The sequence below is a fragment of the Urtica dioica genome, chromosome 6 (assembly GCF_054948205.1).
Source record: "Urtica dioica subsp. dioica isolate 48M chromosome 6, U.dioica_male_clone48M_v1_H2, whole genome shotgun sequence".
NCBI lineage: Eukaryota > Viridiplantae > Streptophyta > Magnoliopsida > Rosales > Urticaceae > Urtica > Urtica dioica.
This window is the reverse complement of record NC_142761.1, coordinates 21,329,166-21,473,344: the sequence shown is the minus strand read 5'-3', so window position 1 is coordinate 21,473,344 and position 144,179 is coordinate 21,329,166. Positions and strand designations below refer to the sequence as shown.

At 46.6% G+C, this 144,179-nt stretch overlaps 1 pseudogene; it reads right to left on the bottom strand.

The window, feature by feature from the left end:
* Positions 1-48,195: 48,195 nt before the first annotated feature.
* Positions 48,196-126,320, bottom strand: LOC149393496 (uncharacterized; annotated as a pseudogene).
* Between the last annotated feature and the right edge of the window lie 17,859 nt (positions 126,321-144,179).

Sequence of the window (144,179 nt, the reverse complement as noted above, 5' to 3'; positions counted from 1 at the left end):
GAGTCGACTAGCTACCCCTCGTGCCGACTCTACACGTCTCCTCGAGTTGAGTTCACTCCTCGAGTCGAGTACCGATTCCACGAGTCGACTAGCTACTCCTCGTGCCGACTCCACATGTCACCTCGAGTCGAGTTCACTCTTCGACTCGAGTACCGAGTCCATGAGTCGACTAGCTACTCCTCATGTCGACTCTACCTGACTCCTAGAGTTAAGTTCGCTCCTCGAGTCGAATACCGAGTCCACGAGTCGACTAACTACTCCTCGTGCCGACTCTACACGTCTCCTCGAGTTGAGTTCACTCGTCGAATACCGAGTCCACGAGTCGACTAGCTACTCCTCGTGCCGACTCTACATGTCTACTCGAAGTGAGTTCATTCCTCGAGACGAATACCGAGTCCACGAATCGACTAGCTACTCCTCGTTCCGACTCTACGCGTAACTCCTCGAATTGAGTTCACTCCTCGAGTCGAGTACCGAGTCCACGAGTCGACTAACTACTCCTCGTGCAGACTCTACATGACTCATTGAGTTGAGTCTCGAGTCCACGAGTCAACTGATGAGTCCTCGTGCCGACTCTACATGTCTCCTCGAGTCGAGTTCACTCCTCGAGTCGAGTACCGAGTCCACGAGTCGACTAGCTACTCCTCGTGCCGACTCTACATGACTCCTCGAGTTTAGTTCGCTCCTCGAGTCGAATACCGAGTCCACGACTCGACTAGCTACTCCTCGTGCCGACTCTACAAGTCACCTCGAGCTGAGTTCACTCCTCGAGACGAATACCGATTCCAAGAGTCGACTAGCTACTCCTCGTGTCGACTCTACATGTCTCCTCGAGTTGAGTTCACTCCTCGAGTCGAATACCGAGTCCACGAGTCGACTAGCTACTCCTCATGCCGACTCTACATGTCTCCTCGAGTTGAGTTCACTCCTCGAGACGAATACCGAGTCCACGAGTCGACTAGCTACTCCTCGTGCCGACTCTACACGTCTCCTCAAGTTGAGTTCACTCCTCGAGTCGAAACCGAGTCCACGAGTCGACTAGCTACTCCTCGCGCCGACTCCACATGTCACCAGGAGTCGAGTACTGAGTCCATGAGTCGACTAGCAACTCCACGTGCCGACTCTACCTGACTCCTCGAGTTGAGTTCGCTCCTCGAGTCAAATACCGAGTCCACGAGTCGAGTAACTACTCCTCGTGCCGACTCTACACGTCTCCTCAAGTTGAGTTCACTCCTCGAATTGAGTACCGAGTCCACGAGTCGACTAACTACTCCTCGTGCAGACTCTACATGATTCCTCGAGTTGAGTCTCGAGTCCACGAGTCAACTGATAAGTCCTCGTGCCGACTCTACATATCTCCTCGAGTCGAGTTCACTGCTCGAGTCGAGTACCGAGTCCACGAGTCGACTAGCTACCCCTCGTTCCGACTCTACATGACTCCTCGAGTTGAGTTCGCTCCTCGAGTCGAATACCGAGTCCACAAGTCGACTAACTACTCCTCGTGCCAACTCTACACGTCTACTCGAGTCGAGTTCAGTCCTCGAGTCGAATACCGAGTCTACGAGTCGACTAGCTACTCCTCGTGCCGACTCTACATGTCTCCTCGAGTTGAGTTCACTCCTCGAGACGTAAACCAAGTCCACGAGTTGACTAGCTACTCCTCGTGCCGACTCTGCATGTCTCCTTGAGTCGAGTTCACTCCTCAAATCGAGTACCGAGTCCACGAGTCGACAAGCTACTCCTGTTGCAGACTCTACATGTCTCCTCGAGTCGAGTTAGCTCCTCGAGTCGAGTAACGAGTCCACGAGCCGACTAGCTACTCCTCGTGCCGACTCTACATGTCTCCTCGAGTTGAGTTCACTCCTCGAGTCGAGTATCGAGTCCACGAGTCGACTAGCTACTCCTCGTGCCGACTCTACATGTCTCCTCGAGTGGAGTTCGCTCCTCGAGTCGACTAGCTACTTCTCGTGCCGACTCAACATGACTCCTCGAGTTGAGTTCGCTCCTCGAGTCGAATACCGAGTCCACGAGTCGACTAACTACTCCTCGTGCCAACTCTACACGTCTACTCGAGTCGTGTTCAGTCCTCGAATCGAATACCGAGTCTACGAGTCGACTAGCTACTCCTCGTGCCGACTCTACATGTCTCCTCGAGTTGAGTTCACTCCTCGAGACGTAAACCAAGTCCACGAGTCGACTAGCTACTCCTCGTGCCGACTCTACATGTCTCCTTGAGTCGAGTTCACTCCTCGAATCGAGTACCGAGTCCACGAGTCGACTAGCTACCCCTCGTTCCGACTCTACATGACTCCTCGAGTTGAGTTCGCTCCTCAAGTCGAATACCGAGTCCACAAGTCGACTAACTACTCCTCGTGCCAACTCTACACGTCTACTCGAGTCGAGTTCACTCCTCGAGTCGAATACCGAGTCTACGAGTCGACTAGCTACTCCTCGTGCCGACTCTACATGTCTCCTCGAGTTGAGTTCACTCCTCGAGACGTAAACCAAGTCCACGAGTCGACTAGCTACTCCTCGTGCCGACTCTGCATGTCTCCTTGAGTCGAGTTCACTCCTCAAATCGAGTACCGAGTCCACGAGTCGACAAGCTACTCCTCGTGCTGACTCTACATGTCTCCTCGAGTCGAGGTAGCTCCTCGAGTCGAGTACCGAGTCCACGAGCCGACTAGCTACTCCTCGTGCCGACTCTACATGTCTCCTCGAGTTGAGTTCACTCCTCGAGTCGAGTATCGAGTCCACGAGTCGACTAGCTACTCCTCGTGCCGACTCTACATGTCTCCTCGAGTTGAGTTCGCTCCTCGAGTCGAGTACCGAGTCCACGAGTCGACTAGCTACTTCTCGTGCCGACTCAACATGACTCCTCGAGTTGAGTTCGCTCCTCGAGTCGAATACCGAGTCCACGAGTCGACTAACTACTCCTCGTGCCAACTCTACACGTCTACTCGAGTCGAGTTCAGTCCTCGAGTCGAATACCGAGTCTACGAGTCGACTAGCTACTCCTCGTGCCGACTCTACATGTCTCCTCGAGTTGAGTTCACTCCTCGAGACGTAAACCAAGTCCACGAGTCGACTAGCTACTCCTCGTGCCGACTCTACATGTCTCCTTGAGTCGAGTTCACTCCTCGAATCGAGTACCGAGTCCACGAGTCGACAAGCTACTCCTCGTGCTGACTCTACATGTATCCTCGAGTCGAGTTAGCTCCTCGAGTCGAGTACCGAGTCCACGAGCCGACTAGCTACTCCTCGTGCCGACTCTACATGTCTCCTCGAGTTGAGTTCACTCCTCGAGTCGAGTATCGAGTCCACGAGTCGACTAGCTATTCCTCGTGCCGACTCTATATGTCTCCTCGAGTTGAGTTTACTCCTCGAGTCGAATAACGAGTCCACGAGCAGAATGACAAGTCCTCGTGCAGACTCTACGCGTAACACCTCGAGTTGAGTTCTCTCCTCGAATTGGGTACACTCCTCGAGTTGAGTTCACTCCTCGAGTCGAGTGCCGAGTCCACGAGTCGACTAACTACTTATCGTGCAGACTCTACATGACTCCTCGAGTTGAGTCTCGAGTACACGAGTCAACTGATAAGTCCTCATGCCGACTCTACATGTCTCCTCGAGTCGAGTACCGAGTCCTGTCTATTCGAGTCCAGTTAACTCCTCGAGTCGAGTACCGAGTCCACGAGTCGACTAACTACTCCTCGTGCCGACTCTACATGTCTCCTCGAGTTGAGTTCACTCCTCGAGTCTAGTATCGAGTCCATGAGTCGACTACCTATTCCTCGTGCCGACTCTACATGTCTCCTCGAGTTGAGTTCACTCCTTGAGTCGAATATCGAGTCCACGACTCGATTAGCTAGTCCTCGTGCCAACTCTACATGTCGCCTCGAGTTGATTTCACTCCTCGAGACGAATACCGAGTCCACGAGTCGACTAGCTACTCCTCGTGCCGACTCTACATGTCTCCTCGAGTCGAGTACCGAGTCCACGAGTCGACTAGCTACTCCTCGTGTCGACTCTACATGTCTCCTCGAGTTGAGTTAACTCCTCGAGTCGAGTATCGAGTCCACGAGTCGACTAGCTATTCCTCGTGCCGACTCTACAGGTCTCCTCGAGTTGAGTTCACTCCTCGAGTCGAATAACGAGTCCACGAGTCGACTAACTACTCCTCGTGCAGAGTCTACATGACTCCTCGAGTTGAGTCTTGAGTCCACAAGTCAATTGATAAGTCCTCGTGCCGACTGTACATGTCTCCTCGAGTCGAGTTCACTCCTCGAGTCGACTAGCTACTCCTCGTGCCGACTCTACATGACTCCTCGAGTTGAGTTCGCTCCTCGAATCGAATACCGAGTCCACGAGTCGACTAACTACTCCTCGTGCCGACTCTACACGTCTCCTCGAGTTGAGTTCACTCCTCGAGTCGAATACCGAGTCCACGACTCGACTAGCTACTCCTCGTGCCGACTCTACACGTCTCCTCGAGTTGAGTTCACTCCTCGAGTCGAGTACCGAGTCCACGAGTCGGCTAGCTACTCCTCGTGCCGACTCCACATGTCACCTTTAGTCGAGTTCACTCCTCGAGTCGAGGTTCGAGTCCATGAGTCGACTAGCTACTCCTCATGTCGACTCTACCTGACTCCTCGAGTTAAGTTCGCTCCTCGAGTCGAATAACGAGTCCACGAGTCGACTAACTACTCCTCTTGCCGACTCTACACGTCTCCTCGAGTTGAGTTCACTCCTCGAGTCGAATACCGAGTCCACGAGTCGACTAGCTACTCCTCGTGCCGACTCTACATGTCTCCTCGAGTTGAGTTCACTCGTCGAGACGAATACCGAGTCCACGAGTCGACTAGCTACTCCTCGTTCCTACTCTACGCGTAATTCCTCGAATTGAGTTAACTCCTCGAGTCGAGTACCGAGTCCACGAGTCAACTAACTACTCCTCGTGCCGACTCTACACGTCTCCTCGAGTTGAGTTCACTCCTCGAGTCGAATATCGAGTCCACAACTCGATTAGCTAGTCCTCGTGCCAACTCTACATGTCGCCTCGAGCTGAGTTCACTCCTCGAGATGAATACCGAGTCCACGAGTCGACTAGCTACTCCTCGTGCCGACTCTACATGTCTCCTCGAGTCTAGTACCGAGTCCACGAGTCGACTAGCTACTCCTCGTGCCGACTCTACATGTCTCCTCGAGTCGAGTTCGATCCTCGAGTCGAGTACCGAGTCCACGAGTCGACTAGCTACTCCTCGTGCCGACTCTACATGACTCCTCGAGTTGAGTTCGCTCCTCGAGTCAAATACCAAGTCCACGAGTCGACTAACTACTCCTTGTGCCGACTCCACATGTCACCTCGAGTCGAGTTCACTCCCCGAGTCGAGTACCGAGTCTATGAGTCGACTAGCTACTCCTCGTGCCGACTCTACCTGACTCCTCGAGATGAGTTCGCTCCTCGAGTCGAATACCGAGTGCACGAGTCAAATAACTACTCCTCGTGCCGACTCTACACGTCTCCTCGAGTTGAGTTCACTCCTCGAGTCGAATACCGAGTCCATGAGTTGACAAGCTAGTCCTTGTGCCGACTCTACATGTCTCCTCGAGTTGAGTTCACTCCTCGAGACGAATACCAAGTCAAAGAATCGACTAGCTACTCCTCGTTTCGACTCTACGTGTAACTCTTCGAATTGAGTTCACTCCTCGAGTCGAGTACCAATTCCACGAGTCGACTAACTACTCCTCGGGCAGACTCTACATGACTCCTCGAGTTGAGTCTCGAGTCCACGATTCAACTGATAAGTCCTCGTGCCGACTCTACATGTCTCCTCGAGTCGAGTTCACTCCTCGAGTCGAGTACCGACTCCCCAAGTCGACTAGCTACTCCTCGTGCCGACTCTACATGACTCCTCGAGTTGAGTTCGCTCCTCGAGTCGAATACCGAGTCCACGAGTCGACTAACTACTCCTCGTGCCGACTCTACACGTCTCCTCGAGTTGAGTTCATTCCTCGAGTCGAATACCGAGTCCACGACTCGACTAGCTACTCCTCGTGCCGACTCTACAACTCGCCTCGAGTTGAGTTCACTCCTCGAGATGAATACCGAGTCCACGAGTCGACTAGCTACCCCTCGTGCCGACTCTACACGTCTCCTCGAGTTGAGTTCACTCCTCGAGTCGAGTACCGATTCCACGAGTCGACTAGCTACTCCTCGTGCCGACTCCACATGTCACCTCGAGTCGAGTTCACTCTTCGACTCGAGTACCGAGTCCATGAGTCGACTAGCTACTCCTCATGTCGACTCTACCTGACTCCTAGAGTTAAGTTCGCTCCTCGAGTCGAATACCGAGTCCACGAGTCGACTAACTACTCCTCGTGCCGACTCTACACGTCTCCTCGAGTTGAGTTCACTCGTCGAATACCGAGTCCACGAGTCGACTAGCTACTCCTCGTGCCGACTCTACATGTCTACTCGAAGTGAGTGCATTCCTCGAGACGAATACCGAGTTCACGAATCGACTAGCTACTCCTCGTTCCGACTCTACGCGTAACTCCTCGAATTGAGTTCACTCCTCGAGTCGAGTACCGAGTCCACGAGTCGACTAACTACTCCTCGTGCAGACTCTACATGACTCATTGAGTTGAGTCTCGAGTCCACGAGTCAACTGATGAGTCCTCGTGCCGACTCTACATGTCTCCTCGAGTCGAGTTCACTCCTCGAGTCGAGTACCGAGTCCACGAGTCGACTAGCTACTCCTCGTGCCGACTCTACATGACTCCTCGAGTTTAGTTCGCTCCTCGAGTCGAATACCGAGTCCACGACTCGACTAGCTACTCCTCGTGCCGACTCTACAAGTCACCTCGAGCTGAGTTCACTCCTCGAGACGAATACCGATTCCAAGAGTCGACTAGCTACTCCTCGTGTCGACTCTACATGTCTCCTCGAGTTGAGTTCACTCCTCGAGTCGAATACCGAGTCCACGAGTCGACTAGCTACTCCTCATGCCGACTCTACATGTCTCCTCGAGTTGAGTTCACTCCTCGAGACGAATACCGAGTCCACGAGTCGACTAGCTACTCCTCGTGCCGACTCTACACGTCTCCTCAAGTTGAGTTCACTCCTCGAGTCGAAACCGAGTCCACGAGTCGACTAGCTACTCCTCGCGCCGACTCCACATGTCACCAGGAGTCGAGTACTGAGTCCATGAGTCGACTAGCAACTCCACGTGCCGACTCTACCTGACTCCTCGAGTTGAGTTCGCTCCTCGAGTCAAATACCGAGTCCACGAGTCGAGTAACTACTCCTCGTGCCGACTCTACACGTCTCCTCAAGTTGAGTTCACTCCTCGAATTGAGTACCGAGTCCACGAGTCGACTAACTACTCCTCGTGCAGACTCTACATGATTCCTCGAGTTGAGTCTCGAGTCCACGAGTCAACTGATAAGTCCTCGTGCCGACTCTACATATCTCCTCGAGTCGAGTTCACTGCTCGAGTCGAGTACCGAGTCCACGAGTCGACTAGCTACCCCTCGTTCCGACTCTACATGACTCCTCGAGTTGAGTTCGCTCCTCGAGTCGAATACCGAGTCCACAAGTCGACTAACTACTCCTCGTGCCAACTCTACACGTCTACTCGAGTCGAGTTCAGTCCTCGAGTCGAATACCGAGTCTACGAGTCGACTAGCTACTCCTCGTGCCGACTCTACATGTCTCCTCGAGTTGAGTTCACTCCTCGAGACGTAAACCAAGTCCACGAGTTGACTAGCTACTCCTCGTGCCGACTCTGCATGTCTCCTTGAGTCGAGTTCACTCCTCAAATCGAGTACCGAGTCCACGAGTCGACAAGCTACTCCTCTTGCAGACTCTACATGTCTCCTCGAGTCGAGTTAGCTCCTCGAGTCGAGTAACGAGTCCACGAGCCGACTAGCTACTCCTCGTGCCGACTCTACATGTCTCCTCGAGTTGAGTTCACTCCTCGAGTCGAGTATCGAGTCCACGAGTCGACTAGCTACTCCTCGTGCCGACTCTACATGTCTCCTCGAGTTGAGTTCGCTCCTCGAGTCGACGAGCTACTTCTCGTGCCGACTCAACATGACTCCTCGAGTTGAGTTCGCTCCTCGAGTCGAATACCGAGTCCACGAGTCGACTAACTACTCCTCGTGCCAACTCTACACGTCTACTCGAGTCGAGTTCAGTCCTCGAATCGAATACCGAGTCTACGAGTCGACTAGCTACTCCTCGTGCCGACTCTACATGTCTCCTCGAGTTGAGTTCACTCCTCGAGACGTAAACCAAGTCCACGAGTCGACTAGCTACTCCTCGTGCCGACTCTACATGTCTCCTTGAGTCGAGTTCACTCCTCGAATCGAGTACCGAGTCCACGAGTCGACTAGCTACCCCTCGTTCCGACTCTACATGACTCCTCGAGTTGAGTTCGCTCCTCAAGTCGAATACCGAGTCCACAAGTCGACTAACTACTCCTCGTGCCAACTCTACACGTCTACTCGAGTCGAGTTCACTCCTCGAGTCGAATACCGAGTCTACGAGTCGACTAGCTACTCCTCGTGCCGACTCTACATGTCTCCTCGAGTTGAGTTCACTCCTCGAGACGTAAACCAAGTCCACGAGTCGACTAGCTACTCCTCGTGCCGACTCTGCATGTCTCCTTGAGTCGAGTTCACTCCTCAAATCGAGTACCGAGTCCACGAGTCGACAAGCTACTCCTCGTGCTGACTCTACATGTCTCCTCGAGTCGAGGTAGCTCCTCGAGTCGAGTACCGAGTCCACGAGCCGACTAGCTACTCCTCGTGCCGACTCTACATGTCTCCTCGAGTTGAGTTCACTCCTCGAGTCGAGTATCGAGTCCACGAGTCGACTAGCTACTCCTCGTGCCGACTCTACATGTCTCCTCGAGTTGAGTTCGCTCCTCGAGTCGAGTACCGAGTCCACGAGTCGACTAGCTACTTCTCGTGCCGACTCAACATGACTCCTCGAGTTGAGTTCGCTCCTCGAGTCGAATACCGAGTCCACGAGTCGACTAACTACTCCTCGTGCCAACTCTACACGTCTACTCGAGTCGAGTTCAGTCCTCGAGTCGAATACCGAGTCTACGAGTCGACTAGCTACTCCTCGTGCCGACTCTACATGTCTCCTCGAGTTGAGTTCACTCCTCGAGACGTAAACCAAGTCCACGAGTCGACTAGCTACTCCTCGTGCCGACTCTACATGTCTCCTTGAGTCGAGTTCACTCCTCGAATCGAGTACCGAGTCCACGAGTCGACAAGCTACTCCTCGTGCTGACTCTACATGTATCCTCGAGTCGAGTTAGCTCCTCGAGTCGAGTACCGAGTCCACGAGCCGACTAGCTACTCCTCGTGCCGACTCTACATGTCTCCTCGAGTTGAGTTCACTCCTCGAGTCGAGTATGGAGTCCACGAGTCGACTAGCTATTCCTCGTGCCGACTCTATATGTCTCCTCGAGTTGAGTTCACTCCTCGAGTCGAATAACGAGTCCACGAGCAGAATGACAAGTCCTCGTGCAGACTCTACGCGTAACACCTCGAGTTGAGTTCTCTCCTCGAATTGGGTACACTCCTCGAGTTGAGTTCACTCCTCGAGTCGAGTGCCGAGTCCACGAGTCGACTAACTACTTATCGTGCAGACTCTACATGACTCCTCGAGTTGAGTCTCGAGTACACGAGTCAACTGATAAGTCCTCATGCCGACTCTACATGTCTCCTCGAGTCGAGTACCGAGTCCTGTCTATTCGAGTCCAGTTAACTCCTCGAGTCGAGTACCGAGTCCACGAGTCGACTAACTACTCCTCGTGCCGACTCTACATGTCTCCTCGAGTTGAGTTCACTCCTCGAGTCTAGTATCGAGTCCATGAGTCGACTACCTATTCCTCGTGCCGACTCTACATGTCTCCTCGAGTTGAGTTCACTCCTTGAGTCGAGTACCGAGTCCACGAGTCGACTAACTACTGATCGTGCAGACTCTACATGACTCCTCGAGTTGAGTCTCGAGTACACGAGTCAACTGATAAGTCCTCGTGCCGACTCTACATGTCTCCTCGAGTCGAGATCACTCCTCGAGTCGATTACCGAGTCCATGAGTCGACTAGCTATTCCTCGTGCCGACGCTACATGACTCCTCGAGTTGAGTTCGCTCCTCGAGTTGAATACCGAGTCCACGAGTCGACTAGCTACTCCTCATGCCGACTCTACATGTCTCCTCGAGTTGAGTTCACTCCTCGAGACGAATACCGAGTCCACGAGTCGACTAGCTACTCCTCGTGCCGACTCTACACGTCTCCTCGAGTTGAGTTCACTCCTCGAGTCGAGTACCGAGTCCACGAGTTGACTAGCTACTCCTCCCGCCGACTCCACATGTCACCTCGAGTTGAGTTCACTCCTCGAGTCGAGTACCTGACTCCTCGAGTTGAGTTCGCTCCTCGAGTCGAATACCGAGTCCACGAGTCGAGTAACTACTCCTCGTGCCGACTCTACACGTCTCCTCAAGTTGAGTTCACTCCTCGAATCGAGTACCGAGTCCACGAGTCGACTAACTACTCCTCGTGCAGACTCTACACGTCGCCTCGAGTTGAGTTCACTCCTCGAGATGAGTACCGAATCCACGAGTCGACTAGCTACTCCTCGTGCCGACTCTACACGTCTCCTCGAGTTGAGTTCACTCCTCGAGTCGAGTACCGAGTCCATGAGTCGACTAGCTAATCCTCGGGCCGACTCTACATGTCTCCTCGAGTTGAGTTCGCTCCTCGAGTCGAGTACCGAGTCCACGAGTCGACTAGCTACTCCTCGTGCCGACTCTACATGTCTCCTCGAGTTGAGTTCACTCCTCGAGTCTAGTATCGAGTCCATGAGTCGACTATCTATTCCTCGTGCCGACTCTACATGTCTCCTCGAGTTGAGTTCACTCCTTGAGTCGAGTACCGAGTCCACGAGTCGACTAACTACTGATCGTTCAGACTCTACATGACTCCTCGAGTTGAGTCTCGAGTACACGAGTCAACTGATAAGTCCTCGTGCCGACTCTACATGTCTCCTCGAGTCGAGATCACTCCTCGAGTCGGTTACCGAGTCCATGAGTCGACTAGCTATTCCTCGTGCCGACGCTACATGACTCCTCGAGTTGAGTTCGCTCCTCGAGTTGAATACCGAGTCCACGAGTCGACTAACTACTCCTCGTGCCGACTCTACACGTCTCCTCGAGTTGAGTTCACTCCTCGAGTTGAATACCGAGTCCACGAGTCGACTAGCTACTCCTCATGCCGACTCTACATGTCTCCTCGAGTTGAGTTCACTCCTCGAGACGAATACCGAGTCCACGAGTCGACTAGCTACTCCTCGTGCCGACTCTACACGTCTCCTCGAGTTGAGTTCACTCCTCGAGTCGAGTACCGAGTCCACGAGTTGACTAGCTACTCTTCCCGCCGACTCCACATGTCACCTCGAGTCGAGTACTGAGTCCATGAGTCGACTAGCAACTCCACGTGCCGACTCTACCTGACTCCTCGAGTTGAGTTCGCTCCTCGAGTCGAATACCGAGTCCACGAGTCGAGTAACTACTCCTCGTGCCGACTCTACACGTCTCCTCAAGTTGAGTTCACTCCTCGAATCGAGTACCGAGTCCACGAGTCGACTAACTACTCCTCGTGCAGACTCTACATGATTCCTCGAGTTGAGTCTCGAGTCCACGAGTCAACTGATAAGTCCTCGTGCCGACTCTACATATCTCCTCGAGTCGAGTTCACTGCTCGAGTCGAGTACCGAGTCCACGAGTCGACTAGCTACCCCTAGTGCCGACTCTACATGACTCCTCGAGTTGAGTTCGCTCCTCGAGTCGAATACCGACTCCTCGTGCCCACTCTACACATCTCCTCGAGTTGAGTACACTCCTCGAGTCGAATACCGAGGCCAAGACTCGACTAGCTACTCCTCGTGCCGACTCTACACGTCGCCTCGAGTTGAGTTCACTCCTCGAGATGAGTACCGAATCCACGAGTCGACTAGCTACTCCTCATGCCGACTCTACACGTCTCCTCGAGTTGAGTTCACTCCTCGAGTCGAGTACCGAGTCCATGAGTCGACTAGCTACTCCTCGGGGCGACTCTACATGTCTACTCGAGTTGAGTTCGCTCCTCGAGTCGAGTACCGAGTCCACGAGTCGACTAGCTACTTCTCGTGCCGACTCTACATGACTCCTCGAGCTGAGTTCGCTCCTCGAGTCGAATACCGAGTCCACGAGTCGAGTAACTACTCCTCGTGCCGACTCTACACGTCTACTCGAGTCGAGTTCACTCCTCGAGTCGACTAGCTATTCCTCGTGCCGAGTCTACATGTCTCTTCGAGTTGAGTTCACTCCTCGAGTCGAATAACGAGTCCACGAGCAGAATGACAAGTCCTCGTGCAGACTCTACGCGTAACACCTCGAGTTGAGTTCTCTCCTCGAATTGGGAACACTCCTCGAGTTGAGTTCACTCCTCGAGTCGAGTGCCGAGTCCACGAGTCGACTAACTACTGATCGTGCAGACTCTACATGACTCCTCGAGTTGAGTCTCGAGTACACGAGTCAACTGATAAGTCCTCGTGCCGACTCTACATGTCTCCTCGAGTCGAGTACCGAGTCCTGTCTATTCGAGTCCAGTTAACTCCTCGAGTCGAGTACCGAGTCCACGAGTCGACTAGCTACTCCTCGTGACGACTCTACATGTCTCCTCGAGTTGAGTTCACTCCTCGAGTCTAGTATCGAGTCCATGAGTCGACTAGCTATTCCTCGTGCTGACTCTACATGTCTCCTCGAGTTGAGTTCACTCCTTGAGTCGAGTACCGAGTCCACGAGTCGACTAAATACTGATCGTGCAGACTCTACATGACTCCTCGAGTTGAGTCTCGAGTACACGAGTCAACTGATAAGTCCTCGTGCCGACTCTACATGTCTCCTCGAGTCGAGATCACTCCTCGAGTCGATTACCGAGTCCATGAGTCGACTAGCTATTCCTCGTGCCGACGCTACATGACTCCTCGAGTTGAGTTCGCTCCTCGAGTTGAATACCGAGTCCACGAGTCGACTAACTACTCCTCGTGCCGACTCTACACGTCTCCTCGAGTTGAGTTCACTCCTCGAATTGAATACCGAGTCCACGAGTCGACTAGCTACTCCTCATGCCGACTCTACATGTCTCCTCGAGTTGAGTTCACTCCTCGAGACGAATACCGAGTCCACGAGTCGACTAGCTACTCCTCGTGCCGACTCTACACGTCTCCTCGAGTTGAGTTCACTCCTCGAGTCGAGTACCGAGTCCACGAGTTGACTAGCTACTCCTCCCGCCGACTCCACATGTCACCTCGAGTCGCGTACTGAGTCCATGAGTCGACTAGCAACTCCACGTGCCGACTCTACCTGACTCCTCGAGTTGAGTTCGCTCCTCGAGTCAAATACCGAGTCCACGAGTCGACTAACTACTCCTCGTGCCGACTCTACACGTCTACTCGAGTCGAGTTCACTCCTCGAGTCGACTAGCTATTCCTCGTGCCGAGTCTACATGTCTCTTCGAGTTGAGTTCACTCCTCGAGTCGAATAACGAGTCCACGAGCTGACTGACAAGTCCTCGTCCCGACTCTACGCGTAACACCTCAAGTTGAGTTCACTCCTCGAGTCGAGTACCGAGTCCATGAGTCGACTAACTACTCCTCGTGCAGACTCTGCACGTCTACTCGAGTCGAGTTCACTCCTCGAGTCGAATACCGAGTCTACGAGTCGACTAGCTACTCCTCATGCCGACTCTACATGTCTCCTCGAGTTGAGTTCACTCCTCGAGACGAAAACCAAGTCCACGAGTCGACTAGCTACTCCTCGTGCCGACTCTACATGTCTCCTTAAGTCGAGTTCTCTCCTCGAATCGAGTATCGAGTCCACGAGTTGACTAGCTACTCCTCGTGCTGACTCTACATGTCTCCTCGAGTCGAGTTAGCTCCTCGAGTCGAGTACCGAGTCCACGAGCCGACTAGCTACTCCTCGTGCCGACTCTACATGTCTCCTCGAGTTGAGTTCACTCCTCGAGTCGAGTATCGAGTCCACGAGTCGACTAGCTACTCCTCGTGCCGACTCTATATGTCTCCTCGAGTTGAGTTCACTCCTTGAGTCGAATAACGAGTCCACGAGCTGACTGACAAGTCCTCGTGCGGACTCTACGCGTAACACCTCGAGTTGAATTCTCTCCTCGAATTGGGTACACTCCTCGAGTTGAGTTCACTCCTCGAGTCGAGTGCCGAGTCCACGAGTCGACTAACTACTGATCGTGCAGAGTCTACATGACTCCTCGAGTTGAGTCTCGAGTACACGAGTCAACTGATAAGTCCTCGTGCCGACTCTACTTGTCTCCTCGAGTCGAGATAACTCCTCGAGTCGAGTACCGAGTCCACGAGTTGACTAGCTATTCCTCGTGCCGACTCTACATGACTCCTCGAGTTGAGTTCGCTCCTCGAGTCAAATACCGAGTCCACGAGTCGACTAACTACTCCTCGTGCCGACTCTACACGTCTCCTCGAGTTGAGTTCACTCCTCGAGTCGAATACCGAGCCCACGAGTCGACTAGCTGCTCCTCGTGCCCACTCTACATGTCTCCTCGAGTCGAGTTCACTTCTCGAGTCGAGGACGGAGTCCACGAGTCAACTAGCAACTCTTCGTGCCGACTCTACATGTCTCCTCGAGTCCAGTTAGCTCCTCGAGTCGAGTACCGAGTCCACGAGTCGACTAGCTACTCCTCGTGCCGACTCTACATGTCTTCTCGAGTTGAGTTCACTCCTCGAGTCGAGTATCGAGTCCACGAGTCGACTAGCTATTCCTCGTGCCGACTCTACATGTCTCCTATAGTTGAGTTCACTCCTCGAGTCGAATAACGAGTCCACGAGCTGACTGAGAAGTCCTCGTGCCGACTCTACGCGTAACACCTCGAGTTGAGTTCACTCCTCGAATTAGGTACACTCCTCGAGTTGAGTTCACTCCTCGAGTCGAGTACCGAGTCCACGAGTCGACTAACTACTCCTCGTGCAGACTCTACATGATTCCTTGAGTTAGTTCTCGACTCCACGAGTCAACTGATAAGTCCCCGTGCCGACTTCACATATCTCCTCGAGTCGAGTTCACTGCTCGAGTCCATGAGTCGACTAGCTACCCCTCGTGCCGACTCTACATGACTCCTCGAGTTGAGTTCGCTCCTCGAGTCGAATACCGACTCCTCGTGCCGACTTTACATGTCTCCTCGAGTTGAGTACACTCCTCGAGTCGAATACCGAGCCATGACTCAACTAGCTACTCCTCGTGCCGACTCTACAAGTCGCCTCGAGTTGAGTTCACTCCTCGAGATGAATACCGAGTCCACGAGTCGAATAGCTACTCCTCGTGCCAACTCTACACGTCTCCATGAGTCGAGTACCGAGTCCACGAGTCGACTAGCTACTCCTCGCGCCGACTCCACATGTCACCTCAAGTCGAGTTCGCTCCTCGAGTCGAGTACTGAGTCCATGAGTCGACTAGCAACTCCTCGTGGCGACTCTACCTGACTCCTCGAGTTGAGTTCGCTCCTCGAGTCGAATACCGAGTCCACGAGTCGAGTAACTACTCCTCGTGTCGACTCTACACGTCTCCTCAAGTTGACTTCACTCCTCGAGTCGAATATCGAGTCCACGAGTCGACTAGCTACTCCTCGTGCCGACTCTACATGTCTCCTCGAGTTGAGTTCACTCCTCGAGACGAATACCAATTCCACGAGTCGACTAGCTACTTCTCGTTCCGACTATACGCGTAACTCCTCGAATTGAGTTCACTCCTCTAGTCGAGTACCGAGTCCAGGAGTCGATTAACTACTCCTCGTGCAGACTCTACATGACTCCTCGAGTTGAGTCTCGAGTCCACGAGTCAACTGATAAGTCCTCGTGCCGACTCTACATGTCTCCTCGAGTCGAGTTCACTACTCGAGTCGAGTACCGAGTCGACGAGTCGACTAGATACCCCTCGTGCCGACTCTACATGACTCCTCGAGTTGAGTTCGCTCCTCGAGTCGAATACCGACTCCTCGTGCCGACTGTACACGTCTCCTCGAGTTGAGTACACTCCTCGAGTCGAATACCGAGGCCACGACTCGACTAGCTACTCCTCGTGCCGACTCTACAAATTGCCTCGAGTTGAGTTCACTCCTCGAGATGAATACCGAGTCCACGAGTCGACTAGCTACTCCTCGTGCCGACTCTACACGTCTCCTCTCGTTGAGTTCACTCCTCGAGTCGAGTACCGACTCCACCAGTCGACTAGCTACTCCTCGTGCCGACTCTACATGTCAGATCGAGTCCAGTTCGCTCCTCGAGTCGAGTACCGAGTCCACGAGTCGACTAGCTACTCCTCGTGTCGACACTACATGACTCCTCGAGTTGAGTTCGCTCCTCGAGTGGAATACCGAGTCCACGAGTTGACTAACTATTCCTCGTGCCGACTCGACACGTCTCCTCGAGTTGAGTTCACTCCTCGACTCGAATACCGAGTCTACGAGTCGACTAGCTACTCCTCGTGCCGACTCTACAGGTCTCCTCGAGTTAAGTTCGCTCCTCGAGACGAATACCAAGTCCACGAGTCGACTAGCTACTCCTCGTGCCGACTCTACATGTCTCCTTGAGTCGAGTTCACTCCTCGAGTCGAGTACCGAGTCCACGAGTCGACTAGCTACTCCTCGTGCTGACTCTACATGTCTCCTCGAGTCGAGTTTGCTCCTCGAGTTGAATAACGAGTCCACGAGTCGACTAGCTACTCCTCGTGCCGACTCTACATGTCTCCTCAAGTCGAGTATCGAGTCCACGAGTCTACTAGCTACTCCTCGTGCCGACTCTACATGTCTCCTCCAGTTGAGTTCACTCCTCGAGTCGAATAACGGATCCACGAGCTGACTGACAAGTCCTCGCACCGACTCTATGCGTAACACCTCGAGTTGAGTTCATTCCTCGAATTGGGTACACTCCTCGAGTTGAGTTCACTCCTCAAGTCGAGTACCGAGTCCACGAGTCGACTAACTACTCCTTGTGCAGACTCTACATGACTCCTCAAGTTGAGCCTCGAGTCCACGAGTCAACTGATAAGTCCTCGTACCAATTGTACATGTCTCGTCGACTCGAGTTAACTCCTCGAGTCGAGTACCGAGTCCACGAGTCGACTAGCTACTCCTCGTGCCGACTCTACATGACTCCTCGAGTTGAATTCACTCCTCGAGTCGAATACCAAGTCCACGAGTCGACTAACTACTCCTCGTGCCAACTCTACACGTCTCCTTGAGTTGAGTTCACTCCTCGAGTCGAATACTGAGTCCACGAGTCGACTAGCTACTCCTCGTGCCGACTCTACATGTCTCCTCGAGTTGAGTTCACTCCTCGAGATGAATACCGAGTCCACAAGTCGACTAGCTACTCCTCGTGCCGACTCTACACGTCTCCTCTAGTTGAATTCATTCCTCGAGTCGAATACCGAGTCCACGATTCGACTAGCTACTCCTCGTGCCGACTCTACATGTCTCCTCGAGTTGAGTTCACTTCTCAAGATGAATACCGAGTCCACGAGTCGACTAGCTACTCCTCGTGCCGACTCTACATGTCTCCTTGAGTCAAGTTCACTCCTCGAGTCGAGTACCGAGTCCACGAGTCGACTAGCTACTCATCGTGCCGACTCTACATGTCTCCTCGAGTCGAGTTTGCTCCTCGAGTCGAGTATCGAGTCCACGAGTCGACTAGCTACTCCTCGTGCCGACTCTACATGTCTCCTCGAGTAGAGTTCACTCCTCGACTCGAGTATCGAGTCCACGAGTCGACTAGTCACTCCTCGTGCCGACTCTACATGTCTCCTCGAGTTGAGTTCACTCCTCGAGTCGAATAACGAGTCCACGAGCTGACTAACAAGTCCTCGTGCTGACTCTTCGCGTAACACCTCGAGTTGAGTTCACTCCTCGAATTAGGTACACTCCTCGAGTTGAGTTCACTCCTCGAGTCGAGTACCGAGTCCACGAGTTGACTAACTACTCCTCTTGCATACTCTACATGACTCTTCGAGTTAAGTCTCGAGTCCACGAGTCAAATGATAAGTCCTCGTGCCGACTATACACATGACAGACCCTCGAGTCGACCTCACGCATAGCTCCCCAGGTCGGGTCTTTTCCTCGAGCTTCGACTTGAAAGTCCTCATGTCAGACATGCACAACTTCTCGATCATCAATAACCAATAGACTCGGAAGTCTCGATGACAAATCTGCGTGCATTCATACGAGGAACACAAAAACCGTCGCTAACGACATGCTTATGTCGCCCCCAATGGCGGACCAAAATTCACTCTACGACGCTCTCGTGAGAGTAAGAATGGGCCAATTGAGTCCCTGTTGTCGGCCCGTCTAGGGCCAACGGGAACAAAGGCATCTCTTCGACCTACGTGGCTGGTACGAGGTCTTGGGCGGCAAAACCCTGACTCAACCAGGGGCCGGCCTGTTGGAATTGATCTAGGGTTTAAGAAAAAGATTAAACGCTTCGGGAAGCGGCGGAATTTTAAAAAATTTCTTTTCAAGTAAAAACAGTTTTTACTAACCTAGACAAAGAAGCAAGTACATGTAAATAAAAACCAATATGAGCATAGAAGTTTACTAACCTTTCTTGAAGCTTGAACTTTGAAGAAGCTTTTGGAAAGTTTGCAACGTTCGTCTCCCCTCGCAGCACGTCTCTCTTTCTTTGCTCGGCACCTCGAGCAACCACGAAAGTTTCTATCACTTTTAAACACTACGACTTAAGAACGAGTCTCGAAGTCGCAGAGCTAAACTCTAGGTCAAGTGAGGACCTAGGTGCCAAAGCAAGAAAAATCGAAAATAAACTAGAGAGAGAGAGAGGATTTTCGGCCAAAGTTCTAGAGAGAGAGTCTCTCAAATCTCTTAAACTTGGATGGAATAAAATGTGAGGAAATGAGGCTCCTATTTATAGGAGAGGTCTCACCTTCAATAAGGTAGTTTCCTCTTCTATAGAATATCACATATTCATGAGCAATTTCCTCTTTTTCCCTTTGAGACACTCGGCCAACACAAGGCTTCTATAAGCCTTGATTTGTTTCCTATTTTGTTCAAGGCCTTGCCTTGTCTCTCACTTGGCCGATTCCCACTTTCCTCTTGGAGGAAATTTGTTTCCTCTTTTTCTTTTGGCAAGTATCTAAATACATTTATGCACAAAATAAACTCTCTTTCCTTGGGTATTATGGGCGCCTATTCTCATCTAGAAGGAGGTTCTAGAAGCTTCTTCATTTGTTCATGACAACATGAGAAAAGCCCATTAAGAATTTTCAATAAAATTCTTATGAAATGAAATTAATTCACAAGGCGCAATAATCAAGTTATGGCCGAGTGATATTAAGTCATCAAATGAACTTGTCAAAAAAAAATAATTGACATTCATTTCATCATATGTCTCAAAAGACAAAAATACCCTTTTGACTATTTTCGTACTTGTTTTGACTTAGCTTCCAGTTTAACTATTCCTATCAATGTGATTCGTGACAGTGACCTCATGGACCCAAATGAACATAGCTTGAGCTAAACACTTGGGCTCAAAAGTTCACAAACCTTTTCCAAGTTTAGATTAATGCCAACTGACTCCACTAAAGAGCTGACACTGAAAATCTCTCGGTTCAAATGAATTTGTTTTTTACTCAAGAATTCGACCTAATTATGATGAGCGGATCCACTGAATATTATCTATGTTTACCCGACTAGCTGATGACATTCATGAAGGGTAAACATAGATAATATTCAGTGGATCCGCTCATTACAATTAGGTGAATTCTTGAGTAGAAAATAAATTCATTTGAACCGAGAGATTTTCAGTGTCAGCTCTTTAGTGGAGTCAGTTGGCATTAAGCTAAACTTGGAAAAGGTTTGTGAACTTTTGAGCCCAAGTGTTTAGCTCAAGCTATGTTCATTTGGGTCCATGAGGTCACTGTCACGAATCACATCGATAGGAATAGTTAAACTGGAAGCTAAGTCAAAACAAGAACGAAAATAGTTAAAAGGGTATTTTTGTCTTTTGAGACATATGATGAAATGAATGTCAATAAATTTTTCGACAAGTTCATTTGATGACTTAATGTCACTCGGCCATAACTTGATTATTGGGCCTTGTGAATTAATTTCATTTCATAAGAATTTTATTGAAAATTCTTAATGGGCCTTTTTCATGTTGTTATGAACAAATGGAAAAGCTTCTAGAAGCCTTTTCTAGAAGGCCTTGGGCGCCCAACCCTAAGAAAGAAAGGGAGTTTATTTTGTGCATAAATGTATTTAGATACTTGCCAAAATAAAAAGAGGAAACAAATTTGCATGTAGATGCACTAGGATAATCGGCCATGTTGAGAGAAAAGGCAAGCCATGAACAAAATTGGAAACAAATCAAGGCTTCTTGAAGCCTTGTTTGGCCGAGTTTCTCAAGTGGGAAAGAGGCAATATTTGCTCATGAATATGTGATATTCTATAGAAGAGGAAACTACCTTATTGAAGGTAAAGCCTCTCCTATAAATAGGAGCCTCATTTCCTCACATTTCATTCATCCTAAGTTTAAAAGATTGAGAGACTCTCTCTCTAGAACTTGGCCGAAAATCCTCTCTCTCTCTCTCTAGTTTATTTTCGATTTTTTCTTGTCTTGGCACCTAGGTCCTCACTCGACCTAGTGTTTAGCTCTGCGACTTCGAGACTCGTTCTTAAGTCGTAGTGTTTAAAAGTGCCCACTCACTGATTCCTTCTTTTCGAGTGATTTAGTGATAGAAACTTTCGTGGTTGCTCGAGGTGCCGAGAAAAGAAAGAGAGACGTGCTGCGAGGGGAGACGAGCGTTGCAAACTTTTCACAAGCTTCTTCAAAGTTCAAGCTTCAAGAAAGGTTAGTAAACTTCTAGCTCATATTGGTTTTTAATTACATGTACTTGCACTTGTCTAGGTTAGTAAAAACTGTTTTACTTGTAAAAGAAAATTTTTAAAATTCCGCCGCTTACCGAAGCGTTAATTATTTTCTCAAACCCTAGATCGATTCCAACAAATGGTATCAGAGCTATTGTCAAAGATTAGCATGTACATGTTTTTAAAATTATGAGCTTGAAAATCGTTTTCGAAAGTTTACTAATTTTGTGACAAGTTAGAATTGTAATCTTAGTTTTTTTTAATTTATTGCTCATGTCTTTAAATTAAAAAGCATGTTGATTTTCTATGAGTTTGGGATGTTTTTAAAACACATTAGAATCAGTTCTAAAAGTTTTTAATTTTTTATATTGAAAACCGTGTTTTAAAGGTTTGAGAAATTTCGGTAAATTTTGTGACTAGTTACTTTGTCTTTCTAGTTTCTTTTATTTACCGTATTCGTTTTATGCTTGTTGTTATTTCTTTTATTCTATGTTATTACCCTGCTAATAAAACACAAATAAAAGCTTTAAACAACATCTTAAAACGTTCCGTTACACTCGATTCTTTTTCGCACTTAAAAAGGACTAAGCTTTAATTTATTTCTTTTTCTTCGAGCTGGAGTAAACCCGCATTAAAAGTGGCATAACACTCTGCTCAGAAATCTAAATTTAATGATTCTTCAATCAAATTAAAGCTCTGTCTGTCCTCTGTCCAATGCCACCGGTTTTGGCTCAAAAAGACATCGGAGCCGCCAGATATGGCGATTTTACTCCGAGGTGCGCGGCTGTCTGAAACTCCAGTTTTTTAAGAAATCCGGATTTTCAAACCCCACTACCATGAGTTATAGAAATCTAATGAGAAAATTTTCTTGAGCAAAATTGTTTTTTATAAGATTATAAACATGATGTGTAAGATTAAAAGTTTTGATTTTTGAAAGATTAATTGAAATTGAGTTTTTACAAAACTAGTTTGAATTTTGAAAAACCGTTTTCACTTTCAAACTTGAAAATATTTTGTCACCCAAATCAAATAAATTTTCAAAATGTTTTCAAAACTATATCTATATCACATATATTCAAAATCTATATGCTCTTGAAAATTTGAGTGGGAGGTCGCCTGGTAGACAAGCCGAAAAATAAAAAGATGTGTAATCTCAAACTTTCAAGTGTTCGAATGAGTTGAAGTTCACACTTCCCTCATGCACTTTCCCGAAATAGAAAATAGGAAAAGATCGAGTGTGTACCTTGTGCCTTTATGCACTAATACTACTCTGAACATGTCGATCTAGGATTCTCTTCTAGTTATCCGCTCTGTCGCTCTCTAACTAGGAAATTTGTTTACGAACTTATAAGAGTCGATGAACCAACTCCAAAAACTAAGTGGGAGGGTTATACTTGTTGTTTGTAACCCACGATCCCCAACACTAATGAAAGATGCAATAACGTGGGACTAAGAGCCGCTCTTGCGACCCTCACTTAAATGTGAGTACTCCAAGGCGTTATTGCTTCGATCATTGCTCAATGAGCTACGTCCGAGAGTGATGCAATGATGACAAGGCCTCCCCTTGGGGGATTGTTTTTCAAAGCTGATCTTTTGGACTAAGTGGTTGGTTACACACTTAGGCTCAATCCCTAGTAATCCTCCCTTGAGGCTCTGCGAAAGGATGTGAGTGATCAAACCAATTTAAAAGGTGGCTAGTCAAAATAGATGTATTGACATCTTGGCTTAGCATTAATGATGTGTCATTTACTTATAAATGGAGATTTTTTGCGGCCTTCTCTTGAGGGAGTAAATTATCGTTTGGTTTATAACACCTTTGGATTTTACAAAAGTCTTAATAAAACTTAAATCCTAAACCAAAGACTAATCATAAACTTGTTTCAACTTTTATAGGCAACATGTCTCTCAACCCTCTCTCTACAATTCTTTCCTCGAATAAACTCGAAGGCGACAATTACGTCGACTGGAAACGTAACCTCGACATAGTCCTTACTGTCGACAAGCACAAATGGGTTCTCACCAACCCCTGTCCTCAAACGAATGAAGATTCGACGCAAGAGGAGAAAGACGCCCTGGCGGCCTGGCTTCGATCCGATGAGATTGAGAGATGCTATATTTTGGCATCGATGAACAATGTGTTGCAACAACAACATCGTGATTATGAAACTGCCACCGATATGCTCTACAATCTCCATGAGATGTTTGGAGGGCAAGGACGTCAAGCTAGGCAACAAGCGGTTCGACAATTCATGAACTGTCGTATGAAGGCTGGAACTCCCGTTAGATATCATATGATGCTGATCATTAGCTATCTCAACGAGATTGAGATTCTTGGATCTGAGATTGATGGGGAGACTAAAATAGATATGATCTTGGAAACTCTCCCCGAAACCTTTGATACCTTCAAGTTGAATTATTCCATGAACAAGCTAGAGTACACTGTTACCGAGCTCATGAAGGAACTTCAAACCGCTGAGGCACTCACTAAGAAAAAGAGGGCTCAAGGAGAAGTACATGCTACTGCCTCCACCTCTGGATCTAAGAAGAGACCTCGCAACGCCGAGAAGAAGAACCAACCTAAGGTTCACACGAAGAAGAAGGCGCCAAAGGCTCCGAAGGTGGACAAGTCTAACGACAAGTGCCACCACTGCAACGAGCCTGGTCACTGGCGTAGGAACTGTCCTGCCTACCTCAAAACCAAAGCAAAAGGTATTGTACTTGTTACTGAAGCTTGTTTAGTAGCTGATAATGTATCATCGTGGATTATTGACTCCGCTGCTACTAACCATATTTGCTGCTCCTTGACTGGTTTTAGGAAAAGCAAAAACTTAGAGGATGGCGACTTCTGCTTCAAGTGGGGTGATGAGAGCGTGGTGTCTGCGAAGGCTGTGGGATCCGTGACGCTATCTTTTGAAGATCGAACTTTAAATTTGAATAATGTTTATTATGTTCCTTCCTTTGGGAAAAACCTAGTATCTGTTGCTCAACTTTTCGAGCAAGATTATTATTTAAAGTTTATAAAGAATGGAATTCGTATTTCTTTTTCTAATTCTTTCGTCACTGATGCATGTATGAAGAATGGTCTTTTTTTACATCTATCCCACTCAACCTTCTCTTTTAGACAATGAAATAGATAACGATCTAATTAGGGAGCCAAAGAGGATCAAACTTTCTGAATCCTCCGATCTAACAAAATCAACATACCTCTGGCACTTAAGACTTGGTCATATCAGTCTAGATAGGATTAAGAGACTTGTGAGGGATGGTCCACTCCAAGCCTCTGCAATAGGTTCACTACCTACTTGTGAATCCTGTATAGAGGGAAAAATGACTAAGCGACCTTTCTCCGATAAGGGTCGAAGAGCCACTGAGTTGCTGGAACTAATACATTCTGATGTATGTGGTCCGCTCAACCAACAGGCACGTGGAGGATACGTATACTTCGTTACCTTCACTGATGATTACTCAAGATATGGGTTTGTCTATTTGCTCAAACACAAATCCGAGACCTTTAACGTATTTAAGGTCTTTAGGGCTTTAGTGGAAAAGCAAACTGGCAAAGTGATCAAAACCCTTCGATCCGATCGAGGTGGTGAGTATATGTCTGGAGAGTTCGATGACTTTCTTAAAGAAGAAGGTATCGCTTCTCAGCTTACCGCACCTGGCACACCTCAACAAAACGGAGTGTCAGAGAGAATGAACCGAACTCTAATAGAGATGGTTAGATCAATGATGAGTTACTCATCACTCCCTCCTTCCTTTTGGGGATATGCCCTCGAAAAAGCCGCCTACATTCTGAACCAAGTTCCGTCCAAAACGGTCCCTGGTACTCCTTGTGAACGATGGACTGGCCGTAAAGTGAATCTTGGCCGCATCCGAATTTGGGGTTGCCCTGCACACGTGCTGAGGCAAAAGACTAGCAAGTTGGCTAGTAGGTCAGAATTGTGCCTGTTTCTAGGATATCCGAAGGAAACCAAAGGTTTTACTTTCTATAGTCCCGAGGACGATAAGACTTTCGTTAGCACGAATGCTCGTTTCCTCGAGGAGGACTTTATTAAAGATGCGAAACCTAGAAGCAAAATTGTGCTTGAAGAAAAGTTGGGTGAGGAAGCTTCTACCTCATCTGTAAGAACTGTTCTTACCCCAACTGAAACACAACCTAACTCATCAGAATCTCGTCAAGTAGTACTTAGACGTAGTGGGAGGGCTACTCAAAAGCCTGACAGGTACATGTCTTATGGAGACTCTCTTGTAGCCGTCTCCGACATGGATGACCCTGTTTCCTATAGCCAAGCAATGGCTTGTTCTGAATCAAACCTTTGGCTTGACGCCATGAAAGTTGAAATGCACTCGATGTATGTCAACAAAGTCTGGAAACTTGTAGACCTTCCTGAAGGGATTAAACCCGTAGGGTGTAAGTGGATATACAAGAAGAAAAGGGGTCCTGATGGGAACGTCGAGACGTTCAAAGCGGGACTTGTGGCGAAGGGTTATACCCAATGTTGTCGCTGATTTTTGGACAACTATTTAGGAGCCCAGAGTGGTTAGACCCAAGGCCGGACCGAGTGGTCTCACTCCGGCTCGAACGTGTCGGGCTTGGTATCCCAAGCCGTCCCTTAGCAGTGGATGTCCCTTGAGTTCGTCAGAGTACCTGAAGAGGAGTAGAGAACACGTGAACTACAAAGGGGAAACAGGGGGGGTGCCCCTGTTTACCTCTCCGACGCTCAACATTAGTGGGATTGAGGTGGAGTATAGAGGTTTTAGGGGTGTTTAGAGGCCAAAGCTTGAGAGAAACGAGCGAGGTACGAGTTCTGCAGCGTTTCAGTACTCAAGAATGGGTTACCTGGGTCAAGGGAAGGACCCTTGTATTTATAGGCAGCCAAGGGGTGGTTTGAAGACCCCTTGGCCGAGTGAGCAAGGTTGGGTCGGCCATTGGCCGGCTGAAGGGTTGGGCCGGCCAATGGCCGAGTGAGCATGTTGGGTCGGCCATTGGCCGACTGAAGCTTTGCCTCGGTCAATGGCCGAGTGAACTGGGCCGGCCATTGGCCGGCTGAAGCTTTGCCTCGGCCAATGGCCGAGTGAGACCCTTAGGTCGGCCATTGGCCGACTGAAGCTTTGCCTCGGCCAATGGCCTAGTGAACTGGGCCGGCCATTGGCCGGCTAAAGCTTTGCCTCGGCCAATGGCCGAGTGTGACCCTTGGGTCGGCCATTGGCCGACTGAAACTTTGCCTCGGCCAATGGCCGAGTGAACTGGGCCGGCCATTGGCCGGCCGAAGCTTTGCCTCGGCCAATGGCCGAGTGAGACCCTTGGGTCGGCCATTGGCCGACTGAAACTTTGCCTCGGCCAATGGCCGAGTTAACTGGGCCGGCCATTGGCCTGCTGAGGCTTTGACTCGGCCAATGGCCGAGTGACACCCTTGGGCCGGCCATGGGCCGGCTGAGCATATGGCCGGCCATTGGCCGGCTGGAACTTGGGCCGGCCATTGGTTTGGGCCGGCCAATGGCTGAGGCAAGGCTCCGCCGTCAAAGACCTCGCGCCGGTCGCGCGGGTCGAAGTGATGTCTTTTTCCTCGTCGGTCCGAGACGGGCCGACAACATTAGCCCCCCGAGTTTCCGGTCGAGCGTAGATCGAGTGGAAACTCAAAATCTATGCTTTTATACGGATGCGGGATGAACGCTCTCGGGTTTTCAAGTTGATCGTGTGCGGCTTATTTTCTCGATTTACCAATGAGAACGTGATCGATTAGCACGGCTTTATTGTGCATGTCTTATTTTCTCGACTTGCCAACGAAGGCATAATCGATTTGCACGTCTTCATTGTGTTGTGCGCGTCTTATTTTCTCGATTTGCCAACGAAGGCATAATCGATTTGCACGTCTTCGTTGCGTTGTGCGCGTCTTATTTTCTCGACTTGCGAACGAAGGCATAATCGATTAGCACGTCTTTGTTGTGTTGTGCGCGTCTTATTTTCTCGACTTGCCAACGAAGGCATAATCGATTAGCACGTCTTTGTTGTGTTGTGCGCGTCTTATTTTCTCGACTTGCCAACGAAGGCATAATCGATTAGCACGTCTTTGTTTGGACGCAGACCTTGAACCCATTTGTAACTCGTTGCCTATCGGCCCACGAGCTGGGCGGCGAGCGCGATGCCACATTTGTGTGGCGAGGTTTCCCGCGGACGCTGGCTAGACCAGATACGCCCTGCGGACGCAGACCTTGAACCCATTTGTAACTCGTTGCCTATCGGCCCACGAGCTGGGCGGCGAGCGCGATGCCACACTTGCGTGGCGAGGTTTCCTGTGGACGCTGGCTAGACCAGATACGCCCAGCGGACGCAGACCTTGAACCCATTTGTAACTCGTTGCCTTTCGACCCACGAGCTGGGCGGCGAGCGCGATGCCACATTTGTGTGGTGAGGTTTCCCGTGGACGCTGGCTCGACCAGATACGCCCAGCGGACGCAGACCTTGAACCCATTTGTAACTCGTTGCCTTTCGGCCCACGAGCTGGGCGGCGAGCGCGATGCCACACTTGCATGGCGAGGTTTCCCGTGGACGCTGGCTAGACCAGATACGCCCAGCGGACGCAGACCTTAAACCCATTTGTAACTCTTTGCCTTTCGACCCACGAGCTGGGCGGCGAGCGAGATGCCACATTTGTGTGGCGAGGTTTCCCATGGACGCTGGCTCGACCAGATACGCCCGGCGGACGCAGACCTTGAACCCATTTGTAACTCGTTGCCTTTCGGCCCACGAGCTGGGCGGCGAGCGCGATGCAACACTTGCGTGGCGAGGTTTCTTGTGGACGCTGGCTAGACCAGATACGCCCAGCGGACGCAGACCTTGAACCCATTTGTAACTCGTTGCCTTTCGGCCCACGAGCTGGGCGGCGAGCGCGACGCCACTTTTGTGTGGCGAGGTTTCCCATGGATGCTGGCTAGACCAGATACGCCTAGCGGACGCAGACCTTGAACCCATTTGTAACTCGTTGCCTTTCGGCCCACGAGCTGGGCGGCGAGCGCGGACTCAAGACTCAACTCGAGGGCTCATGTAGAGCCCGCACGAGGAATAGTTAGTTGACTTGTGGACTTGGGACTCAACTCGAGGACTCACGTAGAGCCTGCACGAGGAGTTTTGTAAAGAGTCGTCGCGAGGAGTATCGGTCGACTCGCGGACTCGGATCTCGACTCGAGGAATTAACTCATCTTGAGGAGACATCGTAGAGCTTGCACGAGGAGTATCAATCGACTCGTGGACTCAAACTCGACTCGAGGACTCACGTAGAGCCTGCACGAGGAGTTTCGTAAAGAGTCGTCGCGAGGAGTATCGGTCGACTCGTGGATTCGAACTCGACTCGAGGACTCATGTAGAGCCTGGACGAGGAGTTTCGCGAAGAATCGGCACGAGGACTATCGGTCGACTCGTGGGTTCGAACTCGACTCGAGGAATGAACTCATCTCGAGGAGCCATGTGGGGTCGGCACAAGGCGTAGCTTGTCGACTCATCGGCTCGAACTCGACTCGAGGAATGAACTCGTCTCGAGGAGGCGTGTGAAGTCGGCAGGAGGAGTGGCTTGTCGACTCGTGGATTCGAACTCGACTCGAGGACTCATGTAGCCTGCACGAGGAGTTTCGTGAAGAGTCGTCGCGAGGAGTATCGGTCGACTCGCGGACTCGGAGCTCGACTTGAGGAATGAATTCATCTCGAGGAGACATGTGAAGAGTCGGCACGAGGAGTATCAGTCGACTCGTGGACTCGAACTCGACTCGAGGACTCACGTAAAGGCTGCACGAGGAGTTTCGTGATGAGTCGTCGCGAGGAGTGTCGATCGACTCGCGGACTCGAAGCTCGACTCGAGGAATGAACTTATCTCGAGGAGTCATGTGAAGAGTTGGCACGAGGAGCATCAGTCGACTCGTGGACTCGAACTCGACTCGAGGAATGAACTCGTCTCGAGGAGGCGTCTGAAGTCGGCACGAGGAGTGGCTTGTCGACTCGTGGATTCGAATTCGACTCGAGGAATGAACGCATCTCGAGGAGACATGTGGAGTTGCCACGAGGAGTAGCTTGTCGACTCGTGGATTCAAACTCGACTCGAGGCGTGATCGCATCTCGAGGAGACATGTGGAGTTGCCACGAGGAGTAGCTTGTCGACTCGTGGATTCAAACTCGACTCGAGGCGTGATCGCATCTCGAGGAGACATGTGGAGTTGCCACGAGGAGTAGCTTGTCGAGCCGTGGATTCAAACTCGACTCGAGGGCTTATGTAGCCTGCACGAGGAGTTTCGTGAAGAGTCGGCGCGAGGAGTATCGATCGACTCGCGGACTCGGAGCTCGACTCGAGGAATGAGCTCGTCTCGAGGAGATATGTGAAGAGTCGGCATGAGGAGTATCAGTCGACTCATGGACTCGGGACTCGACTCGAGGGCTCATGTAGAGCCTGCACGAGGAGTTATGTGAGAAGTCTTTCTTGGGGACCTCCGGCCTAACCATCGGCCCCTTGAGACTTTATTATTATCATTTTTTTTAGTTGTTGTTGAGTTGTTTTTTATTGATCATTGATCCCTGTTAGCCCCCCGAGTTTCTTGCGTTTGTGAGACGAAGGCCAAGAAACTCTTGTGTTGGAGGTATACAATAGTGCGTGTCAAAAAGTTGTCATGTGTAGAATAACTCTTTATTGCAATAAAGGAGGTTGTTACAGGTAGTCATGGCACTTGGCCTTCTTTTGAGAAAAAAGAAAATTACAATTTTGAAATAAAAGTGATCGCGAAGCCGATTGAGTTCGGTCGTGAGCTTAATGGCGAAAGCCGTGGTAGTCGCCACGGCGAGTGGTGGGTGCTCGTCTCTCTTTGGGACCTCCGGCCTAACCATCGGCCCCTTGAGGCGTTTCATTCCATTTGACGAGTCGGGCGCTCGGTCGGGGTTGTCACCTCGTTAACGGATGCGACGAATTCCCTGAGATTCCCACCTCGAATTAGGGAATCAATTCGCTTCTTAAGCTGCTTGCATTCGATCGTCACGTGCCCGTGATCTTTGTGGTATTCGCAGAACCTACTTCGATCTCGCTTCGCGGGGTCTTTTGTGAGTGGAGTGGGGCTTCCCAGCTCATCGCGGCGTAAGCTCAGGATCCGGTCGGGCGTTGTGTTGAGCGGGATGAACGATCGCTTCGGGGCTGGAGAAGGGTGGTCGTTAGGGACTTGACCCTTCCGGCGCCTTTTCCTTCGTGACTCGGGACCAACGGCCGGCATCACAAGCGTGGCTGTGCGCCTTTGGTCGAGTGCTCGATCAATGTTGGGTGGTTGCTGCCTCAAGGCGATTGTGCTCGCGATCTCGCATTGGGCGTTGAGCTTGTCTCTCAAGTCGCTCTCATGGGATTCCTTCCGGGAATTGAGGTGATCTCTCAAGTCTCCGACGGCTGTCCCTATCACTTTAGGCGAGAGTGCGTCATTTGAGTGACGTTCTCGATAGACGACACGACCATTGTTGTCGTCATCTCCCCGGGGGTTTCGTACGCGGATGGTGAGCTTGGAACGTCGCTCTCGGGGCCTAGATGTTGAGCGCCCCCGTGTATCGATCGACACTTGTCGTCTTGACGTGGTCGCCCGAGGGTGTCCCCTCGAGGGCGCGTGAGGGTGCTCATCAGAAAGTTGACGTTTCGACGTGGCCGCCCGAGGGTGTCCCCTTGGAGGCGTGCGCGCGTGTCCACTTTCGTGAATAGCGTGGTCGAGGTTGGTCTCGTGGTTGACGTCATCGACATTGTTGGAGTCGAGGAGGTCGGCGATGAGCGCGCCGGTGACGCCGTGGCGGTCTAGGAGCTCGGCGAGTCTTCGAGCCATGTCCTCTCGGACTGCGGCCTCGGGGTCATTCGCCGGGTCTCGGGGCTGGCTCTCGTTATCACGAGGTTGCCCTTCGAGACGGTGCGCAGAGCTTTGGAGGTCGCGCCTCGAGCTAGTCGCTCGGGCGCCCACAGAGGTGGCGGGGCTACAACTCATCTCTCGAGAGTCGTAGAAGTGAGAAGAAGACTGGTCGAGGGGATGTGTTGCCAAGGTCGAGAGATCCCCTCCTTCTAGCGCCAAAATGTTGTCGCTGATTTTTGGACAACTATTTAGGAGCCCAGAGTGGTTAGACCCAAGGCCGGACCGAGTGGTCTCACTCCGGCTCGAACGTGTCGGGCTTGGTATCCCAAGCCGTCCCTTAGCAGTGGATGTCCCTTGAGTTCGTCAGAGTACCTGAAGAGGAGTAGAGAACACGTGAACTACAAAGGGGAAACAGGGGGGGTGCCCCTGTTTACCTCTCCGACGCTCAACATTAGTGGGATTGAGGTGGAGTATAGAGGTTTTAGGGGTGTTTAGAGGCCAAAGCTTGAGAGAAACGAGCGAGGTACGAGTTCTGCAGCGTTTCAGTACTCAAGAATGGGTTACCTGGGTCAAGGGAAGGACCCTTGTATTTATTGGCAGCCAAGGGGTGGTTTGAAGACCCCTTGGCCGAGTGAGCAAGGTTGGGTCGGCCATTGGCCGGCTGAAGGGTTGGGCCGGCCAATGGCCGAGTGAGCATGTTGGGTCGGCCATTGGCCGACTGAAGCTTTGCCTCGGCCAATGGCCGAGTGAACTGGGCCGGCCATTGGCCGGCTGAAGCTTTGCCTCGGCCAATGGCCGAGTGAGACCCTTGGGTCAGCCATTGGCCGACTGAAGCTTTGGCCGAGTGAACTGGGCCGGCCATTTGCCGGCTGAAGCTTTGCCTCGGCCAATGGCCGAGTGTGACCCTTGGGTCGGCCATTGGCCGACTGAAACTTTGCCTCGGCCAATGGCCGAGTGAACTGGGCCGGCCATTGGCCGGCTGAAGCTTTGCCTCGGCCAATGGCCGAGTGAGACCCTTGGGTCGGCCATTAGCCGACTGAAACATTGCCTCGGGCAATGGCCGAGTTAACTGGGTCGGCCATTGGCCTACTGAGGCTTTGACTCAGCCAATGGCCGAGTGATACCCTTGGGCCGGCCATTGGCCGGCTGGAACTTGGGCCGGCCATTGGTTTGGGCCGGCCAATGGCTGAGGCAAGGCTCCGCCGTCAAAGGCCTCGCGCCGGTCGCGCGGGTCGAAGTGATGTCTTTTTCCTCGTCGGTCCGAGACGGGCCGACAACACCCAACAAGAAGGGATTGACTATGAAGAAACCTTCTCGCCAGTCGCAATGCTTAAATCCATCCGCATACTCCTATCCATAGCTGCAGCTGTCGACTATGAGATCTGGCAAATGGATGTCAAGACAGCCTTTCTGAATGGCAATCTTGACGAGCGCATTTACATGGCTCAACCAGACGGTTTCGTGGATAAAGGTCAAGAGACCAAGGTTTTTGAGATGCTTAAATCCATTTATGGACTAAAGCAAGCATCTAGGTCATGGAATATTAGATTCGATGAAACTGTAAAGAGCTTCGGCTTTGAACAGTCAATAGATGAGCCTTGTGTTTACAAGTTAATACACGAAGGTAAAGTTGTGTTTCTGGTACTATATGTCGATGATATACTACTCATTGGTAATGACGTGGGTAAGTTATCTGAGGTTAAGGTCTGCTGGCAAAGCAAATCGATATGAAGGATCTAGGAGAAGCCGCGTACATTCTGGGGATCCAAATCTTTCGAGATAGGAAAAACCGGACCCTGTCACTCTCTCAAGCATCTTATATTGATAAGGTGATGGATCGCTTCTTGATGCAAGACTGCAAGAGGGGTCAAACACGCTTTAGGCATGGAGTTTCACTCTCTAAGGACCAGTCTCCCAAGACTGCACAAGAGATTGAAGACATGAGGAAGATTCCTTACGCCTCTGCCGTAGGAAGCCTCATGTATGCTATGCTTTGCACTAGACCTGATATATGTTTCGCCATTGGCGTAGTTAGCCGTTTCCAATCCAACCCTGGACCCGAGAACTGGATTGCTGTTAAACATGTTCTTAAGTATCTTCGAAGAACTAGGAACTTGATGCTTACATACTCAGGTACTGACCTGACTATGACGGGATATACCGACTCCGATTTTCAAGCGGATAAGGATTCCAGGAAATCCACTTCGGGATCTGTGTTCATCCTCAATGGTGGAGCTGTTGTGTGGAGAAGTATTAAGCAATCTTGCATTGCTGACTCCACAATGGAAGCAGAATATGTGGCTGCTTGTGAAGCATCCAAAGAGGCTGTATGGCTTAGAAAGTTCCTTAAGTATTTGGAAATTGTTCCAAACGTCGACGAGCCCATGACCCTTTATTGTGATAATAGTGGGGCTGTCGCTAACTCAAAGGAACCTAGAAGCCATAAGCGCTCTAAGCATATTGAGAGGAAATACCATTTGATTCGAGAGATCGTGCAGCGCGGAGACATGGAAGTGAAGAAGATCTCAACGGTGGACAACCTCGCAGATCCATTCATCAAGGCCCTAGCGAACAAGGTCTTCGACCAACATCGTGAGGGATTAGGCATGAAGGACTACACACACCTTCTTTGAGTCAAGTGGGAGTTTGTTGTCAATGGTGCCCACAAGAAGAGTTGTAGTCATTATTTTGTACATTTGATGTAATAAAGTCTCATGAAGACTCTTGCTTGTAATTGTCTATCTATTCATTAATAAAGTTGCAACGTTCATTCATTCTTTCTTTGTTTGAAGCTTTATGATAAAACCTTAGTCTTTTAGTCCATAAACAAACTTAACAACTTACGAAGAGACAAATGTAGATTTGCATGAACAAACTCTTCGTAGTTTGCTTAAAACGATATATTCGCAATCTTAGGGTCAAAGGACTACTGACCTCAGTATGATTGTTAGAAGAATCTATGATGTCTGGTTATGAGGCATTGAGAGTTGGGGACTCTATAGTTCTTCTAGGTATCTTCCGAAGATACTGAATTGACCAGTGCACTTCTAGAGACAATATAAGAACTAACCATTTAACCTCTTATGTCTCGAAGTCACTATGTATGAATTGCATCATGCTTACCTTAATCCTGAAATGAGACATGCCATTTCACACCTTAGTATTCTCATTTGAGAAAGTCAAAGTTTGGACTCACTATGTGATTCCGAACAAGGCCTATTGGTGAAGTACTAAGTTGTGAGTCTGTCATGAGTATCTTTGTGAAGTTCACATAGATATGGAATTCATGTACAAGATTGTTGAAATGCAATGTATGTCACCTCATGCTTTGTTCCTTGGAGTGTGAATAAATGAACTGGCCAGTGTCCAAATTGAGTCCTGACTCTTTTGGATGAAACAATGTGACTTGTTAGCTCCTCGTCAATACATTGTTTCTAACTTATTCACAAGCGACAAAGGAGTTGAGGAAATAACAGCTAGAAGGGTAAAATGGTAATTTAGTAAATCCCGACTAGCTGATGACATTCATGAAGGGTAAACATAGATAATATTCAGTGGATCCGCTCATTACAATTAGGTGAATTCTTGAGTAGAAAATAAATTCATTTGAACCGAGAGATTTTCAGTGTCAGCTCTTTAGTGGAGTCAGTTGGCATTAAGCTAAACTTGGAAAAGGTTTGTGAACTTTTGAGTCCAAGTTTTTAGCTCAAGCTTTGTTCATTTGGGTCCATGAGGTCACTGTCACGAATCACATCGATAGGAATAGTTAAACTGGAAGCTAAGTCAAAACAAGAACGAAAATAGTTAAAAGGGTATTTTTGTCTTTTGAGACATATGATGAAATGAATGTCAATAAATTTTTTGACAAGTTCATTTGATGACTTAATGTCACTCGGCCATAACTTGATTATTGGGCCTTGTGAATTAATTTCATTTCATAAGAATTTTATTGAAAATTCTTAATGGGCCTTTTTCATGTTGTCATGAACAAATGGAAAAGCTTCTAGAAGCCTTTTCTAGAAGGCCTTGGGCGCCCAACCCTAAGAAAGAAAGGGAGTTTATTTTGTGCATAAATGTATTTAGATACTTGCCAAAATAAAAAGAGGAAACAAATTTGCATTTAGATGCACTAGGATAATCGGCCATGTTGAGAGAAAAGGCAAGCCATGAACAAAATTGGAAACAAATCAAGGCTTCTAGAAGCCTTGTTTGGCCGAGTTTCTCAAGTGGGAAAGAGGCAATATTTGCTCATGAATATGTGATATTCTATAGAAGAGGAAACTACCTTATTGAAGGTAAAGCCTCTCCTATAAATAGGAGCCTCATTTCCTCACATTTCATTCATCCTAAGTTTAAAAGATTGAGAGACTCTCTCTCTAGAACTTGGCCGAAAATCCTCTCTCTCTCTGTCTAGTTTATTTTCGATTTTTTCTTGTCTTGGCACCTAGGTCCTCACTCGACCTAGTGTTTAGCTCTGCGACTTCGAGACTCGTTCTTAAGTCGTAGTGTTTAAAAGTGCCCACTCACTGATTCCTTCTTTTCGAGTGATTTAGTGATAGAAACTTTCGTGGTTGCTCGAGGTGCCGAGAAAAGAAAGAGAGACGTGCTGCGAGGGGAGACGAGCGTTGCAAACTTTCCACAAGCTTCTTCAAAGTTCAAGCTTCAAGAAAGGTTAGTAAACTTCTAGCTCATATTGGTTTTTAATTACATGTACTTGCACTTGTCTAGGTTAGTAAAAACTGTTTTACTTGTAAAAGAAAATTTTTAAAATTCCGCCGCTTACCGAAGCGTTAATTATTTTCTCAAACCCTAGATCGATTCCAATATTAATCCCTTCAGGAAGGTCTACAAGTTTCCAGACTTTGTTGACATACATCGAGTGCATTTCAACTTTCATGGCGTCAAGCCAAAGGTTTGATTCAGAACAAGCCATCGCTTGGCTATAGGAAACAGGGTCATCCATGTCGGAGACGGCTACAAGAGAGTCTCCATAAGACATGTACCTGTCAGGCTTTTGAGTAGCCCTCCCACTACGTCTAAGTACTACTTGACGAGATTCTGATGAGTTAGGTTGTGTTTCAGTTGGGGTAAGAATAGTTCTTACAGATGAGGTAGAAGCTTCCTCACCCAACTTTTCTTCAAGCACAATTTTGCTTCTAGGTTTCGCATCCTTCATAACGTCCTCCTCAAGGAAACGAGCATTCGTGCTAACGAAAGTCTTATCGTCCTCGGGACTATATAAAGTAAAACCTTTGGTTTCCTTTGGATATCCTACAAACAGGCACAATTTTGACCTACTAGCCAACTTGCTAGTCTTTTGCCTCAGCACGTGTGCAGGGCAACCCCAAATTCGGATGCGGCCAGTCCATCGTTCATAAGGAGTACCAGGAACCGTTTTGGACGGAACTTGGTTCAGAATGTAGGCGGCTGTTTCGAGGGCATATCCCCAAAAGGAAAGCGGGAGTGATGAGTAACTCATCATTGATCTAACCATCTCCATAAGAGTTCGGTTTCTTCTCTCTGACACTCCGTTTTGTTGAGGTGTGCCAGGTGCGGTAAGCTGAGAAGCGATACCTTCTTCTTTAAGAAAGTCATCGAACTCTCCAGACATATACTCACCACCTCGATCGGATCGAAGGGTTTTGATCACTTTGCCAGTTTGCTTTTCCACTAAAGCCCTAAAGACCTTAAATACGTTAAAGGTCTTGATTTGTGTTTGAGCAAATAGACAAACCCATATCTTGAGTAATCATCAGTGAAGGTAACGAAGTATTCGTATCCTTCACGTGCCTGTTGGTTGAGCGGACCACATACATCAGAATGTATTAGTTCCAGCAACTCAGTGGCTCTTCGTGTTGGAATCGATCTAGGGTTTAAGAAAATAATTAACGCTTCGGTACGCGGCGGAATTTTAAAAATTTTCTTTTACAAGTAAAACAATTTTTACTAACCTAGACAAGTGCAAGTACATGTAATTAAAAACCAATATGAGCTAGAAGTTTACTAACCTTTCTTGAAGCTTGAACTTTGAAGAAGCTTGTGGAAAGTTTGCAACGCTCGTCTCCCCTCGCAGCACGTCTCTCTTTCTTTCCTCGGCACCTCGAGCAACCACGAAAGTTTCTATCACTAAATCACTCGAAAAGAAGGAATTAGTGAGTGGGCACTTTTAAACACTACGACTTAAGAACGAGTCTCAAAGTCGCAGAGCTAAAGACTAGGTCGAGTGGGGACCTAGGTGCCAAGACAAGAAAAATAAAAAATATAAACTAGAGAGAGAGAGAAGAGGGGCGGCAACCACAAGTTCTAGAGAGAGAAGCTCTCAATCTCTAATTTATGTGGAATGAATAGAATGAGAGGAATGAGGGTCCTATTTATAGGAGAAGGGTTGGCCTTGGAAAGAAGTAGTTTCCTCTTATTTTCCAAGCCTTTATGAGCAATCTTTATTGCTCATTCCCATCCAAGTCACACGGCCAACATGTGCCTTAATGACACCTTGGATTTGTTTCCTCTTTTATTCCTTGCTCTCTCTAAGCTTGTTTGGCCGAAATCCCTTATGCCTCTTAGAGGAAATTTGTTTCCTCTTTTTCTTTTGGCAAGTATCTTCATACATTAATGCACAAAAGGAACTCTCTTTCTCTTGGGTATTTGGGCGCCTATGACCTTCTAGAAAGGCTTCTAGAATTTTCTTCACTTGTTCATGACAACATAAGAAAAGCCCATTAAGAATTTTCAATAAAACTCTTATGAAATGAAATTAATTCACGAGGCCCAATGATCAAGTCATGGCCGAGTGACATTAAGTCATCAAATGAACTTGTCAAAAAATTTATTGACATTCATTTCATCCTTTGTCTCAAAAGACAAAAATACCCTTTTGAATATTTTCGTTCTCGTTTTGACTTAGCTTCCAGTTTAACTATTCCTATCGATGTGATTCGTGACAGTGACCTCATGGACCCAAATGAACAAAGCTTGAGCTAAACACTTGGACTCAAAAGTTCACAAACCTTTTCCAAGTTTAGCTTAATGCCAACTGACTCCACTAAAGAGTTGACACTAAAAATCTCTCGGTTCAAATGAATTTATTTTCTACTCAAGAATTCACCTAATTATGATGAGCGGATCCACTGAATATTATCTATGTTTACCCTTCATGAATGTCACCAGCTAGTCGGGATTTACTAAATTACCATTTTACCCTTCTAGCTATTATTTCCTCAACTCCTTTGTCGCTTGTGAATAAGTTAGAAACAATGTATTGACGAGGAGCTAACTAGTCACATTGTTTCATCCAAAAGAGTCAGGACTCAATTTGGACACTGGCCAGTTCATTTATTCACACTCCAAGGAACAAAGCATGAGGTGACATACATTGCATTTCAACAATCTTGTACATGAATTCCATATCTATGAGAACTTCACAAAGATACTCATGACAGACTCACAACTTAGTACTTCACCAATAGGCCTTGTTCGGAATCACATAGTGAGTCCGAACTTTGACTTTCTCAAATGAGAATACTAAGGTGTGAAATGGCATGTCTCATTTCAGGATTAAGGTAAGCATGATGCAATTCATACATAGTGACTTCGAGACATAAGAGGTTAAATGGTTTGTTCTTTTATTGTCTCTAGAAGTGCACTGGTCAATTCAGTATCTTCGGAAGATACCTAGAAGAACTATAGAGTCCCCAACTCTCAATGCCTCATAACCAGACATCATAGATTCTTCTAACAATCATACTGAGGTCAATAGTCCTTTGACCCTAAGATTGCGAATATATCGTTTTAAGCAAACTACGAAGAGTTTGTTCATGCAAATCTACATTTGTCTCTTCGTAAGTTGTTAAGTTTGTTTATGGACTAAAAGACTAAGGTTTTATCATAAAGCTTCAAACAAAGAAAGAATGAATGAACGTTTCAACTTTATTAATGAATAGATAGGAAATTACAAGCAAGAGTTTTCATGAGACTTTATTACATCAAATGTACAAAATAAAGACTACAACTCTTCTTGTGGGCACCATTGACAACAAACTCCCACTTGACTCAAAGAAGGTGTGTGTAGTCCTTCATGCCTAATCCCTCACGATGTTGGTCGAAGACCTTGTTCGCTAGGTCCTTGGTGAATGCATTTGCGAGGTTGTCCACCGTTGAGATCTTCTTCACTTCCATGTCTCCGCGCTGCACGATCTCTCGAATCAAATGGTATTTCCTCTCAATATGCTTAGAGCGCTTATGGCTTCTAGGTTCCTTTGAGTTAGCGACAGCCCCACTATTATCACAATAAAGGGTCATGGGCTCGTCGACGTTTGGAACAATTTCCAAATACTTAAGGAACTTTCTAAGCCATACAGCCTCTTTGGATGCTTCACAAGCAGCCACATATTCTGCTTCCATTGTGGAGTCAGCAATGCAAGATTGCTTAATACTTCTCCACACAACAGCTCCACCATTGAGGATGAACACAGATTCCGAAGTGGATTTCCTGGAATCCTTATCCGCTTGAAAATCGGAGTCGGTATATCCCGTCATAGTCAGGTCAGTACCTGAGTATGTAAGCATCAAGTTCCTAGTTCTTCGAAAGATACTTAAGAACATGCTCGGGTCCAGGGTTGGATTGGAAACGACTTACTACGCCAACGGCGAAACAGATGTCAGGTCTAGTGCAAAGCATAGCATACATGAGGCTTCCTACGGCAGAGGCGTAAGGAATTTTCCTCATGTCTTCAATCTCTTGTGCAGTCTTGGGAGACTGGTCCTTAAAGAGTGAAACTCCATGCCTAAAGGGTGTTTGGCCCTTCTCGGAGTCTTGCATCGAGAAGCGATCCATTACCTTATCAATATAAGATGCTTGAGAGAGCGACAGGGTCCGGTTTTTCCTATCTCGAAAGATTTGGATCCCCAGAATGTACGCGGCTTCTCCTAGATCCTTCATATCGAATTGCTTTGCCAGCCAGACCTTAACCTTAGATAACTTACCCACGTCATTACCAATGAGTAGTATATCATCGACATATAGTACATGAAACACAACTTTGCCTTCGTATATTAACTTGTAAACACAAGGCTCATCTATTGACTGTTCAAAGCCAAAGCTCTTTACAGTTTCATCGAATCTAATATTCCATGACCTAGATGCTTGCTTTAATCCATAAATGGACTTAAGCAACTCACAAACCTTGGTCTCTTGACCTTTATCCACGAAACCGTCTGGTTGAGCCATGTAAATGCGCTCGTCAAGATTGCCATTCAGAAAGGCTGTCTTGACATCCATTTGCCAGGTCTCATAGTCGAGAGCTGCAGCTATGGATAGGAGTATGCGGATGGATTTAAGCATCGCGACTGGCGAGAAGGTTTCTTCATAGTCAATCCCTTCTTGTTGGGTATAACCCTTCGCCGCAAGTCGTGCTTTGAACGTCTCGACGTTCCCATCAGGACCCCTTTTCTTCTTGTATATCCACTTACACCCTACGGGTTTAATCCTTTCAGGAAGGTCTACAAGTTTCCAGACTTTGTTGACATACATCGAGTGCATTTCAACTTTCATGGCGTCAAGCCAAAGGTTTGATTCAGAACAAGCCATCGCTTGGCTATAGGAAACAGGGTCATCCATGTCGGAGATGGCTACAAGAGAGTCTCCATAAGACATGTACCTGTCAGGCTGTTGAACAGCCCTCCCACTACGTTGAAGTACTACTTGACGAGATTCTGATGAGTTAGGTTGTGTTTCAGTTGGGGTAAGAACAGTTCTTATAGATGAGGTAGAAGCTTCCTCACCCAACTTTTCTTCAAGCACAATTTTGCTTCTAGGTTTCGCATCCTTCATAAAGTCCTCCTCAAGGAAACGAGCATTCGTGCTAACGAAAGTCTTATCGTCCTCGGGACTATAGAAAGTAAAACCTTTGGTTTCCTTCGAATATCCTACAAACAGGCACAATTCTGACCTACTAGCCAACTTGCTAGTCTTTTGCCTCAGCACGTGTGCAGGGCAATCCCAAATTCGGATGCGGCCAAGATTCACTTTACGGCCAGTCCATCGTTCATAAGGAGTACCAGGAACCGTTTTGGATGGAACTTGGTTCAGAATGTAGGCGGCTGTTTCGAGGGCATATCCCCTAAAGGAAGGAGGGAGTGATGAGTAACTCATCATTGATCTAACCATCTCCATTAGAGTTCGGTTCCTTCTCTCTGACACTCCGTTTTGTTGAGGTGTGCCAGGTGCGGTTAGCTGAGAAGCGATACCTTCTTCTTTAAGAAAGTCATCGAACTCTCCAGACATATACTCACCACCTCGATCGGATCGAAGGGTTTTGATCACTTTGCCAGTTTGCTTTTCCACTAAAGCCCTAAAGACCTTAAATACGTTAAAGGTCTCGGATTTGTGTTTGAGCAAATAGACAAACCCATATCGTGAGTAATCATCGGCGAAGGTAACGAAGTATTCGTATCCTCCACGTGCCTGTTGGCTGAGCGGACCACATACATCAGAATGTATTAGTTCCAGCAACTCAGTGGCTCTTCGACCCTTATCAGAGAAAGGTCGCTTAGTCATTTGTCCTTCTATGCAGGATTCACAAGTAGGTAGTGAACCTATTGCAGAGGCTTGGAGTGGACCATCCCTCACAAGTCTCTTAATCCTTTCTAGACTGATATGACCAAGTCTTAAGTGCCATAGGTGTGTTGATTTTATTAGATCGGAGGATTCAGAAAGCTTGATCCTCTTTGGCTCCCTAATTAGATCATTATCTATTTCGGTGTCTAAAAGAGAAGGTTGAGTGGGATAGATGTAGAAAAGAGCATTCTTCATACATGCATCAGTGACAAAAGAATTATCAGGAAACAAAATACGAATTCAATTCTTAATAAACTTTAAACAATAATCTTGCTCACGAAGACGAGCAACGGATATTAAGTTCTTCCCAAAGGTAGGAACAAAATAAACATTATCCAAGTTTAAAGTGCGGTCTTCAAAAGACAGCGTCACGGATCCCACAGCCTTCGCAGACACCAGGCTCCAATCACCCCATTTGAAACAGAACTCGCCTTCCTCTAAGCTTTTGGTTTTCTTGAAACCATTTAAGGAACAACAAATATGGTTAGTAGCAGCGGAGTCAAGAATCCACGTTGATACATTATCAGCTACTAAGCATGCTTCGGTAACTAGTACAATACTATGTTCCTTTGCTTTGAGATTTACAGGACAGTTCTTTTTATCGGCCTTGTGAGGTCTCTTCTTAGTTCTAGAGGCGGAGGCTTTTTGCTCAGTAGCATGTGCCTCTCCTTGATTCCTCTTTCTCTTAGTGAGACCTACAGCAGTGTGAAGTTCCTTCATAAGCTTGGTAACAGTGTACTCTAGCTTGTTTATGGAGTAGTTCATCTTGGAGGTATCAAGAGATGCGGGGAGAGTTTCTAAGATCATATCTATGACATTCTTCCCATCAGTCTCAGATCCTAGGATTTCCATTTTATTTAGAAAACTAATGATCAGTATCGTAAAGTCTCTAACAGGATTCCTAGCCTTCATATGACAGTTCATAAACTGTCGGACTGCCTGTTGCCTTGTTTGACGCCCTTGCCCTCCAAACATCTCAAGGAGATTGTAGAGCATTTCGGCAGCGGTCTCAATGTCACGATGTTGCTCTTTTAGCATATTGTTCATAGATGCCAAGATATAGCACCTCACAATCTCATCGGATCGAAACCATAGCGTTATTGTCCTCTCGAGTCGAATCATCATTCGTAAGAGAAGGCCACGAGGTGGTGAGTACCCATTTGTGCTTGTTAAGGATTATGTCGAGGTTATGTTTCGAATCTACGTAGTTTTCGTTTTTGAGTTTGTTTGAGGAAAGAATTGTAGAGAGAGGGTTGAGAGACATATTGCCTATAAAAGTTGAAACAAGTTTATGATTAGTCTTTGGTTTAGGATTTAAGTTTTATTAAGACTTTTATAAAATCCAAAGGTGTTATAAACCAAACGATAATTTACTCCCTCAAGAGAAGGCTGCAAAAAATCTCCTTTTATAAGTAAATGACACATCATTAATGCTTAGCCAAGATGTCAATACATCAGCTTTGACTAGCCACCTTGTAAATTGGTTTGATCACTCACATCCTTTCGCAGGGCCTCGAGGGAGGATTACTAGGGATTGAGCCTAAGTGTGCAACCAACCACTTAGTCCAAAAGATCAACTTTGAAAAACAATCCCCCAAGGGGAGGCCTTGCCATCATTGTCTCACTCTCGGACGTAGCTCATTGAGCAATGATCAGAGCAAAGCGCCCTTGAGTACTCTCATTTAAGAGAGGGCCGCGAGGGTGACTCTTAGTCCGGCGACACTTGCACTTTTCATTAGTGTTGGGGATCGTGGGTTACAAACAACAAGTATAACCCCCCCACTTAGTTTTTGGAGTTGGTTCATCGACTCTTATAAGTTCGGAAACAAATTTCCTAGTTAGAGAGCGACAGAGCGGACAACTAGAAGAGAATCCTAGATCGACATGTTCAGAGTAGTATTAGTGCATAAAGGCACAAGGTACATACTCGATCTTTTCCTATTTTCTATTTCGGGAAAGTGCGTGAGGGAAGTGTGAACTTCAACTCACTCGAACACTTGAAAGTTTGAGATTACACATCTTTTTATTTTTCGGCTTGTCTACAAGGAGACCTCCCACTCAAATTTTGAAGAGCATATAGATTTTGAACATATGTGATATAGATATAGTTTTGAAAATATTTTGAAAATTTATTTGATTTGGATGACAAAATATTTTCAAGTTTGAAAGTGAAAACGGTTTTTCAAAATTCAAACTAGTTTTGTAAAAATTCAATTTCAATTAAACTTTCAAAAATCAAAACATTTTAATCTTACACATCATGTTTATAATCATATGAAAAACATTTTTGCTCAAGAAAATTTTCTCATTAGAGTTCTATAACTCATGGTAGTGGGGTTTGAAAATCCGGATTTCTAAAAAACTGGAGTTTCAGACAGCCGCGCACCTCGGAGTAACCGGTGGCATTGGACAGAGGACAGACAGAGCTTTAATTTGATTCAAGAATCATTAAATTTCGATTTCTGAGCAGAGAGTTATGCCACTTTTAATGCGGGTTTACTCCAGCTCGAAGAAAAAGAATAAATTAAAACTTTGGTCCTTTTTAGGTGCGAAAAAGAATCAAGTGTAAGCATGATGCAATTCATGCATAGTGACTTCGAGACATAAGAGGTTAAATGGTTTGTTCTTATCTTGTCTCTAGAAGTGCACTGGTCAATTCAGTATCTTCGGAAGATACCTAGAAGAACAATAGAGTCCCCAACTCTCAATGCCTCATAACCAGACATCATAGATTCTTCTAACAATCATACTGAGGTCAATAGTCCTTTGACCCTAAGATTGCGAATATATCGTTTTAAGCAAACTACGAAGAGTTTGTTCATGCAAATCTACATTTGTCTCTTCGTAAGTTGTTAAGTTTGTTTATGGACTAAAAGACTAAGGTTTTATCATAAAGCTTCAAACAAAGAAAGAATGAATGAACGTTTCAACTTTATTAATTAATAGATAGGCAATTACAAGCAAGAGTCTTCATGAGACTTTATTACATCAAATGTACAAAATAAAGACTACAACTCTTCTTGTGGGCACCATTGACAACACTTCGACCCTTATCGGAGAAAGGTCGGTTAGTCATTTTTCCTTCTATACAGGATTCACAAGTAGGAAGTGAACTATTGCAGAGGCTTGGAGTGGACCATCCCTCACAAGTCTCTTAATCCTATCTAGACTGATATGACCAAGTCTTAAGTGCCAGAGGTATGTTGATTTTGTTAGATTGGAGGATTCAGAAAGTTTGATCCTCTTTGGCTCCCTAATTAGATCGTTATCTATTTCGGTGTCTAAAAGAGAAGGTTGAGTGGGATAGATGTAAAAAAGACCATTCTTCATACATGCATCAGTGACAAAAGAATTAGAAAAAGAAATAGGAATTCCATTCTTTATAAACTTTAAATAATAATCTTGCTCGAAAAGTTGAGCAACAGATACTAGGTTTTTCCCAAAGGAAGGAACATAATAAACATTATTCAAATTTAAAGTTCGATCTTCAAAAGATAGCGTCACGGATCCCACAGCCTTCGCAGACACCACGCTCTCATCACCCCACTTGAAGCAGAAGTCGCCATCCTCTAAGCTTTTGCTTTTCCTAAAACCAGTCAAGGAGCAGCAAATATGGTTAGTAGCAGCGGAGTCAATAATCCACGATGATACATTATCAGCTACTAAACAGGCTTCGGTAACAAGTACAATACCTTTTGCTTTGGTTTTGAGGTAGGCAGGACAGTTCCTACGCCAGTGACCAGGCTCGTTGCAGTGGTGGCACTTGTCGTTAGACTTGTCCACCTTCGGAGCCTTTGGCGCCTTCTTCTTCGTGTGAACCTTAGGTTGGTTCATCTTCTCGGCATTGCGAGGTCTCTTCTTAGATCCAGAGGTGGAGGCAGTAGCATGTACTTCTCCTTGAGCCCTCTTTTTCTTAGTGAGTGCCTCAGCGGTTTGAAGTTCCTTCATGAGCTCGGTAACAGTGTACTCCAGCTTGTTCATGGAATAATTCAACTTGAAGGTATCAAAGGTTTCGGGGAGAGTTTCCAAGATCATATCTATTTTAGTCTCCCCATCAATCTTAGATCCAAGAATCTCCATTTCGTTTAGATAGCTAATGATCAGCATCATATGATCTCTAACGGGAGTTCCAGCCTTCTTACGACAGTTCATGAATTGTCGGACCGCTTGTTGCCTAGCTTGACGTCCTTGCCCTCCAAACATCTCATGGACATTGTAGAGCATATTCGTGGCAGTTTCATAATCACGATGTTGTTGTTGCAACACATTGTTCATCGATGCCAAAATATAGCACCTCGCAATCTCATCGGATCGAAGCCAGGCCGCCAGGGCGTCTTTCTCCTCTTGCGTCGAATCATCATTCGTTTGAGGACAGGGGATGGTGAGAACCCATTTGTGCTTGTCGACAGTAAGGACTATGTCGAGGTTACGTTTCTAGTCGACATAATTGTCGCCTTCGAGTTTATTCGAGGAAAGAATTGTAGAGAGAGGGTTGAGAGACATATTGCCTATAAAAGTTGAAATAAGTTTATGATTAGTCTTTGGTTTAGGATTTAAGTTTTATTAAGACTTTTATAAAATCCAAAGGTGTTATAAACCAAACGATAATTTACTCCCTCAAGAGAAGGCCGCAAAAAATCTCCATTTATAAGTAAATGACACATCATTAATGCTAAGCCAAGATGTCAATACATCTATTTTGACTAGCCACATTTTAAATTGGTTTGATCACTCACATCCTTTCGCAGAGCCTCAAGGGAGGATTACTAGGGATTGAGCCTAAGTGTGTAACCAACCACTTAGTCCAAAAGATCAGCTTTGCAAAACAATCCCCCAAGGGGAGGCCTTGTCATCATTGCATCACTCTCGGACGTAGCTCATTGAGCAATGATCGAAGCAATAACGCCTTGGAGTACTCACATTTAAGTGAGGGTCGCAAGAGCGGCTCTTAGTCCCACGTTATTGCATCTTTCATTAGTGTTGGGGATCGTGGGTTACAAACAACGAATATAATCCTCCCACTTAGTTTTTGGAGATGGTTCATCGACTGTTATAAGTTCGGAAACAAATTTCCTAGTTAGAGAGCGACAGAGCGGACAACTAGAAGAGAATCCTAGATCGACATGTTCAGAGCAGTATTAGTGCATAAAGGCACAAGGTAGATACTCGATCTTTTCCTATTTTCTATTTCGGGAAAGTGCGTGAGGGAAGTGTGAACTTCAACTCACTCGAACACTTGAAAGTTTAAGATTACACACCTTTTTATTTTTCGGATTGTCTACAAAGAGACCTCCCACTCAAATTTTCAAGAGCATATAGATTTTGAACCTATGTGATATAGATATAGTTTTGAAAACATTTTGAAAACTTATTTGATTTGGATGACAAAATATTTTCAAGTTTGAAAGTGAAAACGGTTTTTCAAAATTCAAACTAGAGTTCTATAAACTTTCAAAAATCAAAACATTTTAATCTTACACATCATGTTTATAATCATATGAAAAACATTTTTGCTCAAGAAAATTTTCTCATTAGAGTTCTATAACTCATGGTAGTGGGGTTTGAAAATCCGGATTTCTAAAAAACTGGAGTTTCAGACAGCCGCGCACCTCCAAGTAAAATCGGCATATCTGGCGGCTCCGATGTCCTTTTGAGCCGAAACCGGTGGCATTGGATAGAGGACAGACAGAGCTTCAATTGTACATGTCTTGTCGACTCGAGTTAACTCCTCGAGTCGAGTACCGAGTCCACGAGTCGACTAGCTACTCCTCGTCCCGACTCTACATGACTCCTCGAGTTGAGTTCACTCCTCGAGTCGAATACCGAGTCCACGAGTCGACTAACTACTCCTCGTGCCAACTCTACACGTCTCCTTGAGTTGAGTTCACTCCTCGAGTCGAATACCGAGTCCACGAGTCGACTAGCTACTCCTCGTGCCGACTCTACATGTCACCTCGAGTTGAGTTCACTCCTCGAGACGAATACCGAGTCCACAAGTCGACTAGCTACTCCTCGTGCCGACTCTACACGTCTCCTCTAGTTAAATTCACTCCTCGAGTCGAATACCGAGTCCACGAGTCGACTAGCTACTCCTCGTGCCGACTCTACATGTCTCCTCGAGTTGAGTTCACTTCTCGAGTTGAATACCGAGTCCACGAGTCGACTAGCTACTCCTCGTGCCGACTCTACATGTCTCCTTGAGTCAAGTTCACTCCTCGAGTCGAGTACCGAGTCCACGAGTCGACTAGCTACTCATCGTGCCGACTCTACATGTCTCCTCGAGTCGAGTTTGCTCCTCGAGTCGAGTACCGAGTCCACGAGTCGACTAGCTACTCCTCGTGCCGACTCTACATGTCTCCTCGAGTAGAGTTCACTCCTCGAGTCGAGTATCGAGTCCACGAGTCGACTAGTCACTCCTCGTGCCGACTCTACATGTCTCCTCGAGTTGAATTCACTCCTCGAGTCGAATAACGAGTCCACGAGCTGACTAACAAGTCCTCGTGCCGACTCTTCGCGTAACACCTCGAGTTGAGTTCACTCCTCGAATTAGGTACACTCATCGAGTTGAGTTCACTCCTCGAGTCGAGTACCGAGTCCACGAGTTGACTAACTACTCCTCTTGCATACTCTACATGACTCCTCGAGTTGAGTCTCGAGTCCACGAGTCAACTGATAAGTCCTCGTGCCGACTCTACACATGACCGACCCTCGAGTCGACCTCACGCATAGCTCCCCAGGTCGGGTCTATTCCTCGAGTTTCGACTTGAAAGTCCTCATGTCAGACATGCACAACTTCTCGATCATCAATAACCAATAGACTCGGAAGTCTCGATGACAAATCTGCGTGCATTCATACGAGGAACACAAAAACCGTCGCTAACGACATGCTTATGTCGCCCCCAATGGCGGACCAAAATTCACTCTACGACGCTCTCGTGAGAGTAAGAATGGGCCAATTGAGTCCCTGTTGTCGGCCCATCTAGGGCCAATGGGAACAAAGGCATCTCTTCGACCTACGTGGCTGGTACGAGGTCTTGGGCGGCGAAACCCTGACTCAACCAGGGGCCGGCCTGTTGGAATTGATCTAGGGTTTAAGAAAAAGATTAAACGCTTCGGGAAGCGGCGGAATTTTAAAAAATTTCTTTTCAAGTAAAAACAGTTTTTACTAACCTAGACAAAGAAGCAAGTACATGTAAATAAAAACCAATATGAGCATAGAAGTTTACTAACCTTTCTTGAAGTTTGAAGTTTGAAGAAGCTTTTGGAAAGTTTGCAACGCTCGTCTCCCCTCGCAGCACATCTCTCTTTCTTTCCTCGGCACCTCGAGCAACCACGAAAGTTTCTATCCCTAAATCACTCGAAAAGAAGGAATCAGTGAGTGGGCACTTTTAAACTGTTGTCAATGGTGCCCACAAGAAGAGTAGTAGTGTCTATTTATGTACATTTGATGTCATATAGTCTTACGAAGACTCTTGCTTGTAATTGCTTATTCATTAATAAAAAGTTGAAACGTTCATTCAATCTTCTTTGTTTGAAGCTTTATGATAAAACCTTAGTCTTTTAGTCCATAAACAAACTTAACAACTTACGAAGAGACAAATGTAGATTTGCATGAACAAACTCTTCGTAGTTTGCTTCAAACGATATATTCGCAATCTTAGGGTCAAAGGACTATTGACCTCAGTATGATTGTTAGAAGAATCTATGATGTCTGGTTATGAGGCATTGAGAGTTGGGGACTCTATAGTTCTTCTAGGTATCTTCCGAAGGTACTGAATTGACCAGTGCACTTCTAGAGACAATATAAGAACAAACCATTTAACCTCTTATGTCTCGAAGTCACTATGTATGAATTGCATCATGCTTACCTTAATCCTGAAATGAGACATGCCATTTCACACCTTAGTATTCTCATTTGAGAAAGTCAAAGTTCGGACTCACTATGTGATTCCGAACAAGGCCTATTGGTGAAGTACTAAGTTGTGAGTCTGTCATGAGTAACTTTGTGAAGTTCTCATAGATATGGAATTCATGTACAAGATTGCTGAAATGCAATGTATGTCACCTCATGCTTTGTTCCTTGGAGTGTGAATAAATGAACTGGCCAGTGTCCAAATTGAGTCCTGACTCTTTTGGATGAAACAATGTGACTTGTTAGCTCCTCGTCAATACATTGTTTCTAACTTATTCACAAGCGACAAAGGAGTTGAGGAAATAACAGCTAGAAGGGTAAAATGGTAATTTAGTAAATCCCGACTAGCTGATGACATTCATGAAGGGTAAACATAGATAATATTCAGTGGATCCGCTCATCATAATTAGGTCGAATTCTTGAGTAGAAAACAAATTCATTTGAACCGAGAGATTTTCAATGTCAGCTCTTTAGTGGAGTCAGTTGGCATTATGCTAAACTTGGAAAAATTTTGTGAACTTTTGATTCCAAGTGTTTAGCTCAAGCTTTGTTCATTTCGGTCCATGAGGTCACTGTCACGAATCACATCGATAGGAATAGTTAAACTGGAAGCTAAGTCAAAACAAGAACGGAAATAGTCAAAAGGGTATTTTTGCCTTTTGACACATATGATGAAATGAATGTCAATAAATTTTTTGACAAGTTCATTTGATGACTTAATGTCACTCGGCCATAACTTGATTATTGGGCCTTGTGAATTAATTTCATTTCATAAGAATTTTATTGAAAATTCTTAATGGGCTTTTCTCATGTTGTCATGAACAAATGAAGAAGCTTCTAGAAGCTCCTTCTAGATGAGAGATGGGTGCCCAAAATACCCAAGAGAAAGAGAATATTTTGCGCATAAATGTATCAAGATACTTGCCAAAAGAAAAAGAGGAAACAAATTTCCTCTATGAGGAAACAAGGAGAATCAGCCAAGGCAACCAAGAAGGGAAACAAAAGAGGAAACTAATCCCTTGTGGATTATATGAGGTGGGCGCCTATATTGATAGGAATGGGTAATAAAAGATTGCTCATAAAGGCTTGGAAATAAAAGGAAACTACTTCTTTCCAAGGCCAACCCCTCTCCTATAAATAGGACCCTCATTCCCTTCATTTTATTGATTCCACACAAGTTAGAGATTGAGAGACTCTCTCTCTAGACATTGTGGCCGAAAATCCTCTCTCTCTCTCTCTAGTTTATTTTCGATTTTTTCTTGTCTTGGCACCTAGGTCCTCACTCGACCTAGTGTTTAGCTCTGCGACTTCAAGACTTGTTCTTAAGTCGTAGTGTTTAAAAGTGCCCACTCACTGATTCCTTTATTTCGAATGATTTAGTGATAAAAACTTTCGTGGTTGCTCGAGGTGCCGAGGAAAGAAAGAGAGACGTGCTGCGAGGGGAGACGAGCGTTGCGAACTTTCCAAAAGCTTCTTCAAAGTTCAAGCTTCAAGAAAGGTTAGTAAACTCTTAGCTCATATTGATTTTTAATTACATGTACTTGCTTCTTTGTCTAGGTTAGTAAAAACTGTTTTTACTTGAAAAGAATTTTTTTAAAATTCCACCGCTTCCCGAAGCGTTTAATCTTTTTCTTAAACCCTAGATCAATTCCAACAAATGGTATCAGAACTATGGTCAAAGATTACATGTACATGTTTTTAAAATTATGAGCTTGAAAATCGTTTTCGAAAGTTTAATAATTTTGTGACAAGTTAGAATTGTTATCTTAGATTCTTTTTAATTTATTGCTCATGTCTTTAAATTAAAAAGCATGTTGATTTTCTATGAGTTTGGGATGTTTTTAAAACACATTAGAATCAGTTCTAAAAGTTTTTAATTTTTTATATTGAAAAACGTGTTTTAAAGGTTTGAGAAATTTCGGTAAATTTTGTGACTAGTTACTTTGTCTTTCTAGTTTCTTTTATTTACCGTATTCGTTTTATGCTTGTTGTTATTTCTTTTATTCTATGTTATTACCCTGCTAATAAAACACAAATAAAAGCTTTAAACAACATCTTAAAACGTTCTGTTACACTTGATTCTTTTTCGCACCTAAATAGGACCAAGTTTTAATTTATTTCTTTTTCTTCGAGCTGGAGTAAACCCGCATTAAAAGTGGCATAACTCTCTGCTCAGAAATCGAAATGTAATTATTCTTGAATCAAATTAAAGCTCTGTCTTTCATCTATCCAATGCCACCAGTTTCGGCTCAAAAGGACATCGGAGCCGCCAGATATGGCGATTTTACTCCGAGGTGCGCGGCTGTCTGAAACTCCAGTTTTTTAAGAAATCCGGATTTTCAAACCCCACTACCATGAGTTATAGAACTCTAATGAGAAAATTTTCTTGAGCAAAAATGTTTTTCATATGATTATAAACATGATGTGTAAGATTAAAATGTTTTGATTTTTGAAAGTTTAATTGAAATTGAATTTTTACAAAACTAGTTTGAATTTTGAAAAACCGTTTTCACTTTCAAACTTGAAAAATATTTTGTCATCCAAATCAAATAAATTTTCAAAATGTTTTCAAAACTATATCTATATCACATATGTTCAAAATCTATATGCTCTTGAAAATTTGAGTGGGAGGTCTCCTTGTAGACAAGCCGAAAAATAAAAAGATGTGTAATCTCAAACTTTCAAGTGTTCGAGTGAGTTGAAGTTCACACTTCCCTCACGCACTTTCCCGAAATAGAAAATAGGAAAAAATCGAGTATGTACCTTTTGCCTTTATGCACTAATACTGCTCTGAACATGCTGATCTAGGATTCTCTTCTAGTTGTCCGCTCTGTCGCTCTCTAACTAGGAAATTTGTTTCCGAACTTATAAGAGTCGATGAACCATCTCCAAAAACTAAGTGGGAGGGTTATATTCATTGTTTGTAACCCACGATCCCCAACACTAATGAAAGATGTAATAACGTGGGACTAAGAGCCGCTCTTGCGACCCTCACTTAAATGTGAGTACTCCAAGGCGTTATTGCTTCGATCATTGCTCAATGAGCTACGTCCGAGAGTGATGCAATGATGACAAGGCCTCCCCTTGGGGGATTGTTTTTCAAAGCTGATCTTTTGGACTAAGTAGTTGGTTACACACTTAGGCTCAATCCCTAGTAATCCTACCTTGAGGCTCTGCGAAAGGATGTGAGTGATCAAACCAATTTAAAAGGTGGCTAGTCAAAATGATACGAACCTCGGCCGACTAAGCTCCGAGACCCGATACCCCAATAGCACAGCGACGGATCGTCTACAATTTAGGAACGATGGTGGATCGAATGACGCCACGGACGGATGTGAATGGCCGTCTGATGAGTCGGGCTCGAACTCCTACACGCACCGCTTTGTAAGAGACTCGAATGGTTCTAAATGAACCAAAGAGAGAATGAAATCCTCACAGGAAGTGTTTAACTCGAAATTCAAATTGTGTGTTTTTCCATTCAGCCTAAAGGCTTAATTTATAGAGTTTACATAGGTCAAATTCGTAGCTCCATGGGCCCCATAACCTAATCAGCCCATTTAGCCTTATTTAAGCAATAATAAACATAAAAACAAAGGACCAGCCCAATACAAACCATACGGGCTTTTAAATAACATGTCTTGGCCCAAATATCATAAACTGAAAATAGAAAAATAGTAATAGTCCGACTAATTCAATTCAGCCCAAATAACGTTCTTCATTGGTGTTTCTTGGCTTCCTTGAATTCTCTCCTTTGCGAGCTCGTCCCCTTCCTCATCTTGGAGCTTGATGATCAGATTGTTAAGCTCCTCCTTGAATCTCCTCGCTCGAGCTCTCGTCACGGGTCCTTCCGGCACTTGGTATTTTGCTTGCGGCTCCTTTTGGGGCATGTCCTCATCATTCCCCTCGTCTTGAAAAGGATTTGCCCTCAAATCATGATCTGCATCAAAAGGAGACAAGTCAGTCACATTGAATGTAGCACTAACATTATACTCACCTGGAAGATCCAATTTGTAGGCATTATCGTTGATCCTGCGAATAACTTGAAAAGGTCCATCGCCACGCGGCTGTATTTTGGACTTGCGTTGCTCTGGAAAACGCTCCTTGCGCATATGTAACCAGACCCAATCACCAGGTTCGAAAATCACTCTCTTGCGGCCCTTGTTGGCTTGCTGCGCATACTGCTCCGTCCTGCGCTCAATGTTGAGTCGTGCCCTCTCATGAAGCTGCTTAACAAGCTTTGCTTTCTGTTCACCATCTAAATTCACATGCTCAGACATAGGAATAGGAGATAAATCCAATGGCGTTAGTGGGTTAAAACCATAGACAATCTCAAAGGGTGAGAATTTAGTAGATGAATGAATAGCACGGTTATAAGCAAACTCAACATGTGGTAAACAATCTTCCCAAGTTTTGATATTCTTCTTAATTATTGCTCTCAACAAGGTCGACAAGGTCCTATTAACTACTTCGGTCTGACCATCAGTTTGGGGGTGACAAGTAGTCGAAAACAACAACCTAGTACCCAACTTAGCCCATAAGGTCTTCCAAAAGTAGCTTAAGAACTTGGTATCCCTATCCGAGACAATCGTCCTAGGCATGCCATGCAACCTAACAATCTCCCGAAAGAACAAATCTGCAACATTAGAAGCATCATCGGTTTTGTGACAAGGGATAAAATGTGCCATCTTTGAGAACCTATCAACCACTACAAAAACAGAATCACGACCTCGCTTAGTCCTAGGCAAGCCTAACACAAAATCCATAGATATATCTACCCAAGGTGAGCTAGGAATAGGCAAAGGTGTATACATACCGTGTGATTGAACTTTCGACTTAGCTTTCCTACAGGTGACACAATTACCACAAATCCTCTCTACATCACGCTTCATGCGAGGCCAATAAAAGTGCTCTTGGATCACTCCTAGAGTTTTAGCTATCCCAAAATGTCCCATCAGGCCCCCACCATGAGCTTCCCTAACTAGCAACTCCCGAAGAGAACAACTAGGCACACAAAGTCTACCCAATCTGAACAAAATCCATCATGCCTAAAGTAATCTCCCGATGCTATCTTTTCACACTTCTCAAATATCTCACTAAACTCTCGGTCTTCTGGGTACAACTCTTTGATATGTTCAAAACCAAGCAGTTTAGTATCTAAAGTGGCAAGTAAAACGTACCTCCGAGAAAGGGCATCGGCTACCACATTCTCATTACCTTGTTTGTACTTGATGACATATGGAAACGGCTCGATGAACTCCATCCATTGCGCATGCCGTTTGTTGAGCTTTTGTTGTCCCTTTAAGTACTTGAGTGACTCATGGTCGGTGTGGACCACGAACTCTCTTGGCAAAAGATAGTGCTGCCAAGTCTCTAAAGCTCGAATCAATGCGTACATCTCCTTGTCGTAAGTGGGGTAGTTAAGGGTGGCCCCACTCAGTTTTTCGCTGAAATACGCAATCGGCCGTCGGTCTTGCATGAGAACTGCTCCGATTCCCACGCCGGACGCATCACACTCCACCTCGAATGGTTTATCGAAGTTAGGTAATGCGAGACAAGGAGGGTTGACTAATTTCTCTTTGATTGCGGTGAACGCCTCCTCCTGTGCTTGCCCCCATGCGAACGCCACATGTTTCTTCATCACCTCCGTGAGCGGGGCAGCGATCGTGCTAAAATCTCTGACAAAGCGCCTATAGAAGCTCGCTAAGCCATGAAAACTCCGTACTTGAGCTGCATTTGTCGGTGTCGGCCACTTCTGAATAGCCTTCACTTTTTCCTCATCTACCTGCACTCCTTTTGAACTTACAACAAAACCCAAGAAAACAACGTGATCGGTGCAAAAGGTGCACTTGTCAAGGTTAGAAAATAACTGTTCACGTTTGAGTACAATAAAAACCTCACGCAAGTGTAAGACATGATCATCCAGGGTCTTGCTATAAATCAAAATATCATCAAAGTATACCACCACAAATTTACCAATGAACGAACGCAAAACATGATTCATAAGTCGCATAAATGTGCTAGGTGCATTAGTCAAACCAAAAGGCATCACTAACCATTCATACAACCCAAGTTTAGTTTTAAAAGCGGTTTTCCATTCATCCCCCTCTTTCATTCTAATTTGGTGGTACCCACTCTTTAAGTCAATCTTAGAGAAAACACACGCACCATGTAATTCGTCTAGCATATCATCCAATCTAGGAATGGGAAATCGATACCTGACCGTGATGTTGTTGATGGCTCGGCAATCCACGCACATCCTCTGGGACCCATCCTTCTTTGGAACCAATAGAACTGGTACGGCGCAAGGGCTCATGCTCTCTCTAATGTACCCCTTTGACAAAAGTTCCTCGACTTGCCGTTGCAACTCCTTCGTTTCCTCAGGGTTGGTTCGGTCGGCCGGTCTGTTTGGAAGCGAGGCTCCGGGTACAAGGTCAATCTGGTGCTCAATTCCCCTAATCGGTGGTAGTCCTGTTGGCATATCTCGAACAACAACGTCCTTGAACTCCTGCAAAAGAGAATCAATGGCAGTAGGTAGAACCTCGCCATGTTGGTTAGTGAATAAGGCAGCCTCCTTGTACACAAGTAAAATCATCGGCTGTTTGGCAAAGAAGGCTTTCCTCACATCACTCCTGCCCGCAAAGAAGTTGTTTTGTTTTCTCTCACCGATTTTGTTTTTCATGACCCCATCTTTTTTTTCACTCCCCACTTCCCTCTCGGGTTTTCTCTCTGGGACTCTCTCTTTTTTTCTCTCTGTTTTTACCTCATCCCTTGGTTCTTTTCCCTTCTCTAGGGTCCTAAACCTTTCCCTCTCTTGTTGCATCCTCAGTTGATCTTCATGAACTTGCTTTGGAGTAAGGGGTGCGAGGGTGATGGTACGATTCTTGTGCCTGAGGGAGTACTTGTTGGTGTAGCCGTCATGAGTCACCCTCCGATCGAATTTCCACGGCCGCCCCAAAAGTATATGCCCCGCGTCCATCGGTGCCACGTCACAGAGCACCGAGTCCTCATAGCTGCCAATCCGGAAACTGATAAGGACTTGTTTGTAGACACGTACCTCTTCACCATCATTAAACCACTGAAGCTTGTAAGGACGAGGGTGGTTTGTCGTGGGAAGTCCAAGCTTCTTCACTACAGCAACGCTGGCTATGTTCGTACAACTCCCTCCATCGACGATAACGCTGAACACCTTCTCACCAATATGGCATCTGGTGTGAAAGATGTTTTCACGCTGCTCCTCATCATCTCGTACGACCTGTGCGTTCATAGTTCGTCGAGAGACCAACACGAGCTCTGCTGGTGCCTCAATTTCCTCGTCTGACTCTTCTCCGGTACACTCTTGATCTTCCTCTTCATCGTCGGTAACCATCTCTCCGGTCGGAAGAATCGTCATGCTCCTCTTATTCGGGCATTGATTTGCGAAGTGACCAACTCCCTGGCACTTGAAGCACTTGATATCACGATTTCGCTGAAATGACGTCTCCGGTTTCTTTTGAGCACTGGGACCAGGACTAGATGTGGTTGGGGCCGTGGAAGTGCTTGGCTTGGCTACGTCCCCTCGTGGTTTGAAACTGCTCTTCTCGTCTCGGTTGAAGGTCTTCTTCCATGCAGGTTGGTCTGAGAATCAGTTTCCCCGCATGCTACCCCTCGTCTTGAGTTGCTTCTCAATCTTGACGGCCAAGTGAACCAAATCCTCCATCTCGACATAATGCTGCAACTCCACCTTGTCCGCTATGTCAGGGTTCAGCCCGTTGATAAATCTGGCCATGGTAGACTCGCGATCTTCCTCGATGTTTGCTCGGATCATGGCAACCTCCATTTCCCGGTAGTACTCCTCAACACTGCGAGTGCCTTGCCGTAGGCGCTGAAGCTTCTGGTAGAGCTCTCGGTAATAGTGGCGAGGCACGAATCTCTTCCTCATGATGGCCTTCATCTCATCCCAAGTCTCTATCGGCTCCTCTCCATCCCGTTGCCTACTCGTCACCAGCTGATCCCACCAAACAATAGCATAATCAGTGAATTCAGCGGCAGCAAGTATTACCTTCTTGCGTTCGGTGTAGTTGTAGCAATTGAACACAAACTGGGCTTTGGTCTCCCATTCAAAGTAGGCGTCCGGGTCACTTTTCCCTTGGAATGTTGGAATCTTCTGCTTGATGCCACCAATTCCTCCGTCTTCTCTGTCCCTTCCTCCTTGTCTTCTTTCGAACCTTCTCTCGTTTCGTCCTCCTCTTCAAAATCATTCTCCATCTCATCTTCTGTCTCCTCCCTTGGCTGTCTTCGTCTTCCTCTGTTGGGAACTTGTTGGCCTTCCTCCACTCTCTCAACACGTTCTCGTAGTGGCTCCAACTCTTCCCTCATCATCCTTCTCATCTCTCCTATCATTGCTTGCATCATCAGCCTCCGGTCTGGAATTCCCTCATCTGCGTCGCCGTTGTTAGACATGGTTGCTGCAAGATATTGATAGTAACAAAAGAAAAACCTCACAAAACTCTCCCTCACGTGTTTACACTCAAATAATATCACTCAGCGCTCGTGTTTGATAATGGCGATAGTTATACTCTCTCTGCCTTTTACCACTCACTCAAACTCTCTATAGGCTCGTACCGAACTACTCAGAGACCAGGAAGGTGATGAAAGGAATTCGAAAACGATACACCAAAACGACACAAACGACACCCAAACGACACGGACAATAAAACGACACCACGGAAAGTTATGACCAGGTCTTATATAAGTCCCAAAAACAATACCCCCCAAGGTGCGACAATCAGCCCAAAATGACAAATGGCGACAAAATTTTTTTTTCGATAGGATGTAGGATACCTAAAAACGCTCCAAAACACACAAGGAATCTATCAGGAAAATAAAATTTCTTGAGCTCAAAAATACTCTTTTTTTTTTTTTTTTTTTTTTTCAGATCCTCTTTCTTTCTCTTTTTTTTTTCTCTTTTTTTTTTTTTTTTTGATATCCGGGAGGTAATGCTAATTCGAAATTAAATGTGAAAAGTCGAAATTAATTGTGAACACACACAAACAGGAAACGAATAAATGGGTAATTAAATGGCAAATGATTCTGGAAATAAGGAAACTAAATGAAATCCTGAATTAAGTGCAACTGAAATGTCGAAATTGATTGTGAACACACAAAACATGAAATGCAAGAGAAAGGATTCGGGAAATAAAAGCAAATAAATGACAACCGATTTCAGGAAACTAGGAATCAATGAGATTTCCGAAATTAAATGATAAAATCTGGAAACTGAATAAAATCGATCCCCTAAAATAGGCTGCGAAAATTAGAATTGATTTCCACTGAATAAGGATTGAACTCCACGGATTCTCTTTTCTTGTTTTTTTTTTTTTTTTTTCCGGATCTTTTCTATTTTTTTTTTTTTTTTTTTTTTTTTGACGCTCAAGAACACAGACTTAGCACGAAAAGAATACAACCCTAATATGAAGATAACAAACACAGACTCAACACAACAACTACGTACGCGCGGAATGAAAACAACACAAACGAAGAAAAGAAAACAAAGAAAACGAAACAAAGGATAAGCAGACCTAAAAGTAGAGACTAGCTCTGATACCACTTGATACGAACCTCGGCCGACTAAGCTCCGAGACCCGATACCCCAATAGCACAGCGACGGATCGTCTACAATTTAGGAACGATGGTGGATCGAATGACGCCACGGACGGATGTGAATGGCCGTCTGATGAGTCGGGCTCGAACTCCTACACGCACCGCTTTGTAAGAGACTCGAATAGTTCTAAACGAACCAAAGAGAGAATGAAATCCTCACAGGAAGTGTTTAACTCGAAATTCAAATTGTGTGTTTTTCCATTCAGCGTAAAGGCTTAATTTATAGAGTTTACATAGGTCAAATTCGTAGCTCCATGGGCCCCATAACCTAATCAGCCCATTTAGCCTTATTTAAGCAATAATAAACATAAAAACAAAGGACCAGCCCAATACAAACCATACGGGCTTTTAAATAACATGTCTTGGCCCAAATATCATAAACTGAAAATAGAAAAATAGTAATAGTCCGACTAATTCAATTCAGCCCAAATAACGTTCTTCATTGGTGTTTCTTGGCTTCCTTGAATTCTCTCCTTTGCGAGCTCGTCCCCTTCCTCATCTTGGAGCTTGATGATCAGATTGTTAAGCTCCTCCTTGAATCTCCTCGCTCGAGCTCTCGTCACGGGTCCTTCCGGCACTTGGTATTTTGCTTGCGGCTCCTTTTGGGGCATGTCCTCATCACAAAATAGATGTATTGACATCTTGGCTTAGCATTAATGATGTGTCATTTACTTATAAATGGAGATTTTTTGCGGCCTTCTCTTGATGGAGTAAATTATCGTTTGGTTTATAACACCTTTGGATTTTACAAAAGTCTTAATAAAACTTAAATCCTAAACCAAAGACTAATCATAAACTTGTTTCAACTTTTATAGGCAATATGTCTCTCAACCCTCTCTCTACAATTCTTTCCTCGAATAAACTCGAAGGCGACAATTACGTCGACTGGAAACGTAACCTCGACATAGTCCTTACTGTCGACAAGCACAAATGGGTTCTCACCACCCCCTGTCCTCAAACGAATGATGATTCGACGCAAGAGGAGAAAGATGCCCTGGCGGCCTGGCTTCGATCCGATGAGATTGTGAGGTGCTATATCTTGGCATCTATGAACAATATGCTGAAAGAGCAACATCGTGACTTCGAGACTGCCGCTGACATGCTCTACAATCTCCTTGATATGTTTGGAGGCCAAAGGCGTCAAACAAGGCTACAAGCAATCCGACAGTTTATGAACTGTCATATGAAGGCTAGGACTCCTGTTAGAGACTTTATGATATTGATCATTAGTTTTCTAAATAAAATGGAAATCCTAGGATCTGAGACTGATGGGAAGAATGTCATAGATATGATCTTAGAAACTCTCCCCGCATCTCTTGACACCTCCAAGATGAACTACTTCATAAACAAGCTAGAGTACACTGTTACCAAGCTTATGAAGGAACTTCACACTGCTGTAGGTCTCACTAAGAGAAAGAGGAATCAAGGAGAGGCACATGCTACTGAGCAAAAAGCCTCCGCCTCTAGAACTAAGAAGAGACCTCACAAGGCCGATAAAAGGAACTGTCTTGCCTATCTCAAAGCAAAGGAACATAGTATTGTACTAGTTACCGAAGCATTCTTAGTAGCTGATAATGTATCAACGTGGATTCTTGACTCCGCTGCTACTAACCATATTTGTTGTTCCTTGAATGGTTTCAAGAAAACCAAAAGCTTAGAGGAAGGCGAGTTCTGTTTCAAATGGGGTGATGGGAGCCTGGTGTCCGCGAAGGCTGTGGGATCCGTGACGCTGTCTTTTGAAGACCGCACTTTAAACTTGAATAATGTTTATTTTGTTCCTACCTTTGGGAAGAACTTAATATCCGTTGCTCGTCTTCGTGAGCAAGATTATTGTTTAAAGTTCATTAAGAATGGAATTCGTATTTCGTTTCCTGATAATTCTTTTGTCACTGATGCATGTATGAAGAATGCTCTTTTCTACATCTATCCCACTAAACCTTCTCTTTTAGACACCGAAATAGATAATGATCTAATTAGGGAGCCAAAGAGGATCAAACTTTCTGAATCCTCTGATCTAACAAAATCAACACACCTATGGCACTTGAGACTTGGTCATATCAGTCTAGAAAGGATTAAGAGACTTGTGAGGGATGGTCCACTCCAAGTCTCTGCAATAGGTTCACTACCTACTTGTGAATCCTGCATAGAAGGAAAAATGACTAAGCGACTTTTCTCCGATAAGGGTCGAAGAGCCACTGAGTTGCTGGAACTAGTACATTCTGATGTATGTGGACCGCTCAGCCAACAGGCACGTGGAGGATACGAATACTTCGTTACCTTCACCGATGATAACTCGCGATATGGTTTTGTCTATTTGCTCAAACACAAATCCGAGACCTTTAACGTATTTAAGGTCTTTAGGGGTTTAGTGGAAAAGCAAACTGGCAAAATGATAAAAACACTTCGATCTGATCGAGGTGGTGAGTATATGTCTGGAGAGTTCGATGACTTTCTTAAAGAAGAAGGAATCGCTTCTCAGCTTACCGCACCTGGCACACCTCAACAAAACGGAATGTCAGAGAGAAGAAACCGAACTCTTATGGAGATGGTTAGATCAATGATGAGTTACTCATCACTCCCTCTTTCCTTTTGGGGATATGCCCTTGAAACAGCTGCCTATATTCTGAACCAAGTTCCGTCCAAAACGGTTCCTGGTACTCCTTATGAACGATGGACTGGCCGTAAAGTGAATCTTGGCCGCATCCGAATTTCGGGTTGCCCTGCACACGTGCTGAGGCAAAAGACTAGCAAGTTGGCTAGTAGGTCAGAATTGTGCCTGTTTGTGGGATATCCAAAGGAAACCAAAGGTTTTACTTTCTACAGTCCCGAGGACGATAAGACTTTCGTTAGCACGAATGCTCGTTTCCTTGAGGAGGACTTTATGAAGGATGCAAAACCTATAAGCAAAATTGTGCTTGAAGAAAAGTTGGGTGAGGAAGCTTCTACCTCATCTGTAAGAACTGTTCTTACCCCAACTGAAACACAACCTAACTCATCAGAATCTCGTCAAGTAGTACTTCGACGTAGTGAGAGGGCTGTTCAACAGCCTAACAAGTACATGTCTTATGGAGACTCTCTTGTAGCCGTCTCTGACATAGATGATCCTGTTTCCTATAGCCAAGCGATGGCTTGTTCTGAATCAAACCTTTGGCTTGACGCCATGAAAGTTGAAATGCCCAACAAGAAGGGATTGACTATGAAGAAACATTCTCGCCAGTCGCGATGCTTAAATCCATCCGCATACTCCTATCCATAGCTGCAGCTCTCGACTATGAGATCTGGCAAATGGATGTCAAGATAGCCTTTCTGAATGGCAATCTTGACGAGCGCATTTACATGGCTCAACTAGACGGTTTCGTGGAAGAAGGTCAAGAGACCAAGGTTTGTGAGTTGCTTAAGTCCATTTATGGATTAAAGCAAGTATCTAGGTCATGGAATATTAGATTCGATGAAACTGTAAAGAGCTTTGGCTTTGAACGGTCAATAGATGAGCCTTGTGTTTACATGTTAATACACGAAGGTAAAGTTGTGTTTCTGGTACTATATGTCGATGATATACTACTCATTGGTAATGACGTGGGTAAGTTATCTGAGGTTAAGGTCTGGCTGGCAAAGCAATTCGATATGAAGGATCTAGGAGAAGCCGCGTACATTCTGGGGATCCAAATCTTTCGAGATAGGAAGAACCGGACCCTGTCGCTCTCTCAAGCATCTTATATTGATAAGGTAATGGATCGCTTCTCGATGCAAGACTCCAAGAAGGGCCAAACACCGTTTAGGCATGGAGTTTCACTCTCTAAGGACAAGTCTCCCAAGACAGCACAAGAGATTGAAGACATGAGGAAAATTCCTTACGCCTCTGCCGTAGGAAGCCTCATGCATGCTATGCTTTGCACTAGACCTGATATATGTTTCGCCGTTGGCGTAGTTAGCCGTGTCCATTCCAACCCTGGACCCGAGCACTGGATTGCTGTTAAGCATGTTCTTAAGTATCTTCGAAGAACTAGGAACTTGATGCTTACATACTCAGGTACTAACCTGACTATGACGGGATATACCGACTCCGATTTTCAAGCAGATAAGGATTCCAAGAAATCCACTTCGGGATCTGTGTTCATCCTTAATGGTGGAGCTGTTGTGTGGAGAAGTATTAAGCAATCTTGCATTGCTGACTCCACAATGGAAGCAGAATATGTGGCTGCTTGTGAAGCATCCAAAGAGGCTGTATGGCTTAGAAAATTCCTTAAGTATTTGGAAGTTGTTCCAAACGTCGACGAGCCCATGACCCTTTATTGTGATAATAGTGGGGCTGTCGCTAACTCAAAGGAACCTAGAAGCCATAAGCGCTCTAAACATATTGAGAGGAAATACCATTTGATTCGAGAGATCGCGCAACGCGGAGACGTGGAGGTGAAGTAGATCTCTGGAAGATCCATTCACCAAGGCCCTAGCGAACATGGTCTTCGACCAACTTCGAGAGGGATTAGGCATGTAGGACTACTCACATCTTCTTTGAGTCAAGTGGGAGTTTGTTGTCAATGGTGCCCACAAGAAGAGTAGTAGTGTCTATTTATGTACATTTGATGTCATATAGTCTTACGAAGACTCTTGCTTGTAATTGTTTATTCATTAATAAAAAGTTGAAACGTTCATTCAATATTCTTTGTTTGAAGCTTTATGATAAAACCTTAGTCTTTTAGTCCATAAACAAACTTAACAACTTACGAAGAGACAAATGTAGATTTGCATGAACAAACTCTTCGTAGTTTGCTTAAAACGATATATTCGCAATATTAGGGTCAAAGGACTATTGACCTCGGTATGATTGTTAGAAGAATCTATGATGTCTGGTTATGAGGCATTGAGAGTTGGGGACTCTATAGTTCTTCTAGGTATCTTCCGAAGGTACTGAATTGACCAGTGCACTTCTAGAGACAATATAAGAACAAACCATTTAACCTCTTATGTCTCGAAGTCACTATGTATGAATTGCATCATGCTTACCTTAATCCTGAAATGAGACATGCCATTTCACACCTTAGTATTCTCATTTGAGAAAGTCAAAGTTCGGACTCACTATGTGATTCCGAACAAGGCCTATTGGTGAAGTACTTAGTTGTGAGTCTGTCATGAGTAACTTTGTGAAGTTCTCATAGATATGGAATTCATGTACAAGATTGCTGAAATGCAATGTATGTCACCTCATGCTTTGTTCCTTGTAGTGTGAATAAATGAACTGGCCAGTGTCCAAATTGAGTCATGACTCTTTTGGATGAAACAATGTGACTTGTTAGCTCCTCGTCAATACATTGTTTCTAACTTATTCACAAGCGACAAAGGAGTTGAGGAAATAACAGCTAGAAGGGTAAAATGGTAATTTAGTAAATCCCGACTAGCTGATGACATTCATGAAGGGTAAACATAGATAATATTCAGTGGATCCGCTCATCATAATTAGGTCGAATTCTTGAGTAGAAAACAAATTCATTTGAACCGAGAGATTTTCAGTGTCAGCTCTTTAGTGGAGTCAGTTGGCATTAAGCTAAACTTGGAAAAGGTTTGTGAACTTTTGAGTCCAAGTGTTTAGCTCAAGCTTTGTTCATTTGGGTCCATGAGGTCACTGTCACGAATCACATCGATAGGAATAGTTAAACTGGAAGCTAAGTCAAAACAAGAACGAAAATAGTCAAAAGGGTATTTTTGTCTTTTGAGACATATGATGAAATGAATGTCAATAAATTTTTTGACAAGTTCATTTGATGACTTAATGTCACTCGGCCATAACTTGATTATTGGGCCTTGTGAATTAATTTCATTTCATAAGAATTTTATTGAAAATTCTTAATGGGCTTTTCTCATGTTGTCATGAACAAATGAAGAAGCTTCTAGAAGCTCCTTCTAGATGAGAGATGGGCGCCCAAAATACCCAAGAGAAAGAGAATATTTTGTGCATAAATGTATCAAGATACTTGCCAAAAGAAAAAGAGGAAACAAATTTCCTCTATGAGGAAACAAGGAGAATCGGCCAAGGCAACCAAGAAGGGAAACAAAAGAGGAAACTAATCCCTTGTGGATTATATGAGGTGGGCGCCTATATTGATAGGAATGGGTAATAAAAGATTGCTCATAAAGGCTTGGAAATAAAAGGAAACTACTTCTTTCCAAGGCCAACCTCTGTCCTATAAATAGGACCCTCATTCCCTTCATTTTATTGATTCCACACAAGTTAGAGATTGAGAGACTCTCTCTCTAGACATTGTGGCCGAAAATCCTCTCTCTCTCTCTCTAGTTTATTTTCGATTTTTTCTTGTCTTGGCACCCAGGTCCTCACTCGACCTAGTGTTTAGCTCTGCGACTTCAAGACTTGTTCTTAAGTCGTAGTGTTTAAAAGTGCCCACTCACTGATTCCTTTATTTCGAGTGATTTAGTGATAGAAACTTTCGTGGTTGCTCGAGGTGCCGAGGAAAGAAAGAGAGACGTGCTGCGAGGGGAGACGAGCGTTGCGAACTTTCCAAAAGCTTCTTCAAAGTTCAAGCTTCAAGAAAGGTTAGTAAACTCTTAGCTCATATTGATTTTTAATTACATGTACTTTCTTCTTTGTCTAGGTTAGTAAAAACTGTTTTTACTTGAAAAGAAATTTTTTAAAATTCCGCCGCTTCCCGAAGCGTTTAATCTTTTTCTTAAACCCTAGATCAATTCCAACATAAACACTACGACTTAAGAACGAGTCTCGAAGTCGCAGAGCTAAACTCTAGGTCAAGTGAGGATCTAGGTGCCAAAGCAAGAAAAATCGAAAATAAACTAGAGAGAGAGAGGATTTTCGGCCAAAGTTCTAGAGAGAGAGTCTCTCAAATCTCTTAAACTTGGATGGAATAAAATGTGAGGAAATGAGACTCCTATTTATAGGAGAGGTCTCACCTTCAATAAGGTAGTTTCCTCTTCTATAGAATATCACATATTCATGAGCAATTTCCTCTTTTTCCCTTTGAGACACTCGGCCAACACAAGGCTTCTAGAAGCCTTGATTTGTTTCCTATTTTGTTCAAGGCCTTGCCTTGTCTCTCACTTGGCCGATTCCCACTTTCCTCTTGGAGGAAATTTGTTTCCTCTTTTTCTTTTGGCAAGTATCTAAATACATTTATGCACAAAATAAACTCTCTTTCCTTGGGTATTATGGGCGCCTATTCTCATCTAGAAGGAGGTTCTAGAAGCTTCTTCAAGAAGCTTCTTCATTTGTTCATGACAACATGAGAAAAGCCCATTAAGAATTTTCAATAAAATTCTTATGAAATGAAATTAATTCACAAGGCCCAATAATCAAGTTATGGCCGAGTGACATTAAGTCATCAAATGAACTTGTCAAAAAAAAATTTATTGACATTCATTTCATCATATGTCTCAAAAGACAAAAATACCCTTTTGACTATTTTCGTTCTTGTTTTGACTTAGCTTCCAGTTTAACTATTCCTATCGATTTGATTCGTGACAGTGACCTCATGGACCCAAATGAACAAAGCTTGAGCTAAACACTTGGACTCAAAAGTTCATAAACCTTTTCCAAGTTTAGCTTATTGCCAACTGACTCCACTAAAGAGCTGACACTGAAAATATCTCGGTTCAAATGAATTTGTTTTCTACTCAAGAATTCGACCTAATTATGATGAGCGGATCCACTGAATATTATCTATGTTTACCCTTCATGAATGTCATCAGCTAGTCGGGATTTACTAAATTACCATTTTACCCTTCTAGCTGTTATTTCCTCAACTCCTTTGTCGCTTGTGAATAAGTTAGAAACAATGTATTGACGAGGAGCTAACAAGTCACATTGTTTCATCCAAAAGAGTCAGGACTCAATTTGGACACTGGCCAGTTCATTTATTCACACTCCAAGGAACAAGGCATGAGGTGACATACATTGCATTTCAGCAATCTTGTACATGAATTCCATATCTATGAGAACTTCACAAAGTTACTCATGACAGACTCACAACTTAGTACTTCACCAATAGGCCTTGTTCGGAATCACATAGTGAGTGAGAACTTTGACTTTCTCAAATGAGAATACTAAGGTGTGAAATGGCATGTCTCATTTCAGGATTAAGGTAAGCATGATGCAATTCATACATAGTGACTTCGAGACATAAGAGGTTAAATGGTTTGTTCTTATATTGTCTCTAGAAGTGCACTGGTCAATTCAGTACCTTCGGAAGATACCTAGAAGAACTATAGAGTCCACAACTCTCAATGCCTCATAACCAGACATCATAGATTCTTCTAACAATCATACTGAGGTCAATAGTCCTTTGACCCTAAGATTGCGAATATATCGTTTTAAGCAAACTACGAAGAGTTTGTTCATGCAAATCTACATTTGTCTCTTCGTAAGTTGTTAAGTTTGTTTATGGACTAAAAGACTAAGGTTTTATCATAAAGCTTCAAATAAAGAAAGAATGAATGAACGTTTCAACTTTATTAATGAATAGATAGGCAATTACAAGCAAGAGTCTCCATGAGACTTTATTACATCAAATGTACAAAATAAAGACTACAACTCTTCTTGTGGGCACCATTGACAACACGGCCCAAACCAATGGCCAAGTCAAATGCCTTGCCCAGCCATGGGCCGAGTCAATGGCTCGCTCGGCCATTGGCTTGGTCAATGGCTCACTCGGCCATTGGGCAGTTCACTCGGCCAATGGCCGAGTGAACCCTCCAGCCACCAAGGCAGTTCACTCGGCCATTGGCCGAGTGAACCTTCTAGCAGTTCACTCGGCCAATGGCCGAGTGAACCCTCCAGCCACCAAGGCAGTTCACTTGGCCATTGGCCGAGTGAACCTTCCAGCAGTTCACTCGGCCAATGCCCGAGTAAACCCTTCAGGCGGCCATGCAGTTTACTCGGCCATTGGCCGAGTGAACCTTCCAGCAGTTCACTCGGCCAATGGCCGAGTGAACCCTTCGGCCGGCCATCCAGTTCACTCGGCCATTGGTCGAGTGAACGTTCCAGCAGCCGGCCAATGGCCGACCCAAACTTGCTCACTCGATCAAGGGGTCTTCAAACCACCCCTTGGCTGCCTATAAATACAAAGGCCGCTCCCCTAGTCCAGGTAATCCATTCTTGAGTACTGAAACGCTGTCGAACTCGTACCTCGCTCGTTTCTCTCAAGTCTCGGCCTCCTAAAACCTCTATACTCCACCTCAATCCTACTAATGTTGAGCGTCGGAGAGGTAAACAGGGGCACCCCCCCTGTTTCCCCTTTGTAGTTCACAATCTCTTGTTTGCTTTTCAGGTATTGAGACGAGGTGAGCTTCACCCACAGCTAAGGGACGACTTGGGATACCAAGTCCGACACGCTCGAGCCGGAATGAGACCACTTGGTCCGGCCTTGGGTCTAACCACTCTAGGCTCCTAAATAGTTGTCCAAAAACGAGCGACAACATTTTGGCGCTAGAAGGAGTGGATCTCTTGACCTTGGCGACACATCCCCTCTACCAGTCTTCTTCTCACTTCTACGACTCTCGAGAGATGAGTCAAGGCCCCGCCACCGCCGTGGGCACCCGAGCAACGAGCTCGAGGTGCGGCCTCCGAAGCCCCGTGCGTCGTCTTGGAGGGTAACCTCGTGATAACGAGAGCCAGCCCCGAGACACGGCGAATGACCCCGAGGCCACAGTCCGAGAGGACACGGCTCGAAGGCTCGCTGAACTCCTAGACCGCCCCGGAGTTACCGGTGTGCTCATCGCCGACCTCCTCGACTCCAACAACGTCGACGACATCAACCACGAGACCAACCTCGACCACGCTATTCATGAAAGTGGACACACGCGCACGCTTCCAAGGGGACACCCTCGGCGGCCGCGTCGAAACGTCAACTTTCTGATGAGCACCCGCACGCGCCCTCGAGGGGACACCCTCGGGCGACCACGTCAAGACGACGAGTGTCGAAAGGTACACGGGGGCGCTCAACCTCTAGGCCCCGAGAGGGACGCTCCAAGCTCTCCATCCGCGTCCAAAACCCCCAGGGAGATGACGACAACAATGGTCGTGTCGTCTATCGAGAACGTCACTGAAATGACGCACTCTCGCCTAAAGTGATAGGGACGGCCGCCGGAGACTTGAGAGATCACCTCAATTCCCGGAAGGAATCCCATGAGAGGGACTTGAGAGAAAAGCTCAACGCCCAACGCGAGGTCGCGAACACGATCGTCTTGAGGCAGCGACCACCCAACATTGATCGGGCACCCAGCCAGAAGCGCGCAGCCACGCTTGTGATACTGGCCGTTGGTCCCGAGCCACGAAGGAAAAGGCGCCGGAAGGGTCAAGTCCCTAATGACCACCCTTCTCCAGCCCCGAAGCGATCCTTCGTCCCGCTCAACACAACGCCCGACCGGATCCTGAGGTTACGCCGCGATGAGCTGGGAAGCCCCGCTCGACTCACAAAGGACCCCACGAAGCGAGATCGAAGTCGGTTCAGCGAATACCACAAAGATCACGGGCACGTGACGATCGTATGCAACCAGCTTAAGAAGCGAATTGATTCCCTAATTCGAGGTGGGGACTTCAAGGAATTCGTCGCGTCTGCTAGCAAGCCATGAGTGTCGTTACTTCGACCCTTAAACTCACGACCGAGCTCGATCGACCTCGTGATTGCTTTTATTTCAAAAATGTAATTTTCTTTTTTCAAAAAAGGCCAAGTGCCATGACTACCTGTAACGACCCCCTTTATTGCAATAAAAAGTTATTCTACATATGACAACACTTTTGTATACCTCCAACACAAGAGTTTCTTGGCCTTCGGCTCACAAACACAAGAAACTCGGGGGGCTAACAGGGATCAATGCTCAATAAAAAACAACTCAACAACAACTCAAAAAGAAAAAAAAATATAATAAAAATAAAGTCCTGAGGGGCCGATGGGCTCTACGTGAGTCCTCGTATCGAGTTCGAGTCCACGAGTCGGCTGATACTCCTCATGCCGACTCTTCACATGTCTCCTCGAGATGAGTTCATTCCTCCAGCCGAGCTCCGAGTCCGCGAGTCGACCGATACTCCTCGCGCCGACTCTTCACGAAACTCCTCGTGCAGGCTCGACGTGAGTCCTCGAGTCGAGTTCGAGTCCACGAGTCGACTGATACTCCTCGTGCCGACTCTTCACACGTCTCCTCAAGATGAGTGCATTCCTCGAGTCGAGTTCGAGTCCACGAGTCGACTGATACTCCTCGTGCCGACTCTTCACATGTCTCCTCGAGATGAGATCATTCCTCGAGTCGAGCTCCGAGTCCACGAGTCGATCGATACTCCTCGTGCCGACTCTTCACATAACTCCTCGAGGTGAGTACATTCCTCGAGTCGAGTTAGAGTCCATGAGTCGACCGAAACTCCTCGTGTCGACTCTTCACGTAATTCCTTGAGATGAGTACATTCCTCGAGTCGAGTTCGAGCCCACGAGTCGACTGATACTCCTTGTGCCGACTGTTCACATAACTCCTCGAGGTGAGTACATTCCTCGAGTTGAGTTAGAGTCCACGAGTCGACCGAAAGTCCTCGTACCGACTCTTCACGTAACTCCTCGAGATGAGTACATTCCTCGAGTCGAGTTCGAGCCCACGAGTCGACTGATACTCCTCGCGCCGACTCTTCACGAAACTCCTCGTGCAGGCTCTATATGAGTCCTCGAGTTGAGTCCGAGTCCACGAGTTGACTGATACTCCTCGTGCCGACTCGTCACGTAACTCCTCGAGATGAGATCATTCCTCGAGTCGAGTTCGAGCCCACGAGTCGACTGATACTCCTCGTGCCGACTCTTCACATGTCTCCTCGAGATGAGATCATTCCTCGAGTCGAGCTCCGAGTCCACGAGTCGATCAATACTCCTCGTGCCGACTCTTCACATAACTCCTCAAGGTGAGTACATTCCTCGAGTCGAGTTAGAGTCCACGAGTCGACCGAAACTCCTCGTGCCGACTCTTCACGTAACTCCTAGAGATGAGTACATTCCTCGAGTCGAGTTCGAGCCCACGAGTCGACTGATACTCCTCGTGCCGACTCTTCACATAACTCCTCGAGATGAGTACATTCCTCGAGTCGAGTTAGAGTCCACGAGTCGACCAAAACTCCTCGTGCCGACTCTTCACGTAACTCCTCGAGATGAGTACATTCCCCGAGTCGAGTTCGAGCCCACGAGTCGACTGATACTCCTCGCGCCGACTCTTCACGAAACTCCTCGTGCAGGCTCTATATGAGTCCTCGAGTTGAGTCCGAGTCCACCAGTTGACTGTTACTCCTCGTGCCGACTCTTCACGTAACTCCTCGAGATGAGTACATTCCTCGAGTCGAATTCGAGCCCACGAGTCGACTGATACTCCTCGTGCCGACTCTTCACATGTCTCCTCAAGATGAGTTCATTCCTCGAGTCGAGCTCCGAGTCCACGAGTCGACCGATACTCCTCGTGTCGACTCTTCACGTAGCTCCTCATGCAGGCTCTATATGAGTCCTCGAGTTGAGCCCGAGTCCACAAGCCAACTAACCACTCCTCGTGCAGGCTCTACATGAGTCCTCGAGTTGAGCCCGAGTCCACAAGCCAACTAACCACTCCTCGTGCAGGCTCTACAAGAGTCCTTGAGTTGAGTCCCAAGTCCACAAGTCAACTAACTATTCCTCGTGCAGGCTCTACATGAGCCCTCGAGTTGAGTCTTGAGTCTGCGCTCGCCGCCCAGCTCGTGGGCCGATAGGCAACGAGTTACAATTGGGTTCAAGGTTTGCGTCCGCTGGGCGTATCTGGTCTAGCCTCGTCCACGGGAAACCTCGCCACACAAATGTGGCATCGCGCTCGCCGCCCAGCTCGGGAGCCGACAGGAAACGAGTTACAATTGGGTTCAAGGTCTGCGTCCGCTGGGCGTATCTGGTCTAGCCAGCGTCCATGGGAAACCTCGCCACACAAATGTGGCATCGCGCTCGCCGCCCAGCTCGTGAGCCGACAGGCAACGAGTTACAAATGGGTTCAAGGTCTACATTCGCTGGGTGTATCTGGTCTACCAGCGTCCACGGGAAACCTCGCAACACAAAAGTGGCATCGCGCTCGCCGCCCAGTTCGTGGGCCGACAGGCGACGAGTTACAAATGGGTTCAAGGTTTGCGTCCGTAGGGTGTATCTGGTCTAGCCAGCGTCCACGGGAAACCTCGCCACACAAATGTGGCATCGCGCTCGCCGCCCAGCTCGTCGGCCGATAGGCAACGAGTTACAAATGGGTTCAAGGTCTGCGTCCGCTGGGCGTATCTGGTCTAGCCAGCGTCCACGGGAAACCTCGCCACACAAATGTGGCATCGCGCTCGCCGCCCAGCTCGTGAGTCGATAGGCAACGAGTTACAAATGGGTTCAAGGTTTGCGTTCGCTGGGCGTATCTGGTCTAGCCAGTGTCCACGGGAAACCTGGCCACACAAATGTGGCATCGCGCCCGCCGCCCAGCTCGTGAGCCGATAGGCAACGAGTTACAAATGGGTTCAAGGCTTGCGTCCGCCAGGGCGTATCTAGTCTGGCCAGCGTCCACGGAAAACCCGGTCACGCAAACGTGATACCGAGGCCCCCCGAGGCCCACGTCGTGCTAATCGATCATGCCTTCACTGGTAGGTCGAGAAAATAAGCCGCGCACAACAAAGACGTGCAAGTCGATTATGCCTTCGTAGGTAAGTCAAGAAAATAGGCCACGCGCAACAAAAGCTGTCCCTCGTGACGCACGAAAGCCGTCCCTCGTGACGCACAAAAGCCGTCCCTTGCGACGAACGAAAGCCGTCCCTCGCGTCGCACGAAAGCCGTCCCTCGTGACGCACAAAAGCCGTCCCTCGTGGCGCATAAAAGCCGTCCCTCATGACGCACAAAGGCCGTCCCTCGCGACGCGCAAAGGCCGTTCCCTGTGATGCAAACCCGAGAGCATTCATCCCGCATCCGCATAAAAGCGTGGATTTTGAGTTTCCACTCGACCTACGCTCGACCGGAAACTCGGGGGGCTAATGTTGTCGGCCCGTCTAGGGCTAACGGGAACAAATGCATCTCTTCGACCTACGTGGCTAGTACGAGGTCTTGGGCGGCGAAACCCTGACTCAACCAGGGGCCGGCCCAAACCAATGGCCAAGTCAAATGCCTTGCCCAGCCATGGGCCGAGTCAATGGCTCGGTCGGCCATTGGCTGCGTCAATGGCTCACTCGGTCATTGGGCAGTTCACTCGGCCAATGGCCGAGTGAACCCTCCAGCCACCAAGGCAGTTCACTCGGCCATTGGCCGAGTGAACCTTCTAACAGTTAGCTCGGCCAATGGCCGAGTGAACCCTCCAGCCACCAAGGCAGTTCACTCGGCCATTGGCCGAGTGAACCTTCCAGCAGTTCACTCGGCCAATGGCCGAGTAAAACCTTCAGGCGACCATGCAGTTCGCTCGGCCATTGGCCGAGTGAACCTTCCAGCAGTTCACTCGGCCAATGGCCGAGTGAACCTTCATCCGGCCAAGACTCCTCACTCGGCCATTGGCCGACCCAACCCTTCAGCCGGCCAATGGCCGACCCAAACTTGCTCACTCGGCCAAGGGGTCTTCAAACCACCCCTTGGCTGCCTATAAATACAGGGGCCGCTCCCCTAGTCCAGGTAATCCATTCTTGAGTACTGAAACGCTGTCGAACTCGTACCTCGCTCGTTTCTCTCAAGTCTCGGCCTCTAAACACCCCTAAAACCTCTATACTCCACCTCAATCCCACTAATGTTGAGCTTCGCAGAGGTAAACAGGGGCACCCCCCTGTTTCCCCTTTGTAGTTCAGAATCTCTTGTTTGCTTTTCAGGTATCGAGACGAGGTGAGCTTCACCCACAGCTAAGGGACGACTTGGGATACCAAGTCCGACACGCTCGAGCCGGAATGAGACCACTTGGTCCGGCCTTGGGTCTAACCACTCTGGGCTCCTAAATAGTTGTCCAAAAACGAGCGACAACAGTCCCCAAACGTGAAACGCGCGCCTTCGCGCCGCACTCACAAGGGCACAAGACTCGGCCCAAGAGACTCAACCCGAAAATGCGACCAGCGCACTAAGGTGCCACACTCGCCGGGGGATTAAGTCTACACCTAACCCCGCCTATCACGTGACACGCGCGCACAAGGGCGCCACCCTCATAGGATGATATGGTGCGCTCGCCGCCCAGCTCGTGCGCCAATGGGCAACGAGTCACAATGGGTTTCAAAGGCCTGCGCCCGCCGGACGTACCTGGTCTTGCCAGCGTGCACGGAAAACCGGGTCACACAAATGTGGCACCACGCTCGCCACCCAGCTCATGCGCCAATGGGCAACGAGTCACAAATGGGTTTCAAAGTCCTGCACCCGCTGGACGTACCTGGTCTAGCCAGCGTCCACGGAAAATCGGGTTACACAAATATGGCACCACGCTCGCCGCCCAGCTCGTACGCCAATGTACAACGAGTCACAAATGGGTTTCAAAGGCATGCGCCCGCCGGACGTACCTGGTCTAGCCAGCGCTAACGGAAAACCCAGTCACACAAATGTGACGCTAAGGCCCCGTGAGGCTCTAGCCGTGCTAATCGGTTACGCCTTCATTGGTAGGTCTAGAAAATAAGCCGCGCACAATCAAGTCGTGCGAGTCAATCACGCCGTCACTGGTAGGCCGAGAAAATAAGCCGCGCACAATCAAGTCATGCGAATCGATCACGCCTTCATTGGTAGGTCGAGAAAATAAGCGGCGCACAATAAATCCGTCCCACGTGACGCATGTTGTCGCTGTTTTTCGGACAACTATTTTGGAGCCAAAGACGGTTAGACCCAAGGCCGGACCAAGTGGTCTCGTCTTGACTCGAGCGTGTCGGACTTAGTACCCCAAGTCGTCCCTTAGCTGTGGATGTCCCTTGAGTTCGTCAGAGTACCTGAAAAGGAGTAGAGAACACGTGAACTACAAAGGGGAAACAGGGGGGTGCCCCTGTTTACCTCTCCGACGCTCAACATTAGTGGGATTGAGGTGGAGTATAGAGGTTTTAGGGGTGTTCAGAGGCCAAAGCTTGAGAGAAACGAGCGAGGTACGAGTTCGGCAGCGTTTCAGTATTCAAGAATGGATCCCTGGACCAAGGGAGGGGCCTTGGTATTTATAGGCGACCAAAGGGGCATTTTGGGCATCCCCTTGGCCGAAGGCCGGGTCTGAGTCGGCCATGGAGGAAGGCCGGCTCTGGAGGAAGGCCGGCTCTGGAGGAAGGCCGACTCTGGAGCAAGGCCGGCTCTGGAGGAAGGCCGACTCTGGAGCAACGCCGGCTCTGGAGGAAGGCCGACTCTGGAGCAAGGCCGGCTCTGGAGCAAGGCCGGCTCTGGAGGAAGGCCGGCTCTGGAGGAAGGCCGGCTCTGGAGCAAGGCCGGCTCTGGAGGAAGGCCGACTCTGGAGCAAGGCCGGCTCTGGAGGAAGGCCGACTCTGGAGCAAGGCCGGCTCAGGAGGAAGGCCGACTCTGGAGCAAGGCCGGCTCTGGAGGAAGGCCGGCTCTGGAGGAAGGCCGGCTCTAGAGCAAGGTTGGGTCGGCCATTGGCCGGCTGAAGGGTTGGGCCGGCCAATGGCCGAGTGAGCATGTTGGGTCGGCCATTGGCCGACTGAAGCTTTGCCTCGGCCAATGGCCGAGTGAACTGGGCCGGTCATTGGCCTGCTGAGGCTTTGACTCGGCCAATGGCCGAGTGACACCCTTGGGCCGGCCATGGGCCGGCTGAGCATATGGCCGGCCATTGGCCGGCTGGAACTTGGGCCGGCCATTGGTTTGGGCCGGCCAATGGCTGAGGCAAGGCTCCGTCGTCAAAGGCCTCGTGCCGGTCGCACGGGTCGAAGTGATGTCTTTTTCCTCGTCGGTCCGAGACGGGCCGACAACATTAGCCTCCCGAGTTTCCGGTCGAGCGTAGATCGAGTGGAAACTCAAAATCTACGCTTTTATACGGATGCCAAACGAACGCTCTCGGGTTTTCGGGTTGATCGTGTGCGGCTTATTTTCTCGATCTACTAGTGAGGGCATGATCGATTAGCACGGCTTTATTGTATGTGGCCTATTTTCTCGACTTGCCAACGAAGGCGTGATCGATTTGCACGTCTTTGTTGTGTTGTGCGCGTCTTGTTTTCTCGATTTGCCAACGAAGGCATGATCGATTTGCACGTCTTTGTTGTGTTGTGCGCGTCTTGTTTTCTCGATTTGCCAACGAAGGCATAATCGATTTGCGCGTCTTTGTTGTATTGTGCTCGTCTTATGTTCTCGATTTGCCAACGAAGGCATGATCGATTTGCAAGTCTTTGTTGTGTTGTGCGCGTCTTGTTTTCTCGATTTGCCAACGAAGGCATAATCGATTTGCGCGTCTTTGTTGTATTGTGCGCGTCTTATGTTCTCGATTTGCCACCGAAGGCATAATCGATTTGCACGTCTTTGTTGCGTTGTGCGCGTCTTGTTTTCTCGATTTGCCACCGAAGGCATAATCGATTTGCACGTCTTTGTTGTATTGTGCGCGTCTTATGTTCTCGATTTGCCACCGAAGGCATAATCGATTTGCACGTCTTTGTTTGGACGCAGACCTTGAACCCATTTGTAACTCGTTGCCTATCGGCCGACGAGCTGGGCGGCGAGCGCGATGCCACATTTGTGTGGCGAGGTTTCCCGTGGACGCTGGCTAGATCAGATACGCCCTGCGGACGTAGACCTTGAACCCATTGGTAACTCGTTGCCTATCGGCCCACGAGCTGGGCGGCGAGCGCGATGCCACATTTGTGTGGCGAGGTTTCCCGTGGATGCTGGCTAGACCAGATACGCCCTACGGACGCAGACCTTGAACCCATTTGTAACTCGTTGCCTATCGGCCGACGAGCTGGGCGGTGAGCGCGATGCCACATTTGTGTGGCGAGGTTTCCCGTGGACGCTGGCTAGACCAGATACGCCCTACGGACGCAGACCTTGAACCCATTTGTAACTCGTCGCCTATCGGCCCACGAGCTGGGCGGCGAGCGCGATGCCACATTTGTGTGGCGAGGTTTCCCGTGGACGCTGGCTCGACCAGATACGCCCAGCGGACGCAGACCTTGAACCCATTTGTAACTCGTTGCCTATCGGCCGACGAGCTGGGCGGCGAGCGCGATGCCACATTTGTGTGGCGAGGTTTCCCGTGGACGCTGGCTAGACCAGATACACCCTACGGACGCAGACCTTGAACCCATTTGTAACTCGTCGCCTATCGGCCCACGAACTGGGCGGCGAGCGCGATGCCACTTTTGTGTTGCGAGGTTTCCCGTGGACGCTGGCTAGACCAGATACGCCCAGCGGACGCAGACCTTGAACTCATTTGTAACTCGTTGCCTTTCGGCCCACGAGCTGGGCGGCGAGCGCGATGCCACTTTTGTGTGGCGAGGTTTCCCGTGGACGCTGGCTAGGCCAGATACGTCCAGCGGACGCAGACCTTGAACCCATTTGTAACTCGTTGCCTTTCGGCCCACGAGCTGGGCGGCGAGCGCGGACTCAAGACTCAACTCGAGGGCTCATGTAGAACCTGCACGAGGAATAGTTAGTTGACTGGTGGACTTGGGACTCAACTCGAGGACTCATGTAGAGCCTGCAAGAGAAGTGGTTTGTTGGCTTGTGGACTCGGGACTCAACTCGAGGAGTGAACTCAACTCGAGGGGATACGTGAAGAGTCGGCACGAGGAGTATCAGTCGATTCGTGGACTCAAACTCGACTCGAGGAATGAACTCGTCTCGAGGAGATATGTGAAGAGTCGGCACGAGGAGTATTAGTCGACTTGTGGACTCAAACTCGACTCGAGGGCTGAACTGATCTCGAGGAGATATGTGAAGAGTCGGCACGACGAGTGTCAACCGACTCATGGACTCGAACTCAACTCGAAGAATGAGCTCGTCTCGACGAATTACGTGAAGAGTCGGCACGAGGAGTATTAGTCGACTCGTGGACTCAAACTCGACTCGAGGGCTGAACTCATCTCGAGGAGATATGTGAAGAGTCGGCACGAGGAGTGTCAATCCACTCGTGGACTCGAACTCAACTCGAAGAATGAGCTCGTCTCAAGGAATTACGTGCAGGTTGTCTCTCTTTGGGACCTCCGGCCTAACCACAGGCCCCTTGAGACTTTATTATGCTTTTATCTGTTTTTTTAGTTTTGAGAGAGTTAGCCCAACACGGTTGGGCGAACTGATGAACCGAATCCAAAGACGTTTGGACGAAGCGATGAAGTCGCTCCAGCTCGACTAGACGAAGTGCCGAGCTCGACCAGGCGAGGCAACGAACTCAACCAAACGAGGTGACGAGCTCGACCAGACGAGCTTGGCCAGGCGAAATCAACCAGGCAAGTTGAAGAGCTCGGCCAGGCGAGGCGAGCTGACGAGCTTTGCCAGGGCGAGGCGAGCTGATGAGCTCGGCCAGGCGAGGCGAGCTGATGAGCCCGGCCAGGGCGATGCGAGCTGACGAGCTCGGCCAGGGCGAGGCGAGCTGACGAGTTCGGCCAGGCGAGGCGAGCTGATGAGCTCAGCCGGGCGAGGCGAGCTGATGAGCTTGGCCAGGGCGAGGCGAGCTGACGAGCTCGGCCAGGCGAGGCGAGCTGATGAGCTCGGCCGGGCGAGGCGAGCTGACGAGCTCGGCCAGGGCGAGGCGACGAGCTGGCGGGCTCGAAATCCCGAAAATTCGTAAGAATCGGCACGAGGAGTATCAGTCGACTCGTGGACTCGGGCTCAACTCGAGGACTCATGTAGAGCCTGAACGAGGAGCTACGTGATGAATCGGCACGAGGAGTATCGGTCGACTCGTGGATTCGAACTCGACTCGAGGAATGAACTCATCTCGAGGAGTTACGTGAAAAGTCTTTCTTTGGGACCTCCGGCCTAACCATCGGCCCCATGAGACTTTATTATTATTATTATTTTTTTTAGTTCTTTTTGATGGAGCATCGACCCCTGTTAGCCCCCCGAGTTTCTTGCGTTTGTGAGACGAAGGCCAAGAAACTCTTGTGTTGGAGGTATACAATAGTGCGAGTTGCATATGTAGAATAACTTTTTATTGCAATAAAGGGGGTCGTTACAGGTAGTCATGGCATTTGGCCTTCTTTTATGAAAAAAGAAAATTACATTTTTGAAATAAAAGCAATCAGGAGGTCGATCGAGCTCGGTCGTGAGTTTAAGGGTCGAAGTAACGACTCTCATGGCTTGCTAGCAGACGCGACGAATTCCTTGAAATCCCCACCTCGAATTAGGGAATCACTTCGCTTCTTAAGCTGCTTGCACTCGATCGTCGCGTGCCCGTGATCTTTGTGGTATTCACAGAACCTACTTCGATCTCGCTTCGCGGGGTCCTTTGTGAGTGGAGCGGGGCTTCCCAGCTCATCGCGGCGTAAGCTCAGGACCCGGTCGAGCGTTGTGTTGAGCAGGACGAAGGATCGCTTCGGGGCTGGAGAAGGGTGGTCGTTAGGGACTTGACCCTTCCGGCGCCTTTTCCTTCGTGACTCGGGACCAATGGCCGGCATCACAAGCGTGGCTGCGCGCTTTTGGTCGAGTGCTCGATCAATGTTGGGTGGTTGCTGCCCCAAGATGATCGTGGTCTCGCGTCGGGCGTTGAGCTTTTCTCTCAAGTCAAACCCGTGATTCTCTCTTTGAGAACTGAGGCGGTCTCTCAAGTCTCCGGAGGCTGTCCCTATCACCCTTGTTAAGGGTGCGTCACTCAGGCGACGCCCTTGGCGGAGGCCGCGACCATCGACTTTGTCACCTTCACGAGGGTTTTGGATGCGGATGGAAAGCTTGGAGCGTCCCTTTCGGGACCTCGAGACTGAGCGTTCTCTGGTATTGCGTGAGCTTTGGAGCCTTGACGTGGTCGCCCGAGGGTGTCCCCTCGAGGGCGCGTGCGCGTGCTCATCAGAAAGTTGACGTTTCGACGCGGCCGCCCGAGGGTGTCCCCTTGGAGGCGTGCGCGTGTGTCCACTTTCGTGAATAGCGTGGTCGAGGTTGGTCTCGTGGTTGATGTAATCGACTTTGTTGGAGTCGAGGAGGTCGGCGATGAGCGCGCCGGTGACGCCGGGGCGGTCTAGGAGCTCGGCGAGCCTTCGAGCCGTGTCCTCTCGGACTGCGGCCTCGGGGTCATTCGCCAGGTCTCGGGGCTGGCTCTCGTTATCACGAGGTTGCCCTTCGAGACGGTGCGCGGAGCTTTGGAGGTCGCGCCTCGAGCTAGTCGCTCGGGCGCCCACGGAGGTGGCGGGGCTACGACTCATCTCTCGAGAGTCGTAGAAGTGAGAAGAAGACTGGTAGAGGGGATGTGTTGCCAAGGTCGAGAGATCCCCTCCTTCTATCGCCAAAATGTTGTCGCTGTTTTTCGGACAACTATTTAGGAGCCAAAGACGGTTAGACCCAAGGCCGGACCAAGTGGTCTCGTCTTGACTCGAGCGTATCGGACTTGGTACCCCAAGTCGTCCCTTAGCTGTGTATGTCCCTTGAGTTCGTCAGAGTACCTGAAAAGGAGTAGAGAACACGTGAACTACAAAGGGGAAACAGGGGGGGTGCCCCTGTTTACCTCTCCGACGCTCAACATTAGTGGGATTGAGGTGGAGTATAGAGGTTTTAGGGGTGTTTAGAGGCCAAAGCTTGAGAGAAACGAGCGAGGTACGAGTTCGGCAGCGTTTCAGTATTCAAGAATGGATCCCTGGACCAAGGGAGGGGCCTTGGTATTTATAGGCGACCAAAGGGGCATTTTGGGCATCCCCTTGGCCGAAGGCCGGGTCTGAGTCGGCCATGGAGGAAGGCCGGCTCTGGAGGAAGGCCAGCTCTGGAGGAAGGCCGGCTCTGGAGCAAGGCCGGCTCTGCAGGAAGGCCGACTCTGGAGCAAGGCCGGCTCTGCAGGAAGGCCGACTCTGGAGCAAGGCCGGCTCTGGAGGAAGGCCGACTCTGGAGCAAGGCCGGCTCTGGAGGAAGGCCGACTCTGGAGCAAGGCCGGCTCTGGAGCAAGGCCGGCTCTGGAGGAAGGCCGGCTCTGGAGGAAGGCCGACTCTGGAGCAAGGCCGGCTCTGGAGGAAGGCCGGCTCTGGAGGAAGGCCGACTCTGGAGCAAGGCCGGGTCTGGAGGAAGGCCGACTCTGGAGCAAGGCCGGCTCTGGAGGAAGGCCGGCTCTGGAGGAAGGCCGGCTCTAGAGCAAGGTTGGGTCGGCCATTGGCCGGCTGAAGGGTTGGGCCGGCCAATGGCCGAGTGAGCATGTTGGGTCGGCCATTGGCCGACTGAAGCTTTGCCTCGGCCAATGGCCGAGTGAACTGGGCCGGTCATTGGCCTGCTGAGGCTTTGACTCGGCCAATGGCCGAGTGACACCCTTGGGCCGGCCATGGGCCGGCTGAGCATATGGCCGGCCATTGGCCGGCTGGAACTTGGGCCGGCCATTGGTTTGGGCCGGCCAATGGCTGAGGCAAGGCTCCGTCGTCAAAGGCCTCGTGCCGGTCGGACGGGTCGAAGTGATGTCTTTTTCCTCGTCGGTGCGAGACGGGCCGACAACAACGCACAAAAGCCATCCCTCGTGACGCGCAAAGATCGTCCCTCGCGACGCACCAAATCCATTCCCCGCGACACATGGAAGTCGTCCCTCGTGACGCACCAAAGCCACCCCTCGCGATGCATTAAAAGCCTTTCTGTGACGCACTCGCGAACTCGAGAGTGTTCCTCTTAAGTCCACGCTTCAACGTGATTCTTGAGTTTCCACTCGACCCACGCTCGACCGGAAACTCGGGGGGCTAATGTTATCGGCCCGACCCCGATCGCGGCCGAACGAAGGCAAAGCTACTTCAAACGCGTCTCGGCAGCTTGCCCCGGACATTGGCCGGGCTAGGGCTAGCTTCGGCCAATGGCCGACCCAAGCTACCCCCGGCCATTGGCGGGCCCTAGGGCCAGCCTCGGCCAATGGCCGGCCCAAATAGCCTCGGCCATTGGCCGGCCTGAGGGCCAGCCTCGGCCAATGGCCGAGCAAAGCTACCCCTTGCCATTCGCCGGCCCTAGGGCCAGCCTCGGCCAATGGCCGGCCCAAATAGCCTCGGCCATTGGCCGGCCCAAGGGCCAGCCTCGGCCAATGGCCGAGCCAAGCTACCCCCGGCCATTGGCCGGCCCTAGGGCCAGCCTCGGCCAATGGCCAGCCCAAATAGCTTCGGCCATTCGCCGGCCCAAGGGCCAGCCCCGGCCAATGGCCGAGCCAATGCTATCCTCGGCCAAGGGGTTCCCCAAAACGCCCCTTGGTCTCCTATAAATGGAAAGGTCCCTCCCTTGGTCCAGGTAATCCAATTTTGAGTGCCGAAACGCTATCGAACTCGTACTTCCCAGCTTGTCGCGATGCAGGGCTAGGATCCGCTCTTGCGGAGTGTTCAGGGGGGTGAACGACGAAAACTTTCAAAAGCTATCGGCGTGCGGAGGCCTTTGTCCAAGGAGGGAGCGACCGTTAGGGGCCTGCCCTCCCTTGTTCTTCCTCTTTCGTGGGTCGGGACGATCTCCATCCTGATCGTCGCGGTGGCGACTGTTTGGTCCCCCCGTCTTCCAGCTGTTTGAATTGATCTTGGGTTTAAGAAAAAGTTTAACACTTAGCAAAGCGGCGGAATTTTAAAAATTTTCTTTTCAAGTAAAAACAGTTTTTTACTAACCTAGACAAAGAGCAAGTACACGTAATTAAAAACTATTATGAGTATAGAAGTTTACTAACCTTTCTTGAAGCTTGAACTTTGAAGAAGCTTTTGGAAAGTTTGCAACGCTCGTCTCCCCTCGCAGCACGTCTCTCTTTCTTTCCCTGGAACCTCGAGCAACCACGAAAGTTTCTATCACTAAATCACTCGAAATAAAGGAATCAGTGAGTGGGAACTTTTAAACACTACGACTTAAGAACGAGTCTTGAAGTCGCAGAGCTAAACTCTAGGTCAAATGAGGACCTAGGTGCCAAAACAATAAAACAAAATTGACTAGAGAGAGAGAGGAGAGGGGCGGCCACAAGATGTAGAGAGAGAGTCTCTCAAATCTCTTAAACTTGGATGAATGAAAAGTGTGGAATGATGCTCCTATTTATAGGAGAGGTCTCACCTTCAATAAGGTTGTTTCCTCTTCTATAGAATATCACATATTCATGAGCCAATTTCCCTTTTCCTTCAAAGAGTCACACGGCCAAGACTTGCCAAGCAAGTCCTTGGATTTGTTTCCTCTTTTATTTGCTTCTCTCTTGACTCATTTGGGCGCCCACCTTGGTTTCCCCTAAGGGGAAATTTGTTTCCTCTTTTTCTTTTGGCAAGTATCTTCATACATTCATGCACAAAATATTCTCTCTTTATTTGGGTATGTTGGGCGCCTATACCATCTAGAAAAAGGCTTCTAGAAGCTTTTCCATTTGTTCATAACGACATGAAAAAGGCCCATTATGAAATCTTATTATGGCCGAGTGTTACTTGTCATCAAATGACCATGTCAAAAAATTTATTGACATTCATTTCATCCTATGTCTCAAAAGACAAAAATACTCTTTTGACAATTTTCGTTCTTGTTTTGACTTAGCTTCCAGTTTAACTATTCCTAATCGATGTGATTCGTGACAGTGACCTCATGGACCCAAATGAACAAAGCTTGAGCTAAACACTTGGACTCAAAAGTTCACACACCTTTTCCAAGTTTAGCTTAATGCCAACTGACTCCACTAAAGAGTTTACACTGAAAATCTCTCGGTTCAAATGAATTTATTTTCTACTCAAGAATTCAAACTAAATATGATGAGCGGATCCACTGAATATTATCTAAGTTTACCCTTCATGAATGTCATCAGCTAGTCGGGATTTACTAAATTACCATTTTACCCTTCTAGCTGTTATTTCCTCAACTCCTTTGTCGCTTGTGAATAAGTTAGAAACAATGTATTGACGAGGAGCTAACAAGTCACATTTTTTCATCCAAAAGAGTCAAGACTCAATTTGGACACTGGCCAGTTCATTTATTCACACTCCAAGGAACAAAGCATGAGCTGATATACATTGCATTTCATCAATCTTGTACGTGAATTCCATATCTATGAGAACTTCACAAAGTTACTCATAACATTCTCACAACTTAGTACTTCACCAATAGGCCTTGTTCGGAATCACATAGTGAGTCCGAACTCTGACTTTCTCAAATGAGAATACTAAGGTGTGAAATGACATGTCTCATTTCAGGATTAAGGTAATCACGATGCAATTCATACGTAGTGACTTCGAGACATAAGAGGTTAAATGGTTTGTTCTTATTTTGTCTCTAGAAGTGCACTGGTCAATTCAGTACCTTCGGAAGATACCTAGAAGAACTATAGAGTCTCCAACTCCCAATGCCTCATAACCAGACATCATAGATTCTTCTAATAATCATATTGAGGTCAATAGTCCTTTGACCCTTAGATTGCGAATGCATTGTTTTAAGTAAACTACGAAGAGTTTGTTCATGCAAATCTACATTTGTCTCTTCGTAAGTTGTTAGGTTTGTTTACGGACTAAAGACTAATGTTTTATCATAAAGCTTCAGACAAGGAAGATTGAATGAACGTTTCAACTTTTATTAATAAATAAGCAGTTACAAGCAAGAGTCTTCGTAAGACTATATGACATCATATGTACATAAATACACACTACAACTCTTCTTGTGGGCACCATTGACAACAAACTCCCATTTGACTCAAAGAAGATGTGTGTAGTTGCTCATGCCTAATCCCTCTCGATTTCGGTCGAAGACCTTGTTCGCTAGGGCCTTGGTGAATGGATCTGCCAGAGATCTACTTCGCCTACACGTCTCCGCACTGCGCGATCTCTCGAATCAAATGGTATTTCCTCTCAATATGTTTAGAGCGCTGTCGGCTTCGATGTTCCTTTGAGTTAGCGACAGCCCCACTATTATCACAATAAAGGGTCATGGGCTCCTCGACGTTTGGAACAATTTCCAAATACTTAAGGAATTTTCTAAGCCATACAGCCTCTTTGGATGCTTCACAAGCAGCCACATATTCTGCTTCCATTGTGGAGTCAGCAATGCGAGATTGCTTAATACTCCTCCACACAACAGCTCCACTATTAAGGATGAACACAGATCCCGAAGTGCATTTCCTGGAATCCTTATCCGCTTGAAAATCGGAGTCAATATATCCCGTCATAGTCAGGCCAGTACCTGAGTATGTAAGCATCAAGTTCCTAGTTCTTCGAAGATACTTAAGAACATGCTTAACAGCAATCCAGTGCTCGGGTCCAGGGTTGGATTGGAAACGACTAACTACGCCAACGGCGAAACAGATGTCAGGTCTAGTGCAAAGCATAGGATACATGAGGCTTCCTACGGCAGATGCGTAAGGAATCTTCCTCATATCTTCAATCTCTTGTGCAGTCTTGGGAGACTGGTCCTTCTTGGAGTCTTGCATCGAGAAGCTATCCATTACCTTATCAATATAAGATGCTTGAGAGATCGACAGTGTCCGGTTTTTCCTATCTCGAAAGATTTGGATTCCCAGAATGTACGCGGCTTCTCCTAGATGATTGGACAGAGGACAGACAGAGCTTAAAGTTGATTCAAGAATCATTAAATTTCGATTTCTAAGCAGAGAGTTATGCCACTTTTAATGCGGGTTTACTCCAGCTAGAAGAAAAAGAAATAATTAAAGCTTGGTCCTTTTTAGGTGCGAAAAAGAATCGAGTGTAACGGAACGTTTTAAGGAAGGTTGTTAAAGCTTTTATTTGTGTTTTATTAGCAAGGTAATAACAAGGCATAAAAGAAATAACAACAAGCATAAAACCATTCAAGTAAAAATAAGAATCTAGTAAGACAAGAAAACTAGTCACAAAATTTTACTCGAAATTTCTCAAACCTTTAAAACACGTTTTTCAATATAAAAAATTAAAAACTTTTAGAACTGATTCTAATGTGTTTTAAAAACATCCCAAACTCATAGAAAAACAACATGATATTTAATTTAAAGGCAAGAGTAATAAATTAAAAAAAAATCTAAGAAAACAATTCTAACTTGTCACAAAATTAGTAAACTTTCGAAAACGAATTTCAAGCTCATAATTTTAAATACATGTACATGCTAATCTTTGACCATAGCTCTGATACCATTTGTTGGAATTGATCTAGGGTTTAAGAAAAAGTTTAACGCTTCGCAAAGCGCCGGAATTTTAAAATTTTCTTTTCAAGTAAAAACAGTTTTTTACTAACCTAGACAAAGAGCAAGTACACGTAATTAAAAACTATTATGAGTATAGAAGTTTACTAACCTTTCTTGAAGCTTGAACTTTGAAGAAGCTTTTGGAAAGTTTGCAACGCTCGCCTCCCCTCGCAACACGTCTCTCTTTCTTTCCCTGGCACCTCGAGCAACCACGAAAGTTTCTATCACTAAATCACTCGAAATAAAGGAATCAGTGAGTGGGCACGTTTAAACACTACGACTTAAGAACGAGTCTTTAAGTCACAGACCATAACTCTAGGTCAAATGAGGACCTAGGTGCCAAAACAATAAAATGAAATTGACTAGAGAGAGAGAGGAGAGGGGCGGCCACAAGTTCTAGAGAGAGAGTCTCTCAAATCTCTTAAACTTGGATGAATAAAAAGTGTGGAATGAGGCTCCTATTTATAGGAAAGGTCTCACCTTCAATAAGGTAGTTTCCTCTTCTATAGAATATCACATATTCATGAGCCAATTTCCCTTTTCCTTCAAAGAGTCACACGGCCAAGACTTGCCAAGCAAGTCCTTGGATTTGTTTCCTCTTTTATTTGCTTCTCTCTTGACTCATTTGGGCGCCCACCTTGGTTTCCCCTTAGGGGAAATTTGTTTCCTCTTTTTCTTTTGGAAAGTATCTTCATACATTCATGCACAAAATATTCTCTCTTTATTTGGGTATGTTGGGCGCCTATACCATCTAGAAAAAGTCTTCTAGAAGCTTTTTAATTTGTTCATAACAACATGAAAAAGGCCCATTAAGAATTTTCAATAAAATTCTTATGAAATGAAATTAATCCACAAGGCCCAATTAATCTTATTATGGCCGAATGATACTTGTCATCAAATGACCATGTCAAAAAATTTATTGACATTCATTTCATCCTATGTCTCAAAAGACAAAAATAGCCTTTTGACAATTTTCGTTCTTGTTTTGACTTAGCTTCCAGTTTAACTATTCCTAATTGATGTGATTCGTGACAGTGACCTCATGGACCCAAATGAACAAAGCTTGAGCTAAACACTTGGACTCAAAAGTTCACAAACCTTTTCCAAGTTTAGCTTAATGCCAACTGACTCCACTAAAGAGTTGACACTGGAAATCTCTCGGTTCAAATGAATTTATTTTCTACTCAAGAATTCAACCTAATTATGATGAGCGGATCCACTGAATATTATCTAAGTTTACCCTTCATGAATGTCATCAGCTAGTCGGGATTTACTAAATTACCATTTTACCCTTCTAGCTGTTATTTCCTCAACTCATTTGTCGCTTGTGAATAAGTTAGAAACAATGTATTGACGAGGAGCTAACAAGTCACATTGTTTCATCCAAAAGAGTCAAGACCCAATTTGGACACTGGCCAGTTCATTTATTCACACTCCAAGGAACAAAGCATGAGGTGACATACATTGCATTTCAGCAATCTTGTACATGAATTCCATATCTATGAGAACTTCACAAAGTTACTCATGACATTCTCACAACTTAGTACTTCACCAATAGGCCCTGTTCGGAATCACATAGTGAGTCCGAACTCTGACTTTCTCAAATGAGAATACTAAGGTGTGAAATGACATGTCTCATTTCAGGATTAACGTAAGCACGATGTAATTCATACGTAGTGACTTCGAGACATAAGAGGTTAAATGGTTTGTTCTTATCTTGTCTCTAGAAGTGCACTGGTCAATTCAGTACCTTCGGAAGATACCTAGAAGAACTATAGAGTCTCCAACTCTCAATGCCTCATAACCAGACATCATAGATTCTTCTAACAATCATACTGAGGTCAATAGTCCTTTGACCCTTAGATTGCGAATATATCGTTTTAAGCAAACTACGAAGAGTTTGTTCATGCAAATCTACATTTGTCTCTTCGTAAGTTGTTTAGTTTGTTTATGGACTAAAGACTAATGTTTTATCGTAAAGCTTCAGACAAGGAAGATTGAATGAACGTTTCAACTTTTTATTAATGAATAAGCAATTACAAGCAAGAGTCTTCATGAGACTTTATTACATCAAATGTAGAATATAAATATTACAACTCTTCTTGTGGGCACCATTGACAACACCAGCCGTCTCGGCCTTCGAGGTAGTCCTCGATCCCCATGTAGGTGCAGGCTCTCGACATAAGCTCCGCCATATCCCGCGGGACCTTTCCGACGATGAATTTGAGGAAGTCGCTCGTGCGAGCCCCCTCGGTAACTGCCGTGATGGCGTCTTTGTCGTTGAAGCCCTCGACCTTGTGAGACTCCTCGGTGAAGCGCGCGAGGTATTGTCTCAAAGTCTCGTATTTTCCTTGTCGGATAGACAAGAGATAGGTCTTCGACTTCTTTTGCGCCACGAGCGTGGCGAAACGAGCAAGGAAAGCCTCTTGCAAGACCCGGAAGGACGGGATACTTCCCGGTCTCAAACTTCGGAACCACTCAAATCCCGACCCCGTAAGGGTCAGGCTGAAGGCTTGACAGAGGGTGGTATCCGACTGTTCTTGCATTGTTATCCACGTCTCGTAGTGTTGGATGTGGAAGTTTGGGTCCGTCCGCCCGTTGTAAGGGGGGATGGATGGCAGTTTGAAGTTCCCCACGCAAGGCTGCGCGAGGATTTGAGCGGCAAAGGGGGAGTATGACTCCTCGATCCCTCTGTAAGGCCTTTGCCTCCCCGATTCCCTCATCTCGATGATTTGATTCTGGAGGCTTTGAATCATAGTCACCATGTCGAGCCCGTTAGCGGGGCTGACCGTCGGGACCGTGGGAGTCGCTTGTTAGCGCTCGTTGGATGCTTGGTCCCCGGCATTGGCCTGAGGTCGGCCGAGAGTCGTGGTGGGGAGCGCGTCCCTTCGAGAGTTGAGCCTTTGGCGGAGATCCTCCCCTCGGGAGTGTCTCTGCGCCGTCATGCGCTCTCTAAGATCCGCACTCGGCGCTTGGCGGGGCGAGGCCGCTCTTTGACGGATTGTCTGGCGGGCGCTTCGGCTATCGGCCCCATCGTCCCCCAAGGTCGCTCTCTCCCCGGCGAGGGGCCGTGTCCGGCCGCCTCTTGAAACCAAGGGGGCGAGTCCTCGGGAGTGTGACCGCACTTGTTGCCGTGCCGGATACGATGGTCCGGCCAAGCCACCGTTCGTCCTCTCGGACCGCGACGGGACGAGGCTTGGCGTCGCCTCGTCGATTCTTGATTCCCGCACATAGTCGGGGTCAGAGTCATCTCGGGCAGACCTATCCTCGACGTCGTAGCCGAGGAGATTGGCGATGAGCGAGCCATCGACGCCGGGATGGTCTAGGAGCTCCGCGAGCCGCCGAGCCGTGTCCTCTCGGAGCGCGGCCTCGGGGTCGTTCACCGGGTCTTGGGGCTGGCTCTCGTTATCACGAGGTTGCCCTTCAAGACGGTGCGCGAGGTTTCGGAGACCATACCTTGAGCTCGTCGCTCGAGTACCAATGAAGGTAGTGGGAATGTGACTCATCTCTCGAGAGTCGTGGGTGTAGTTGTTGGAATTGATCTAGGGTTTAAGAAAAAGTTTAATGCTTCGCAAAGCGGCGGAATTTTAAAAATTTTATTTTCAAGTAAAAACGGTTTTTCCTAACCTAGACAAAGAGCAAGTACATATAAATAAAAACTATAATGAGCATAGAAGTTTACTAACCTTTCTTGAAGCTTGAACTTTGAGAAGCTTTTGGAAAGTTTGCAACGCTCGTCTCCTCGCAGCACATCTCTCTTTCTTTCCTCGGCAACTTGAGCAACCACGATGGTTTCTATCACTAAATCACTCGAAATAAAAGGAGTCAGTGAGTGGGCACTTTTAAACACTACGACTTAAGAACGAGTCTTGAAGTCGCAGAGCTAAACTCTAGGTCAAATGAGGACCTAGGTGCCAAAACAATAAAACGAAATTCACTAGAGAGAGAGAGGAGAGGGGCGGTCACAATGTCTAGAGAGAGAGTCTCTCAATCTCTAACTTGTGTGGAATGAGAAAAATGAGAAGAATGCGGCTCCTATTTATAGGAGAGGTCTTACCTTCAATAAGGTAGTTTCCTCTTCTATAGAATATCACATATTCATTAGCCAATTTCCTCTTTTCCTCTATGATATACTCGGCCAAGGTAGGCTTCATTAAGCCTTGGATTTGTTTCCTTTTTTGTTCCTTGCCTTGCTTCTTTCTCAAGTTGGGCGCCTACCTCATTTCCCTTAGAGGAAATTTGTTTCCTCTTTTTCTTTTGGCAAGTATCTTCATACATTTATGCACAAAATATTCTCTCTATCTCTTCGGTATGTTGGGCGCATATCTCATTCAAGAAAGTCCTTCTAGAAGCTTTTCCACTTGTTCATTACAACATGAAAAAGGCCCATTAAGAATTTTCAATAAAATTATTATGAAATGAAATTAATTCACAAGGCCCAATTAATCTTATTATGGCCGAGTGTTACTTGTCATCAAATGACCATGTCAAAAAATTTATTGACATTCATTTCATCCTATGTCTCAAAAGACAAAAATACCCTTTTGACAATTTTCGTTCTTGTTTTGACTTAGCTTCCAGTTTAACTATTCCTACTCGATGTGATTCGTGACAGTGACCTCATGGATCCAAATGAACAAAGCTTGAGCTAAAATACTTGGACTAAAAAGTTCACAAACCTTTTCCAAGTTTAGCTTAATGTCAACTGACTCCACTAAAGAGTTGACACTGAAAATCTCTCGGTTCAAATGAATTTATTTTCTACTCAAGAATTCAACCTAATTATGATGAGCGGATCCACTGAATATTATCTATGTTTACCCTTCATGAATGTCATCAGCTAGTCGGGATTTACTAAATTACCCTTCTAGCTGTTATTTCCTCAACTCCTTTGTCGCTTGTCAATAACTTAGACACAATGTATTGACGAGGAGCTAACAAGTCACATTGTTTCATCCAGAAGAGTCAAGACTCAATTTGGACACTGGCCAGTTCATATATTCACACTCCAAGGAACAAAGCATGATGTGATATACATTGCATTTCAGCAATCTTGTACATGAATTCCGTATCTATGAGAACTTCACAAAGTTACTCATGACATTATCACAACTTAGTACTTCACCAATAGGCCTTGTTCGGAATCACATAGTAATCAAATGAGAATACTAAGGTGTGAAATGACATGTCTCATTTCAGGATTAAGGTAAGCACGATGCAATTCATACGTAGTGACTTCGAGACATAAGAGGTTAAATGGTTTGTTCTTATCTTGTCTCTAGAAGTGCACTGGTCAATTCAGTACCTTCGGAAGATACCTAGAAGAACTATAGAGTCTCCAACTCTCAATGCCTCATAACCAAACATCATAGATTCTTCTAACAATCATACTGAGGTCAATAGTCGTTTGGCCCTTAGATTGCGAATGTATCGTTTTAAGCAAACTACGAATAGTTTGTTCATGCAAATCTACATTTGTCTCTTCGTAAGTTGTTAGGTTTGTTTACGGAGTAAAGACTAATGTTTTATTATAAAGCTTCAGACAAGGAAGATTGAATTAACGTTTCAACTTTTATTAATAAATATGCAGTTACAAGCAAGAGTCTTCGTAAGACTATATGATATCATATGTACATAAATACACACTACAACTCTTCTTGTGGGCACCATTGACAACAATAGTGAAAATGAGGAATGGAAGGGAGAGCGTGCTAAGGTCAGGAGATCCGCTCCTTCTAGCGCCAAAATGTTGTCGCTCATTCTCGGAGAACTATTTAGGATCCAAAGTGGTTAAAACCAAGGCCTGACCAAGTGGTCTCACTCCGGCTCGAGCGTGCCGGACTTGGTATCCCAAGTCGTCCCTTAGTTGTAGATGAAGCTCACCTCATCTCGGTACCTGAAAAGCAGTAGAGAATATGTGAACTACAAAGGGGAAACAGAGGGGTTGCCTCTGTTTACCTCTCCGACGCTCAACATTAGTAGGGTTGAGGTAGAATGTAAAGGGTTTAGGTGTTTAGAGGCCGAGACTTGAGAGAAACGAGCGAGGTACGAGTTCGACAGCGTTTTAGTACTCATATTCGAATTACCTGTCTCGAGGGGTTAGCCTAGTATTTATATGCGACCAAGGGACGTTTTGAAGGTCCCTTGGCCGAGTGAGGTTGAGTCGGCCATCGGCCGAGTGAGACTTGGCCGGACGATGGCCGAGTGAAAAGTTTAACTGCCGGGAGAGGTTCACTCGGCCATTGGCCGAGTGAAGTGCTGGCCGCAAGGTGAGATTCACTTGGCCATTGGCCGAGTGAGCTGCTGGACGCCGGGTGAGGTTCACTCGGCCATTGGCCGAGTGAAAGGCTTGGGCCGAGAGAGGATTCACTCGGCCATTGGCCGAGTGAACTGTTGGGCCGACAGACGGTTTCACTCGGCCCTTGGCCGAGTGAACTTGTTGGGCCGGCAGGGGATTCACTCGGCCATTGGCCGAGTGAACCTGGTGGGCCGGCTGAGGGTTTACTCGGCGATTGGCCGAGTGAATCTTGATGGGCCGGCTGAGATTCACTCGGCCATTGGCTGAGATTCACTCGGCCGATTGGCCGAGACGAAGACCGGCGCACCATCGCCCAGGCCCGCCTCGCCGAGCGCGACTTCACCCGGGCCGCGCGCGTCCCCAGCGCCGCTTGGGGCTCCTCCGGCGACGCTCCCAGCACAGACGGCGCCGACAGGGGCCGGCGCATCTCCTCCCGGGCCCAGTTCGCCAAGCGCGCCCCCGCGCTGGTCGGCCCAGCGCTCCCCGACGCCCGGCGCTCCTGGGCCGGCGTTCCCTTGGCGGCCGGGGCCGTCCCCAGTGCACGTGTACTCCTCCCCGTCGGCCAGCCATGCTTCGATCGTGTGAAAATCCCCCTCGGCCATCTCTGTCACGTGGTGGCTCAAAGGGCGTGAAGGCGGCACGATGTTGGTAACCGATGGAGGTGAAAGTTGCGCCCACAATTCGTCTAAATTCGTGTCTTGGTTAACGAGACAAGGCGAAAGTGACCGGAGAATAAAAATAATAGTAATTAAAGGAACCGAGCCAAACCTTGTCGCGACGGGTTGCTCCGGTGGGCCGACGACGGCGAGAGTCTTGAGTTTACCGCACGAGTTTCACTCGGCCGTAAACTCGGGGGGCTAATGTTATCGGCCCAACCCCGATAGCGGACGAACGAAGGCGGAGCAACGTCGGACGCGTCTCGGCAGCTCGCCCCGGCCATTGGCCGGCCCAGAGGCCAGCCTCGGCCAATGGCCGACTCAAGATGCTCCCGGCCATTGGCCGGCCCTAGGGCCAGCCTCGGCCAATGGCCGGCCCAAATAGCCTCGGCCATTGGCCGGCCCAAGGGCCAGTCTCGGCCAATGGCCGACTCGGTCTACTCTCGGCCATTGGCCGGCCCAAGGGCCAGTCTCCGCCAATGGCCGACTCGGTCTACTCCCGGCCATTGGCCGGCCCTAGGGCCAGCCTCGGCCAATGGCCGGCCCAGATAGCCTCGGCCATTGGCCGGCCCAAGGGCCAGTCTCGGCCAATGGCCGACTCACTCTACTCCCGGCCATTGGCCGGCCCTAGGGCCAGCCTCGGCCAATGGCCGGCCCAAATAGCCTCGGCCATTGGCCGGCCCTAGGGCCAGCCTCGGCCAATGGCCGGCCCAGATAGCCTCGGCCATTGGCCGGCCCAAGGGCCAGTCTCGGCCAATGGCCGGGCCAAGACAATTCTCGGCCAAGGGGTTGCCCATAACACCCCTTGGTCGCCTATAAATAAAGGGGCCGCTCCCCTAGTCCAGGAAATCCGAATTTGAGTACTGAAACGCTGTCGAACTCGTACCTCGCTCGTTTCTCTCAAGTCTCGACCTCTAAACACTAAACCCTCTACAAACCACCTCAATCCTACTAATGTTGAGCGTCGGAGAGGTAAACAGAGGCAACCCCTCTGTTTCCCCTTTGTAGTTCACACCTTTCTGTTCACGTTTCAGGTGCTTGGACGAGATAGAGATCATCTACAGCTAAGGGACGGCTTGGGATACCAAGCCCGACACGCTCGAGTCGAGACGAGACCACTTGGTCCGGCCTTGGGTCTAACCGTCTGCGACTCCTAAATCGTTGTCCGAAAAACTGCGACAACAGTCAATAGTCCTTTGACCCTAAGATTTCGAATATATCGTTTTAAGCAAACTACGAAGAGTTTGTTCATGCAAATCTACATTTGTCTCTTCGTAAGTTGTTAAGTTTGTTTATGGACTAAAAGACTAAGGTTTTATCATAAATCTTCAAACAAAGAAAGAATGAACGTTTCAACTTTATTATTAAAGAATAAGCAATTACAAGCAAGAGTCTTCGTAAGACTATATGACATCAAATGTACATAAATAGACACTACTACTCTTCTTGTGGGCACCATTGACAACAAACTCTCACTTGACTCAAAGAAGATGTGAGTAGTCCTACAGGCCTAATCCCTCTCGAAGTTGGTCGAAGACCATGTTCGCTAGGGCCTTGGTGAATGGATCTGCCAGAGATCTACTTCACCTCCACGTCTCCGCGTTGCGCGATCTCTCGAATCAAATGGTATTTCCTCTCAATATGCTTAGAGCGCTTATGGCTTCGAGGTTCCTTTGAGTTAGCGACAGCCCCACTATTATCACAATAAAGGGTCATGGGCTCGTCGACGTTTGGAACAACTTCCAAATACTTAAGGAATTTTCTAAGCCATACAGCCTCTTTGGATGCTTCACAAGCAGCCACATATTCTGCTTCCATTGTGGAGTCAGCAATGCAAGATTGCTTAATACTCCTCCACACAACAGCTCCACCATTAAGGATGAACACAGATCCCGAAGTGGATTTCCTGGAATCCTTATCCGCTTGAAAATCGGAGTCGGTATATCCCGTCATAGTCAGGTCAGTACCTGAGTATGTAAACATCAAGTTCCTAGTTCTTCGAAGATACTTAAGAACATGCTTAACAACAATCCAGTGCTCGGGTCCAGGGTTGGATTGGAAACGGCTAACTACGCCAACGGCGAAACAGATGTCAGGTCTAGTGCAAAGCATATCATACATGAGGCTTCCTACGGCAGAGGCGTAAGGAATCTTCCTCATGTCTTCAATCTCTTGTGCAGTCTTGGGAGACTGGTCCTTAGAGAGTGAAACTCCATGCCTAAAGGGTGTTTGACCCCTCTTGCAGTCTTGCATCGAGAAGCGATCCATCACCTTATCAATATAAGATGCTTGAGAGAGCGACAGGGTCCGGTTTTTCCTATCTCGAAAGATTTGGATTCCCAGAATGTATGCGGCTTCTCCTAGATCCTTCATATCGAATTGCTTTGCTAGCCAGACCTTAACCTCAGATAACTTACCCACGTCATTACCAATGAGTAGTATATCATCGGCATATAGTACCAGAAACACAACTTTGCCTTCGTGTATTAACTTGTAAACACAAGGCTCATCTATTGACTGTTCAAAGCCGAAGCTCTTTAGAGTTTCATCGAATCTAATATTCCATGACCTAGATGCTTGCTTTAGTCCATAAATGGATTTAAGCAACTTACAAACCTTGGTCTCTTGACCTTTATCCACGAAACCGTCTGGTTGAGCCATGTAAATGCGCTCGTCAAGATTTCCATTCAGAAAGGCTGTCTTGACATCCATTTGCCAGATCTCATAGTCGAGAGCTGCAGCTATGGATATGAGTATGCGGATGGATTTAAGCATCGCGACTGGCGAGAAGGTTTCTTCATAATCAATCCCTTCTTGTTGGGTATAACCCTTCGCCACAAGTCGTGCTTTGAACGTCTCAACGTTCCCATCAAGACCCCTTTTCTTCTTGTATATCCACTTACACCCTACCGGTTTAATCCCTTCAGGAAGGTCTACAAGTTTCCAGACATTGTTGACATACATCGAGTGCATTTCAACTTTCATGGCGTCAAGCCAAAGGTTTGATTCAGAACAAGCCATCGCTTGGCTATAGGAAACAGGGTCATCCATGTCGGAGACGGCTACAAGAGAGTCTCCATAAGACATGTACCTGTCAGGCTTTTGAGTAGCCCTCCCACTACGTCGAAGTACTACTTGACGAGATTCTGATGAGTTAGGTTGTGTTTCAGTTGGGGTAAGAACAGTTCTTACAGATGAGGTAGAAGCTTCCTCACCCAACTTTTCTTCAAGCACAATTTTGCTTCTAGGTTTTGCATCTTTCATAAAGTCCTCCTCGAGGAAACGAGCATTCGTGCTAACGAAAGTCTTATCGTCCTCGGGACTATAGAAAGTAAAACCTTTGGTTTCCTTTGGATATCCCACAAACAGGCACAATTCTGACCTACTAGCCAACTTGCTAGTCTTTTGCCTCAGCACGTGTGCAGGGCAACCCCAAATTCGGATGCGGCCAAGATTCACTTTACGGCCAGTCCATCGTTCATAAGGAGTACCAGGAACCGTTTTAGACGGAACTTGGTTCAGAATGTAAGCGGCTGTTTCGATGGCATATCCCCAAAAGGAAAGCGGGAGTGATGAGGTGTGCCAGGTGCGGTAAGCTGAGAAGCGATTCCTTCTTCTTTAAGAAAGTCATCGAACTCTCCAGACATATACTCACCACCTCGATCAGATCGAAGTGTTTTGATCATTTTGCCAGTTTGCTTTTCCACTAAACCCCTAAAGACCTTAAATACGTTAAAGGTCTCGGATTTGTGTTTGAGCAAATAGACAAAACCATATCGCGAGTTATCATCGGTGAAGGTAACGAAGTATTCGTATCCTCCACGTGCCTGTTGGCTGAGCGGTCCACATACATCAGAATGTACTAGTTCCAGCAACTCAGTGGCTCTTCGACCCTTATCGGAGAAAGGTCGCTTAGTCATTTTTCCTTTTATGCAGGATTCACAAGTAGGTAGTGAACCTATTGCAGAGACTTGGAGTGGACCATCCCTCACAAGTCTCTTAATCCTTTCTAGACTGATATGACCAAGTCTCAAGTGCCATAGGTGTGTTGATTTTGTTAGATCAGAGGATTCAGAAAGTTTGACCCTCTTTGGCTCCCTAATTAGATCATTATCTATTTCGGTGTCTAAAAGAGAAGGTTGAGTGAGATAGATGTAGAAAAGAGCATTCTTCATACATGCATCAGTGACAAAAGAATTATCAGGAAACGAAATACGAATTCCATTCTTAATGAACTTTAAACAATAATCTTGCTCACGAAGACGAGTAACGGATATTAAGTTCTTCCCAAAGGTAGGAACAAAATAAACATTATTCAAGTTTAAAGTGCGGTCTTCAAAAGACAGCGTCACGGATCCCACAGCCTTTGCAGACACCAGGCTCCCATCACCCCATTTGAAACAGAACTCGCCTTCCTCTAAGCTTTTGGTTTTCTTGAAACCATTCAAGGAACAACAAATATGGTTAGTAGCAGCGGAGTCAAGAATCCACGATGATACATTATCAGCTACTAAGCATGCTTCGGTAACTAGTACAATACTATGTTCCTTTGCTTTGAGATAGGCGGGACAGTTCTTTTTATCGGCCTTGTAAGGTCTCTTCACAGTTCCAGAGGCGGAGGCTTTTTGCTCAGTAGCATGTGCCTCTCCTTGATTCCTCTTTCTCTTAGTGAAACCTACAGCAGTGTGAAGTTCCTCCATAAGCTTGGTAACAGTGTACTCTAGCTTGTTAATGGAGTAGTTCATCTTGAAGGTATCAAGAGATGCGGGGAGAGTTTCTAAGATCACATCTATGACATTCTTCCCATCAATCTCTGATCCTAGGATTTCCATTTTACTCAGATGACTAATGATCAATATCATAAAGTCTCCAACAGGAGTCCTAGCCTGCATATGATAGTTCATAAACTGTCGGACTGCTTGTAGCCTTGTTTGACGCCTTTGCCCTCCAAACATCTCAAGGAGATTGTAGAGCATGTCAGCGGCAGTCTCGAAGTCACGATGTTGCTCTTTCAGCATATTGTTCATAGATGCCAAGATATAGCACCTCACAATCTCATCGGATCGAAGCCAGGCCGCTAAGGCGTCATTGTCCTCTTGAGTTGAATCATCATTCGTCAGAGGAGGACATGGGGTGGTGAGTACCCATTTGTGCTTGTTAATGGTAGGTATTATGTCGAGGTTACGTTTCGAGTCTACGTAGTTTTCGTTTTCGAGTTTGTTCGAGGAAAGAAAGATTGAGAGATGTTTGCGGGACATAAAGCCTATTGAAGTTGAAACAAGTTTATGATTAGTCTTTGGTTTAGGATTTAAGTTTGTTTAAGACTTTATAAAATCCAAAGGTGTTATAAACCAAACAATAATTTACTCCTTCGAGGGAAGGCCGCAAAAAATCTCCATTTATAAGTAAATGACACATCATTAATGCTTAGACAAGATGTCAATACATCAACATTGACTAGCCACCTTGTAAATTGGTTTGATCACTCACATCCTTTCGCAGGGCCTCGAGGGAGGATTACTAGGGATTGAGTCTAAGTGTGTAACCAACCACTTAGTCCAAGAGATCGACTTTGAAAAACAATCCACCGAGGGGAGGCCTTGCCATCATCGTCTCAGTCTCGGACGTAGCTCATTGAGCAATGATCAGAGCAAAGCGCCCTTGAGTACTCTCATTTAAGAGAGGGCCACGAGGGTGACTCTTAGTCCGGCGACACTTGCACTTTTCATTAGTGTTGGGGATCGTGGGTTACAAACAACAAGTATAACCCTCCCACTTAGTTTTTGGAGTTGGTTCATCGACTCTTTTAAGTTCGGAAACAGATTTCCTAGTTAGAGAGCGACAGAGCGGACAACTAGAAGAGAATCCTAGATCAACATGTTCAGAGCAGTATTAGTGCATAAAGGCACAAGGTACATACTCGATCTTTTCCTATTTTCCATTTCGGAAAAGAGCGTTAGGGAAGTGTGAACTTCAACTCACTCGAACACTTGAAAGTTTGAGATTACACATCTTTTTATTTTTCGGCTTGTCTACAAGGAGACCTCCCACTCAAATTTTCAAGAGCATATAGATTTTGAACATATGTGATATAGATATAGTTTTGAAAACATTTTGAAAATTTATTTGATTTGGATGACAAAATATTTTCAAGTTTGAAAGTGAAAACGGATTTTCAAAATTAAAACTAGTTTTGTAAAAATTCAATTTCAATTAATCTTTCAAAAATCAAAACTTTTAATCTTACACATCATGTTTATAATCATATGAAAAACATTTTTGCTCAAGAAAGTTTTCTCATTAGAGTTCTATAACTCATGGTAGTGGGGTTTGAAAATCCGGATTTCTAAAAAACTGGAGTTTCAGACAGCCGCGCACCTCGGAGTAAAATCACCATATCTGGCGGCTCCAATGTCCTTTTGAGCCGAAACCGGTGGCATTGGACAGAGGACAGACAGAGCTTTAATTTGATTCAAGAATCATTAAATTTCAATTTCCGAGCAGAGAGTTATGCCACTTTTAATGCGGGTTTACTCCAGCTCGAAGAAAAAGAAAATAATTAAAGCTTGGTTCTTTTTAGGTGCGAAAAAGAATCGAGTGTAACGGAACGTTTTAAGATGTTGTTTAAAGCTTTTATTTGTGTTTTATTAGCAGGGTAATAACATAGAATAAAAGAAATAACAACATGCATAAAACGATTCAAGTAAATAAATGAAACTAGCAAGACAATATAACCAGTCACAAAAATTTTACTCGAAATTTCTCAAACCTTCAAAACACGTTTTTCAATATAAAAAAATTAAAAACTTTTAGAACTGATTCTAATGTGTTTTAAAAACATCCCAAAATCATAGAAAAACAACATGGTTTTTAATTTAAAGGCAAGAGCAATAAATTAAAAAAAATCTAAGATAACAATTCTAACTTGTCACAAAATTAGTAAACTTTCGAAAACGATTTTCAAGCTCATAATTTTAAAAACATGTACATGCTAATCTTTGACCATAGCTCTGATACCATTTGTTGGAATCGATCTAGGGTTTAAAAAAATAATTAACGCTTCGGGAAGCGGCGAAATTTTAAAAATTTTCTTTTACAAGTAAAAACGGTTTTTACTAACCTAGACAAGTGCAAGTACATGTAATTAAAAACTAATATGAGCTAAGAAGTTTACTAACCTTTCTTGAAGCTTGATCTTTGAGAAGCTCTTAGAAAGTTGCAACGCTCGTCTCCCCTCGCAGCACGTCTCTCTTTCTTTTCTCGGCACCTCGAGCAACCACGAAAGTTTCTATCACTAAATCACTCGAAATAAAGGAATTACTGAGTGGGCACTTTTAAACACTACGACTTAAGAACGAGTCTTGAAGTCGCAGAGCTAAACACTAGGTCGAGTGAGGACCTAGGTGCCAAAACAAGAAAAATCGAAAATAAACTAGAGTGAGAGAGAGGAAGGGGCGGCCAAGTCTAGAGAGAGAAGCTCTCAATCTCTAAAACTTTGGATGAATCAATTGTGAGGAAAAGGGGCTCCTATTTATAGGAGAGGTCTCACCTTCTATAAGGTAGTTTCCTCTTCTATAGAATATCACATATTCATGAGCCAATTACCTCTTTTCCCACTTGAGATGCTCGGCCAAGGATGCCTTCTAGAAGGCTTGGATTTGTTTCCATTTTTGTTCCTTGCCTTGCCTTGTCTCTCTCTAGGCCGATTACCCTAAAGCATCCTCATGCAAATTTGTTTCCTCTTTTTCTTTTGGCAAGTATCTTGATACATTTATGCACAAAATATTCTCTCTTGGTTGGGTATGTTGGGCGCCTATGTCCTTCTAGAATGGGCTTCTAGAAGCTTTTCCATTTGTTCATGACAACATGAAAAAGGCCCAATAAGAATTTTCAATAAAATTCTTATGAAATGAAATTAATTCACAAGGCCCAATGATCAAGTCATGGCCGAGTGACATTAAGTCATCAAATGAACTTGTCAAAAAAAAATTTATTGACATTCATTTCATCATATGTCTCAAAAGACAAAAATACCCTTTTGACTATTTTCGTTCTTGTTTTGACTTAGCTTCCAGTTTAACTATTCCTATCGATGTGATTCGTGACAGTGACCTCATGGACCCAAATGAACAAAGCTTGAGCTAAAAACTTGGACTCAAAAGTTCACAAACCTTTTCCAAGTTTAGCTTAATGCCAACTGACTCCACTAAAGAGTTGACACTGAAAATCTCTCGGTTCAAATGAATTTATTTTCTACTCAAGAATTCAACCTAATTATGATGAGCGGATCCACTGAATATTATCTATGTTTACCCTTCATGAATGTCATCAGCTAGTCGGGATTTACTAAATTACCATTTAACCTCTTATGTCTCGAAGTCACTGCGTATGAATTGCATCGTGCTTACCTTAATCCTGAAATGAGACATGTCATTTCACACCTTAGTATTCTCATTTGAGAAAGTCAGAGTTCGGACTCACTATGTGATTCCGAATAGGGCCTATTGGTGAAGTACTAAGTTGTGAAAATGTCATGAGTAACTTTGTGAAGTTCTCATAGATATGGAATTCGTGTACAAGATTGCTGAAATGCAATGTATGTCACCTCATGCTTTGTTCCTTGGAGTGTGAATAAATGAACAGGCCAGTGTCCAAATTGAGTCCTGACTCTTTTGGATGAAACAATGTGACTTGTTAGCTCCTCGTCAATACATTGTTTCTAACTTATTCACAAGCGACAAAGGAGTTGAGGAAATAACAGCTAGAAGGGTAAAATGGTAATTTAGTAAATCCCGACTAGCTGACATTCATGAAGGGTAAACATAGATAATATTCAGTTGATCCGCTCATCATAATTAGGTTGAATTCTTGAGTAGAAAATAAATTCATTTGAACCGAGAGATTTTCAGTGTCAACTCTTTAGTGGAGTCAGTTGGCATTAAGCTAAACTTGGAAAAGTTTTGTGAAGTTTTGAGTCCAAGTGTTTAGCTCAAGCTTTGATCATTTGGGTCCATGAGGTCACTGTCACGAATCACATCGATTAGGAATAGTTAAACTGGAAGCTAAGTCAAAACAATAACGAAAATTGTCGAAAGGGTAATTTTGTCTCTTTGGACATGGCATGAAATGAATGTCAATAACTTTTTTGACAATGTCATATGATGACATATTATATCACACGGCCATAACATGTTTATTGGGCCTTGTGAATTAATTTAATTTCATAGAATTTTACTAGAAAATTCTTAATGGGCTTTTCTTATGTTGTCATGAACAATTAAAAGAAAACCTAGAAAGCCTTTCTAGAAGGCTTTTGGCCGTCCAACCCAAGTGAATGGGAGACCAAATTTCGTGCAGCCCTAAGTGTGAAAGAGAGTTTATTTTGTGCATTAATGTACGAAGATACTTGCCAAAAGAAAAAGAGGAAACTAATTTCCTCTAGGAGAGTATGACATGGGCGGCCAAGGCAAGCAAAATAGGAAACAAATTTGCTTCTAGATGGCAAGGCTTACACGCCTAAAATGAGAAAAGGAAATAAGAATTCTTTCCTCATGAATATGTGATATTCTAAAGAAGAGGAAACTACCTTATTGAAGGAAAAGCCTCTCCTATAAATAGGAGCCTTATTCTTCTCATTTCATTCATTCCACATAAGTTAGAGATTGAGAGTCTCTCTCTCTAGAACTTGTGGCCGCCCCTCTCCTCTCTCTCTCTAGTCAATTTCGTTTTATTGTTTTGGCACCTAGGTCCTCATTTGACCTAGAGTTTAGCTCTGCGACTTCAAGACTCGTTCTTAAGTCGTAGTGTTTAAAAGTGCCCACTCACTGATTCCTTTATTTCGAGTGATTTAGTGATAGAAACTTTCGTGGTTGCTCGAGGTGCCGAGGAAAGAAAGAGAGATGTGCTGCCAGGGGAGACGAGCATTGCAAACTTTCCAAAAGCTTCTCAAAGTTCAAGCTTCAAGAAAGGTTAGTAAACTTCTTAGCTCATAATAGTTTTTATTTATATGTACTTACTCTTTGTCTAGGTTAGTAAAAAACTGTTTTTACTTGTAAAAGAAAATTTTTAAAATTCCGCCGCTTACCGAATCGTTAATTATTTTCTTAAACCCTAGATGGATTCCAACACCTCTTTGGCTCCCTAATTAGATCATCATCTATTTCGGTTTCTAAAAGAGAAGGTTGAGTGGGACAGATGTAGAAAAGAGCATTCTTCATACATGCATCAGTGACAAAAGACAGAAATACGAATTCCATTCTTAATGATCTTTAAACAATAATCTTGCTCAAGAAGACGAGCAACGGATATTAAGTTCTTCCTAAAGGTAGGAACAAAATAAACATTTATTCAAGTTTAAAGTGCGGTCTTCAAAAGACAGCGTCCCGGATCCCACAGCCTTCGCAGACACCAGGCTCCCATCACCCCATTTGAAACAGAACTCGCCTTCTTCTAAGCTTTTGGTTTTCTTGAAACCATTCAAGGAACAACAAATATAGTTAGTAGCAGCGGAGTCAAGAATCCACGTTGATACATTATCAGCTACTAAGCATGCTTCGGTAACTAGTACAATACTATGTTCCTTTGCTTTGAGATAGGCGGGACAGTTCTTTTTATCAGCCTTGTAAGGTCTCTTCTCAGTTCTAGAGGCGGAGGCTTTTTGCTCAATAGCATGTGCCTCTCCTTTATTCCTCTTTCTCTTAGTGAGACCTACAGCAGTGTGAAGTTCCTCCATAAGCTTGGTAACAGTGTACTCTAGCTTGTTAATGGAGTAGTTCATCTTGGAGGTATCAAGAGATGCGGGGATAGTTTCTAAGATCATATCTATGAGTACCCATTTGTGCTTGGTAAGGATTATGTCGAGGTTATGTTTCGTAGTTTTTGGTTTCGAGTTTGTTCGAGGAAAAGATGATCGAGAGAGTGTTGAGAGACGTGTTGCTTATTTAAGTTGAAACAAGTTTATGATTAGTCTTTGGTTTTGGATTTAAGTTTGTTTAAGACTTTATAAAATCCAAAGGTGTTATAAACCAAACGATAATTTACTTCTTCGAGGGAAGGCCGTAAAAAATCACCATTTATAAGTAAATGACACATCATTAATGCTTAGCCAAGATGTCAATAAACCAAATTTTGACTAGCCACCTTGTAAATTGGTTTGATCACTCACATCCTTTCGCAGGGCCTCGAGGGAGGATTACTAGGGATTGAGTCTAAGTGTGTAACCAACCACTTAGTCCAAAAGATTGACTTTGAAAAACAATCCGCCGAGGGGAGGTCTTGTCTCATTGTCTCACTTTCGGATTTAGCTCATTGAGCAATGATCAGTGCAAAGCGCCCTTGAGTACTCTCATTTAAGAGAGGGCCACGAGGGTGACTCTTAGTCGAGCGACACTTGCACTTTTCATTAGTGTTGGAGATCGTGGGTTACAAACAACAAGTATAACCCTCCCACTTAGTTTTTGGAGTTGGTACATCGACTCTTATAAGTTCGGAAACAGATTTCCTAGTTAGAGAGCGACAGAGCGGACAACTAGAAGAGAATCCTAGATCGACATGTTCAGAGCAGTATTAGTGCATAAAGGCACAAGGTACATACTCGATATTTTCCTATTTTCTATTCCGGGAAACTGCATGAGGGAAGTGTGAACTTCAACTCACTAGAACACTTGAAAGTTTGAGATTACACATCTTTTTATTTTTTGGCTTGTCTACAAGGAGACCTCCCACTCAAATTTTCAAGAGCATATAGATTTTGAACATATGTGATATAGATATAGTTTTGAAAATTTTTTGAAAACTTATTTGATTTGGATGACAAAATATTTTCAAGTTTGAAAGTGAAAACGGTTTTTCAAAATTCAAACTAGTTTTGTAAAAATTCAATTTCAATTAATCTTTCAAAAATCAAAACTTTTTAATCTTACACATCATGTTTAAAATCTTATAAAAAACAATTTTTCTCAAGAAACTTTTCTCATTAGAGTTCTATAACTCATGGTAGTTGGGCTGAAAATCCGGAATTCTAAAAAACTGGAGTTTCGGAACAGCCGCACACCTCGGAGTAAAATCGCCATAACTGCTGGCTCCGATGTCCTTTTGACCTGAAACCGGTGGCATTGGACAGAGGACAGACAGAGATTTAATTTTATTCGAGAATCATTAAATTTGGATTTCTCAGAAGAGAGTTATGCCACTTTTAATGCGGGTTTACTCCAGCTCGAAGAAAAAGAAATAATTAAAGCTTGGTCCTTTTTAGGTGCGAAAAAGAATCGAGTGTAACGGAACGTTTTAGGATGTTGTTAAAGCTTTTATTTTTTGTTTTATTATCAAGGTAATAACATAGTATAAAAGAAATAACAACATGCATAAAACGATTCAAGTAAATAAAAGAAACTAGCAAGACAATATAACTACTCACAAAATTTACTCGAAATTTTTCAAACCTTTAAAACACGTTTTTCAATATAAAAAATTAAAAACTTTTAGAACTGATTCTAATGTGTTTTAATAACATCCCAAACTCATATAAAATCAACATGATTTTTAATTTAAAGGTAAGAGCAATAAATTAAAAAAAATCTAAGATAACAATTCTAACTTGTCACTAAATTAGTAAACTTTCGAAAACGATTTTCAAGTTCATATTTTTAAATACATGTACATACTAATCTTTGACCATAGCTCTGATACCATTTGTTGGAATCGATCTAGGGTTTAAGAAAATAATTAACGCTTCGGTAAGCGGCGGAATTTTAAAAATTTTCATTTACAAGTAAAAACGGTTTTTTACTAACCAAGACAAAGAGCAAGTACATATAAATAAAACTATTATGAGCTAAGAAGTTTACCATCCTTTCTTGAAGCTTGAACTTTGAGAAGCTTTTGGAAAGTTTGCAACGCTCGTCTCCCCTCGCAGCATATCTTTCTTTCTTTCCTCGGCACCTCGAGCAACCACGAAAGTTTCTATCACTAAATCACTCGAGAGAAAAGGAATTAGTGAGTGGGGACTTTTAAACACTACGACTTAAGAACGAGTCTTGAAGTCGCAGAGCTAAACTCTAGGTCAAATGAGGACCTAGGTGCCAAAACAAAAATCGAAAATAAACTAGAGAGAGAGAGAGGAGTTCGGCCAAAGTTCTAGAGAGAGAGTCACTCAAATCTCTTAAACTTGGATGATTGAAATGTGTGGAATGAGGCTCCTATTTATAGGAGAGGTCACACCTTCTATAAGGTAGTTTCCTCTTCCATAGAATATCACATATTCATGAGCTAATTTCCCTATTTCCTTTATTGAGTCACACGGCCAACATAGGCTTCAATAAGCCTTGGATTTGTTTCCTATTTTGTTCCATGCCTTGCCTTTGACTCTCTCTTGGCCGATTACCCTAAAGAATCCTCATGCAAATATGTTTCCTCTTTTTCTTTTGGCAAGTATCTTGATACATTTATGCACAAAATATTCTCTCTATCTCTTGGGTATTACGCGCCCAACATGTCCTCTAGAAGGAGCTTCTAGAAGCTTCTTTATTTGTTCATGAGAACATGAAAAAGGCCCATTAAGAATTTTCAATAAAATTCTTATGTAATGAAATTTATCCACAAGGCCCAATAAGACTAGTATTGGCCGAGTGATGCATGTCATCAAATGACCTTGTCAAAAAATTTATTGACATTCATTTCATCATATGTCTCAAAAGACAAAAATACCCTTTTGACAATATTCGTTCTTGTTTTGACTTAGCTTCCAGTTTAACTATTCCTACTCGATGTGATTCGTGACAGTGACCTCATGGACCCAAATGAAGAAAGCTTGAGCTAAACACTTGGACTCAAAACTTCACAAACCTTTTCCAAGTTTAGCTTAATGCCAACTGACTCCACTAAAGAGTTAACACTGAAAATCTCTCGGTTCAAATGAATTTATTTTCTACTCAAGAATTCAACCTAATTATGATGAGCGGATCCACTGAATATTATCTATGTTTACCCTTCATGAATATCATCAGCTAGTCGGGATTTACTAAATTACCATTTTACCCTTTTAGCTGTTATTTCCTCAACTCCTTTGTCGCTTGTGAATAAGTTAGAAACAATGTATTGACGAGGAGCTAACAAGTCACATTGTTTCATCCAAAAAAAAGTCAGGACTCAATTTGGACACTGGCCAGTTCATTTATTCACACTCCAAGGAACAAAGCATGAGGTGACATACATTGCATTTCAGCAATCTTGTACATGAATTCCATATCTATGAGAACTTCACAAAGTTACTCTTGACATTCTCACAACTTAGTACTTCACCAATAGGCCTTGTTCGGAATCACATAGTGAGTCCGAACTCTGACTTTCTCAAATGAGTATACGTAAGCTGTGAAATGGTTTCAGGATTAAGGTAAGCATGATGCAATTCATACATAGTGACTTCGAGACATAAGAGGTTAAATGGTTTGTTCTTATCTTGTCTCTAGAAGTGCACTGGTCAATGCCTTCGGAAGATACCTAGAAGAACTATAGAGTCTCCAACTCTCAATGCCTCATAACCAGACATCATAGATTCTTCTAACAATCATACTGAGGTCAATAGTCCTTTGACCCTTAGATTGCGAATATATCGTTTTAAGCAAACTACGAAGAGTTTGTTCATGCAAATCTACATTTGTCTCTTCGTAAGTTGTTTCGTTTGTTTATGGACTAAAGACTAATGTTTTATCATAAAGCTTCAGACAAGGAAGATTGAATGAATGTTTCAAGTTTTTATTAATGAATAAGCAATTACAAGCAAGAGTCTTCATGAGACTTTATTACATCAAATGTAGAATATAAAGATTACAACTCTTCTTGTGGGCACCATTGACAACAGGTACTCGACTCGAGGAGTGAACTCAACTCGAGGAGAAATGTAGAGTCGGCACGAGGAGTAGCTAGTCGAATCGTGGACTCGGTACTCGACTCGAGGAGTGAACTCAACTCGAGGAGAAACGTAGACCGTCTCTCTCTGGGACCTCCGGCCTAACCATCGGCCCCTTGAGACTTTGTTATGCTTTTACTTTTATTTTGTTTTTTTTTTCTTTTTGAGTTGTTTAATCGACTGGCTATTGATCCCCATTAGCCCCCCGAGTTTCTTGCGTACTCGTAGAGGAGGCTAGAAATTATAATGCAACAGGATAACGGTTTCGATGTGAAAATGCAACCTGATTACCACGTCAAAATAGTAAAAAAAATTACATTCCCAGGCTATTGGCCTTATTTGAAATAGTCTCAAAATAGGAAATAAAATGACAAGAATCAGGCATAAAGAAATCGGGAGTGGGCTTCTACGGGTTGCCGAGGTCGACCTTGTCTTCGAGTTGGAAGATGGTGCTCACCATCTTTCCCTTGCCTTTCCCCTCCACGCCTTGGATGTAGCACATCCTTGCCATCGATTGGTCTCCCAACATTATGGCAACTCCCTTGTCAGTCGGGAACTTCATCATCAAGTGGTAGGTGGACGTAATGGCCTTCAACCGATTAAGAGTCGGGCGACCGATGATGATGTTGTACGCCGAGGGCTGGTCCACGACTAGGAATGATACGATGCGAGTGACCTCGAGCCCCCCCGGTGTCCCGAAGGTGACCGGGAGGTCGATAGTGCCCTCCGTCATGATCCTCTCCCCGGAGAAGCCAAAGAGTGGGGTCGAGATTGGGGTCGGTCTCAGTCCGGTCAGCTTCATCCTGTCCAACGCTGATTTGAAGATGATGTCGGCGGAGCTACCGTTATCAAAGATTGTTGGCGACCGGGGCCGAGACGACTATTGCGTCGTTGTGCGGGTGGAGAACTCGTGCTGCCTCTTGGCCGGCGAAGAACATAGATTCGAACGGGGCCAGGGGAGGAGCATCGCATGTGAGGTTGATGTAGTGCGCTACATTCCCCTGGGAGACTTATCGCACGTACTTCTTCCTTTGCATGCTCGAGTCCCCGAACTCTGGGCCGCCCATGATTGAGCCCACGACGTGCAGTTGTGAGCTCTCCGGTCGTTGGTTCGCCACTTGGTCTGTGACGGTCACCGTCGCCGGACCCTTCCTTGCTTGCCGTGGGCGCTCTCCGTGCGCCGCGGCCATCCCGACCATTCTCAGGACATACTCTTTTAATTTCCCGTCTTGAATCAGGGCCTCGATCTGACGCCTGAGTTGATAACACTCGGACGTCAGATGCCCGTGATCTTGGTGGTACTCACAGAACTTGTTTCGATCCCTCTTCGCGGGATCCTTTGCTAGAGGAGTCGGACTTCCTAGCTTGTTGCGGTGCAGAGCTAGGATCCGCTCTTGCGGGGTGTTCAGAGGGGTGAACGTCGATAACGCTCGAAAGCTATCAACGTTTGACGATCTCGGCCCGGGGAGGGGGCGACCGTTAGGGGCCCAGCCTCCCTTGTTCCTCTTCCTTCGAGGGTCGGGACGATCTTCGTCTTGGTCGTCGCGGCGGCGACTACCTTGTCCCCCTGACTTCCGTCCGTCGCGGCCATCGAGATAGTCCTCGATCCCCATATACATGCGGGCCCTCGACATTAGCTCCGCCATGTCTCGCGGGACTTTCCCAACGATAGACTTGCGGAAGTCGCTCGTGCGAACTCCCTGGGTGATCGCCGTGATGGCATCCTTGTCGTCGAATCCTTCAACCTTGTGAGACTCCTCGGTGAAGCGAGCGAGGTATTGTCTCGACGTCTCGTCTCTCCCTTGCCGAATGGAGGGGAGGTGGGTCTTCGACTTCTTTTGTGCCACGAGTGTGGCGAAGCGGGCAAGGAATGCCTCTCGCAAGGCCCGGAAGGACGGGATGCTCCCAGGTCTCAAACTCCGGAACCACTCAAAGCCCAACCCTGTGAGGGTCAGGCTGAAGGCCTTGCATAGGGTCACGTCCGGCTGCCCTTGCATTGTCATCCACGTCTCGTAGTGTTGGATGTGGAAATTCGGGTCAGTCCATCCATCATAGGGAGGGATGGACAGCAATTTGAAGTTCCCCACGCAAGGTTGCGCGAGGATTTGCGCGGCGAAGGGAGAGTATGATTCCTCGATCCCTCCATACGGCATCTGCCTCCCCGACTCCCTCATCTCGATGATTTGGTTTTGGAGGCTCTGAATCATCGTGACCATGTCGAGCCCGTTAGCAGGGCTGACCGTCGGGGCCACGGGAGTCGCCGGTTGGATCTCGTTGGACGTTTGGTCCACAACATTGGCCTGAGGCCGGCCAAGAGTTGTGGCGGGAAGCGCATCCCTTCGAGAGTTGAGCCGTTGGCGGAGATCCTGCCCTCGGGAGTTTCTCTGCGCCGTCAAGCGCTCTCTAAGGTCAACGCTCGGTGAGCGACTAGGCGAGGTCGCCCTTGGTCGGACCGTCCGGCGACCGCTTCGGCTATCGGCCCCATCATCCACCAGAGTCGCTCTCTCCTCGGCGAGGGGCCGAGTCCGGCCGCCTCTTGAAACCGAGGGGGCGAGGCCCCGGGAATGAGACCGTGCCTGTCATCGTTCCGGGTGCGAAGGATCGGCCAATGCACCATTGGACCTCTCGGGCCGTGTTTGGGCGAGGCTAGGAGTCGCCTCATCGGTCCTTGACTCCCCCACATAGTCGGGGTCGGAGTCGTCTTGGGCGGATCGATCCTCTACGTCGTAGCCGAGGAGATTGGCGATGAGCGAGCCGTCGACGACGGGACGGTCAAGGAGCTCCACAAGCCGCCGGGCCGTGTCCTCTCAGAGCTCGGCCTCAGGGTCATTCGCCGTGTCTTGGGGCTGGCTCTCGTTATCACGAGGTTGCCCCTCAAGACGGTGAGCGAGGCTTCGGAGGCCGTACCTCGAACCCGTCGCTCGAGTGCCGGCGGAGGTAGTGGGAAGGTGACTCATCTCTCGAGAGTCATAAGAGTAGTGAGAGTGTGGAATGGAAGGGAGAGCGCGCTAAGGTCGGTGATCCCCTCCTTCTAGCGCAAAAATGTTGTCGCAGTTTTTCGGACAACGATTTAGGAGTCAAAGGCGGTTAGACCCAAGGCCGGACCAAGTGGTCTCGTATTGACTCGAGCGTGTCGGACTTGATATCTCAAGTCGTCCCTTAGCTGTTGGTGTTGTCTATTTCGTCCAGACACGTGAAAAGGAAGCAGGAAGGCCTGAACTACAAAGGGGAAACAGAGGGGTTGCCTCTCTTTACCTCTCCGACGCTCAACATTAGTAGGATTGAGGTGGATATAGAGGGTTTAAGTGTTTAGAGGCCGAGACTTGAGAGAAACGAGCGAGGTACAAGTTCGGCAGCGTTTCAGTACTCAAGAATGGATCACCTGGACCAGGGGAGGGATCCCGGTACTTATAGGCGACCAAGGGGCATTTTGGGCAACCCCTTGGCCGAGGATGGCCTTGGCTCGGCCATTGGCCGAGGCTGACCCTTGGGCCGGCCAATGGCCGAGGCTATTTGAGCCGGCCATTGGCCGAGGCTGGCCCTACGTCCGGCCAATGGCCAAGGCTATTTGAGCCGGCCATTGGCCGAGGCTGGCTCTAGGGCCGGCCAATGGCCGAGGCTATTTGAGCCGGCCATTGGCCGAGGCTGGCTCTAGGGCCGGCCAATGGCCGAGGCTATTTGAGCCGACCTTTTGGCCGAGGCTGGCTCTAGGGCCGGCCAATGGCCGAGGCTATTTGAGCCGGCCATTGGCCGAGGCTGGCTCTAGGGCCGGCCAATGGCCGAGGCTATTTGAGCCGGCCTTTTGGCCGAGGCTGGCTCTAGGGCCGGCCAATGGCCGAGGCTATTTGAGCCGGCCATTGGCCGAGGCTGGCTCTAGGGCCGGCCAACGGCCGAGGATAGCCAGGCTCGTGTTGAAAATAATTAACGCTTCGGTAAGCGGCGGAATTTTAAAAATTTTCTTTTACAAGTAAAAACGGTTTTTTACTAACCTAGACAAAAGAGGAAGTACATGTAATTAAAAACTATTATAAGCTAAGAAGCTTACTAACCTTTCTTGAAGCTTGATCTTTGAGAAGCTCTTAGAAAGTTGCAACGCTCGTCTCCCCTCGCAGCACGTCTCTCTTTCTTTCCTCGGCACCTCGAGCAACCATGAAAGTTTCTATCACTAAACATAGATAATATTCAGTGGATCCGCTCATCATAATTAGGTCGAATTCTTGAGTAGAAAATAAATTCATTTGAACCGAGAGATTTTCAGTGTCAGCTCTTTAGTGGAGTCAGTTGGCATTAAGCTAAACTTGGAAAAGGTTTGTGAACTTTTGAGTCCAAGTTTTTAGCTCAAGCTTTGTTCATTTGGGTCCATGAGGTCACTGTCACGAATCACATCGATAGGAATAGTTAAACTGGAAGCTAAGTCAAAACAAGAACGAAAATAGTTAAAAGGGTATTCTTGTCTTTTGAGACATAGGATGAAATGGATGTCAATAAATTTTGACAAGTTCATTTGATGACTTAATGTCACTCGGCCATAATATGATTAATTGGGCCTTGTGGATTGATTTCATTTCATAAGAATTTTATTGAAAATTCTTAATGGGCCTTTTTCATGTTGTTATGAACAAATGGAAAAGCTTCTAGAAGCCTTTTCTAGAATGCTATAGGCGCCCAAATACCCAAGGGAAAGAGAGTTTATTTTGTGCATTGATGTATGAAGATACTTGCCAAAAGAAAAAGGGGAAACAAATTTCCTTAAGAAGGAAAGTGCATTTTCGGCCAACTAAGAGGAAATCAAATGAGGAAACAAATCCTAAGCCTTCATGAGGCATGTTGGACGTGCAAGGCAATAGGAAAAGAGGAAACTACCTTTTGAAGGTAATCCTCCTCCTATAAATAGGAGCCTCATTCCTCACATTTCATTCATCCAAGTTTAAGAGATTTTAGAGACTCTCTCTCTAGAACTTTGGCCGAACTCCTCTCTCTCTCTCTAGTTTATTTTCGATTTTGTTTTGGCACCTAGGTCCTCATTTGACCTAGAGTTTAGCTCTGCGACTTCAAGACTCGTTCTTAAGTCGTAGTGTTTAAAAGTGCCCACTCACTGATTCCTTTTATTTCGAGTGATTTAGTGATAGAAACTATCGTGGTTGCTCGAGGTTCCAGGGAAAGAAAGAGAGACGTGCTGCAAGGGGAGACGAGCGTTGCAAACTTTCCAAAAGCTTCTCAAAGTTCAAGCTTCAAGAAAGGTTAGTAAACTTCTTAGCTCATAATAGTTTTTATTTATATGTACTTTCTCTTTGTCTAGGTTAGTAAAAACTGTTTTTACTTGAAAAGAAATTTTTTAAAATTCCGCCGCTTCCCGAAGCGTTTAATCTTTTTCTTAAACCCTAGATCAATTCCAACAAATGGTATCAGAGCTATGGTCAAAGATTAGCATGTACATGTTTTTAAAATTATGAGCTTGAAAATCGTTTTCGAAAGTTTACTAATTTTGTGACAAGTTAGAATTGTTAGCTTAGATTTTTTTTTAATTTATTGCTCATGTCTTTAAATTAAAAAGCATGTTGATTTTCTATGAGTTTGGGATGTTTTTAAAACACATTAGAATCAGTTCTAAAAGTTTTTAATTTTTTATATTGAAAAACGTGTTTTAAAGGTTTGAGAAATTTCGGTAATTTTTGTGACTAGTTACTTTGTCTTTCTAGTTTCTTTTATTTACCGTTTTCGTTTTATGCTTGTTGTTATTTCTTTTATTCTATGTTATTACCCTGCTAATAAAACACAAATAAAAGCTTTAAACAACATCTTAAAATGTTCCGTTATACTTGATTCTTTTTCGCACCTAAATAGGACCAAGCTTTAATTTATTTCTTTTTCTTCGAGCTGGAGTAAACCCGCATTAAAAGTGGCATAACTCTCTGTTCAGAAATCGAAATTTAATGATTCTTGAATCAATTAAAGCTCTGTCTGTCCTCTGTCCAATGCCACCGGTTTCGGCTCAAAAGGACATCGGAGCCGCCAGATATGGTGATTTTACTCCGAGGTGCGCGGCTGTCTGAAACTCCAGTTTTTTAGAAATCCGGATTTTCAAACCCCACTACCATGTTTTTCATATGATTATAAACATGATGTGTAAGATTAAAATGTTTTGATTTTTGAAAGTTTAATTGAAAATTGAGTTTTTACAAAACTAGTTTGAATTTTGAAAAATCGTTTTCACTTTCAAACTTGAAAATATTTTGTCATCCAAATCAAATAAATTTTCAAAATGTTTTCAAAACTATATCTATATCACATATGTTCAAAATCTATATGCTCTTGAAAATTTGAGTGGGAGGTCTCTTTGTAGACAAGCCGAAAAATAAAAAGATGTGTAATCTCAAACTTTCAAGTGTTCGAGTGAGTTGAAGTTCACACTTCCCTCACGCACTTTCCCGAAATAGAAAATAGGAAAAGATCGAGTATGTACCTTGTGCCTTTATGCACTAATACTGCTCTGAACATGTCGATCTAGGATTCTCTTCTAGTTGTCCGCTCTGTCGCTCTCTAACTAGGAAATTTGTTTCCGAACTTAAAAGAGTCGATGAACCAACTCCAAAAACTAAGTGGGAGGGTTATACTTGTTGTTTGTAACCCACGATCCCCAACACTAACGAAAAGTGCAAGTGTCGCCGGACTAAGAGTCACCCTCGTGGCCCTCTCTTAAATGAGAGTACTCAAGGGCGCTTTGCTCTGATCATTGCTCAATGAGCTACGTCCGAGAGTGAGACGATGATGACAAGACCTCCCCTCGGCGGATTGTTTTTCAAAGTCAATCTTTTGGACTAAGTGGTTGGTTACACACTTAGGCTCAATCCCTAGTAATCCTCCCTCGAGGCCCTGCGAAAGGATGTGAGTGATCAAATCAATTTACAAGGTGGCTAGTCAAAATTGATGTATTGACATCTTGGCTATGCATTAATGATGAGTCATTTACTTATGAAAGGAGACTCGTTGCGGCCTTCCCTCGAAGGAGTAAAGTGTCATTTCGTTCATAACACCTTTGGATTTTATAAAGTCTTAAACAAACTTAAATCCTAAACCAAAGACTAATCATAAACTTGTTTCACCTTTATAGGCAATATGTCTCCCAACTCTCTCTCTTTCATTCTTTCCTCGAACAAACTCGAAAACGAAAACTACATAGACTCGAAACGTAACCTCGACATAATACATACCGTTAACAAGCACAAATGGGTACTCACCACCCCATGTCCTCCTCTGACGAATGATGATTCAACTCAAGAGGACAATGACGCCTTAGCGGCCTGGCTTCGATCCGATGAGATTGTGAGGTGCTATATCTTGGCATCTAAGAACAATATGCTGAAAGAGCAACATCGTGACTTCGAGACTGCCGCTGACATGCTCTACAATCTCCTTGAGATGTTTGGAGGGCAAAGCCGTCAAACAAGGCTACAAGCAGTCCGACAGTTTATGAACTGTCATATGCAGGCTAGGACTCCTATTGGAGACTTTATGATATTGATCATTAGTCATCTGAGTAAAATGGAAATCCTAGGATCTGAGATTGATGGGAAGAATGTCATAGATGTGATCTTAGAAACTCTCCCCGCATCTCTTGATACCTTCAAGATGAACTACTCCATTAACAAGCTAGAGTACACCGTTACCAAGCTTATGGAGGAACTTCACACTGCTGTAGGTCTCACTAAGAGAAAGAGGAATCAAGGAGAGGCACATGCTACTGAGCAAAAAGCCTCCGCCTCTGGAACTGTGAAGAGACCTTACAAGGCTGATAAAAAGAACCGTCCCGCCTATCTCAAAGCAAAGGAACATAGTATTGTACTAGTTACCGAAGCATGCTTAGTAGCTGATAATGTATCAACGTGGATTCTTGACTCCGCTGCTACTAACCATATTTGTTGTTCCCTGAATGGTTTCAAGAAAACCAAAAGCTTAGAGGAAGGCGAGTTCTGTTTCAAATGGGGTGATGGGAGCCTGGTGTCTGCGAAGGCTGTGGGATCCATGACGCTGTCTTTTGAAGACCGCAATTTAAACTTGAATAATGTTTATTTTGTTCCTACCTTTGGGAAGAACTTAATATCCGTTGCTCGTCTTCGTGAGCAAGATTATTGTTTAAAGTTCATTAAGAATGGAATTCGTATTTCGTTTCCTGATAATTCTTTTGTCACTGATGCATGTATGAAGAATGCTCTTTTCTACATCTATCTCACTCAACCTTCTCTTTTAGACACCGAAATAGATAATGATCTAATTAGGGAGCCAAAGAGGATCAAAATTTCTGAATCCTCCGATCTAACAAAATCAACATACCTCTGGCACTTGAGACTTGGTCATATCAGTCTAGAAAGGATTAAGAGACTTGTGAGGGATGGTCCACTCCAAGCCTCTGCAATAGGTTCACTACCTACTTGTGAATCCTGCATAGAAGGAAAAATGACTAAGCGACCTTTCTCCGATAAGGGTCGAAGAGCCACTGAGTTGCTGGAACTAATACATTCTGATGTATGTGGTCCGCTCAACCAACAGGCACGTGGAGGATACGAATACTTCGTTACCTTCACTGATGATTACTCGCGATATGGGTTTGTCTATTTGCTTAAACACAAATCTGAGACCTTTAACGTATTTAAGATCTTTAGGGCTTTAGTGGAAAAGCAAACTGGCAAAGTGATCAAAACTCTTCGATCTGATCGAGGTGGTGAGTATATGTTTGGAGAGTTCGATGACTTTCTTAAAGAAGAAGGTATCGCTTCTCAGCTTACCGCACCTGGCACACCTCAACAAAACGGAGTGTCAGAGAGAAGAAACCGAACTCTTATGGAGATGGTTATATCGATGATGAGTTACTCATCACTCCCGCTTTCCTTTTGGGGATATGCCCTCGAAACAGCCGCCTACATTCTGAACCAAGTTCCGTCCAAAACGGTTCCTGGTACTCCTTATGAACGATGGACTGGCCGTAAAGTGAATCTTGGCCGCATCCGAATTTGGGGTTGCCCTGCACACGTGCTGAGGCAAAAGACTAGCAAGTTGGCTAGTAGGTCAGAATTGTGCCTGTTTGTAGGATATCCGAAGGAAACCAAAGGTTTTACTTTCTATAGTCCCGAGGACGATAAGACTTTCGTTAGCACGAATGCTCGTTTCCTCGAGGAGGACTTTATGAAAGATGCAAAACCTAGAATCAAAATTGTGCTTGAAGAAAAGTTGGGTGAGGAAGCTTCTACCTCATCTGTAAGAACTGTTCTTACCCCAACTGAAACACAACCTAACTCATCAGAATCTCGTCAAGTAGTACTTAGACGTAGTGGGAGGGCTACTCAAAAGCCTGACAGGTACATGTCTTATGGAGACTCTCTTGTAGCCGTCTCCGACATGGATGACCCTGTTTCCTATAGCCAAGCGATGGCTTGTTCTGAATCAAACCTTTGGCTTGACGCCATGAAAGTTGAAATGCACTCGATGTATGTCAACAAAGTCTGGAAACTTGTAGACCTTCCTGAAGGGATTAAACCCGTAGGGTGTAAGGGGATATACAAGAAGAAAAGGGGTCCTGATGGGAACGTCGAGACGTTCAAAGCACGACTTGTGGCGAAGGGTTATACCCAACAAGAAGGGATTGACTATGAAGAAACCTTCTCACCAGTCGCGATGCTTAAATCCATCCGCATACTCCGATCCATAGCTACAGCTCTCGACTATGAGATCTGGCAAATGGATGTCAAGACTGCCTTTCTGAATGGCAATCTTGACGAGCGCATTTACATGGCTCAACCAGACGGTCTCGTGGATAAAGGTCAAGAGACCAAGGTTTGTGAGTTGCTTAAATCCATTTATGGACTAAAGCAAGCATCTAGGTCATGGAATATTAGATTCGATGAAACTGTAAAGAGCTTCGGCTTTGAACAGTCAATAGATGAGCCTTGTGTTTACAATTTAATACACGAAGGCAAAGTTGTGTTTCTGGTACTATATGTCGATGATATACTACTCATTGGTAATGACGTGGGTAAGTTATATGAGGTTAAGGTCTGGCTGGCAAAGCAATTCGATATGAAGGATCTAGGAGAAGCCGCGTACATTCTGGGGATCCAAATCTTTCGAGATAGGAAAAACCGGACCCTGTCGCTCTCTCAAGCATCTTATATTGATAAGGTGATGGATCGCTTCTCGATGCAAGACTCCAAGAAGGGTCAAACACCCTTTAGGCATGGAGTTTTCACTCTCTAAGGACCAGTCTCCCAAGACTGCACAAGAGATTGAAGACATGAGGAAAATTCCTTACGCCTCTGCCGTAGGAAGCCTCATGTATGCTATGCTTTGCACTAGACCTGACATTTGTTTCGCCGTTGGCGTGGTTAGCCGTTTCCAATCCAACCCTAGACCCAAGCACTGGATTGCTGTTAAGCATGTTCTTAAGTATCTTCGAAGAACTAGGAACTTGATGCTTACATACTCAGGTACTGACCTGACTATGACGGGATATACCGACTCCGATTTTCAAGCGGATAAGGATTCCAGGAAATCCATGTTCATCCTTAATGGTGGAGCTGTTGTGTGGAGAAGTATTAAGCAATCTTGCATTGCTGACCCCACAATGGAAGTAGAATATGTGGCTGCTTGTGAAGCATCCAAAGAGGCTGTATGGCTTAGAAAATTCCTTAAGTATTTGGAAGTTGTTCCAAACGTCGACGAGCCCATGACCCTTTATTGTGATAATAGTGGGGCTGTCGCTAACTCAAAGGAACCTAGAAGCCATAAGCGCTCTAAGCATATTGAGAGGAAATACCATTTGATTCGAGAGATCGCGCAACGCAGAGACGTGGAGGTGAAGTAGATCTCTGGAAGATCCATTCACCAAGGCCCTAGCAAACATGGTCTTCGACCAACTTCGAGAGGGATTAGGCATGTAGGACTACTCACATCTTCTTTGAGTCAAGTGGGAGTTTGTTGTCAATGGTGCCCACAAGAAGAGTAGTAGTGTCTATTTATGTACATTTGATGTCATATAGTCTTACGAAGACTCTTGCTTGTAATTGCTTATTCATTAATAATAAAGTTGAAACGTTCATTCATTCTTTCTTTGTTTGAAGCTTTATGACAAAACCTTAGTCTTTTAGTCCATAAACAAACTTAACAACTTACGAAGAGACAAATGTAGATTTGCAAGAACAAACTCTTCGTAGTTTGCTTAAAACGATATATTCGCAATCTTAGGGTCAAAGGACTATTGACCTCAGTATGATTGTTAGAAGAATCTATGATGTCTGGTTATGAGGCATTGAGAGTTGGGGACTCTATAGTTCTTCTAGGTATCTTCCGAAGGTACTGAATTGACCAGTGCACTTCTAGAGACAATATAAGAACAAACCATTTAACATCTTATGTCTCGAAGTCACTATGTATGAATTGCATCATGCTTACCTTAATCCTGAAATGAGACATGCCATTTCACACCTTAGTATTCTCATTTGAGAAAGTCAAAGTTCGGACTCACTATGTGATTCCGAACAAGGCCTATTGGTGAAGTACTAAGTTGTGAGTCTGTCATGAGTAACTTTGTGAAGTTCTCATAGATATGGAATTCATGTACAAGATTGCTGAAATGCAATGTATGTCACCTCATGCTTTGTTCCTTGGAGTGTGAATAAATGAACTGGCCAGTGTCCAAATTGAGTCCTGACTCTTTTCGATGAAACAATGTGACTTGTTAGCTCCTCGTCAATACATTGTTTCTAACTTATTCACAAGCGACAAAGGAGTTGAGGAAATAACAGCTAGAAGGGTAAAATGGTAATTTAGTAAATTCCGACTAGCTGATGACATTCATGAAGATAATATTCAGTGGATCCGCTCATCATAATTAGGTCGAATTCTTGAGTAGAAAATAAATTCATTTGAACCGAGAGATTTTCAGTGTCAGCTCTTTAGTGGAGTCAGTTGGCATTAAGCTAAACTTGGAAAAGGTTTGTGAACTTTTGAGTCCAAGTGTTTAGCTCAAGCTTTGTTCATTTGGGTCCATGAGGTCACTGTCACGAATCACATCGATAGGAATAGTTAAACTGGAAGCTAAGTCAAAACAAGAACGAAAATAGTTAAAAGGGTATTCTTGTCTTTTGAGACATAGGATGAAATGGATGTCAATAAATTTTGACAAGTTCATTTGATGACTTAATGTCACTCGGCCATAATATGATTAATTGGGCCTTGTGGATTAATTTCATTTCATAAGAATTTTATTGAAAATTCTTAATGGGCCTTTTTCATGTTGTTATGAACAAATGGAAAAGCTTCTAGAAGCCTTTTCTAGAATGCTATAGGCGCCCAAATACCCAAGGGAAAGAGAGTTTATTTTGTGCATTGATGTATGAAGATACTTGCCAAAAGAAAAAGGGGAAACAAATTTCCTTAAGAAGGAAAGTGCATTTTCGGCCAACTAAGAGGAAATCAAATGAGGAAACAAATCCTAAGCCTTCATGAGGCATGTTGGACGTGCAAGGCAATAGGAAAAGAGGAAACTACCTTTTGAAGGTAATCCTCCTCCTATAAATAGGAGCCTCATTCCTCACATTTCATTTATCCAAGTTTAAGAGATTTGAGAGACTCTCTCTCTAGAACTTTGGCCGAACTCCTCTCTCTCTCTCTAGTTTATTTTCGATTTTGTTTTGGCACCTAGGTCCTCATTTGACCTAGAGTTTAGCTCTGCGACTTCAAGACTCGTTCTTAAGTCGTAGTGTTTAAAAGTGCCCACTCACTGATTCCTTTTATTTCGAGTGATTTAGTGATAGAAACTATCGTGGTTGCTCGAGGTGCCGAGGAAAGAAAGAGAGACGTGCTGCGAGGAGACGAGCGTTGCAAACTTTCCAAAAGCTTCTACAAAGTTCAAGCTTCAAGAAAGGTTAGTAAACTTCTATACTCATAATAGGTTTTAATTACATGTACTTGCTCTTTGTCTAGGTTAGTAAAAACTGTTTTTACTTGAAAAGAAATTTTTTAAAATTCCGCCGCTTCCCGAAGCGTTTAATCTTTTTCTTAAACCCTAGATCAATTCCAACAGTGATAATAGTGGGGCTGTCGCTAACTCAAAGGAACATCGAAGCCATAAGCGCTCTAAACATATTGAGAGGAAATACCATTTGATTCGAAAGATCGCGCAACGCGGAGACGTGGACGTGAAGTTGATCTCTGGGAGATCCATTCACCAAGACCCTAGCGAACAAGGTCTTCGACCAACATCGAGAGGGATAAAGGCATGAAGGACTACACACATCTTCTTTGAGTCAAGTGGGACTTTGTTGTCAATGGTCCCGCAAGAATAGTTGTAATCTTTATTTTGTACATTTGATGTAATAAATTCTCACACAGACTCTTGATTGTAATTGCTTATTCATTAATAAAAAGTTGAAACGTTCATTCATTCTTCCTTGTCTGTTTGAAGCTTTATGATAAAACATTAGTCTTTAGTCCATAAACAAAATTAACAATTTACGAAGAGACAAATGTAGATTTGCATAAACAAACTCTTCGTAGTTTGCTTAAAACGAAATATTCACAATCTAAGGGTCAAAGGACTATTGACCTCAGTACGATTGTCAGGAGAATCTATGATGTCTGGTTATGGGGCATTGAGAGTTGGAGACTCTATATTTCTTCTAGGTATCTTCCGAAGGTACTGAATTGACCAGTGCACTTCTAGAGACAAAATAAGAACAAACCATTTATCCTCTTATGTCTCGAAGTCACTACGTATGAATTGCATCATGCTTACCTTAATCCTGAAATGACACATAACATTTCATAGCTTACGTATTCTCATTTGAGAAAGTCAGAGTTTGGACTCACTATGTGATTCTGAACAGGACCTATTGGTGAAGTACTAAGTTATGAAGATGTCATGAGTAACTTTGTGAAGTTCTCATAGATATGGAATTCATGTACAAGATTGCTGAAATGCAATGTATATCACCTCATGCTTTGTTCCTTGGAATGTGAATAAATGAACTGGCCAGTGTCCAAATTGAGTCCTGACTCTTTTGGATGAAACAATGTGACTTGTTAGCTCCTTGTCAATACATTGTTTCTAACTTATTCACAAGCGACAAAGGAGTTGAGGAAATAATAGTTAGAAGGGTAAAATGGTAATTTTGTAAATCCTGACTAGCTGATGATATTCATGAAGGGTAAACATAGATAATATTCAGTGGATCCGCTCATCATAATTTGGTTGAATTCTTGAGTAGAAAATAAATTCATTTGAACCGAGAGATTTTCAGTGTCAACTCTTTAGTGGAGTCAGTTGGCATTAAGCTAAACTTGGAAAAGGTTTGTGAACATTTGAGTCCCAGCGTTTATCTCAAGCTTTGTTCATTTGGGTCCATGAGGTCACTGTCACAAATCATATCGAGTAGGAATAGTTAAACTAGAAGCTAAGTCAAAACAAGAACGAGTTGACAGAGCATGAAATGAATGTCGATAAATTTTTTGACATGGTCATATGATGGCCTAGATCACTTGGCCATGATGTGTTCATTGGGCCTTGTGGATTAATTTCATTTCATATAATTTTACTTGAAAATTCTCAATGCGCTTTTCTTATGTTGTCATGAACAAGCAAAGAAAAATCTAGAAAGGCTTTCTAGAAGCCCTTTGGCCGTCCAACCCAAGAGAATGGGAGACTAATTTCGTGCAACCCAATATAGAAAAAGAGAGTTTATTTTGTGCATAAATGTATGAAGATACTTGCCAAAAGAAAAAGAGGAAACAAATTTTCCCCAAGAGGAATGACAATTTCGGCCAACTAGAGTCAAGAGAGAAGCAAAACTAAATGAGGAAACAAATCCAAGGCTTCTAGAAGCCTATGTTTGACGTGCAAAGCAAGGGAAAAAAGAGGAAATAAGATTTCCTCATGAATGCTTGGAAAAAAAAAAGAGGAAACTACTTCTTTCCAAGGCTAACCCTTGTCCTATAAATAGGACCCTTGTTTCTCTCATTTCATTCATTCCACATAAGTTAGAGATTGAGAGCTTCTCTCTCTAGACATTGTGGTGGCCGAACTCCTCTCTCTCTCTCTCTAGTCAATTTCGTTTTTTGTTTTGGCACCTAGGTCCTCATTTGACCTAGCATTTTTAGATCTTTTACTTTGAGACTTGTTCTCGAGTCGTCACATTTAAAAGTGCCCACTCACTAATTCCTTTTCTCTCGAGTGATTCTTGTGATAGAAACCATCGTGGTTGCTCGTGTTGCCGAGGAAAGAAGAGAGACGTGCTGCGAGGGGAGACGAACGTTGCAACCTTTTCCAAAAGCTTCTCAACGTTCAAGCTTCTAAAAAGGTTAGTAAATTTAATATGCTCATAATAGTTTTTATTTACGTGTACTTGCTCTTTGTCTAGGTTAGTAAAATCATTTTACTTGTCAAAAGAAAATTTTTAAAATTCCACCGCTTACCGAAGCGTTAAACTTTTTCTTAAACCCTAGATCAATTCCAACACCATTCGTAACTCGCTGCCTATCGGCACGCACGAGCTGGACGGCTATCGCGCCCATCTTCCGGCGTGTACGCTACCTGTCGGCGTGCGTGTTGTGTGCCAAGACGGGCTTGAGGCAAGCGATGTTCCCGTCTAGTGCGGTACTTGTCGGTATGCGTGTTGCATTTTGGGTTTTGACTGCCGCTTGAGGATCAGCGTTAGGGTCGTGGACGAGACCTGTTGCGTCTTGCTACCTTTCGGCGTGTGAGGCATCAAATCGTGCGAGAGCGTCGCGGGAAAAGAGATATCCTGTTGGCCCCCCGAGTTTCTTGTGTACTCGTAGAGGACACTAGAAATTATAACAGTATATGACAAAGGTTTTGAGGTGAAATGTAATCCCATTACTATGCCAAAATAGGGAAAAATTACATTCCCAGGCCGTTGGCCTTATTTAAACTTGAAATTGTCTCTCAACATAATCGGAAATAAAATGAAAACAATCGAGCATAAAGAATCGAGAACAGGCTTCTATTGGTTGTATTGCCTCAAGTGCTCGGCGTTCCATGGATGACTGAACAAGAGCCCTTCTAGGTTCTCGAGCTCGTACGTGCCACCATGTATAGCTCGGCGCACACGGTACGGGCCTTCCCAAGTTGGACCCAGGACCTCGGCTCCATGCACCTTGGTGTTTTGGAACACCCTTCTGGGGATGAGGCTCCCATCGGCGAACTTCCGCTGCTTGACCTTGGAATTGTAGTACTTTTCGACCTTCCTCTTCTGTGCGGCGAGGCGAGTAAGTTTGTCTTCCCTCTTCTCGTCTATGAGATCCAGCTCGTGCCTTATCTCTTCGTTGTTAGCGGTTTCTTCGAACTCTTCAATGCGGAATGTTGGCAGCTTGCTCTCGACGGGTACCACGGCTTCGACGCCGAAAGTAATCGAAAACGGGGTTTCGCCCGTTACGTTCCGCGCAATCATTCGGTACGCCCAAAGGACCATGGGGAGCTCCTCGACCCACGCCCCCTTTCTTTCCTCCAGCTTCTTCTTTAGGTTTTCCTTGATCGTCTTGTTGACCGCCTCGACTTGGCCATTGGCCTTGTTGTCGCTGTTTTTTGGACAACTATTTAGGAGCCCAAAGTGGTTAGACCCAAGGCTGGACCAAGTGGTCTCACTCCGGCTCGAGCGTGTCGGGCTTGGTATCCCAAGCCGTCCCTTAGCTGTTGGTGAAGCTCACCTCGTCTCGGTACCTGAAAAGCAAGCAAGAGATTGTGAACTACAAAGGGGAAACAGGGGGGGTGCCCCTGTTTACCTCTCCGACGCTCAACATTAGTGGGATTGAGGTGGAGTATAGAGGTTTTAGGGGTGTTTAGAGGCCGAGACTTGAGAGAAACGAGCGAGGTACGAGTTCGACAGCGTTTCAGTACTCAAGAATGGATTACCTGGACTAGGGGAGCGGCCCCTGTATTTATAGGCAGCCAAGGGGTGGTTTGAAGACCCCTTGGCCGAGTGAGCAAGTTTAGGTCCGCCATTGGCCGGCTGAAGGGTTGGGTCGGCCAATGGCCGATTGAGGAAAGATGTTTTCACGCTGCTCCTCATCATCTCGTACGACCTGTGCGTTCATAGTTCGTCGAGAGACCAACACGAGCTCTGCTGGTGCCTCAATTTCCTCGTCTGACTCTTCTCCGGTACACTCTTGATCTTCCTCTTCATCGTCCGTAACCATCTCTCCGGTCGGAAGAATCGTCATGCTCCTCTTATTCGGGCATTGATTTGCGAAGTGACCAACTCCCTGGCACTTGAAGCACTTGATATCACGATTTCGCTGAAATGACGTCTCCGGTTTCTTTTGAGCACTGGGACCAGGACTAGATGTGGTTGGGGCCGTGGAAGTGCTTGGCTTGGCTACGTCCCCTCGTGGTTTGAAACTGCTCTTCTCGTCTCGGTTGAAGGTCTTCTTCCATGCAGGTTGGTCTGAGAATCGGTTTCCCCGCATGCTACCCCTCGTCCTGAGTTGCTTCTCAATCTTGACGGCCAAGTGAACCAAATCCTCCATCTCGACATAATGCTGCAACTCCACCTTGTCCGCTATGTCAGGGTTCAGCCCGTTGATAAATCTGGCCATGGTAGACTCGCGATCTTCCTCGATGTTTGCTCGGATCATGGCAACCTCCATTTCCCGGTAGTACTCCTCAACACTGCGAGTGCCTTGCCGTAGGCGCTGAAGCTTCTGGTAGAGCTCTCTGTAATAGTGGCGAGGCACGAATCTCTTCCTCATGATGGCCTTCATCTCATCCCAAGTCTCTATCGGCTCCTCTCCATCCCGTTGCCTACTCGTCACCAGCTGATCCCACCAAACAATAGCATAATCAGTGAATTCAGCGGCAGCAAGTATTACCTTCTTGCGTTCGGTGTAGTTGTAGCAATTGAACACAAACTGGGCTTTGGTCTCCCATTCAAAGTAGGCGTCCGGGTCACTTTTCCCTTGGAATGTTGGAATCTTCTGCTTGATGCCACCAATTCCTCCGTCTTCTCTGTCCCTTCCTCCTTGTCTTCTTTCGAACCTTCTCTCGTTTCGTCCTCCTCTCCTATAATCCTCCTCTTCAAAATCATTCTCCATCTCATCTTCTGTCTCCTCCCTTGGCTATCTTCGTCTTCCTCTGTTGGGAGCTTGTTGGCCTTCCTCCACTCTCTCAACACGTTCTCGTAGTGGCTCCAACTCTTCCCTCATCATCCTTCTCATCTCTCCTATCATTGCTTGCATCATCAGCCTCCGGTCTGGAATTCCCTCATCTGCGTCGCCGTTGTTAGACATGGTTGCTGCAAGATATTGTTAGTAACAAAAGAAAAACCTCACAAAACTCTCCCTCACGTGTTTACACTCAAATAATATCACTCAGCGCTCGTGTTTGATAATGGCGATAGTTATACTCTCTCTGCCTTTTACTACTCACTCAAACTCTCTATAGGCTCGTACCGAACTACTCAGAGACCAGGAAGGTGATGAAAGGAATTCGAAAACGATACACCAAAACGACACAAACGACACCCAAACGACACGGACAATAAAACGACACCACGGAAAGTTATGACCAGGTCTTATATAAGTCCCAAAAACAATCCCCCCCAAGGTGCGACAATCAGCCCAAAATAACAAATGGCGACAAATTTTTTTTTTTTTTTTTCGATAGGATGTAGGATACCTAAAAACGCTCCAAAACACACAAGGAATCTATCAGGAAAATAAAATTTCTTGAGCTCAAAAATACTCTTTTTTCTCTTTTTTTTATTTTTTTTTATTTTGATATCCGGGAGGTAATGCTAATTCGAAATTAAATGTGAAAAGTCGAAAATTAATTGTGAATACACACAAACAGGAAACGAATAAATGGGTAATTAAATGGCAAATGATTCTGGAAATAAGGAAACTAAATGAAATCCTGAATTAAGTGAAACTGAAATGTCGAAATTGATTGTGAACACACAAAACAGGAAATGCAAGAGAAAGGATTCGGGAAATAAAAGCAAATAAATGACAACCGATTTCAGGAAACTAGGAATCAATGAGATTTCCGAAATTAAATGATAAAATCTGGAAACTGAATAAAATCGATCCCCTAAAATAGGCTGCGAAAATTAGAATTGATTTCCACTGAATAAGAATTGAACTCCACGGATTCTCTTTTCTTGTGTTTTTTTTTTTTTCGGATCTTTTTTTTTTTTTTTTTGACGCTCAAGGACACAGACTTAGCACGAAAAGAATACAACCCTAATATGAAGATAACAAACACAGACTCAACACAACAACTACGTACGCGCGGAATGAAAACAAACACAAACGAAGAAAAGAAAACAAAGAAAACGAAACAAAGGATAAGCAGACCTAAAAGTAGAGACTAGCTCTGATACCACTTGATACGAACCTCGGCCGACTAAGCTCCGAGACCCGATACCCCAATAGCACAGCGACGGATCGTCTACGTTTTAGGAACGAAGGTGGATCGAATGACGCCACGGACGGATGCGAATGGCCGTCTGATGAGTCGGGCTCGAACTCCTACACGCACCGCTTTGTAAGAGACTCGAATAGTTCTAAACGAACCAAAGAGAGAATGAAATCCTCACAGGAAGTGTTTAACTCGAAATTCAAATTATGTGTTTTTCCATTCAGCCTAAAGGCTTAATTTATAGAGTTTACATAGGTCAAATTCGTAGCTCCATGGGCCCCATAACCTAATCAGCCCATTTAGCCTTATTTAAGCAATAATAAACATAAAAACAAACGACCAGCCCAATACAAACCATACGGGTTTTTAAATAACATGTCTTGGCCCAAATATCATAAACTGAAAATAGAAAAATAGTAATAGTCCGACTAATTCAATTCAGCCCAAATAACGTTCTTTATTGGTGTTTCTTGGCTTCCTTGAATTCTCTCATTTGCGAGCTCGTCCCCTTCCTCATCTTGGAGCTTGATGATCAGATTGTTAAGCTCCTCCTTGAATCTCCTCGCTCAAGCTCTCGTCACGGGTCCTTCCGGCACTTGGTATTTTGCTTGCGGCTCCTTTTGGGGCATGTCCTCATCAAAACTGGTAGAGGGAATGCATCGTCAAGGTCGAGAGATGCCCCTCCTTCTAGCGCCAAAATGTTGTCGCTGTTTTTCGGACAACTATTTAGGAGCCCAAAGTGGTTAGACCCAAGGCCGGAACAAGTGGTCTCACTCCGGCTCGAGCGTGTCGGGCTTGGTATCCCAAGCCGTCCCTTAGCTGTTGGTGAAGCTCACCTCGTCTCGGTACCTAAAAAGCAAGCAAGAGATTGTGAACTACAAAGGGGAAACAGGGGAGGTGCCCCTGTTTACCTCTCTGACGCTCAACATTAGTGGGATTGAGGTTGAGTATAGAGGTTTTAGGGGTGTTTAGAGGCCGAGACTTGAGAGAACCGAGCGAGGTACGAGTTCGACAGCGTTTCAGTACTCAAGAATGGATTACCTGGACTAGGGGAGCGGCCCCTGTATTTATAGGCAGCCAAGGGGTGGTTTGAAGACCCCTTGGCCGAGTGAGCAAGTTTAGGTCGGCCATTGGCCGGCTGAAGGGTTGGGTCGGCCAATGGCCGAGTGAGGTGTCTTGGCCGGATGAAGGTTCACTCGGCCATTGGCCGAGTGAACTGCTGGGAGATTCACTCGGCCATTGGCCGAGTGAACTGCATGGCCGACTAAAGGGTTCACTCGGCCATTGGCCGAGTGAACTACTGGAAGGTTCACTCGGCCAATGGCCGAGTGAACTGCCTTGGTGGCTGGAGGGTTCACTCGGCCATTGGCCGAGTGATCTCCCCAATGGCCGAGTGAGCCATTGACCCGGCCAATGGCCGAGTGAGCCATTGGCTCGGCCCATGGCTGGGCAAGGCTTTTGACTTGGCCATTGGTTTGGGCCGGCCCCTGGTTGAGTCAGGGCTTTGCCGCCCAAGACCTCGTACTAGCCACGTGTGTCGAAGAGATGCATTTGTTCTCGTCGGCCCTAGACGGGCCGACAACAGGCCTGAGGACGATGAGGGGAGGAGAATGTCTTGCTGATACCCAACTGTTCGCATATTTCGCTGATGCGTGCATTGTCAAACCGCTTTCCGTTGTCAGTAATGATCGACGCGGGGATCCCGAAGCGGCAGACAATGTTCTTCCAGATGACATTTGTCGTGTTCGCCTCCGTGATCTTCGCCAGTGGTTCTGCCTCTACCCATTTTGTGAAATAATCGATAGCCACGATTGCGTGCTTGTATTGTCTTGGGGCTGTGCGCAGCTCACCAATGAGGTCGATTCCCCACGTTGCGAAGGGTCAAGGTACGACGATCGGGCACAGTGGGGCCGGCGCCTGACGTGGAATGTGTGCAAATCTTTGGCACTTGTCGCTTTTTTGGCCCACTCGTGGGAGACCTTTTTCAAGGTCGGCCAAAAATACCCAAGCCTTAGCAGCTTCAGGTCCAAAGATTGTCCAGCGGCTGTTGTCAATGGTGCCCACAAGAAGAGTTGTAGTCTTTATTTTGTACATTTGATGTAATAAAGTCTCATGAAAACTCTTGCTTGTAATTGCTTATTCAAAAGTTGAAACGTTCATTCATTCCTCCTTGTCTGTTTGAAGCTTTATGATAAAACATTAGTCTTTAGTCCATAAACAAACTAAACAACTTACGAAGAGACAAATGTAGATTTGCATGAACAAACTCTTCGTAGTTTGCTTAAAACGATATATTCGCAATCTAAGGGTCAAAGGACTATTGACCTCAGTATGATTGTTAGGAGAATCTATGATGTCTGGTTATCGGGCATTGAGAGTTGGAGACTCTATAGTTCTTCTAGGTATCTTCGGAACGTAATGAATTGACTAGTGCACTTCTAGAGACAAGATAAAAACAAAACATTTAACCTCTTATATCTCGAAGTCACTACGTATGAATTGCATCGTGCTTACCTTAATCCTGAAATGAGACATGCCATTTCACACCTTACGTATTCTCATTTGAGAAAGCCAGAATTTGGACTCACTATGTGATTCCGAACAAGGCCTATTGGTGAAATACGTTGTGAGAATGTCATGAGTAATGTTGTCGCAGTTTTTCGGACAACGATTTAGGAGTCGTGGACGGTTAGACCCAAGGCCGGACCAAGTGGTCTCGTCTCGACTCGAGCGTGTCGGGCTTGGTATCCCAAGCCGTCCCTTAGCTGTAGATGATCTCTATCTCGTCCAAGCACCTGAAACGTGAACAGAAAGGTGTGAACTACAAAGGGGAAACAGAGGGGTTGCCTCTGTTTACCTCTCCGACGCTCAACATTAGTAGGATTGAGGTGGTTTGTAGAGGGTTTAGTGTTTAGAGGCCAAAGCTTGAGAGAAACGAGCGAGGTACGAGTTCGGCAGCGTTTCAGTACTCAAGAATGGATTACCTGGGTCAAGGGAGAGACCCTCATATTTATAGGCAGCCAAGGGGTGGTTTGAAGACCCCTTGGCCGAGTGAGCAAGGTTGGGCCGGCCTTGGAGGAGGGCCGGCCATGGAGAGCCGGCCATGGAGGAGGGCCGGCCTTGGAGGAGGGCCGGCCTTGGAGAGCCGGCCATGGAGGAGGGCCGGCCTTGGAGGGCCGGCCATGGAGAGCCGGCCGGCCATGGAGGAGGGTCGGCCTTGGAGGGCCGGCCATGGAGAGCCGGCCTTGGGCGAGGGCCGGCCTTGGAGTGCCGGCCATGGAGAGCCGGCCGGCCATGGAGAGCCGGCCATGGAGGAGGGCCGGCCTTGGAGGGCCGGCCATGGAGAGCCGGCCGGCCATGGAGGAGGGCCGGCCTTGGAGTGCCGGCCATGGAGAGCCGGCCTTGGGCGAGGGCCGGCCTTGGAGTGCTGGCCATGGAGGGCCGGCCATGGAGGAGGGCCGGCCTTGGACGAGGGCCGGCCTTGGAGTGCCGGCCATGGAGAGCCGGCCGGCCATGGAGGAGGGCCGGCCTTGGAGGGCCGGCCATGGAGAGCCGGCCTTGGGCGAGGGCCGGCCTTGGAGTGCCGGCCTTGGAGTGCTGGCCATGGAGGGCCGGCCAGGGAGGAGGGCCGGCCTTGGAGTGCCGGCCTTGGAGGGCCGGCCATGAAGGAGGGCCGGCCTTGGAGAGCCGGCCATGGAGGGCCGGCCATGTAGGAGGGCCGGCCTTGGACATGGCCGACTGACCTTTGGGCCGGCGACAGGCCGGTCAAGCATATGGCCGGCCACTGGCCGGCCGACCCTCGGCCCGGCCATTGGTTTGGGCCGGCCAAAGGCCGAGATAAGGGTTCGCCCCTCGAGGCCTTGCACCGGTCGCGTAGGTCGAAGTGACGCCCTAGTCCCCGTCGGTCCGAGACGGACCGACAACATTAGCCCCCCGAGTTTCTGGTCGAGCGTAGATCGAGTGGAAACTCCAAGTCCACGCTTTCATATGGATTGGGTTTGCGTCATGAGGAATGGCCTTCGCGCGTCGCGAGGGACGACTTTTTCTTTCGGGTTGATCGTGCGTGGCTCATTTTCTCGATCTACCCATGAGGGCGTGATCGATTAGCACGGCTTTATCGTGTTGTGCGCGTCTTGTTTTCTCGACTTGCCAACGAAGGCATAACCGATTTGCACGTCTTTTGTTGTCTTGTGCGCGTCTTGTTTTCTCGATTTGCCCACGAAGGCATAATCGACTTGCGCGTCTTCGTTGTTTTGTGCGCGTCTTGTTTTCTCGATTTGCCAACGAAGGCATAAGGCCGGGCTTGGAGTGCCGGCCTTGGAGTGCTGGCCATGGAGGGCCGGCCATGGAGGAGGGCCGGCCTTGGAGTGCCGGCCTTGGAGGGCCGGCCATGAAGGAGGGCCGGCCTTGGAGAGCCGGCCATGGAGGGCCGGCCATGGAGGAGGGCCGGCCTTGGACATGGCCGACTGACCTTTGGGCCGGCGACAGGCCGGTCAAGCATATGGCCGGCCACTGGCCGGTTGAGCATATGGCCGGCCACTGGCCGGCCGACCCTCGGCCCGGCCATTGGTTTGGGCCGGCCAAAGGCCGAGGCAAGGGTTCGCCCCTCGAGGCCTTGCAGCGGTCGCGTGGGTCGAAGTGACGCCCTAGTCCCCGTCGGTCCGAGACGGACCGACAACAAGTAACTTTGTGAAGTTGTCATAGATATGGAATTCATGTACAAGATTGCTAAAATGCAATGTATATCACCTCATGCTTTGTTCCTTGGAATGTGAATAAATGAACTGACCAGTGTCCAAATTGAGTCTTGACTCTTTTGGATGAAACAATGTGACTTGTTAGCTCATCGTCAATACATTGTTTCTAACTTATTCACAAGCTACAAAGGAGTTGAGGAAATAACATTTAGAAGGGTAAAATGGTAATTTTGTAAATCCCGACTAGCTGATGATATTCATGAATGGTAAACACTGATAATATTTTGTGGATCCACTCATTACAATTAGGTTGAATTCTTGAGTAGAAAATAAATTCATTTGAACGGAGAGATTTTCAATGTCTACTCTTTAGTGGAGTCAGTTGACATTAAGCTAAACTTGGAAAAGGTTTGTGAACTTTTGAGTCCAAGTGTTTAGCTCAAGCTTTGTTCATTTGGATCCATGAGGTCACTGTCACGTCATCGAGTAGGAATAGTTAAACTAGAAGCTAAGTCAAAACAAAAGCGAGACATGTTTTACGAAAATTGTTAAAAGGGTATGTTTGTCTTTTGAGACATAGGATGAAATAAATGTCAATAATTTTTTTTTACTTGGTCATTTGATGACATAAATCACTCGGCCAAAATTAGATTTATTGGGCCTAGTGGATTAATTTCATTTCATAAGAATTTTATTCAAAATTCTTAATGGGCCTTTTTCATGCTGTCATGAACAAATGGAAAAGCTTCCAGAAGCCTTTTCTAGATGGTTTAGGCTCCCACTACCCAAGAGAAAGAGAGAATATTTTGTGCATAAATGTATCAAGATACTTGCCAAAAGAAAAAGAGGAAACAAATTTCCTATGCATGGCATAAGGGAAATTCGGCCATAAGGGTCAAGGGAGAAGCAAATAAAAGAGGAAACAAATCCAAGGACTTGCTTGGCAAGTCTTGGCCGTGTGACTCTATGAAGGAAAAGGGAAATTGGCTCATGAATATGTGATATTCTATAGAAGAGGAAACTACCTTATTGAAGGTGAGACCTCTCCTATAAATAGGAGCCTCATTCCACACATTTCATTCATCCTAAGTTTTAGAGATTGAGAGCTTCTATCTCTAGCTTGGCCGCCCCTCTCCTCTCTCTGTCTATTCAATTTCGGTTTTTTTTTTGGCACCTAGGTCCTCATTTGACCTAGTGTTTAGCTCTTCGACTTCAAGACTAGTTCTTAAGTCGTAGTGTTTAAAAGTGCCCACACACTAATTCCTTTTTCTCTCGAGTGATTTAGTGATAGAAACTTTCGTGGTTGCTCGAGTTAGCGAGGAAAGAAAATGAGACGTGCTGCGTGGGAGACGAACGTTGCAACTTTCCAAAAGCTTCTCAACGTTCAAGCTTCAAGAAAGGTTAGTAATCTTTAATGCTCATATTATTTACATGTATTTTTTGAAATTCCGCCGCTTACCGAAGCATTAAACTTTTTCTTAAACCCTAGATCAATTCCAACAAATGGTATCAGAGCTATGGTCGAAGATATGCATGTACATGTATTTAAAATTATGAGCTTGAAAATCGTTTTCGAAAGTTTACTAATTTTGTGACAAGTTAGAATTGTTTTCTTAGATTTTTTTTAATTTATTGCTCTTGCCTTTAAATTAAAAATCATGTTGATTTTCTATGAGTTTGGGATGTTATTAAAACATATTAGAATCAGTTCTAAAAGTTTTTAATTTTTTATATTGAAAAACGTGTTTTAAAAGTTTGAGAAAATTTCGAGTAAATTTTGTGACTAGTTTTCTTGTCTTACTAGTTTCTTTTATTTACTTGAATCGTTTTATGCCTGTTGTTATTTCTTTTATATCATGTTATTACCTTTCTTATAAAACACAAATAAAAGCTTTAACAACCTCCTAAAACGTTCTGTTACACTCGATTCTTTTTCGCACCTAAAAAGACCGAACTTTAATTATTTCTTTTTCTTCGAGCTGGAGTAAAACCCGCAGTAAGAGTGGCATAACTCTCTGCTCGGAAATTGAAATTTTATGATTCTTGAATCAAATTAAAGTTCTGTCTGTCCTCTTTCCAATGCCATCAGTTTCAGGTTAAAAGGACATCGGAGCCGCCAAGTATGGCGATTTTACTCCGAGGTGCGCGGCTGTTCCGAAAGTCCAGTTTTTTAGAATTCCGGATTTTCAGCCCCACCACCATGAGTTATAGAACTCTAATGAGAAAATTTTCTTGAGAAAATATGTTTTTCATAAGATTATAAACATGATGCGTAAGATTAAAATGTTCTGAATTTTGAAAATTTAACTTGAAATTGAATTTTTACAAAACTAGAGTTGTCGCTCGTTTTCGGACAACTATTTAGGAGCCCAAAGTGGTTAGACCCAAGGCCAGACCAAGTGGTCTCACTTCGGCTCAAGCGTCTCGGACTTGGTATTCCAAGTCGTGCCTTAGCTGTAGATGAAGCTCACCTCGTCTCGATACCTGAAAAGCAATAGAGAGTGCGTGAACTACAAAGGGGAAACAGAGGGGTTGCCTCTATTTACCTCTCCGACGCTCAACATTAGTAGGGCTGAGGTAGAATTAGTAGAGGGTTTAGGTGTTTAGAGGCTGAGACTTGAGAGATACGAGCGAGGTATGAGTTTGACAGCGTTTCAGTACTCAAATTCGGATTACCTGACTCGAGGGGTCGAGCCTCCTATTTATAGGCGACCTAGGGACGTTTTTGGGGGTTCCTTAGGCCGAGCGCCGGCTCTGAGTTGGCCATGGGGCGAGGGCCGGCTCTGAGTCGGCCATGGGGCGAGGGCCGGCTCTGAGTCGGCCATTGGGGCGAGGGCCGGCTCTGAGTCGGCCATGGGGCGAGGGCCGGCTCTGAGTCGGCCATGGGGCGAGGGCCGGCTCTGAGTCGGCCATTGGGCGAGGGCCGGCTCTGAGTCGGCCATTGGGCGAGGGCCGGCTCTGAGTCGGCCATTGGGCGAGGGCCGGCTCTGAATCGGCCATTGGGCGAGGGCCGGCTCTGAGCCGACCGTGTGCCGAGAGAGTCCTAGGACGGCCGCTATCGCGGTCATCGTCGCTTCACCGGGCTGGGACGGACCGGTAACATTAGCCCCCCGAGTTTCTGGTCGAGCGGAAACTCAGTACTTGAGCTGACGTGCGGACCCAGAACAAACGCTCTCGAGTTTATGGTCCCATCGTAGAAGGGCTTTTAATGCATCGCGAGGGATGTCTTTTGTGTGTCGCGAGGGACGGCTTTTCTGCGTTGCGAGGGACGGCTTTGTGCGTTGCGAGGGAAGGCTTTGTGCATCGCGAGGGATGGCTTTGGTTTTGTGTGTCTTATGTTCTCGACACATTATCGTAGTGATTCGCACGGTTTTGTTGATGCGCGTCTTATTTTCTCGATTTACCGACGAGGGCATAATCGATTTGCGCAGCTCGGCGATGCGTGGCTTATCTTCTTGACTTACCAACGAAGGCGTAATCGATTTGCACGGCTTTGTTGGTGGTGCGTGGCTTATTTTCTCTATTTACCAATGAAGGCGTAATCGATTCGCTCATCTTGACGGTGCGTGGCTTATTTTCTCGACCTACCAATGAAGGCGTGATCGATTAGCACGACTTTATTGTGCGTGGCTTATCTTCTCGACCTACCAACGAAGGCGTGATCGATTAGCACGGCTTGGGCCTCGGGGGGCCTTGGTGTCACGTTGGTGTGAACGGGTTTTCTGTGGACGCTGGCTAGACCAGTTTCGTCCGACGGGCGCAGGCCTTTGAAACCCATTTGTGATTCGGTGCCCATTGGCGCACGAGTTGGGCGGCGAGCGTGGTGCCACATTTGTGTGACCAGGTTTTCCGTGGACGCTAGCTAGACCAGTTTCGTCCGGCGGACGTAGGACTTTGAAACCCATTTGTGACTCGCTGCCTATTGGCGAACGAGCTGGGCGGCGAGCGTGGTGCCACATTTGTGTGACCTGGTTTTCCGTGGACGCTGGCTAGACCAGTTTCGTCCGGCGGGCGCATGCCTTTGAAACCCATTTGTGACTTGCTGCCCATTGGCGCACGAGTTGGGCCGCGAGCGTGGTGCCACATTTGTGTGACCAGGTTTTCCGTGGACGCTGGCTAGACCTGTTTCGTCCGACGGATGCCGGCCTTCGAAACCATTGGTGACTCGCTGCCTATTGGCGCACGGGCTAGGTGGCGAGCATGATGCCACATTTGTGTGATCAGGTTTTCCGTGAACGCTGGCTAGACCAGTTTCGTCCGGCGGGCGCAGGCCTTTGAAACCCATTTATGACTCACTTCCTGTTGTCGCTGTTTTTCGGACAACTATTTAGGAGCCAAAGACGGTTAGACCCAAGGCCGGACCGAGTGGTCTCGTCTTGACTCGAGCGTGTCGGACCCGGTGTCCCGAGTCGTCCCTTAGCTGTGGATGTCCCTCGAGTTCGTCAGAGTACCTGAAAAGGAGTAAAGAACACGTGAACTACAAAGGGGAAACAGGGGGGGTGCCCCTGTTTACCTCTCCGACGCTCAACATTAGTGTGATTGAGGTGGAGTATAGAGGTTTTAGGGGTGTTTAGAGGCCAAAACTTGAGAGAAACGAGCGAGGTACGAGTTCGGCAGCGTTTCAGTGCTCAAGAATGGATTACCTGGACCAAAGGGGGTGCCTTGGTATTTATAGGCGGCCAAGGGGTGGTTTGAAGACCCCTTGGCCGAGTGAGCATGTTTGGGTCGGCCTTGGAAGAGGCTGGGTCGGCCAATGGCTGAGTGAACATGGTGGTGAGGTTCACTCGGCCATTGGCCGAGTGAAGGCCTTGGGCCGGCTGAGGTTCACTCGGCCATTGGCCGAGTGAACTGCTGGAAGGTTCACTCGGCCAATGGCCGAGTGAACTGCTGAGGCAGCTGGGAGGTTCACTCGGCCATTGGCCGAGTGAATTGCTGGAAGGTTCACTCGGCCAATGGCCGAGTGAACTGCCTTGGCGGCTGGAAGGTTCACTCGGCCATTGGCCGAGTGAACTGCTGGAAGGTTCACTCGGCCAATGGCCGAGTGAACTGCCTTGGTGGCTGAGGGGTTCACTCGGCCATTGGCCGAGTGAACTGCTGGAAGGTTCACTCGGCCAATGGCCGAGTGAACTGCCTTGGTGGCTGAGGGGTTCACTCGGCCATTGGCCGAGTGAACTGCTGGAAGGTTCACTCGGCCAATGGCCGAGTGAACTGCCTTGGTGGCTGAGGGGTTCACTCGGCCATTGGCCGAGTGAACTGTCCAATGGCCGAGTGAGCCATTTGACCCAGCCAATGGCCGAGTGAGCCATTGACTCGGCCCATGGCTGGGCTCTGACTTGGCCATTGGTTTGGGCCGGCTCCTGGTTGAGTCAGGGTTCCGCCGCCCAAGACCTCGTACTAGCCATGTGGGTCGAAGAGATGCCCTTGTTCCCGTTGGCCCTAGACGGGCCAACAACATTAGCCCCCCGAGTTTCCGGTCGAGCGTAGGTCGAGTGGAAACTCAAAATCTACGCTTCTATGCGGACGCGGGATGAATGCTCTCGGGTTTGCATCATGAGGAACGGCCTTCGCGCGTCGCGAGGGACGACTTTTTGTTTCGGGTTGATCGTGCGTGGCTCATTTTCTCGATCTACCAATGAGGGCGTGATCGGTTAGCACGGCTTTACTGTGTTGTGCGCGTCTTGTTTTCTCGACTTGCCAATGAGGGCATAATTGATTTGCACGTCTTTTTGGTATTGTGACCGTCTTATTTTCTCGACCTGCCAACGAAGGCATAACCGATTTGCGCGTCTTCGTTGTGTTGTGCGCGTCTGACTTTTCTCGACTCGCCAGCGAAGGCATAATCGATTTGCACGTCTTTGTTGTATTGTGCGCGTCTTACTTTTCTCGACTTGCCAACGAAGGCATAATCGATTTGCGCGTCTTCGTTGTGTTGTGCGCGTCTTACTTTTCTCGACTTGCCAACGAAGGCATAATCGATTTGCGCGTCTTCGTTGTGTTGTGCGCGTCTTACTTTTCTCGACTTGCCAACGAAGGCATAATCGATTTGCACGTCTTCGTTGTGTTGTGCGCGTCTTACTTTTCTCGACTTGCCAACGAAGGCATAATCGATTTGCGCGTCTTCGTTGTGTTGTGCGCGTCTTACTTTTCTCGACTTGCCAACGAAGGCATAATCGATTTGCGCGTCTTTGTTGTTTGGTGCGCGTCTTGTTTTCTCGATTTGCCACCGAAGGCATAATCGATTTGCACGTCTTTTTTGTTTTGTGCGTGTCTTGTTTTCTCGATTTGCCAACGAAGGCATAATCGATTTGCGCGTCTTTTTTGTTTTGTGCGCGTCTTGTTTTCTCGATTTGCCAACGAAGGCATAATCGATTTGCACGTCTTCGTTGTGTTGTGCGCGTCTTACTTTTCTCGACTTGCCAACGAAGGCATAATCGATTTGCACATCTTTTTTGTTTTGGACGCAGACCTTGAACCCATTTGTAACTCGTTGCCTGTCGGCCGACGAGCTGGGCGGCGAGCGCGATGCCACATTTGTGTGGCGAGGTTTCCCGTGGACGCTGGCTTGACCAGATACGCCCTGGCGGACGCAAGCCTTGAACCCATTTGTAACTCGTTGCCTGTCGGCCGACGAGCTGGGCGGCGAGCGCGATGCCACATTTGTGTGGCGAGGTTTCCCGTGGACGCTGGCTAGACCAGATACGCCCTGGCGGACGCAAGCCTTGAACCCATTTGTAACTCGTTGCCTGTCAGCCGACGAGCTGGGCGGCGAGCGCGATGCCACATTTGTGTGGCGAGGTTTCCCGTGGACGCTGGCTAGACCAGATACGCCCTGGCGGATGCAAGCCTTGAACCCATTTGTAACTCGTTGCCTGTCGGCCGACGAGCTGGGCGGCGAGCGCGATGCCACATTTGTGTGGCGAGGTTTCCCGTGGACGCTGGCTAGACCAGATACGCCCTGGCCGACGCAAGCCTTGAACCCATTTGTAACTCGTTGCCTTTCGGCCGACGAGCTGGGCGGCGAGCGCGATGCCACATTTGTGTGGTGAGGTTTCCCGTGGACGCTGGCTAGACCAGATACGCCCTGGCGGACGCAAGCCTTGAACCCATTTGTAACTCGTTGCCTTTCGGCCGACGAGCTGGGCGGCGAGCGCGATGCCACATTTGTGTGGCGAGGTTTCCCGTGGACGCTGGCTAGACCAGATACGCCCTGGCGGACGCAAGCCTTGAACCCATTTGTAACTCGTTGCCTTTCGGCCGACGAGCTGGGCGGCGAGCGCGAACTCAAGACTCAACTCGAGGGCTCATGTAGAGCCTGCACGAGGAATAGTTAGTTGACTTGCGGGCTTGGGACTCAACTCGAGGACTCATGTAAAGCCTGCAAGAGGAGTGGTTAGTTGGCTTGTGGACTCGGGACTCAACTCGAGGACTCATGTAAAGCTTGCACGAGGAGTTTCGTGAAGAGTCGGCGCGAGGAGTATTGGTCGACTCGCGGACTCGTAGCTCGACTCGAGGAATGAATTCATCTCGAGGAGACAGGTGAAGAGTCTCTCTTATTTTTATTTTTTGAGTTGTTGTTGAATTGTTTTTTGATTGAGCGTTTTGATTGAGCGTTGGTCCCTGTTAGCCCCCCGAGTTTCTTGCGTTTGTGAGACAAAGGTTGAGAAACTCTCGCGTTAGAGGTATACAATAGCATTTTTTCATGTGTGAAATAACTCTTTATTGCAATAAGGGGGTCATTACAGCTTGTCATGGCACTTGGCCTTCTTTGAAAAAAAAGGAAATTACACTTTTGAAATGACAGTGACCACGAAGCCGATCGAGTTCGGGCGTGAATGTCGAAGTCGCGACCATCATGGCTTGCTAGTAGACGCGACGAATTCCCTGAGATTCCCAACTCGAATTAGGGAATCAATTCGCTTCTTGAGCTGCTTGCATTCGACCGTCGCGTGCCCGTGATCTTTGTGGTATTCGCAGAACCGACTTCGATCTCGCTTCGCGGGGTCCTTTGTGAGTGGGGCGGGGCTTCCCAACTCATCGCGGCGTAAGCGCAGGATCCGGTCGGGCGTTGTGTTGAGCGGGACGAAGGATCGCTTCGGGGCTGGAGAAGGGTGGTCGTTAGGGACTTGACCTTTCCGGCGCCTTTTCCTTCGTGACTCGGGACCAACGGCCGGTATCACAAGCGTGGCTGCGCGCTCTTGATCGAGTGCTCGATCAATGTTGGGTGGTTGCTGCCCCAAGATGATCGCGGTCTCGCGTCGGGCGTTGAGCTTTTCTCTCAAGTCGAACTCGGGATCCTTTCTTTGAGAGTTGAGGCGGTCTCTCAAGTCTCCGGAGGCCGTCCCTATCACCCTTGTTAAGGGCGCATCACTCAGGCGACGCCTTTGGCGGAGGCCGAGACCATCGACGTCGTCACCTTCACAAGGGTTTTGGACGCGGATGGTAAGCTTGGAGCGTCCCTTTCGGGACCTCGAGGTCGAGCGTCCTCGGGCATTGTGCGAGCTTTGATGCCTTGACGTGGTCGCCCGAGGGTGTCCCCTCGAGGGCGTGTGTGCGTGCTCACCAGAAAGTTGACGTTTTGACGCGGCCGCCCGAGGGTGTCCCCTTGGAGGCGTGCGTGCGTGTCCACTTTCGTGAATAGCGAGGTCGAGGTTGGTCTCGTGGTTGATGTCGCCGACGTTGTTGGAGTCGAGGAGGTCGGCGATGAGCGCGCCGGTGACGCCGGGGCGGTCTAGGAGTTCGGCGAGCCTTCGAGCCGTGTCCTCTCGGACTGCGGCCTCGGGGTCATTCGCCGGGTCTCGGGGCTGGCTCTCATTATCATGAGGTTGCCCTTCGAGACGGTGCGCGGAGCTTTGGAGGTCGCGCCTCGAGCTAGTCGCTCGGGCGCCCACGGAGGTGGCGGGGCTACGACTCATCTCTCGAGAGTCGTAGAAGTGAGAAGAAGACTGGTAGAGGGGATGTGTTGCCAAGGTCGAGAGATCCCCTCCTTCTAGCGCCAAAATGTTGTCGCTGTTTTTCGGACAACTATTTAGGAGCCAAAGACGGTTAGACCCAAGGCCGGACCGAGTGGTCTCATCTTGACTCGAGCGTGTCGGACCCGGTGTCCCGAGTCGTCCCTTAGCTGTGGATGTCCCTCGAGTTCGTCAGAGTACCTGAAAAGGAGTAAAGAACACGTGAACTACAAAGGGGAAACAGGGGGGTGCCCCTGTTTACCTCTCCGACGCTCAACATTAGTGTGATTGAGGTGGAGTATAGAGGTTTTAGGGGTGTTTAGAGGCCAAAGCTTGAGAGAAACGAGCGAGGTACGAGTTCGACAGCGTTTCAGTGCTCAAGAATGGATTACCTGGACCAAAGGGGGTGCCTTGGTATTTATAGGCGGCCAAGGGGTGGTTTGAAGACCCCTTGGCCGAGTGAGCATGTTTGGGTCGGCCTTGGAAGAGGCTGGGTCGGCCAATGGCCGAGTGAACATGGTGGTGAGTTTCACTCGGCCATTGGCCGAGTGAAGGATTTGGGCCGGCTGAGGTTCACTCGGTCATTGGCCGAGTGAACTGCTGGAAGGTTCACTCGGCCAATGGCCGAGTGAACTGCTGAGGCAGCTGGGAGGTTCACTCGGCCATTGGCCGAGTGAACTGCTGGAAGGTTCACTCGGCCAATGGCCGAGTGAACTGCCTTGGCGGCTGGAAGGTTCACTCGGCCATTGGCCGAGTGAACTGCTGGAAGGTTCACTCGGCCAATGGCCGAGTGAACTGCCTTGGTGACTGAGGGGTTCACTCGGCCATTGGCCGAGTGAACTGCTGGAAGGTTCACTCGGTCAATGGCCGAGTGAACTGCCTTGGTGGCTGAGGGGTTCACTCGGCCATTGGCCGAGTGAACTGTCCAATGGCCGAGTGAGCCATTTGACCCAGCCAATGGCCGAGTGAGCCATTGACTCGGCCCATGGCTGGGCTCTGACTTGGCCATTGGTTTGGGCTGGCTCCTGGTTGAGTCAGGGTTCCGCCGCCCAAGACCTCGTACTAGCCATGTGGGTCGAAGAGATGCCCTTGTTCCCGTTGGCCCTAGACGGGCCAACAACACTTCCCATTGGCGCACGAGTTGGGCGGCGAGCGTGGTTCCACATTTGTGTGACCAGGTTTTCCGTGGACGCTGGCTAGACCAGTTTCGTCCGGCGGATGCCGGCCTTTGAAACCATTGGTGACTCGCTGGGCGGCGAGCGTGACAATACCACCTCATAAGCGTGGCACTCTTGGGTGTGCGTGTCATGTGACAGGCGGAGTTAGGTGTAGATTTGATCGCCCGGCGAGTGTGGCACCTTAGTGCGCTGGTCGCGTTTTCGGGTTAAGTCTCTTGGGTCGAGTCTTGTGCCCTTGTTAACGCGACGCCATGGCGTGCGCGTCACGTTCGGGGACTCAATTGGCCCATTCTTTCTCTCACGACATCGTTGCGTGGCGAATTTTTGTTTGCCGTTAGGGGGGACTTGAGCACTGTTAGGAATTCTTGCCCACGAGAAGATACTTATGTAAATTCTCGTTGAAATTATAAATAAAATAAAGTTTGACATTTATTATCTATTTGAATTGAAAGCGTTATTTCTTATTTAATGAGATTTATTAAACATTCATTATTCCATAGCCTCCGTATCTAACTGAGTCACGTGCTGGACACCTGAGTTCGGGCGGTGTGCTAAAACATGGTCGATGACTTATATACGCCTGGAAAACTATATCTAAAGTCATATATGTGGAACACATGGGTGAAGGCTGATCACTATGTGGGAGCATTCTACACTTGCGGTAAGCGTACGACCCGGACAGGTCTTGGTGTAGATGTGTCGTTTAAGGACCGTTACGACACACTAACCGAGGCCACTATGATGGTCATAGTGAGACTTGATCTAAATCCTGAAGTGATCATGGACACTGGGTTATGTTACTGAGCTCTTTGACTCATTCGCTAAAAGGCTATTCATGCTAATCACAGCTTATGTCTTGGGAGTTTTCTTAGAGCATAATTCGAGTGGGAAATGATTTACAGATACGGAATCCAGCCTTCCTGAAAGAAGGTTAATGTTCTCTCACCTAAGAGTTGATGCAAGAACCGATAGATTGTGCGCACTTTCGAAGTAAGTAACGTTCGAAAGAATCTTTCGCTGGGGAAGCAACAATGCTTAGGGCTGATATGTATCAAGAGAAGTATAACGAAAAAATTGACTTCTCTTGACACGGGTTGAACCTGGAGGATCTTGATCACGAATTGACTATATCAGTGGACACTCGTCACGATGAGTAAATATAATTCTAGTATAAAGGAGAGTTCAGTCTTGGCTTACAAGGTGGAGTATTTGACCAAGATTAGACGAATCGATGGACAAAAGAGAAAGGACTATTTCGTCTTTTTCATCGGATTTGTTAAGCTCCTATTACTAGGTCCATAGTCCCCGATTCGGCTCTGATAAAGGTGGATAAGAACTTTCGTATAATAATGTTTATCACGATTAATCTCACTTGCTGTAATTGTGATTGACAGCATTAATTCTGGAAAACGGGTATTCGCATAATTAAATAAATATTTATGGTAGAATTGTTTATTTATTTTTTGATCAAGTAAATAAACAATTATTAATTATTTGTTTATTGTTGGACCAAGTAAATAAATAATTAATTGAGTTTTAAGCAATTGGACTGTTGTCGACCCGACGAGGTCCGATGGCTCGATCGACGTTCCGGGCGGCCGAGCAAGCTCACTCGACTAATGGCCGAGTGAAACCCTAGCTTCCAGCCCACACTCGGCCGGCCCATCAACTCACTCGGCCAATGGCCGAGTGAGCCTTCTCTCGGCCCAGGCCCATCACTCGGCCAATGGCCGAGTGAACTCCTCCATATGTTCACTCGGCGAATGGCCGAATGAAGCCCAGACGTCCCAACGTGTTCGCTCGGCCAAGGGCCGAGTGAAGCCTCCAGCCGGCCCACCATGCTCGCTCGGCCAATGGCCGAGTGAGGCCCCAAGCGGCCCAGCATGTTCGTTTGGCCGAAGGCC